This window comes from Lepidochelys olivacea (genome assembly GCF_965140295.1).
Source record: "Lepidochelys olivacea isolate rLepOli2 genome assembly, chromosome: 6".
Lineage (NCBI taxonomy): Eukaryota > Metazoa > Chordata > Testudines > Cheloniidae > Lepidochelys > Lepidochelys olivacea.
Genome location: NC_140416.1, coordinates 29,826,675 through 29,948,570, shown reverse-complemented (window position 1 = coordinate 29,948,570; position 121,896 = coordinate 29,826,675). Strand labels below are relative to the sequence as shown.

Genomic DNA, 121,896 nt, shown 5'->3' with positions numbered 1-121,896 from the left:
CATGGTACCTGGATTATGTTTAGCTGTATAAAATGTTATTAGTCTTTCCCTTTCACTAAATGTAAACCACAGTGAGAAAAGAGTTAGGAGGAGGAAAGTGCCAATAGTCCAGCATATGCACAATTTATAATCATCATTGTTAAAGAAGAGTAATTACCACATGCAGTGTATCCACTTTCCAAAGTTAAATGTTTTTAAATGTTTTAAAAATTAAAAGTGAATAGACAATAAGAATAAAGAGTTCTTAATTTAATTTTTTGTTAAATCAACCCATTTTTTTAGTTTACCATAACTGTAGCATACAAAAGATAAACTGACAAATGCAATGGTTGCTAGTGTTACAGTATACTAAAAACGGTATTTAGTTTTGATCTGTCATCTGTAACAGCTAAGCAATTAAACATTATAGTGTAATCACTGCCGTTACCATAGTAGATTTTACTAAACAGTACACAATATGTTATCTGACTGTAGATTAATTATTACTCAGATCAAGAACAGTATATTTACCAAATGTAAATGTATTTTACCTACTAAAGTGGTGACAAGGATTTGGATCTTCTGAAAGGTCACAGTACCACAATCTATTATTTCAGTGATATCTTCTGCTTATAATAATTTAGAGTAATACTCCATTGTACACATGTATATATAATATGATTGCATTAATTCATATGGAGGCAGTACAGCATATGCCAAATATATACAATTTTGTTCTATAAGAAAGTGCTTTTGCACATAGTAAACTTGTCTTGGATTCTATTTTTTCTTACAGTACAGTACTTTAACAAAATGTCTATTTCAGGACTCTTGAAATATGCTTATAATTCAGTCTAATATGCACCTCTTTTACTTTTAAAAGCTAGACTGTAGGTTTGATGATGTACTAAAATAATACAAATTACACTGTAAGGCTGATCCTACAATTTCTGTTTGTGTCTAGTCCCCTTACCTTTGATGGGATTATTTGTCGGAGTACCTGTTGCCTCATCAGGCCTTTAATTTGCACAAGTTCTCAAACACAGTATCCTCAACTATTGCATTTGCTAAGCAAAGGCAAGTAGTGCAAGGGGTTCAGCCCTGACCTGAGGGCAAAATCTGACCTTAAGACAGGTAGGGGGCCTGGCACCCTTGAGAGTTTTGCCATTAACTTGAATTTGGCAGATTCAAGCTCAAAATGTCAATGTTGTATGCATTTTGGGAATTAACTTCATACAGCTGGGAGGGGGGGCAGTAGCTGTGCGGGTGGGACAGGGGCCAGTAGCTGTGAGGAGGGAGGCTCCTTCCCCCTGAGTGTGGAGCTGGGGGGCAGTAGCTGTGGGGGGGACTCTCTCCCGCTCCACAGTCGTGGGGTGTGTGTATGTCTGTGGCTCTGCGTGAGGGAGTCTTTCCTTCCTCCCCACTCCGCCGCGAAGCCCCTCCCGGAGAAGTGGTGGGGGGGGGCGGGGTAGGAGCGGCTCCGCGCTCTGATGCGGCTGGCCCCGCGCGGCCCCTGTACAGTTCCCAGGCAGGTGGCCGGGGCGAAAAATTTCTGAAGTGTCCGGCGCGGAGCCGGGCGGCCGCGGCCCGAGAGCAGGCGAGCGGCGCCGGCGGGTAAGTGTCCGGCCCAGGCCGACGGCCAGGGCCGAGTTCCCCGCGACTGGAGCCGCCGGTGCCGGAGCTCGCAAGTTGTCTGGTTGCTGTGGCAACGCGGCGGAGGCGGGCCCAGCCCCCTGCCAGAGAGGGGGCAGCTGCACCGCCGCGCGCCGTGCCCTCAGCCCCGACGGGCCCCAGCCGTGCGCGGAGAGGTAAGCGCAGCCCGGGCTCGCTCAGGCTCGCGCCTTTCGCTGCCCGCCACCCCCCGCAGCTGGCTGAGGGGTTTCCGCCCCCTGCCCCGCGCAGTGCGGACTAGAAAGCGGGGTGCCGCCGGGGTACGGGCCCCGCTCTGGGCTCGCCCGTGGGGCTCAGCTCCCTCCGGCCGCCACGTCTGGGCACGTCCGCAAGGCATGTGGCCGAGCCCCGCTCCCGGGGGTTGCGCGGGCCAGGCGGGGACGGGTGCTGCGCCGCCTCCTCTCGGGAGTCCCGCAGCGTCCCTGGCAATGCGCGGCCCGGGGCGCGGTCTGTCTCCATCGGCGGGGGGAGCCGGGGGAGAGGCTTTTGCCCTGTTTGGCCGCGCTTTGCCGTTGCAGAGCCGCCAGGGTGCTGAGCGGGCTGTTTGTTCCCTTTACCTTTGGGGGCTGGCTGTTTTCAGTTAAACGGCGCTAGTTGTGGGAAGTGGGACTGCGATTTCATGGCTTGGTCATTAGCGGTAAACCTAGAAAGTGAGGTTGGTTTTGGCACGTCCTTTTCTTCAGTGCCTTTTTTATTTTTTTTAAAGGGGCGTGTATCTGTAGTCTTAGTTAAAAGTTAGTCTGCATTAAAAATGCAGCTCGGGAACACCATTGCTTCATTCTGGTTTCTTAGGAGTGACGGTGTTGTTGCCAGTGCAGTCCTGCATCTGTACAGGTGTTGTGAAGGGCAGATCATCAGCTTCTGGTTTTATGGGGCACTGGAGAACTCTTAACTCGTTTACCTGCAGCCCTTTCTACCAGTAAAATTGGTAAATTCCATGGCACTATTAAAACAATTTTTAAGTGAACTGGAAAGCAGACTTCAAAACAGACTTAAGTGCTGAGGATGACACTGCTGTCACTTGGAAGTATTGGGAAATCAGTTGAATTGAATAGTATAAAGACTGTTACTCAGTATCTGTTTTGAAATAAGGTCAACATTAAAAAAATCATTAAAACAATGTACTTAGCTGAGAGATGTGCAATATTTTAATTAAGCTAGAGGTTGTCTTCAAAACAGTTGTGCAGAATGCATAATAAGTCTTCAGAGAAATGAGGCAAGTATATGATGTTAAAGGGAAACTTAAAGTTTTGTGCAGAATGGCCCTTCCTTAAAAGAACTTAATGGAGAAAGCCATCTATTTTCTAAATATCTAATTTAAAATCTACCATTCTATTGTCATTGAACTAAAAACAAAGACAACCCCCCTCAAATCTAATTGACTGCAAAGCCATAAAGTTTTGTGCTTTTCTGCAATCTCACTTAACTGTCAGATACAGCAGAGCTATGTTGAGCTCCCAGATGTTGTGAAAACTCCTTCACTAATAATACACAGTGTAGAGAGTTATATTGTTAAAGGAGGATTGCGGTAAGAGACATTAATCTAAACTTGCAACTATTTGCTGATGTGAAACCTTATAGGAACTTTTAAAAATACAGGTTTCAGAGTAGCAGCCGTGTTAGTCTGTATTCGCAAAAAGAAAAGGAGTACTTGTGGCACCTTAGAGACTAACCAATTTATTTGAGCATAAGCTTTCGTATTCACAAAAGCTTATGCTCAAATAAATTGGTTAGTCTCTAAGGTGCCACAAGTACTCCTTTTCTTTTTAAAAATACACTTTACAAAAATACACTCCTGCTCTCCCTCCACATCAAAGAAACACTATTTCTGTTGTCACCATAGTAGCAGCAGAGAGGCTAAGGATTAAGTTAGCATGGAGACTTTTTTGGCATGGTCTCTAGGTCAAGGTTAGGGTACATTGATAAATTGATCTGGTAAACTATCGCTGCCACTGCTTTATCTGTTTTGTGAGGGATGTCATTTTCCAGAACTCAATCTAGTATATTTGGCAAACTCTAAATTCAGGTAAATATACTAAAAACATTTATTGCTGATTTAAAACAGACATTGGAAATATTTACTAAAGCCGTAAAAATTCAGCTAATGCTACAATGGAAATGAAGGATTGCATGTATGTGTTTTATGCCACCAAGACTGTAGCAGGATCCTCAAAATTGATCCTCAAAATCCTCATAATTTTTCTAAAATTCATCATTCAAAAAAAAGAGGTTAGTGAATTTTATGTGGTAGTTATGTAAACAAAGATAGCTATTAATTTCTGATCCTTATAAAATAAGAATTAGTTGGAAAAGGGCAAATTTAACAGAGGTTAGAAAATGTCCTGGTTGACAATGTGCAGTTCAAAAGCAATTAAATGAAGTTTGTATAGGCAGTAGGTGTTTGTAAAATTAAAGTTACATTTGAAAATGACTGCCTTCCAACAGGGCTCACTAGTCTGCAGTTTTTTGACTTTGTCCCACCAAACCCAAGATCACCTCTTCCCCATCCCTTTTCTGTTTAATTTGAAATGCTTGTTTGCTTGTGCCGTGGTCAGCATGCCATTTGGATATTGTAGACAACCTAGAAGTTATACTCACCTGTTACACTAGATGAGTACACCTTTCCTCCAGCAATTTATTAAACTGTGTAACTCTGATTATTAAATCCTTTCTAAAATATTACATTAAAATAATTTAATGACTGCAGAGTTTTAGAACGTAAGGGACAATAAACTAATATAATTAATTATTGTATCATTGCTGTAGAATGAACAAATTTTTTCCCTAATTTCCAATTACTTGTCATTTTAAATCTCCCAGGTAATGCAGCATTGTATAAAAAGGCAACAAGAAAGAGCCAACTAGAAACAAACAGTATATTTAGTGTATCTTCAGTGTATGTGCAAAATATGTTCTAGTATTATGAAGGCATTGGTTGTGACTTTAGTTAAATTTATTTGAGGTTTTTCCACTTAAACTGGGGATCCAAATTCTTTGTTTTGTATGAAGAATACATTGTATTTCCCCAAATTTACACAACATATTATGTGCTTAAAGATGGACTTTTCTGAAAATTTTCAAGTAAATTTATTAATTGGTTTGGGTTAAACTCTAAGAAGGTCCTTTTTTTAAAACTCATCTAGGGGGAAAAAAACAGTCCTACAGTCACTAAAATTCACTTAACCATCATTCTGATAATCTGTCCCACCAAAGCCACTTTTAATATTTTCAGAATATTTTTAATCAATCATTTCCAATTATATTTTAAAATGGAAAGTTTGTGCGCCAGCAGAGACTGGCGAATAGAATTGCTCTTTTTCAGAAACTCCACCATCTCTCATTGTTCTTAATAGGACATAGACCAGAGTCTCCCCTCAATTAAGATAGATGCCCTCTCCCTATAGCCTTTGCAGATGGACTTTTAGACTACCCATAGTAAAGATGGCCAATACCTGCCACTGTTCCCAATAGGAGTGAATCCAGGCTGTCCTTATGCTTTTAGGAGGCAGGGAGGGACCCCATGAGGAGCTGGTGAATATGAGGAAGGAACAGTGTGGTAAGCAGGTTAATAGAGAGGCAGGTAAGGAGATTATGGGAACAGGGATGATCAAATAAGGAGGCTGTGGAGATGTAGGTGAATGTGGGGGGACATGAGCAAGAACTAGGTGTGCCATGGAATAGGAGAGAGAAAATGATGAGAAGGGAAAAGCCAATACTTTGGGGTTGTTGGGAGGCAGGAGACGATGAGGGAGCGTTGAAGGAGCATTGGTAGAACAAGGAGAGGAACAGGAAGGGTCAGATGATGGCAGCAGGATAGCGATAGGGGAGATAGTTGATTAGTTACTCTTCTACTCCAGGTTTTAATAGAGGGGAAGTGGAGTACCCTTTCAAGCGGCCAGTTGAAAGGCTTATACGCTTGTGCGTTCAAAGTTGAATTTTGAACAAGAAATGACTGCATACAAATTGAAGCTGGGCAGCTTCTCCGTAATGCCTCAAACATCAGAAGTCAGATGGAAAATAATGTAGACTTACTTATTCCTCTTAAGTGACATGATTTTAAAATAAGTCTCAATTTTTTGAGCTCTGAGTCATGATTTTTGAACCTTTGTGGTTGGCAACACTCCTTCCTCTATTCCCCAATGCAATCTCATTTTTCCTGACCTGGTTTCTCCCATCCTCAGAAGGCAATCAATGGCAGTCTTGGACCAGCAAACTTCTCATGGTTTGTTGCAGAGGATCTTTTGCTGTGATGAACCATGGGAACCCTGGGGCTGTCCCCGTAACATTGCTCAGAGCTCATCTTGTCAGGAGCTCTCTCACTGTTGTCTTCCTCCCCATGTCTCAGTCCCTAAAAGCTATAAGTCAGAGAACTAACTGGGAGGAAAACTAACTAACTCCCCTGCCAAACAGAGCTCTGAGCTGTCTTCCAGTGCTTAACCAGCTCTTGTGTCTGACCATGATTCAACACACAAGGAAAGCCACTGCGATGAACCAATGGAAATTAGTTGGCCCAAGGTTGCCTCCAGCTACTGTTCTGAGCTGAGGGGAACCTGAGGGGAAGAGAGAAGCAGATTTGCATGTGTGTGACATCAAATGCTTAAAACATTAAACAAAAAATACATATAAAAATGTGCAGTTGTCAATATTGCTCCACACAGAATATGTTGAGAGCACGTCCTATTAGATAGCTTAACTAGTCATAGATTTGGTTTTGTGCCAGCTATGTTGTAATACAGCAATTTTAACTGGTTCACAAGAAGGCTTTTTGTGTATGAATTGATATTTCAATTTATTGTACATTACTTGACCTGATCATCTGGTGTCAAATGTCCCTTCTGGAATTTAAGAATAGCCTAAAAGATTTGACTAACTTTTTGATCCCAATGTTTTGTTGAACATAGTTAAAAGTTATGAAGAGCTTTGTATGTATCTTAATGAAATGCTTGTCTGAAATGACACTGATAGCCTGCTGTGAGAAAATCAATTTGCAATAAAAAAAACTCAATGTTCTTGATGCTCAATTTAGTTCACCCTAAGTGTTTCACATTCTCTCTCTCTATAGTAAGCCAAAAGGGTCTTAAAAATTAATTAAAGTGTTAGCATCTGCTCATTGCAGCTTTGCTCATATACTCAGTGGAATAGTACAGTTAAAGCCTGCCTGAGATGGAGTGTGATATTTCTACTGCCACTGTTGGTTATGCAGATAGTTTTCAAATGGCCAACTTTTTTCTTTCACTCCTGCATCTATCTTGTTGGTGTTCATGGCAATTTGTGTTTTCCTCTTTATAGGAGAATATGCAACTGTGATATAAAAATTAAAAGAACAATAGCTTCCAAATTATTTCTATTGAGCTTCTTTTCCGAGATGCATATTTACAGTGTCAATTTTTTTACTCTACAGTGGAAGCTCAGTTACCTAAACCTTGATTAATCAAAAATCTTCATTTAAAAACATTGAAGCCTTGCGGGTCGCTAGAGAAATGAGTCATTCCTTGAGATAATTAAATTTGCATTAGGCTTCCTAATGTTGAATCCTCTGTTAATATCAATACAACCTCCCCCTCCCCAATCCTTCAACTGTTTCTTTCTTAAACTATTTTTTAAACTTAATATGTATATTGCAGTAGAACCTCAAAATTACAAACACCTTGGGAATACAGGTTGTTCGTAACACTGAAATGTTAATAACTCTGAACAAAATGTTATGTTTGTTCTTTCAAAAGTCTACAACTGGACATTGACTTAATACAGCTTTTTAAAACTTTACTACGCAGAAGAAAAAGGCTGCTTTTAACCATCCTACTTTAAATGAAACAAGCACAGAAACAGTTTCCTTATCTTGTCAAATCTTTTTAAACTTCCGCTTTATTTTTAGTAGTTTATGTTTAACGCAATACTGTACTGCATTTGGTTTGTTTGGTATTTTGTCTCTGCTGCTGCCTAATTGCATACTTCCAGCTCCAAAGGAGGTGTGTGGTTGACTGGTCAATTTGTTACTCTGGTGTTCATAACTCAGATTCTACTGTATGTTAGTCCCATTGTGCGAGGCTGGACTAGGGTTTTGTATTGACATTTGTATTGTTTTGATCTAATGCAGTAATTGAGGAAAGTAAATCCTCATTCACTTCAATGGGAGTAGGATGAGATTATGTATTAGGTTTCTGGTCTGGTACTTTGTCCAGGGACCCAAAGATAGCAAGTGTCTTTCCTGGACTGTCTAAAAAAATTAGTTTGCCACAATCACTAGAGAAACTAACCAAAGTCTTAGAGTATGTCTGTGTTGCATTTGAAGGTGTGATTGTAGCATGGCTACGTGTACACATACTAGTTTTACTCTAGCTAAAGTGGGTAACAATAGCAATAAAGACATAGTGGCATGGGCTTCCACTGAGGTTAGTTGCCCCTGTAAGTATCTGTTGGGGACCCTGGGTGTGTACCTGGGTTGCTAGCCCATGCTAAAGTCTGTGCCACTGTGTCTTCTCTACTATTGTTACTCATGCTAGCTAGATTAAAGTTAGCATAGGATACGCTTACCTGTGCTACAATCATACTTTCATTTGCAGTGTACACATATACTGGAGTTTTGATCTCGTCTGATGTTCTGGAGATGAGCATATATCCATTGTGAGAAAAGGTGGGGGAGGTAATATCTTTTAATGGACCAACTTCTGGACCAACCACCTTGTCTTTCTAATATCCTGGGACCAACATGACTCCAGCAATACTACAGACAGAATATGTCCAGGGCACATGATCATATGGGCACTTTTCAAATTATTGTAGTGTTGAAGACAGTTGGTTCAGCCCTTATCTGTATTACAAAGTTCCCCCCCACTCTGAAAAATTCATGGAGCCATATTCAGTCCAAGTAGAAATGGATTCAATTCCATTGAAGGAATTAAGTTAGTCATTCTGAAATAGATTTTTGACTCTGTTTGTTGAACTTGCCTTTTATTGAATCCTTGTGGAAAACCCTGCAGCTGGAGAGTTGAAAGTAGTATTAACAGTTTTAGTTTATATAATAAATTATTATAATTCTGACTTGGGGAAAACGGATTTCAGTAAGATAAGAATGAAATTTAAGAACTTGTATGAAATAAATGCAAATGACTCGAATTTCTAAAATATTTTCATTACCTATAAGACACATTTAGAGTTAAATTCTACACTAATACAGGTCTTAAGTCAATATGGGAAAATGACCGTGAATATGTGGTAATTACTTCTGCATATCTGAAGGTGGATTGTGGCCTTTGGCTCTCAGAAAATTTCCCCCTGGCCTTTATTAGTTAATAGATTTCTTGTGCATTTCAAATGAACTGGGTTATATTTCATTGGATTCATATGTATAAGGAAAACAGGGACAGGTTTTATACCTTTTCTCCAAAGACCATTCTTTTTTCCTTCATGAAGGCATATGAGAGTATTCTTTATGGTATCATTTGTTAATTTTCACTTTTTTCTAGATATACAAAATTATCTTTAGTTTAAGATTCAGTCCATGATTTCTAGTAGGCAAATGTATCTGGCTTTTTCTTGCAATATAGATTAGTTATTATCTGCTACAAACACTGTTTAACTCTTTAAATCATGCAGAAAATTGAAGAAATGCCAGACACTATTCAGATGCAATTTGAAAATTGTCCAGTGTACATTTCATAGATTGGTATGTTTGTGATACCATCATATCATATTAGGATGTTTAGTGCCCTGCATTCTTTGCTTCTCTCCTCAACTGAAATTTTAGCTGAGCAAGGAGTGGGCCTTAGCTTTCTAATGGCCAGAACTATAGAAAAGCCTTTCTGTATCCTGTGGACATGCTTTACATAACATGGTATTAAATTTAATCACAAATATACATTGTGACAAAGCTCTGTCCTTGCCTCCGTGGGTCCCACATTTCCTGGAGGATTTCACTAGCCTCAGAGGCTCACTGAGGCACTCCACGTAACCCTTCTTTCACTAGACACAAGGGTCACAGTCTACTGAGCCATTTTCATCATAAGCCAGCAACGGAGGGGAGGAGAAGTTATCCTTCCTTGCACAATCTCTGTTGTCTCCCAGTCTCAGTGATTATCAGGGAGCAAAGGTGGGGGGCAGGGAGGGGAAGCCCAGGCCCACCCTCTACTCCAGGCTCCAGCCCAGGGACCCTAATAGTATCAGCTATGGTAGCTGACCTTTTGGAAACATGACATGTACAATTCCCTGGGCTACTTCCCCACAGTAGCCCTTACTTCCTCAAGCTCCACTTCACCCTTACCTTAGGGCCTCCTTCCTTGTGCCTAATATGGTGTGTACTACTCAGCCTCTCCAACAGCACAACTTCCTTCCACAGCTCCTGGCATGCACACCCACCTGACTGAGTGGGAGGCTTTTAACTAGTTTCAGCCAGCCCCTGATTGGCTTCAGGTGTCCCAATCAACTTAGCATTCTCCCTGCCTTCTGGAAAGTTCTTAGTTGGCCCCAGGTGTCTTAATTGACCTGGAGCAGCTTCCATTTCACTTAACCTGGTACCAGGGATTTGTTTAGCCTGGAGCTAATATATCTATCTCCCACTCCTTTTCTATAGCCATCTGGCCTTGCTCCGTCACAACATATAATACAGTATTGGAAAGAATGTGTGGTTTTGATGTTTTTCCATTCTGCAAAGTACAAACATGTTCTTTAAACAATACCTACTCTGGAAAATACTTTGAAGGACTCTTGAGTATGTGTAGAGAATTTTCATTAGTTAGCTAGCGAAGTAGAGAAATATGAATTGTGGACTTCTGAAAGGATTCTCTCTCTCTCTCTCTCTTTTTAAAAGAAAATAAAGTATATCTAATTAGGAAATAGTATTAAATTATATAATTTATAATTGTGGACAAAATAATACCTTTAATTATACCTCTTGGCATCCCCAGACCTCTCAAGTGTTTCACAGTGTAAGAAGTGTTCCATGTCATTAACCAAAATATCTAACTGTTCCATAAAGGAAAGGAACTTATCCTTCATAAATCAGTATGCCTGATTTTGTTTATTTACTGTATTAAAATAGATTAACATTTTGAAATATTTCCAATAGCATCCTTGTTTTCTTTGTAAAACTAGCTGTCCTGGCCTGCTGCAGTATATTTAGCGTAACTGTTTGACTCAAAGAAATCAGCAGGTTAAAAGAGGCCATCATCCTTTTTACACAGTTCTGTGTTATTCTCTTTCTCTCATCATTTATAATTTTATTCTTGTTAGGAAAACAAGCAAGAAGTTGGGAAAATGCAATCCCTCACTTATTAGTCTTCTTTATAAAAATAAAATGATCATTGACAAAGGTGATGTGGAATGTTCTTTGTACTTTTTAGGAACCTCTGGGCTTCCTTTGATGGGGAATGGTGGTAGGAGCAACATCTTAAAGTTTTTCAAAAAGTCATTGCTTCTCTTTTGAAGGTCCCTTGCATAGATACAGGCAAGACATCTATAATATATGGTATAACAAAGTTAAACAGAGGAGAAAAATGACAATAACAGCATACTTGCCCATACTAGAATATATATATATATCAAGATATGTGCTCTTCTCTCTTGGCATATTAAAAGTATTGCCTTGCAAGTAGGTAGAATGCACTTCTAAATACTGTATGTAACATTTCAAAATCTACTTTTTATGTGAGACTTGGTATAGGAAATATGCAAAATCCTATATCTGTAGTTGTCATTAAGTAACAGATCGTTTCCCAAAGGAACAGAGATTTGCATGCAGTATATGCTCTAGGACTCAGATTTTAAGTAGAGATGTGATGAAAATCTGTTTAATAAACTTTTTATTTATTTATTTATTTATTCTTGATGGTCTCACAATCAGTACATTTGTCAGGAAAAGGCACATTTCTCAGTGCAACTTACTACATGATCTCCTAGAATTGAAATACTTTAAAATTATAATAAAAATGAATTACCAGAGATAGATTTTCTGGTCTACAGGTGCTTACTATGAGGAAATCATAGCTGTAACACCTGGTCTGTAATTTTGTAAAATAACTCTGACATTAGCAATCTGGGTAAGTAATCTCTGTCACCGTTGGTGCCTTCTTTTGACCTCAAAAGATCTCATTAATCAATATTTTTACAGTGAGTCTGTTTTTCAGAGAGAAACCACAACTTCTGTTGACTTTAGTTGGCATTGTGGGTGCTCAAAATATGTGAAAATCGAACCCCTAGTGTGTTCAAATTTATACATATACTCTCTACCGTTTAAACCGGTGCATTTTCTGCGTGGAATTCTAAAGAAGTCCAGTAAATAATGCATGTGCTTGTGATTTCTGATATGGCTGGGGAACTTAATCATGCTTTTGTTAATAATGTAACAACATAGATTTTCTTATTCCAAATATAATTTTCACTGTATTTATCATAATAAAAGCATGTGTCTTCAAAGGAACTGTTTTCAGAGTTTGCTCCAGCTGACACTTCAGGAACTGCAATGTTTGACGTGCAAGGAGAATCTGCTGTTTGTGCCACTTTATGCATCTGGATAATGCGTTACGTGGCAACCTCAGGATATTTTTGTGATATGAAGAAGAAACCTAACTTCAGTACAAAGTAAAGCTGCTAGTTACCCAAAAGTACTCATTCTTGTGCTGAACTGGAGACTATACAAACAAACTGTTATGCTGCAAATGCTTTGCCTCTAGCCTGGAATGTATTCCTGGTAGATGAGAAGTTTTGAAATATGCTCACCACTGTTTGGTGAGAAATAATTCACATTTGCTTTAATATATTCAACTTGAGAAAATCGATGGTGCGAGGAAGGAGAAAGCTACGTGATGTAAAATGAAGGTATGCTTCCAGCTAAAATGACCTAGAAAGTAACTGAAGACACGAGGTTTGTGAAAGAACTTCCTTCAAACCCTAGAGCTAATGTTTTTGATATCCTGTGTCAAGAATTGCTCTGGTTTGCTCATTTGACACTCCTGTTCATTTATTCATAAGTCCTTTTTGCATTGCTGCTGGTGCAGTTCCTTTTTTCATGCAGTGTCCTTTTGTCAAGCTGTGAACTGAAGATCATGTTCTGGGTTAGCTTTCATTATGTACTGTATAACTAATGTTGGTGGATAAAGGTTTTGTATATTTTACACTAGAGAAGCAGATTGCTTGACCTTTGTGCTTAATACAAAGGAGTGTAAATGATACGTGAATCATAGGAATCCAAAAAATATGTATCTTCCAGATAGTAAACAGGCCATTTTAAAAAGATTTTAGAACTCAGACAAAGTTTCCAGAAATTCAGAAAATTCCTTGCTGTATTCTATGGCAGTGGTTCTCAAACTTTTTTTTTTTCCACGGACCACTTGAAAATTGCTGAGGGTCTCGACGGACCACGTAATGATCTTTCCAAATGTTGTTTGTACTGTTTGCTAACTATTGTAAAGCACTTTGGATAAAAGCACCATATTAAAAAAAAACCTTAATAATAAATAACTTTTTGTTCTACAAATAAAAGCGCACAGCTCATATTTTCATATCAGTAGTTTTACCTTTCTAATGTGATAGATGTGCCCTCTCTCCTCTGCTGCGGCAGCCCCCAGCCTGGGGCTGGGAAGGAGGGGGGTCTCTTCCCCCGCTGTGGCAGCCCCCAACCTGGAGCTGGGAAGGAGGGCCGTCTCTCCCTGGCAGCCACAGCCCTGGAGCTGGGGAAAGTCACCTCTTTCTCTAGCTGTCGCAGACCTGCATGTCCCAAATTCCCCCACCCTCTCTTCTTACCCCACTGCCCCCTCCCACCTACCCCATATTCTCCCCAAGGCCACCACCTCACTGTACATGTGCATCTTCTCCAGGGTCCAGGCAACTAATTAGTGGAGCCACGCCTGCGTGGCTCCACTAATTAGGTGGGTGGCCCTTCATTCTCTTGTGTGCAGCTGCCCAGGCACACACCTTAGAGGGAACTATCCGTGGACAACCTGAATGGAACTCACGGACCACAGTTTGAGAACCTCTGTTCTACGGAGTCAATGCAGAAAAGCCAGGTTGTAGGAGAGTGAAGTTTTATTATAGGAGGAGTGAAAATCCACTGAAATGTACTGAAGTAATTCAAGACCATCAAGTATCTGTATCAGAAACAAGGAAAAGGCATGCAGTCCAACATGCATGTCAAATGTGAATTTATGTTAAGCCCACCATCCTGGGTTTTTTCCACTATTTTCTACCCAGTCCTTTTCCAGAAACAAATCTGGGAATTTCTTAAACTCAATACCTGTTAATGTTTAATTTCTGACATAAGGCAAGTATTAGATTTCCTCCCTGGCATCTACATTTGGGGGCAACTAGTACATTTCTGTGAATAACTAAAAGTTCAGAATTCCAAATTCGACTATGACTTGACTTTTCTAAATGTTGAGAGGAAAATACCCACATAAAAGCAGTGTAAGAGTCTTCTTTACTATAAAAGTATCACAAATGGGTTTTACTCAGCTCATTCTTGAAAAAGAGAACATATCCACATTAAGTCATTCAGTTTTAGAGTAGTATACTCTCAGTATAATATGAACACACCTAAAGAGTATGCACCTACCCAGATTTAACAATGCAAATCTGTAAATAGTGAATTAGGTAAGTGTTTTTATTGGTATGAGACTTGGCTACTTGCAGAAATTATTTTTCTTGTATTAATTAGTGCTCTATTTTTTCAAAATGTAACCTCAAGCCTGGCATTTCTTGGATTTAAAATCTAAATAAATTATTTTTAAAGTAAATCTTACACAAACGTGTAGGTTTTTAATGATAGAATATCCAAAGAGCTTATTTCTTCAGCCACTTAGAAAGCACTTTGCCTTTTCACATTTAGTAGTTAAATAGAATTGGAGAAATTTTGAGGTTAAAGCCGTAACTTGCAAATTGGTTCATTTCTGAAATGTGGAATCAATAAGTGTGTGATTTTTAGATTAGAGATAATTGCTAATTGCTGAATATAAACTCTGATTTATGTCTTTGTAAAGTGACCTCCAGGAACAATTTTTGTTTGAGGAGAGACAGTATTTTTTATAAATAATAAGTCAATTCCTTCCATGCTATTATAGAAAGAAAATGTGGAACAAAGATGCCACCTTGTGGGAGATAATTTAGTTGGTATTGTTGGCTGCTTGTTAAGTTTTATGTTGTTTTCATCGTAAGCACTTATAGTTGCATTTCAGTTTTATTTTACACACAGCTTTTTGGATGCTGTATCTATATATAATAACTGCAGTTGAGCCTTTCTGGGCTCATATGCTACATGAATGACCAAAATCATTAAATGTAATTTCTTCTGTGCCCCCTGCTCACCACATAATTTTGGCACCAAAATCCTTAAGCTTTTGCTTTTCTGTGTTAAATTGCAGTTGTCTGACTTTTATAAAACAGATAATATGAATATGTTTAGAAAATATTGGCCAACACAGAGTTGTGCTCTAAGTTAAACACACCAGGGCTTTCAGATAAAGGCATGGATTCTACTTGCATGTCCTAAACCTGGAGTTTGGGAATATCCCTTAAGTCTCAGAGCCATTTATTTATTTATTTATTTATTTATTTAAAATCGAACAAAGTGGTCACAGCAAATTTGGAATAGCATGTGTTGGGAGAATATGGGGTTATCAGTTTCTTTCACTTGCTGAGAAACACAGCCAGGCAGTGGAGATCCATGCAAGGGGAATTTCATGGAAAAACCTGTCAAGCTGTCTGGAGTGACTCACAAATGTGGGTGCCAACCTCAGGGCAGACTGTCAAGAAGCAGGGTACAAACCCCAAATTGGTTGTATATTCTATAATTAGATTTCACTAACCAAGTAGCAAGAGTGAACCGCACAAGCGCTATAACAACTTTACCATGGAGTCACAGACCATCTACTTGGGCACTCTGGTCTATCTTGCCACCCAGGCAAGCCTGCTTTTGGGATAGATGGTTCCTTACACCAAAAATCACAACAATATTCAGGTTATTCCAAGTCCCAAAGGACCAGTCACTTACTCCAGGTCAGTTGCACCCCAGATCTCTCACTGAAGACAATTCTTGCAGCCAGTCCTGTAATGAAAGATTTATTATCTCAAAAAAAGAGGTGAGAGTTATTTACAAGGTTAAAGCAGGTAACATACACACACAAATGAATTACAGTCTTAGATTCCAAAAGATAATAGAGTCTTCTATAATAAGCAAACTCCATATGTCCTTTAGGGCTCACCCAGGCAAAACAATTGGGGATCTGTGGCTTATGTTTGGTGATTCTTGACCCTGTAGAATCTATGCAGCAAAAATAACCAAGTTTCTTCTTGTCAGGGATTTTTATCCTCTTCTTCCCGGAGTCCAAGCTGATGTGATGAGTTCATGTGCACATTTCCTTTTCCTGGAAGGGGTGAGGAATGCAATTAACAAAGTCTTTGTTCCTTGATGTCTCACAATGGCTTAGCTGGTTTCAAAGGCCTTCTGGTTGGGCAGGACGACCTAACATCTCTAATGCAAATGCAAACTTCCTACAGAAGGCTTCTGTCCTGTTTGATGAGTTACAGAGGTTTACAGTATAAAAATTCAATGTAACCTTATACCATGGGCTATAACAGCTTTACCATGGAGTCACAGACCATCTACTTGGGCACTTTGGTCTATCTTGCCACCAAGGCAATATCTGTATTATAAGTGAGATCAATACAAGCAGCATCCTAAAATCATTTCATCAGGTCTAAACACGTTCTTATCAACTTAACATATGTTTTAACAATGCTGACACACAGATGAACCAGACGGGTTTCCAGCTATGCATTTGTCAGGGCTCAGTAAGGCCTACAGGCCTTGGCATAAGCTGGCCACCTGGTCTGCCAGTATCACAGAACCCTCTCCCTCCCAATGAGAACAAGGATATGGAAATACAAGGTACCACATTGAAAGTGGAATTCAAACTCAAACAGATTAATGGACCAAACTGGGGGTCCTGGATTATCTCCATCCAAAAATGTTAAAGGAACTGGCACATGAAATTGCAGGCTGAATAGCAAGAATATTTTAATGAATCTGTGAACCTATGACTGAAGGATTGCAAATATAGTACCTATATTTAAGAAAGGGGAGGAAAGTGATCTGGGAAATTACAGGCCCTTTTGTTTGAACTCAGTTGTATGCAATCTTTTAGAAGAAATTTTGAAAGATATAAATGGTAACTGGGGTAAAATACAAAATGGTTTGACAAAAGTTAGATTGTGCTAGGCCAACCTGATCTCTTTCTCTGAGAAGATAACCAATTTTCTAGACAAAGGAAATGCTGTAGTTCTAATCTACCTGGATTTCAGTAAGACATTTGATGCAGCTCCACATGGGAAATTAGTTAAATTGGAGATGATGGGGATTAATACAAAAATCAAAAGGTGGGTAAGGAACTGATACAGAGAGAAAGTACAATGGCTCATGCTGCACAGTGAACTGTCAGGCTGGAGGGAAGTTACTAGTGGAGTTCCTCAGGGATCAGTCTTGGGGCCAGTCTTATTTAACAGTGTCATTAATGACTTTGGCACAAAAAAATGGGAATGTGCTAATCAAAATTGCAGAAGACACAAAGTTGGGAGGTAATTGCTAATATAAAGAAGGCCCAGAATATCATACAAGAAGATCTGAATGACCTTGAAAACTGGAATAATTGAAAAAGGATGAAATTTACTAGTCAAAGTGAAAGGTCATGTACTTAGGGACTGTCATAAATATAAAGGGAAGGGTAAACCCCTTTGAAATCCCTCCTGGCCAGGGGAAAGCTCCTCTCACCTGTAAAGGGTTAAGAAGCTAAAGGTAACCTCGCTGGCACCTGACCAAAATGACCAATGAGGAGACAAGATACTTTCAAAAGCTGGGAGGAGGGAGAGAAACAAAGGGTCTGTGTCTGTCTATATGCTGGTCTTTACCGGGGATAGACCAGGAATGGAGTCTTAGAACTTTTAGTAAGCTAGCTAGGTATGTGTTAGATTATGATTTCTTTAAATGGCTGAGAAAAGAATTGTGCTGAATAGCATAACTATTTCTGTCTGTGTATCTTTTTTGTAACTTAAGGTTTTGCCTAGAGGGGTTCTCTATGTTTTTGAATCTAATTACCCTGTAAGATATCTACCATCCTGATTTTACAGGGGGGATTTCTTTATTTCTATTTACTTCTATTTTTTATTAAAAGTCTTCTTGTAAAAAACTGAATGCTTTTTTTCATTGTTCTCAGATCCAAGGGTTTGGGTCTGTGGTCACCTATGCAAATTGGTGAGGCTTTTTATCCAACATTTCCCAGGAAAGGGGGGGTGCAAGTTTTGGGAGGATTGTTCATTGTTCTTAAGATCCAAGGGTCTGGGTCTGTAGTCACCTAGGCAAATTGGTGAGGCTTTTTACCAAACCTTGTCCAGGAAGTGGGGTGCAGGGTTTTGGGAAGTATTTTGGGGGGAAGGACGCGTCCAAACAGCTCTTCCCCAGTAACCAGTATTAGTTTGGTGGTGGTAGCGGCCAGTCCAAGGACAACGGGTGGAATAATTTGTACCTTGGGGAAGTTTTGACCTAAGCTGGTAAAGATAAGCTTAGGAGGTTTTTCATGCAGGTCCCCACATCTGTACCCTAGAGTTCAGAGTGGGGGAGGAACCTTGACAGGGACAAACACAAATGTTACTATAAACTGTGGATATATCACTTGGAAGAGACAGAGGAGGAGAAAGACCTGAGTGTTTTGGCGATCACAGGATGACTGTGAGCTGCCAATGGGATGCAGCCATGGAAAAGAGTAATGCAATCCTAGGATGCATCAGGTAGGTATTTCCAGTAAAGATATGGAAGTGTTATCACTATGATAAAAGGCACAGGTAATGGTAATACTCATCTGAAATATGTGTGATGTTCTGGTCTCTCATGTTTAAGAAAGATGACTTCAAACTGGAACGGGTGCAGAGAAGGGCTACTAGGATGATGAGAGGAATGGAGAACCTACCTTACGAGAGGAAACTTAAGGAGGAGACTTTGCTTGTTTAGCCTAAGCAAACAAAGGCTAAGAGGAGATATGATTGCTCTCTACAAATAAGGGAGGGAGAGGAGTTATTTAAGTGAAGGGCCAATGTTGGCACAAGAACAAATGGACATAAACTGGCCATCAATTAGTTTAGGCTTAGTTAGAAACCTTTGTCTAATTTTATCAGAAGAATGAAGTTCTGGAACGGCCTTCCAAGGGGAGTACTGGGGGCAAAAAATTTAGTTTGTTTCATGACTGAGCTTGATAAATGTATGGATTGGATGGTATGATGAGATTGCCTACCATGGCATATGGCCCATCTGGGACTGATATTCGCAAATATCCCTAACAGTTGAAGATGGAACACTAGATGCGGAGGACAGAATATCCTTTTGACAGGCTTGTATGATTTTTGTTAAACACAAAATAAATTCCATGACTTTTGTAATGTCAAACCTTAGGATGTGAGTTTGCAATAATGAGGCAGGAAGCCGGTGTTTAGTCTCAGCCTGAGGTTAAGGCATTCTGGTTAATCAGTGCACCCAGGATTTTTAAGCACTAGTCAGCTGCTTAACCAACAGGCAGTAAGTAATTAAATTTCACTTGTCCAGGCTGTTATCCTTGGCTGTCAAACAATAGGATTCTTCCATGTTATAACCATTCTGTTTTCTTGCCCATTCCCTTGGGAGTATGTGCTTGTGTGTTTTTTAATATGCTTCACTTATTTTTTCTAATATGTTGGTTGGTAGCCTAAAAGTTTGATGTTCTTGTCTGATACTGTTTTAATGTTGTCATAATAAATTTCTCTTCATAGATACAAGTTTATGCTCTGATTTTTAAGCATTAGAGGGTTGCTTTAGAATTTTCTTTGGGATGAGTGCCTAGACCACGTGCACACCCAAACTGGAGGTGTGGCCAGATGGAGATGCATGAAAGTAGCCACAGACCTTAGACATCTCTGGGGAAAAAACAGCCCTTTCTGTCTGTGCCTTAATAGTAGGGCACTTTCTGTTTTGACTCACTGTTTTGCTAAATTTTGCTAACAATAACTTTAACTACCAAAGAAAGATGTAATAAAACACTTGCTATTCACTGTCTGTACGTCCCCAGTTAATGGGGCAATTTGATATGGCAGTTGCTTATCTTATGAGGGCAATCAAAAGTGAGTAAATCAGGTAAGAATATTATTAAAAAACATGCCAAATATCAGTTTTAGCAAAATATTGTAATTTTGTTAAGTTTAGTAAAAAATGTTTCTTTCTGTTTGATGATATTAAATATTTAGCTGTTTGCAAAAAAAAATATTGCTGTACATTTTAGAACTGTTAATACCTTTCATGGGCTTTGAAGCCACATTTCAAGAAGATGGAAATAAAGAAAGCAAAAGAGCAGGAAGATAGAGTCCACAATCCCTTAAATCCTATATATAATAGTGCAATTTCCTTCACTGTTGAGTTGCAAAAATTCTTCTAACATAGGCCACATGGGTGAGATAGTGAAATTTATGGAAATACTTTGGCTCTTTTCTGGAAAAAAACAGTAAAATTAGCATATCTTTCAAACTGCGAGAATGGGAAAGTGCATATTACATATCTTGAATTCATCTTGTGTGTATATAATTTGAATTTGGTGAACTACATATTTTAAATAACTTTTAATAAACATCTCTGTGAGCATCATCTTGCTTGTTTTGACAGTTGATTAACTCTTCATTATACAAGTTAGTAGGTGTTCGTTCTTCTGTTCTCTAGAACATTAAAATAACTAATTGGAATTTTCACGACTATGTATATGTTACGATATTGGCACCTGCTTTTGTGTTTTTGTGGTAAACATTTTGATTGTAAACTTTTTTTTTAGGTATTATAATTATAACTGAACTATAAAATATTATCATAGGCAAAATACATGTTTAAATTTGTTAGGCTTTCTTTTTTAAACACATTAAAAAATCTGTTTAAGTAACACTGATGAAAAAAATATACATTTCAGGTGCTTTTGGTAATAACTTATTTTTAAATATTCTTAACAGGTAGCCCATCAAGTGGACTAGGATAATCAGATCCCCCCGCACCCCCCCACCGCCATACAAACACTGTACTCATCACAATTCTGATACTACTGTACAGGGCAACATTAAGCCAATTCAGTAAATAATACGTCTATTAAAATAGCTTTAATACATAGTCCATAATAAAACATTATTGAAGAGGGGAATGGTCAGAGAGAACAGGGTTCAAAGAGCCAAAATAATGTGGGCTCAACACGGAAAATACTGACTTTTTCTCAGCAGTTCTCTCACATTTGAGAAAAGACAGAGGAAACGAATGCTGGACAAATTTAATGAATGTATGTAAGATCGGGAAGTCAGGTTGAACAACTTGATATAAAGATTTGAAAACAAGGGGGAAATTTTGAATTGAATTCAGAGCTGGCTAGGAAGTTGTGAACACAGTTGTCAGTGGTCTTGTCTAATTGCCTGGAGCGAGAGTATTATCAGGCCACAGCATCCTAGACCTTTGAAATTTAGAGAGTTAGGATTTAGGAAGATCAGAGAAAAGGGAATTGCAATAGTCAAAATATGAAAATATTAGAATGTGAGTAAGGTTTTCCTCATAGGCAGAGTTAAGGAAAGGACAATTTCTAGCAACGCTTTAGTGAAGGTTTCATGTCAAGAGAGATAGAAGGAAAAGAAAGCTTGGTGTGAAGAATGACCTCCAAGGGTTCTGGGCTTGGGAGCAAGGTTATGTCTGAAGTAATTTTGTTGTATATGAATGTAAAAGTTTATTTAAAATATTGTGACAAAATAAGATCGGGTTCTCAGGCTTGGTACCAGAAACGGCCCTGGGACCTTCAGCTCTTCTCTTAGCCTAGAGCCTGGTCTCAAGATCACAACCTGTTTAGTTGGAGTGGGAAACAGTGAATGTTCTGTGTGTGCCCCCAGCCACTTCACCTGGCTCAGTGGCGGTACAGGACTTGCTCCTCCTGGCTGAGCTCGAATTCATGAGAGAGACTGTCAAGATTCCTTCCCCACTCTTAACTCTAGCGTACAGATGTGGGGACCTGCATGAAAGACCCCCTAAGCTTATTCTTACCAGCTTAGGTTAAAAACTTCGACAAGGTACAAACTTTGCCTTGTCCTTGGATCCTATGCTGCCACCACCAAGCGTGTTAAACAAAGAACAGGGAAAGAGCCCACTTGGAGACGTCTTCCCCCCCAAAATATCCCCCCAAGCCCTACACTCCCTTTCCTGGGAAAGGCTTGATAAAAATTCTCACCAATTTGTACAGGTGAACACAGACGCAAACCCTTGGATCTTAAGAACGATGGAAAAAGTGATCAGGTTCCTAAAAGAAGAATTTTAATGAAAGAAAAAGTAAAAGAATCACCTCTGTAAAAATCAGGGTAATCAGATTCAAAACATAGAGAATCCCTCTAGGCAAAACCTTAAGTTACAAAAAGACTCAAAAACAGGAATATACATTCCATTCAGCACATCCTATTTTACCAGCCATCGAACAAAAGGAAATCTAACACATTTCTAGCTAGATTACTTACTAACTTTTTACAGGGGTTCTGAAGAGCATTCCCGGCAAAAGCATCACACAGACAGACAGACCCTTTGTGTCGTTCCCCCCCAACCCCCCCCCCCCCCCGTTTTGAAAGTATCTTGTCTCCTCATTGGTCATTTTGGTCAGGTGCCAGTGAGGTTATCTTAGCTTCTTAACCCTTTACAGGTGAAAGGGTTTTGCCTCTGGCCAGGAGGGATTTTATAGTTCTGTATTCAGAAAGGTGGTTATCCTTCCCTTTATATTTATGACAGCGACAGAGATCTCTATCAAAATAGCCTTTAGCTTAGGGGAGCTAGGAGTCAGGGAACCATGACTTGAAATCACACCTCTTTCACTCATTATTGTTTACTCATTACATACTCTATGTCACCCATATTATGGATCAAGGCTTCATACCTAACCTTAGGAAGTAAGTTGGTTGAGAAGTTGCACATAGTCACTTCTGCGGAAATTGGGAATAAAATTCACATGTCTAGTTTGGCAGACTAAGTTTAGCCACACAGCATTTCAGAGCGATCTATGAGCTTGTCTATCCTATCTGTAACTACTACTCTAACTGCTTAATTGCACTTGAATTCCAGGATTCAGGAACAAAAAGGAGGAATCCGTATCCCCAAGATTCTATTGCAGTTTAACAAAAATTGGTGTAAGCAACTGGCTAAGTGCGTGTCATGGCCCCTTCTAGTATTTGCTCCACACAGTAGATAAATTACTCCTGTAGATCATGTGGTAGATTCATACCCTGCTGAATCCACATATGTCCCAGTGGTCACACTTGATAGAATTTTTGTTTCCCTAGTTTTCCCTTTAAAACAACACAAACAAAACAAAACTAGTTTCTTTGATTTACATACTGAGACTATCCTGAATGACATACTTTTTTTAGTTAAGAGCCATTATAATTTGTTAATTATGGTGCAACAAAAAATAAAATCCAGTTGTTCCCAGGGTGGATTTGATTTAAATCAAATTGATTTAAATCATGATTTAAATCACTAGTCAGGAAGACTCTATTTAATCATGGATTTCTAAATGCATTCTTGTGGGTTGTTATAACCTTAATACATATTCTTCACCACTCAGAGATAGATGTGTACCTTCTAAAAATGAAACCTACACTATACATTTGTAAAGTGATTTATTTTGAAAACTTTTCAGATTCGTGTTACAGGTATATCAGAAAATGAATGATTGTTTGGTTATTTCATTTACCAAAGGTAATTGAAGCAGATATTTATGAAGTCATTAGGAGGTGAACTATCTCCAATTCAACAGATTAATCATTAATATTTGGAGGATTTTGTTGCCATGCTGTATTAGGAGGAGAACATCACCAGAGAGACTTTTAAATTGTTTTATGTAACTAAAACAACAACGTTATGTATTCTGGATTTTTTTCTTCAACAGCAAACATATAATATTATAACAAAACAAGCATATGAATTTTTGAATTTAGTTAAACATTCAAGTTTTTTTAAATCATGTTTGTTTTTGTTAAAATTGTTTTTAACTAGTTAAATGAAATATTAAAAACAAAAATTAAATCGACTATTTCAGCCAGGTCAACGTGAGAAACTTAAAATATTGGCATCTGCAGCTAACTCAGAAGTTGTCTTCACCTTCATTTTCCTGTTAATCTGGAAAAGAAAAACAAGCGTTCCTGCTTCTTCAGGTCCCAAATGATTTGTCAATTTGGAATGAATTAGTTCAAAGGAAGAAAATATTCTTTCTACACTGGCAGAAGAAGCTACTGCTGTTAAAAGTGAGATTATCACTTCAACAGTCTCTGAATCCAAGAGCTTAAGTGACTTCCACCAGTTCACTGGTCTGACTTTCTTTAAAACATCATCAGCAAACATATGTTTCTTGAGTGGTTCACCCTTAGCTATGAACTTTATTGTAGTTGGCATTATGGAGGGATGGTTGCTGGATGTCCATGTCATAGCCAACTCCTCTTCTTCAGCAGTTAAGGTTTGACCCTGGTACCGAGTATGGAGAATATTTGCAAGAAAATGAGCTGGAGATAGTGCTTGTCCCATTCTTTTTTTTTTTTAATGCTTGAAATTTAACTCTGTCATTGCATATTTCTCTTTTTAAGATCTCACTCAGTTCCTTCCAAATTTCAATAGCGTCAGCAATAAAACAGCTATTTCCCCGCATTTTGTTCAAGGCTACAGAAATAGGCTTCCGGGTACTCAGCATGTGTTCAGCATTTCTCTTAAGCCCAATGTTGAGAACTTTGGCTGTGACAGTGCCATCCATTTTTTCACGATTTTGTTCACAAACTATCATCAGATTAGGCCAGTTCTTGATATAGTGCTCAAAACAGTCCACTACTGAGTTCCATCCCAGTCTTGTGGGAGAGTTAGCTTGGTTCCTCCCACTTTTTTCAGAGCAGTTGCTGCAAAGCGGTTGTTACGGAAGTATTTTGCAATTTCAGGAACATTAGCCCTTATTTCTGGAACACTGAAGTCTTTGGCTAGGAGGTGCATCAAATGAGCACTGCAACTGTATGTTATTAGCTTGGGACTCTCTTCTAGATAATTTCTTCTCATCTTGGATACATTTGCAGCCTTGTCTGTGACCAAGCTGCGTACTAGACATTTGAATTTTTTCCCCACAGTTTGTTATAGCTTTTACTGCTACTTCTTGTAAGTATTCTGCTGTGTGTGTATTTCCTGATGTATCAATTGTTTCTGTAAGGAAGACATTCCCTTCTGTTGTCACACAAGCACATACAACAGGATCATTGTAGACATTGCTCCACCCATCAAGACTCAGGTTAACAATTTCACCCTCTAGACCTTTTGCACACTGCTCAATTTCTCTTTCATACACTTTATCCAGCAATTTGCCTGCAACATCTGTTCTGTTGGGTGGACTGTATCCTGGTCTTAATGAGTGAACCATGATAATGAAGTGTGGGTTCTCAATTATGCGGAAAGGAGAGTTTGTTGCATAAACAAACAGGGCTATTTTTTCATCAGTTACCTCTTTTTGTAATCTGCTGGATTTTATCACAAACTTATCTATGGTTGTTTCTGGATGATGGAGATTTCTATTTTCTTTTTGCTACGGGTGATATACTGTGACTATGTGATGTACATGATATGACTGAAACACTATCATTGGCAGATAACTCTGAAACTATATGGCAATGATGATCTTGAATGTGGATAGTCTTCAGAACCCTGTACGTTGGGGATGGATTCTCCTAAACAAAATAAGTCAATGCAGTTATTTAATTATTACCATACTGCTCATTTAGTATTACTCATTGAATTCACTGATACTCAATACTACTTAAAAGGTGAGATTGTAAAAGGAAAATCTGCCTGTTTCAGCTGTTTATTTTTTATCTCAACTGCATCTCAGATGATAGTAACATCTATAGAGTAACAACTATATTTTTTGCTCAAACATGAGAATTCAAGAATAGTCCAGAAGGAAAACAGGCAGTCCTTAAGAAAGAAGTATGAAATAAAAAAGTTTACCAACCTGAAGATCCTGCATGTTGAGACACGTTCCTTTCATCATCTTCAGTGTAGCTTCCTCCTGAGAAGGAACACTTCTCATGATGTTATTTCATAACCAGGCCTTTCATTTCTTTGTTGCACTGTTTGCATTTTGCACTCATGCCTGTCTTACCCTCTGGTAGAGGAACTTCATTAAAATATTCCCAAACTGGGTGTCTTTTGTGGCCTGCTGCCATTATAGGTTTTTCCTTCTAGTGAGAGAATGGTATGGTAGATCTCAAATCAATGAAAGCTACACTCAGAAAGACCTCAAGACTTCTGGAATATGCTGCTCATGCATTTTTACTTTTGTTTCTACTGCCTGCCCCTCCCTTCTCATATTTATCTCCAGACTTCTCCTTGTCCAGATCTATTCTGCCCCCAACAATCTTCTATTCATTGAACTTTTGGAAACTTTGCACTTTTAGAGAGGTAAGGGATTGACTCTGTGTACACAAATTTGCGGAGGGACAACAGGGTTGAGGTCTGTTATTTCTCACCTCTATATATTTATTTTAAAACATTTTTGCTGTTAACAAGCATGTTATCTCTGGAGAGACAAATCCACAGTTTGAAAACTGCAGAATTAAGCACCTTCTAGACTGAGCACTGATTCCCATGGGTAGACAGAAAGATTAACCTAAATAATCTACACAGAAGCCCCTGGAACCGCATGAGATTGGGTCCCTAATCCATGAACTATTGGAATTTATTTACGAAACTCTTCTTAAACATTACATGAATATATTGTCTCATACTATAGAATTAGAATTTATAATCCCTATTCCATGGTGAGATATCTTTGAGCTATAATGTTTCTTTATCTTTAGATAGGTTTTTTCCTCAAAAAGCATTTTATCAAAAAAAAAATCCTATTTAAATACAAAAATCTGATTTTAAAATTTGTTTTTTAAATCATCTATTTGTATCCACCCTGGTTGTTCCAAATTTTGGTCAATTGTCGTGTATTGTTTGCTTGTGCTGAATATCAGCAGGTAAGAAGATTGAGGTATGCATAAGTTCTACTGAAGACAATGGGAAATAGGAGACGACTTTATATGGTTTCAGAGTAGCAGCCGTGTTAGTCTGTATCCGCAAAAAGAAAAGGAGGACTTGTGGCACCTTAGAGACTAACAAATTTATTTGAGCATAAGCTTTTGTGAGCTACAGATCACTTCATCAGATGCATTCAGTGGAAAATACAGTGGGGAGATTTATATACACAGAGAACATGAAACAATGGGTGTTACCATACATACTGTAACGAGAGTGATCAGGTAAGGTGAGCTATTACCAGCAGGAGAGCGGTGTGGGGAAAAATACCTTTTGTAGTGATAATCAAGGTGGGCTATTTCCAGCAGTTGACAAGAAAGTCTGAGGAACAGCGGGGGGAGGGAATAAACATGGGGAAATAGTTTTACTTTGTGTAATGACCCATCCACTCCCAGTCTTTATTTCAAGCCTAAGTTAATTGTATACAGTTTGCAAATTAATTCCAATTCAGCAGTCTCTTGTTGGATTCTGTTTTTGAAGTTTTTTTGTTGAAGAATTGCCACTTTTAGGTCTGTAATCAAGTGACTAGAGAGATTGAGGTGTTCTCCGACTGGTTTTTGAATGTTATAATTCTTGACGTCTGATTTGTGTCCATTTATTCTTTTACATAGAGACTGTCCAGTTTGGCCAATGTACATGGCAGAGGGGCATTGTTGGCACATGATGGCATATATCACCTTGGTAGATGTGCAGGTGAACGGGTCTCTGATAGTGTGGCTGATGTGATTAGGCCCTATGATGGTGTCCCCTGAACAATATGTGGACACAGTTGGCAACGGGCTTTGTTGCAAGGATAGGTTCCTGGGTTAGTGGTTCTACTTTGAGGAGGGGAGGTTTTAATGGAATCGTGGCTATGTTTCCTGAGAGCAGCTAATGACTTTAGGTCTATCATAAGAATGGGAGACAGTACCATCTTTATTAAGGGCATACTACCCTTCTCCCTCAGTAAAATCTTTACTGAGCATATGAGTAGATTCAGTCTTACTAGGTCACGTCAGTGCCAATGTAAGTTATGGGAAATGGTGGCCTTTTTGAGTAAGGGAACAGTGAATATAATGGGAAAGAAACTATTATTAACAATTTTAACTGCATCCTAATTTCTACAAATGTGCATAAATCGCTCGTTAGCAATGAGTTTTAACTATATGGAAAGTATGAATAGTAATGAATCACTCATTAGTTAGGAAAAAGAATTCTACAAAAGGTGAGACAACTGAGAAAGTTATCTTAGAGGTCTCATTTTCAATTAATTTTAACTTATAAACTAAATTACATATTTCCTTGAAAATACAGTCTTTACACGCAGATTATGTGCTGTAAATATACTGTATTCCTCATGCAAAACAAAGAGGTTGAAACCCTATCTGAAGTGCAAAAACAAGACCTAATCTCAATATATAGCCACTGCTCTACTTCTGTAATAAGTCCATTACTCTTTACTCAGTCAAAACTTTACTAAAATCAGAGTGAGCACCATGATATTTGGCTTATTATCACTGAGAAATATAAATAAAATCATTGACACTGTTTCTATGGGATGCACTAAAACAATATTTTGTCTTCTGTCAGTTGCCTTAGCAGAACCTATTAACACTGTTACCAGACCTGTGATGGTATTATCAATGTTGCTGGTTTCTGTGGATATTTTTGCATGATAAGGTACTGTACTTTATTCTTAAACAAAAATACCTATTCAACTATATTTTAACCCCAGTTAAAAAGGAAAATACTTTTGGGGGGAAATACAGGGCGAAAATGTTATTGTCAAGCTTCTTAGAAACAAAGGACAAAACTTTTTTAACTTTGAAGAAATGACATGATGGTGTCCTTTTAATTGAGGAAAAAGATCCTTTGCCTGTGAAAAATGAAATCCTCCACACTTCTCAACTACCTTTTAAACCCTTCAACCTGTTGATGAAATTGTGTAATCGAGCAATAGCATGCCTGAGGCTTCTTGCCTTTTCCTGGGCAAGGGTATCAGCAAATGATGCGCTCTATGCTCTACTAATTTTAATCATATTAGGCCAGATCTTAATCTTGGTGAGGTTGATGTAAATCCAGAGTAATTCTATTATCTTCAGTGGAGTTACTCTAGGTTTATATTAATGTAAATGAAATCAGAATCTAGTTTCATTGTTTTTATGGTTCTATTGTAAGATTTTTAGGAAGCCACCAAACAAAGAAATTTATTGGTGAATTTTCACATCTTTTAATGAAAATCACTTATAGAAATAGCATTCCTCTGTGGGTAGTGGTTAAAATTGTCATGTATCTACCAACATTTTGGTATAGAGGACTCAAGGTCACTACTGTGCTAAATGCACACAGTAGTTGATTTTTCATTGCATCATAACCAATCTTAGTTGCTTGTAGTTTCTTGGACTTTGTTACTAGAATTCCTGATTATTCATTAGCTGTAGTGCTGAATTTAGAGTCAGTTTGAATCAGATACCAACATATTTTACATGTATTTGAATATGTAGACTAATTGGAAGTGTTCTAGAATATGTTTTTATAAGTGACGACACAAGAATAAATTGTATTGAAAATTGGGGTGCAGTAATTCATATTGCAGTCAATGAAAGTTTTGCATTTGTAGTTATTCTGGGGTGGGTTTTTACAATCCATAGATTCAGTAATTTTGTGTTAACTAATTCATAGCAGAGTTGATTAATAATATCACCCTAATTGTTACCTGTATCAGAGGACTGTACCATGTCTGTGTAATGTAGATTTTTTTTCTCCAGTATAGGAAATTTGTTTTTGAAAACAGTTAGGTACTCCAAAGTATTAACCAGCCAAAAACTTTCATCCTATAAATTATTATTTTTTAATTGACTGAGATGAGAACTATTAAAATATGCTGTTAACTTGGTGCTGTCCCTGAAATGTCTTTCCCTCTCTTATTGTTGGTATTACAATGCTTGCCAATGTCAAATGCTTTCCCAAATCTGCAGAATGTGTGTAATCTGCAAAATATTCTTCAATTTTGTCCAGATATAGAATACAATTACCGAACTATAATGTTCACTAAATAAAAGTACTTTGCTAAATAAATAGATATGTTCTGAAATATAGTAGTTATTTGGTATTCCAGTTAAATATATCATACACTACTGTATCCTGATACATGCAAATGACAAATAAAAGAAAATCTTACTGCATTACATTTATGAATATTGCTGTAATTTATAATATAGGAACATCATAGCTTCACTGTACATAGCAGGACTGTAATTCTAGTGAAGAATTCTGGTGACAAACTGAAAAAAGAAGTGTGAGTGGTTTGATTTGGCAAACAGAATCCCGACATGGAAGAACGGCCTTAATTTATGAACATTTTGGGGTACATTTTTAAATATAACTCACAGATAAGGAAAAATAACCTGTTTACATAGTTTGTCTCTTGCCCACTTTTTCCATGTATCCGTTTTCTTTTTTTATTCTTCTTTCCCTGCCTTTTCAATCCATTTCTGCCTGGTGAGGTTCGACAGTTTGGTTTTTAAAGCTATCCCTAAGATTATCTGATAAAAGTTCATTATGTACTTTTCTGAGTTATTTGCTTATGCATGTTTTCTGATGTTACTTGTTTATAACAGGAGGAAATAAACTCTCTATTTTTATTTTTTTACAAGAACAATGTAGAAATCCATAGGCTATAAATTGACTGGTATAAGTCTTATTTGTTTTTCCTGACAAAGCAACTGTAAATTTAGTATTATGTGAACAGCTTGAAGGCAGGATCCAAAGCCCCCTTAAATCAATGTGTTTCCCTTTACTTCAGTGGGCTTTAGATCAGGTCTGCAGCGATTAATATTAAGCCTCCATTCTGCATTTTGAACCACTTAGGCTCAGCAGTCTGTGTGTGGATTACAAGGCAGAATTGGGATCAAAGGGACATTTTTGAAAGTCGCTCTAGTATTTTGCCCACAATGATTTGTCTATGCAAAACTCAAACTTGCACATGGTAAGTGAATTGTTGGAATTTTGCAGATTGAAAAAATGCATTGATGAAATTTCTGGGATAAATGTAGAGATCACTTGTGAAAATATGGCCAGAAAAAAAAAGATTATTCACTGACTGATAAGCAGTGACTGGGAACAATTTCACATTTGTGCCTTTGAAAATCTCCCCCTTCAGTTTTTTGAGATTGTTGAATAAAAGGTACTACTGTACAAAAATATAAAGTAGTTGTATTTTCTAATAGTTTTGTTAAAAAGTTGATCTTGTTAATTTTGAATCCATCTTTAGAGTATGTATGAAAAACAGAGATGTAAAACAAAGCAAAAACAACAACAAAAGAGGGATAAAGAATAACTGCTTTTAGGTGCTTTTTTATATTTAAAGTACCTTCTACTAAAACACTGTAACAAGCTTTTAATGAACAACCATTCCAGATTTGCATTGTTATAAACTTTTCCTTCAGTTCTATCTAATCTCCTTAATTTTTAGGCACTTAACAGTGACCACATAAAAACTATTAGTGTATGCAGTGTGGTTGTAGCTGTGTTGGTCCCAAGATATTAGAGAGACAAGGTGAGTGATGTCATATCTTTTATTAGACCAACTTCTGTTGGTGAGAGACAAGCTTTCGAACTGAAACAGAGCTCTTCTTCAGGTCTGGGAAACGTACTCAGAGTGTCACAGCTAAATACAAGGTAGAACAGATAGTTTAGCATAAGCAGCTAACACATATTTCAAGGGACCATTCAAGGCAAAGTGTCCCGTTAACACTCTTCCAGTCAGGGGGGAAAGAAAGGGAGGGAAGTCAGCTGTAGGGGGTTGTTAGTGGTTACAGATTGTTGTAGTAAGCCATAAATCCAGTGTCTATTCAGTCCCTGATTTTTAGGGTCTAGCAAAGTTATGAATTTAAGATCCCAGGCTTGTCTTTTGAAAGTGTTGTGCAGGTTTACTTTGAGGATGAGAACCAATAGGTCAGATATAGAGATGTCTGTTCCACCTTGTATTTAGCTGTGATGCTCTGGGTATGTCTACACTGCAGTTAAAAACCAGCTGCTGGTCTGTGCCAGCTGACTCAGGCTAAAGAGCTGTTTAATTGCAGTGTAGATATTCGGGCTTTGGCTGGAGCCTGAGCTCTAGGACCCTGTGAAATGGAAGAGTTCCAGAGCTCGGGCTGCAGCCCAAACTCGAAAATCTACACTGCAGTTAAACAGCCCCTAAGCCCAAGCCTCATGAGCCCAAGTCGGCTGGCACAGGCCAGCCGTGGGTGTCTAATTGCAGAGTAGACATACCCTCTGAGTGTGTTTTCCAGACCTGAAGAAAAGCTCTGTGTAAGCTCAAAAGTTTCTCTCTCTCACCAAGAGAAGTTAGTAGCTCATCTGCTTGATATCTCTAAAAACAATTAGCTCTGCCCAGAAGAGACAGACAGTTCTCTGTGCTGCTCTTTTGTCTAGATCAGAGGTGGGCAAACTACGGCCTGCGGGCCACATCCGGCCTGCAGGACTGTCCTGCCCGGCCCCTGAGCTCCAGGCTGGGGAGTCTAGCCCCCGGCCTCTCCCCTGCTGTTCCCCCTCCCTTGCAGCCACGCCGCCACACGGGCAGCGCTCTGGGCGGCGGTCTGCACATTCCTCCAGCGTAGAGCAGCAGCATGTCTAGCTCTGGCCAGGCAGTGCAGCTGCTAGACATGCTGCTCTGAGCAGCATGGTAAGGGGCTTGGGTAAGGGGCAGGGAATCCCAGGGGGCAGTCAGAGGATGGGGGCAGTTGGATGGGGCAGAGGTTCGGGGGTGGCGGTTGGGAAGGGGAACAGGGGCGGTTGGATAGGACAGAGGTTCTTGGGGGGGGGAGGGGGGTTACATGGGAGGGTCCTGGGGGGCGGTTATGGGCGGGGGTCCCATCAGGGGACAAGGAGCGGGGGGTGGGTGGATTCTGAGGGGGGCAGTCGGGGCAGGATAGGGGGTGGGGGCCAGGCTGTTTGGGGAGGCACAGCCTTCCCTACCTGGCCCTTCATATAGTTTTGCACCCCAGTGTGGCCCTGGGGCCAAAAAGTTTGCCCACCCCTGGTCTAGATGATGGCTTTCATTTTTGGTTGGACTTCCAGATTATTCTTCTCTGGATATTTGGGGAATGCTTAACATTGCACCCTAAAATGTTTTATCTCTGCAGACAAAAAATTGACATGATTATGTACTTTAAATAAAACAACAGACAGTAACACTTTGTAGGAGAAAAGTTATAGTTGATATCTCCGAGTTAATTATTCATTTGTGCCTGTGTGGTCGATCCACTCCATTGCTTTGTGTGGCTGAATGTTGCATTCTTTATATTTTAAGTTGGAGTTAAAGTATTGTCATTTTTGGACAGTAACAAGCACACTTGCAAGCATAGTTAATAAGTAGGTGCTGAAGAGAAATATTTCCATATCTGGCATGTATGTGAAAAGCAGTACTCTAATAAGATAAAATTAGTTTCTGGTAGGTGTAGTTGCTTTGGCTTGCTATGGCTAATCATTTCCCCCTCTTTTTGAGTTTTCTTCTTTGTTTTTCTCTATAGCTGTAGATGGTGAGCTGAGGCCAATGATTTCCTTCTCTCCAAAGTGTCGATCCTGTCCCCTGCCATAATACTATCACCTGTATCCTTGGGTTATTCACTATAGGTGGGTGGAATACATAGCCTCTGCTAAGGCTGCAGATAATGCTGCTTCAGCAGTCATCTTGGGCTGCAGTTAATACTGCTTCAACAATCACTTTGTAAGCAGCACTTAGACAATGGTCTTTTGTCTTTTGAAATCCAAAGATATCATGGTCACAGAGACCAAGTGGTGGTGGCTTATAAAGAAAATGGGTGCTCCAGAAAAAAAAATAGAATTTTTATATCTATCTCTACCTCACCATAGAGAAATGAACCAAAACCAAAATGTACCCAGACACAACAAAGTTACCCTAAATAATGAAAATGGGATCTTAGCCCAGAATAATTTCATGGCCACTAGTCAGCTCTGAACGAAAACTTTTATGGGTAGTTTCCTTTCTCTTGAGATTTCTGCATTTTTTCCTGTTCCTGTACCCCAGGGCTTGGCTGACATGGCTGTTCCAGTCATTAGCAACTTGACCACCGCCATTAGCTTTTACACAGGAGGATGTATTTGCCATTTTTCCTTATTTTCTGGGAAGGATAAGAAGAACACTGCAGTGACTGATGGGATTAAAAAAACCTGTCTACACTGCACACTTCATATCACACTCACACCACACAAAACAAAACAAAAAACACAGGGAAGAACAGAATTCCAGTGGGACAACATAAAAAAGACAGACTGTTAAAGAGCAAAACCATCCTGTCAGAGATATCAACAATTTGTCTGGTCTCTCTGGTTTTGTAAACTTGGAACCAAAGTGTTGCTCCCAAACCTAACCTTTTACTTGGTACTACAGTGCACTTCATTTCAAAACCAGACAAACAGATGTGTGTATGCATCAATCTGAGCCACTTGTTTGGCTCAGTTAACAGTTTTTTAAACAAAATTATGATGACACCAAAATAGTCAAATTAACAACAAAGGGTTGCACTATAAATAGACAATCTTCACTTGCACTGTAAGTAGACAATAAGTATATTGCACTATAAATAGACAATCTTCCAGTTCAAGAGTCATGTCCTGACTGTCTGTTATAGATCAGGGGAATCAATGACAGGATTTGTCTGTGGTTATTTTAATTTGGCTTTTGTTGTCCTAGAAAAATTGGTTGTGAGTAGTAATAGCACCTAAAAGTGCTTCGGCGTATCTCTTAAGTGTGATAATTTAACCTGCTCAATTAAAAATATTGGATGGCCTGCTTTCACCAGGTTTAATGGTATTTTTTACACGTTGTACTTTTACGGCTGTGAATTACTGATAGTGAACCTGTTTAAAGATTTGGTACAATGTAATATAGAAGTGCTTCACCTTCTTGGTCTAACATTCTACCTGTGCTGCCTACAAAGGAGCCAAGATGAAAGAAGAAAATTGCAAGCCTCTAAGAAAAATGGCTAGTAAGTAGGGGAGAAGTTATGTTGGTGTCTATTATAAAAATGCCACTTTCACATTAATTTTAAAACAGAGTTGGATGGTCTTTTCTGTAGGCGTACATACAGTATGTATTACTAAGTACCCCCGTAGCTACTCATGAATGCAAATATCCTTCTATGCATGCTTATATATTACTTGATTAATTGGCAGGATCAGCTTTGCAGTGCATGATCACAGACTGGTAAACAAATGCTACTAGATGCATTTTATTTTTTTCCTGTTCAGTGCTTCAGAGAACAAGATTTCTGTCAACTTCTCTGTTGGCTTGGGTCATCCTGCTGAGAGTATGCTAGCTATGATTATTGCTAGCTTTATTTTGAACATCTGATAGGTTTTTCATTAGCAAGGGGCAAGGATTTAGTTCTTCTCTTTTTAATGAATGCCCCAGTACCAGAATTAAGAAAAACATATTGAACCTAAAAGTATTTGCGGGTTCACTAGAATGTGTCTTAGTAAGTAATTTGGGTTTTCTAGGTGCTGTCATATTACAGATAAAATAACAATAGCACGTCAAAATAATAATATAGCACCTGTATTGCACTTTCTGTTTAAAGTATTTTGCAGACATTAACATTTACCAAACACTGACAACAATGTCGTATGGGAAGTAGAATCATCTTAATTTAACAGATAAGGAAAATGAGGCAGAGAAGTGAAATGACTTTCTTGAGGCCACAGAGGAAGTCGGTTATTGTTGGGTTTGCAGTTGTGAGGTTTAGAAGCAGATCTGCTCAGATTGGAGATTAATAAGCAATAGCATTGAAATTTCCAACATGATTTTAGCAGCTTAAATAACATTGAAAATCTGAGTACCATAGCTGCTAAAATCATGTTGAAATTGAAGTAAAAGAAAATGCAACATATTCATGAGATGCGTATTTAAGGTCCAATATTTCATGGCCTGTGAGAAATAGAAGTTAATACTTTTACCCACTAGAAAGCTGAAATTTCAAGTGTGTGAACATTCCTGTTTTCACAAATAGAAAAAGTGGCTATTAATATACCTGCCTTGCCAAATAGCAATTGTATGTATCCCTGAGTTCCAGTCTCTCCTGGATCCCTCACAGTTGTTAACTTTGATCAAAAGCACTTAAAAACACTTTTGAGTTGTAAAGGAAAAGTACATTCAGATTGTGCTTTGATCACACTTTTAATTCACAGTGGCAAAAATAGACAGCTACAAGTATATGAGAAAAACGTTCCTTATGCTTCTAGGTGCCTGTTGCTAGCATACTCACATGTGAATTATTTACTTTTTCTTCTCCCTCTGCTATTTCCCAATTTGCACCACATGTACCCTATTGCCCTGCTATAGTTAAAAAAAAACCCACACAATTTCTCTCCTTTCTCCACAAAAGCTTTTTCAGTTATATAAAACTTACATTTTTCATAATTTGGTAGAAACAGGAGCTGATATTAATGTCAGGAATTGTGTGTTAGAGTATTTGAGGATGTGAATACATTATATTTTTAAATTAGGAGTTTGGATCTTAAATCCTTATGTTTTGTTTTTATTGGTAAGAGTAGAGACTAGATAAATCTAACAACTACCCTGTGTGACAGCTTGCCCCCCTTCAAGATGCCACCTGATGTGCTGAGGTACCACTGAGCCCGCCTGTTTTGCCAGCCTGGGCTCCCTTTTTACCTGTCTTGCTGAGCTAGGCTTTTAAGCCTCCTCTAGCACACATACAGGCAGGGCCACACCCAACTGCAGAACGACACAGATACTGAGATCAGCTCTGGGAAGACTCCACTTAAGGGACTTGCCCCAGCACTCAGGTGTCTACCTCTCTTGGAGTGTAGACCCAAAGGTATATTATGAAATCCGCCTCCTCCCTCAATGTGGAGGAAGTAATGAACAGCCTCTTACCCGCTCCCCTCCCCCAAATATGCATTGCACAAACAGGGTTATATGATAAACAAGAAATATGTTTATTAACTACAAAAAGTGAATTTTAAGTGGTTAAAAGATAGCAAACAGAACAAAGCAGATTACTAAGCAAATAAAACAAAATACACAAACTAAGCTTGTTTCGCTAAAGAAATTGGTTAGAAATAGTAATTTTTCACGCTAGATATTGTTGCAGGCAGATTACAGACAGTCTTGAAAGGCAGCTGCACTGGTCTCACCTCAGGTATTATTACTGACAAGCTAGATGCCCTTCCAGCTTGGGTTTAACCCTTCTCCCCCCAGTTCTGTTCTTGCTTCCAGTGTTTTTCAGTGTCTCTTTGGGTGGGGAAGCAGAGGAGAACCCTGATAATGTCACTCCCCTGCCTTACATAGCTCTTGTGTAAGGCAGGAATGCTTTGTCTTCCAATGGAAAACCACTTGCATTTAGGGTGCCCAGATGTCCCGATTTTATAGGGACAGTCCCGATTTTTGGGTCTTTTTCTTATATAGGCTCCTATTACCCCCAACCCCCATCCTGATTTTTCACACTTGCTGTCTGGTTACCCTACTTGCATTCCAAAAGGGGAGGTGGGGTATTCAGTACCAGGTGACTCGAACCCATTTCTCTGCAGGGCTGTGGCCACCATTGCTCTTAGGTTGTCTGGAGCATCCACAGGAAGACTAAGCTCTTTTACAGTCCATTGTTTCTGCCAATGGGCCATTAGCATAGTCTGGCTTTCTCATTTTTGTACCTGAAGGGCTAGTTGGGGGATGATGCCCAAAGTAGCCCATTTGAAATAGAGATACATAGTCAATATTCCTAACTTCAGATGCAGAAATGATACAGGCATGCAAATTGGATAATCGCATCCAGTAAATCATAACCTTTCCAGTGATATCTTACATGAGCCAGCTTGCATGAAGTACATCTCAGTTATGTCATATCATATCATAAGCATATTTCCATAAAGAATATGGAGTGTAATGTCACACCCTGTGTGCACTAGGATTGCTGTCCCATGGATTCCCCTTTTGCCTTTCTCATTTTTCTACTTGTGATAAATAAAGCTCTCTGTCACTTATTGTTCATCTCTAATTGACTGATCAGATCCCCTGCAATAGCCTGTAGTTTAAGGGACTAATAAAGCATCGGAAACTTTTTAGGGCTGGCCTGTCTTGGCCTGTTCTACTGATATACTAAAGGCTGCATGGAAGGTCACATGACTCTTTGAACATGATTAAAGTATATGGAAAAAGAAGTCTCAGGCAAGAAGCCAATCGTAGGATCAGTGTTTTCCACTGTTGGAAGTACTTTGATTTACAGTAGCAGCAGGTCCTTTTCTTTTTTCTTTTTCTGTTCCACTTTTTAAACTATTTCCTCTGGTTTGTTTTTGCCAGATAGAAAGATCCATGAAGGTTTTGTAAAACCATATCCCTCCTTTTCTGCATAGTTTAATTGATAATGTTAACCAGAAATTTATCCTTCAGTTCACTGATCAGCCGAGAAAGGAGACTAATCCGATAAGCACCATTCCACAGTATGCCAGCTTGCAAAAACCATGAACCAGGCAGGAAATGTAGAATAACATTTAATGTTGGCCCTTTCTAAAAAAATGAGCAAAATATTTATCTTTTAAGTGAGCAAAACTATTTCATGACCACCATTATAGCCCTCCTTCATGCCCCTTTCCCCGGTAGTAGTTACTCCTGGGGGAATTCTGTGCCAAAAAATTAAAAATTCTGCACACAATATTTGAAAATTCTGCATATTTTATTTGTCAAAATAAGAATATAAATATGCCAATTACAATTAGTTAGGTTTAATTAAGTATTTTGAAGTATTTTAACAAATGTGTTATATCCCATTTATGAAAAAGAAACAACTAGAAAATAAATGTGGAAAACAATCTTGCATTGGTAATCAGGAATTTATTTTTCCCATCTCCAATTTCTATGATTCCCTGAATGTGCCAAGCGTGAGAAGAAAAGCTGAAGGAAAATTTTCTTAACTACAACGTCTGTTTTTGCAGATCTGCTGTACAAACCAGTATATTGTGTTGTACCAGTCTAGTTCCTTCTCAGTGTGGCAGACATTCATAATCAGAACATAAGTTTGTGCCACAAATTCACTAATTGTGACCTTCCCCTTCTTCTCCTCAGCTTTTTGTTCTTCCTTCAACAGTGGACACATTCCTGCCAGTCTTTGTGCTACCATTTAATTTGCACAACAAGTTCTACAACACTGAACAGATGACTGATCTCAGCCAGGGCAAGAAGACCATAAAATGCATCAAGTGCTCTGCTTCATTTCAACCAAGTGGTGTTGTATTTTTTTGCCCCAGTTGCAACAAGGGTCCAGTGTGCTCCGGAAGTGCTCTGCTAGAGAGATCTGAGTTTTCAAGTTCCCATGATGACACCTTGCGTCACCAGTCAGAGGAACAAATCTCTCTTGTAACAGAGGTGAGCAGATTGGGTTTAGAGATACCATTCCTTTCCACCAAGGTTTTATTTCATAATAATTAGTGCTCATTTCTGCTTGAACAAATAGGACTGTATTTCCCAGTGTGCCCTCATAAGCGTGTATAGTAGAATGGCCCAGATTCTAACTACATTCTAAAACATCTTCCCTGTTCACAATGTTTTTGAAGCCTTGTACCTAATAATAATAATAATTCCTAGCTCTTATATACTGCATGTAACAATCTGCAATGGTTTTAAAAAAATCTTGGTTCTCTAGAAATTTTGGATAGCTTGAGAAGAGTATGAAGTAACACATTATGCTTGACCATATCTATATAGGACCAATTATACGGAAGAAGCTGTTTCACTATTAAAAAAAATCTAATACTTTTAGTAGAAAATTTGCAGAACAAATTAATCTAATATATTAAAACATGTAAATTCCTGATTTTTTTTCTTTTGAAGGAAATGTAGTGTTAATATCTTACCTCAAGAGACATGAAAAGGTTACATATTAAATGGATTTAATGGGATTAATTAGTTAATGCTTTGAAACTGCAAAGTGGTTTATAAGTGCTAAGTTATTCATATACTATGATGTACATTTAACTCAGATTGAAGATTATACCATATGAATACAGAATGATATCATTTTTAACCTAAGTTGTAAACAAATGATGAGTAAACCCTTGTTCTAGAGGACTTTTTTTTTCCCCACCTCCCTAAGAGATAGGCCAAGGAGTTGTAGTACTCTGAGACAAATTACATTGTAGCCCTAAGAAATGTGTCTGTTAGATTATACAGTGAAATTAACTGTAAATGAGGTGCTGGTAATGCATGTAGTAAACAATCTAGAAAACTCCATATGTAGGCCTCCTTGACCCAATTCAGTAAAGCAGAAGCTGAAGTTCTTTGCTAAAGGATGGTTTGTTGAATCACATCCTGAACAAGGACGGACTAAGGCACATGCTTAATAGCTTTTGTTGAATCAAGGCTTTAAATAGAAGTGGTCTAATTTTCAGAAGAGCTGAGTACTCACAAATTCCCCCTTGAAATTGATAGAACTGTTGTGTGCACATTTGAAAATCAGGCTTTTGATGTAGGAACCTTTAGGCATCCAGGTTTGAATATGTTGGTCAGTTTATTTTCCCCTCTAATCTCTTTCAATTATAGTAATCTTAAATGTTTTAATAGTACATAATAATTATATGCTGTATAATAGTAGGTAAAAAATTCAGACAAAATATGGTTTTTAACTTGACTGTCTGTCTTTAATTTCTCTTTAGGCCATTCTTATTGATGTACAGAATTTCTTTCTTTAAGTATTGTTCCTGCAGTAGTTAATGCATTTATTGGGGACATATTTATCTCAGAACATAATCTCTCTAATACTGAAGGTTCTAAAATTGTACAACTGGAAGCTTTAAAAGCTTTTATTGGAGGAGTTTGTATTAAATATAGATCTGAAAAGAATAAAATGAAAAAGCACTTAAAACTGAATGCCAGAAGAAAATCCATCATTTGAGATATATTAACATAAATGGGTCCCCTTTAAAGAAACACTTCTAAATTGATAGACACAAACTCAGTATCCTCTTAAATCAGTCATATCTGAAGATACCATCGGTGACTTTTTTCCAGCATTTCTGTAAGTGGGGGGACAAAACAGGAAATGTGTTTAGCAAAGAAAGCTAAAATACATTCAGCCTCAGTTATTCCCTCACTACTTAAATAGTATAGAGTATCTGATAATATTGTAGAATAATCTCTGTTAGAAATAGCAATTGTATATATGGTAAACCTATAGTGACTATTTGGCCACAGGTATAGAGGAAATATCCAATGCTAGGCCTGCCAGGAGTTATGTGGTGCTTGAAAATAAATGAGGAAATTGCATGAGAATGGCGATCATCTTTTAAAATATAAGAAACCCTTTCTATTTTTTAATTCAGTATCAGATTCACATAACAGTACTTTATTTCAAACAATTTTGTAACATATCTCATCAATTGAAAGCATATTTTTCTTTTCAGGCATAATTATTGCAGATAATTATTTATTTTATTTATAACAAGCATTTATATGGTGTCCATCACCTTAGTATATGAGTAAAATGAGTTGTTACCACTTGAAGCTGTTTCTGTAGGTCAGTTTATGACCAGGAAAGTCAAGGGCACTTGTTGGACCATTCATACTAAGGCCTGCATTCATCGCTATTTCACTCCTATTCAGTCACCAGCTATATGAGAAGAATTTTTGTGTCCCCAACCAGGGCTGTCCTTAGGCATATGCAGCATACGCGGCTGAGTAGGGTACCTGAAAATTTGGGGCACCCCTGGGTCTTAGTGTCCACCCGTCCGCTTCTTCCTATCCCTGTTCTGACCCTTGCTGCAGGCTCCCACCACAGCTGGTTGCTGCAGCCTGGTGAGTCTTTCTCCGGAGGGGATCTAGTACTTAAAAGTGAAAAAGGCTTCCAGCCTGCCAGACCTATTAGCACAACATTGAAACTGTTAAAGAGCCTTGCATAATGACAGGTTTCAGAGTAGCAGCCGTGTTAGTCTGTATCCGCAAAAAGAAAAGGAGGACTTGTGGCACCTTAGAGACTAACAAATTTATTTGAGCATAAGCTTTCGCAAAAGCTTATGCTCAAATAAGTTTGTTAGTCTCTAAGGTGCCACAAGTCCTCCTTTTCTTTTCGTTAAAGAGCCATTCAAGTGGTAATGAAGCCATTTAACAGCCAACCCCCAGGTATATACTGTCAATGCCTGAATTTAGTGACAAAAACAGTTGTGGATTACTATAATATTTACTCAGAACATGTTAGTGTACAGGACCTTAGTTTAAAATTTGCTTTAAAATATTTTGGTAGTGTGTTGCTGAAGATTATAAAATCACATCTCTAAAAAATCGTTCCATAGATTTTTAAATGCACAATCTGAGTATTCATCTTTAGCCTTAAATGCTTGGATCTTCAGACATTTATTTTTTTAAATAAATCCTTCAAAAGACCACCTTTGTCTAAAATACACATGTGAGCCCAGGTTGCCATCAGGCATAAGGGCACCAGTTCAATAATACTGCATAGGACCCATAAATCCTAAGGACGGCTCTGTCCCCAACACACAATCATTTTTAAACATAGTTAAACTCCTCTGACTGTATGCATCGGATGAAGTGAGCTGTAGCTCACGAAAGCTTATGCTCTAATAAATATGTTAGTCTCTAAGGTGCCACAAGTACTCCTTTTCTTTTTCCTCTGTTTAAGAGTGTTATGACCTCTTCATTCAGGTCTCAATTTAGTAAAGCACACAGGCACATGTTTAACTTTGGGCACATGAGTAAGTACTTGCCTTCAAGTATGTGACTAGTATGACTGACATCAATGCATGTCTACAGCTAAGTACTTAAGTGCTTGCCTTGGTCATTAATTTTGGCGAATGGCTGTAATGTTTACCTCCACAAAAGATTTAAATGTGTCTGTGGCACTCCTGTACTCTACCACCCAAGAAATTAAATGATTGAGAATCAAATTGCTAGGATCTAGAACTGGGCAGGAAATGGTTTGCTCATTGCATTAACTTTTTTGAGATTTCAGAAATTTTCCTGTTCGGTACTGGGAGGAAACCAAGACCTTTTCAAGTTTTTCTAAGAAGAGAGAGTGCACCATCCCGGAATATGCTGATTCAGACCAGGGACTTGAGCATGGATCTTCCATATCCCAGATGTATGCCCTACCCACCAGACTATTTGGTTTTCTGAGGTGGGTCTTTCTCAATCTCTCCTGTTGGAGCTGTCCCACTTTGTATCAATAATTAAATATTTATTGGAACAGGAACTTCAATCCGAATTTACTACATCCCAGGTGAGTGCTCTAACCACTGGGCTGTAGTCCGTCTCTCTCCCTTTCTCTCTCTCTGGCCCAATAAATATTTATTTATACGAAGTGGAATAGCTGTAATAGGAGAGACTGAGAGACCCACTCAGAATAGCCAATAGATTCAGACTAGGGACTTGAATCTGGGTCTCCCACATCTTAAGTGAGTGGTTGAAACCCCTCCCCCTCTTCCTTGTAGTTTTGACTAGAAAGTTCGTCCTGGACCTGCAAAACCATTTCCTGATGAAATTTTGTCAAAATTGGTACATTCCCACAAAAAGTTTTGGATTCGATACATCTGTATTTTCTGACAAAAACCTGGTTAGTCGAAAATTTTCTGACCAGCTTCACTAGGAACTCTAGTGTGATCATTTTGTTTGAGAAAAATTCAAAAACACAGATTAAAATTGGGAGTGTAGGACCATATGATATTTCCATAATATTTTGGCACCACTTTGAACAGCCCAGTAAAGTAAATTGTGTATAAAGATGCCATGTTATTAAATGTGGTTATTGTGATCAAGTTTTTGAGCTACTTCCTGTCCCTCTGTAAGCAGATACAAGTCTGCTGCTTTTAATGGAATAGTTCCATTTACACTAAAACAGAATATAGCCCATTGAATACAAGCAATAGAAACCTGCAAAAGACAAAACTTATTCTTGGTTTTTACGTAATTCTGTATAGATATTTTGCCAACTTATTAATAGTCAATAAGTTGAACTTTTGCAACTTCAGTTTATTGACTATTAATCTTAGGTGATGTGGAATCCTGTAATTGGTTTTAAATTCTTGTTTTATAAATCTTGTTCATCTTTTAAACTGTTACATACTGTGATTTAGTGTACTACATATCTTGCAGCAGGTGGTGTACTGAAATATCTGAAACAATCTAAGAATTTTTAAAATAATGAATTGTAGTTTAATTTCATGCTTCATATTTTTGTATAAAGATGCCAAAATCAGAGCTAATAGAACCTTATAGAAAAATGCTCACCCAGTCAACTCGCAGCAGTACTGCAGAAAGCAAAGTTCCTCACACACGAATAGATGATGGAGCGGCTATTCAGGTATGTAGCCACTTTTATCATTAATAATATCCTGCCGAACCTTAGGTTTAACTGTTCTGCATCAGCAGATAGAGACATTTAGCTTTGTTTGTATAATATTTAATAATTTCTGGGAATTTGAGCTTCCCTTTTTTCCCCAAAAAGAACAATTTGATCTTTTAGCACCTTATTCCTAAAATGGATTGCAGCTGTTTTTCAGCCAAAGGAACCTGAGTCATGATTTTCTGTCTTAAGGCTCCTGTTCACTATATTTAGCTAACAAGGAGCCAGACCCCTCTATTGAGGAGTCCAGATCCTTTCCCTGTTACCACTGTACAGCTACTTTTGAAAAAGCCAATACCAAAAAGTCATTCTCCTCCTGTTTAAGTGAGAGGCTAACACCTTTTTTTTAACAAGTACCAAAATAAAAGGGGTATTCCTGAAATTTTTGAATCCCATTCTTCTTGCTCATTTATCTCAAACCTAAAAGAAGAAAACACATAGTGAGACATCTCATATCGTCTAACTTCAAAATGCTTGGTTAATGAAGATTTATGAAGAAGGTTAATGAAGAAGGGTTTCTTCAGGTATGTTAGCAACAAGAAGAAAGTCAAGGGAAGTGTGGGCCCCTTACTGAATGAGGAAGGCAACCTAGTGACAGAGGATGTGCAAAAAGCTAATGTACTCAATGCTTTTTTTGCCTCTGTCTTCACGAACAAGGTCAGCTCCCAGACTACTGCACTGGGCAGCACAGCATGGGGAGGAGGTGACCAGTCCTCTGTGGAGAAAGAAGTGGTTAGGGACTATTTAGAAAAGCTGGACGAGCACAAGTCCATGGGGCCGGAGGCGCTGCATGCAAGAGTGCTAAAGGAGTTGGCAGATGTGATTGCAGAGCCATTGGCCATTATCTTTGAAAACTCATGGTGATCGGGGGAGGTCCCGGACGACTGGAAAAAGGCTAATGTAGTGCCATCTTTAAAAAAGGGAAGAAGGAGGATCCTGGGAACTACAGGCCAGTCAGCCTCACCTCAGTCCCTGGAAAAATCATGGAGCAGGTCCTCAAGGAATCAATTCTGAAGCACTTAGAGGAGAGGAAAGTGATCAGGAACAGTCAGCATGGATTCACCAAGGGCAAGTCATGCCTGACTAATCTAATTGCCTTCTATGATGAGATAACTGGCTCTGTGGATGAGGGGAAAGTGGTGGACATGTTGTTCCTTGACTTTAGCAAAGCTTTTGACACAGTCTCCCACAGTATTCTTGCCAGCCAAAGAAGTATGGGCTGGATGAATAGACTATAAGGTGGATAGAAAGTTGGCTAGATTGTCGGGCTCAACGGGTAGTGATCAATGGCTCCATGTCTAGTTGGCAGCCGGTATCAAGTGGAGTGCCCCAAGGGTCGGTCCTGGGGCCGGTTCTGTTCAATATCTTCATTAATGATCTGGAGGATGGCACCCTCAGCAAGTTTGCAGAGGACACTAAACTGGGAGGAGAGGTAGATACACTGGAGGGTAGGGATAGGATACAGAGGGACCTAGACAAATTAGGGGATTGGGCCAAAAGAAATCTGATGAGATTCAACAAGGACAAGTGCAGGATCCTGCACTTAAGATGGAAGAATCTCATGCACCGCTACAGACTAGGGACCGAATGGCTCTGCAGCAGTTCGGCAGAAAAGGAGCTGGGGTTACAGTGGATGAGAAGCTGGATATGAGTCAACAGTGTGCCCTTGTTGCCAAGAAGGCCAATGGCATTTTGGGATGTATATGTAGGGGCATTGCCAGCAGATCGAGGGACGTGATAGTTCCCCTCTATTCGACACTGGTGAGGCCTCATCTGGAGTACTGTGTCCAGTTTTGGGCCCCACACTACAAGAAGGATGTGGAAAAATTGGAAAGAGTCCAGCGGAGGGCAACAAAAATGATTAGGGGACTGGAACAAATGACTTATGAGGAGAGGCTGAGGGAACTGGGATTGTTTAGTCTGCGGAAGAGAAGAATGAGGGGGGATTTGATAGCTGCTTTCAACTACCTGAAAGGGGGTTCCAAAGAGGATGGATCTAGACTGTTCTCAGTGGTAGCTGATGACAGAACAAGGAGTAATGGTCTCAAGTTGCAGTGGGGGAGGTTTAGGTTGGATATTAGGAAAAACTTTTTCACTAGGAAGGTGGTGAAACACTGGAATGAGGTGGTAGAATCTCCTTCCTTAGATATTTTTAAGGTCAGGCTTGACAAAGCCCTGACTGGGATGATTTAGTTGGGGATTGGTCCTGCTTTGAGCAGGGGGTTGGATTAGATGACCAGCTGAGGTCCCTTCCAACCCTGATATTCTATGATTCTACGATTTCATAGATTCATAGATATTTAGGTCAGAAGGGACCACTATGATCATCTAGTCTGACCCCCTGCACAACGCAGGCCACAGAATTTCACCCATTTGTTTTCTCCATGAATTTTGCTTCAAAGGTGCAGAAACCAGTGCTCTAAAATGACCTGCTGTGTGTGGTCAGAAGTGCAGCACTTCATTTGCAGTCCATCGTGTGTCTCAGGATATTAATTTGTTAGAGCAATGAATTTACTCTTAACTGAGAGAACATCCCTGCGCCCCCACCCCTCTATGAAAAGGAACAGACCAAAATTAACAGTTCATTGATTGGGGCTATATGCCAGTGCAGAAAAGTTAACCAAAAGATCCATCTGTCGGTGTGCTGAGAAGTCTGTAAAGGGTTCACAACAGATATTTGTTGTTCTCTTTTGTATTTGTTTTTGTTACTTTTTGGAAATGTGTTGAGATTAACATAACAGGACCCTAGTACATTAGAAATATCTTGTCTTAGAAATTGTATCTTTGGAATAGAAATAAAACTGGAGTACAAACCCAGTACTTTCCTTTGCTGGTCACCTTTAAAGTACTAAGCTTTTGTTTAAAAGAAAAAAATGTTTAAGATCTCAAATCATTAAGAACTTGATCCAGTCAGCATTGAAGTTAGTTGAAAGGCTGCCAGCAATTGCAATAGACATTTAATCAGAGCCTGTTGTATTATTTACATATAAATTTGCAAATCACAGGTACACAGGAAACTTAAATTTTCCTCTTGTTATGTATTGTAAGCATAGAGGAATTGTGATTTCTGTGTGTAGCATATTTGAATGCTGCTGTTCTAAGGCTAAACTACCATTGAACATGCTAGGAGTCTTGCCTGTGTTAGGTCTGCATAATGTTTGTTTTAACTTACCTTATCTATTATTCTTTTGTAACTGTGGACAACACTCTAATTTGTGGAATAATAAATAGTCAGACGATAAAAAACAAAATTCTCAAAATTTTCAGATGGAAAATTCATACTGAGATTTACATAACTCATCACAGGTCTAGCCTCTCATATCAACTGGCATTGAAAATTGGAACAGGTGTTCTCTTAAAAATGAATGTTGGTGTACATGGGCAGGGTTCATCATCTCCTGTTAAAGAGATCTTTTAAACATTCCAATTCAGATACTTTTAACAGTGACAACTATATTTTGTCACCAAAGTTTTTAAGACAAAATGTCTTTTTCTTGTTTCTGTTTCCTTAGCAAATCTATTATTTTGGAAGAAAATTAGGACAAGGCAGTTTTGGGGTGGTAATTGAAGTAACACACAAGGAAACTGGCAAAAAATGGGCAATCAAAAAAGTGAACAGGGAAAAGGTAAATATTATGTAGATCTCTGATTTATTTTAAACCTGTCTTACTTTTCCTTTGATTTTCTATCCAATCTGTTTCTGCAGTATCTCCGTGTATCCAAAACTCACATTGCAATCAGTGCATGTATTTACTCTCACTGTTTAGTTGATATTCTCACTATCTGTTTCTTGTAGTTGAAAGTGAGTCACATCAAGTTTTAACTATTAAAAATGTAATATAAAAATGCAATTTGAGGTTCTTACTCCTACATGAAGTCACAACTGAAGAAAAAGGTTGCCCGATCAGACCCTTAATTATCCAAATCTATTTAGAGAACATTGGGCGTTAAGTGAATACCATTTAAAGTTTATTTCTTTTTTGCTAGAGAATTTTTAAAAATCCTAAATAAAACAAAATATTAGCTTAACTGATTGTAATGATGATTTACATTCAAAAAACTATATGAACATAGTCTGAGAGCTTGCATGCCAAATTTCAGCCAGTAACAGACTTTTTTATGGCTGAATGACAGATCTGGAAAAGGTGCAATACTGTTAAAACTTTAATATTAGCAGCCCCTGTTATTTTGGTGTGACAGGCTACTAGCTGATCCAGATTTAGAGCTATTGTTGTATTACTGCTCATAGTATTACCATTATCAAATTGCTAAACTGACCATGATTAATTCTCCTTAATTAAGTTACTGTAAACAAGTTAGGAAAATACGGTTCTTATAATCATGTCTTATCATATGACAAGAATAGTAAGCTTGGGTCTGATCATATTTGGATAGGAGACCTCCAAGATGAGTAGGTTGTATTCTTCCATCCAACGTGGTACTAAGCCAAAGCCCAGTGTGGAATAAGAGGTGGTGTTCTGTTTATTACTTTATAATGAACAAGACAAAAATAATTTGTGTTCATTTGAGATCCCCTTGCAAATGTTCACGGGATTAGAGATGTTAGCTCCAATAAGCTGGCCAGCTTCCAATTTGAGTAATTACGTTTTGTTTATCTGCATTCCCCTGATAGTCTTCTTCATTTTCTGTCTTGAATGTTTGTGTAGCGTTGCTGTGTGTGTTAAACAGTGGTCATGTTCTTTCCATGTTAGGTCAAGTAATTCCTTTTCGTGTCTCTCACACATATGTGACAGGTTTCAGAGTAGCAGCTGTGTTAGTCTGTATCCGCAAAAAGAAAAGGAGTACTTGTGTTAGTCTCTAAGGTGCCACAAGTACTCCTTTTATTTTCACACATATGTGTGTTTTCACATTTTTTCCATCTTAGGGAAAGTAATTACTATTTTCCTTCTCACATGTATGCACATGTGTACACATGCACACAATTTTATGAAGTGCTTCAGAAAGGTTTATGATGGAAAGACTGTATATAAATGAAAGACATTATTAGTTGAAAAAGCTAAACTATAATGGTAGCAACCTCAAAGTACAATAGGATTTATTTTGTAACTCTTTTTCTAAATGTAAGACATGTTCATTTGTTTAACACATTCTGTAGATTCCTTTAACAGAAATTGTCTTATGGCATATATATGGTCATATCATGAATATTGTCATGTTCTGTAAAATACATTTTCCATCTAAAATTAAGGCTGGAAGCTCTGCTGTGAAGCTACTTGAACGGGAGGTGAGCATCTTAAAAAGAGTGAACCATGAGCATATAATACATTTAGAAGAGGTGTTTGAGACCCCTAAGGTAAGGGTTCATTAATTGCAATACTCTGAATGCTATTAATACTTAATGAAAGGTGCAGAGATCAGTAGAAGCTTTCTTTTCTTCATTCTGAGGTAATTCCTCTTGCCTTCTTGTACACTTCCCTTTCTTATGGGACATTTCTCCTCACCACTGGTGACTAGAAAATTGTGGAGAAATTTACATTTTAATTTTTCCTAAGTTTTTTCTAGGCTGTTCTAGGCAGTAAATATAAATCCTTCTGCCAGCAGTTGAAAAGATAATCAAAGTCCATGTGTTGTCATTTCCTGTTTAAAGGAATTAGCTTGCTGGCCTTACTTACTTATGTGCCTGTCTCTAATAGGAGCAGACAGCTCTTCTGTTTGGCTAGCATAGATTTGGCCTTGGGTTTTACATTATTTTTCCTTTTGTAAATTCACAACCCAATTCTTTCTTTTCTTTCAGGATTAGCTAGTTTATAGTCTGGTACTGTCATAGTGACATTTATTTTTTGTCTCCTCATGTTTGTTGTAGCACTGTGTGAGGGGGCAGTCCACTGGTTGCAGTGTGTCCCTGCCACTTGTTACAGGCAGAAAACACCCAGCTGGAAGCTAGCTTTCAGTTTTGATTTGTCCCATTTTCTCAGAAATAGCTGGAAGACCAGAGCTTGATGGAAGCTTTTTTGAGAGTGAATTTATGTCTACACTACAAAATTAGGTCAAATTTATAGAAGTCGGTTTTGTAGAAAGCATTTTTATACAGTCGATTGTGTGTGTCCCCACACAAGTGCTCTCAGTGCATGTGGTTGGCGGAGTGTGTCCACAGTACCGAGGCAACCGTCGACTTCCAGAGCGTTGCACTGTGGGTAGCTATTCCACAGTTCCCGCAGTCTCTGCCACCCATCTGAATTCTGGGTAGAAATCCCAGTACCTGATGGGGCTAAAACATTGTCGTGGGTGGTTCTGGGTACATATCGTCAGGCCCCCGTTCCCTCCCTCCCTCCGTGAAAGCAGGGGCAGACAATCGTTTTGCGCCTTTTTTCTTGAGTTACCTGTGCAGACGCCGTACCACGGCAAGCGTGGAGCCCGCTCAGCAAATCGTCACCATATGTCTCCTGGGTGCTGGCAGACGTGGTACTGCATTGCTACACAGCAGCAGTTAATTGCCTTTTGGCAGCGGACAGTGCAGTATGACTTGTAGCCGTCATCGACGTAGTCCTGGGTGCTCTTTTAATCGGGCGCCTGGGCAAACATGGGAGTGACTCAGCCAGGTCATTTCCCTTTTAAGTTTTGTCTCGTGACGATTCAGTCCTACCGGCAGTGCACTGTCTTTTAACCTCCAGGCAGCAGAAGATGATGGCTAGTCGTCATACTGCACCATCTTCTGCCGAAGACCTAGGATATGATGATGGCTAGCAATCGTACTGCACAGTCTGCTGCCAGCAAGATGTATAAAGATAGATGAAGTGGCTCAAAACAAGAAATAGACCACATTTGTTTTGTATTCATTTTCTCCTCCTTCTCTCTGTGAAATCAACGGCCTGCCAAACCCAGTTTTGAGTTCTATCCTTGAGGTTTTGAGTTCTATCCTTGAGGGGGCCATTCAGTTTCTCGCAAAGCCACCCCCTTTGTTGATTTTAATTCCCTGTAAGCCAACCCTGTAAGCCATGTCGTCAATTGCCCCTCCCTCCGTCAGGGCAACGGCAGACAATCGTTCCCCGCCTTTTTTCTGTGCAGACGCCATACCACAGCAAGCATGGAGCCCGCTCAGATCACTTTGGCAATTAGGAGCACATTAAACACCATGCGCATTATCCAGCAGTATATGCAGCACCGGAACCTGGCAAAGCAATACCGGGCAAGTAGGCGACGTCAGCGTGGTAACGTGAGTGATGAGGACATGGACACAGACTTCTCGAAAGCAGGGGCCTTGGCAATGTGGGCATCATGGTGCTAATGGGCCAAGTTCATGCGGTGGAACGCCGATTCTGGGCTCGGGAAACAAGCACAGACTGGTGGGACCGCATAGTGTTGCAGGTCTGGGACGATTCCCAGTGGTTGCGAAACTTTTGCATGCGTAAGGGCACTTTTATGGAACTTTGTGACTTGCTTTCCCCTGCCCTGAGGCGCAAGAATACCAAGATGAGAGCAGCCCTCACAGTTGAGAAGCGAGTGGCGATAGCCCTGTGGAAGCTTGCAACGCCAGACAGCTACCGGTCAGTCGGGAATCAATTTGGAGTGGGCAAATTTACTGTGGGGGCTGCTGTAATGCAAGTAGCCAACGCAATCAAAGATCTGCTGATATCAAGGGTAGTGACCCTGGGAAATGTGCAGGTCATAGTGGATGACTTTGCTGCAATGGGATTCCCTAACTGTGGTGGGGCCATAGACGGAACCTAGATCCCTATCTTGGCACCGGAGCACCAAGCCAGTGAGTACATAAACCACAAGGGATACTTTTCAATAGTGCTGCAAGCACTGGTGGATCATAAGGGACGTTTCACCAACATCAACGTGGGATGGCCGGGAAAGGTACATGACGCTTGCATCTTCAGGAACTCTGGTCTGTTTCAAAAGCTGCAAGAAAGGACTTTATTCCCAGACCAGAAAATAACCATTGGGGATGTTGAAATGCCTATATATATCCTTGGGGATCCAGCCTACCCCTTAATGCCATGGCTCATGAAGCCATACACAGGCAACCTGGACAGTAGTAGGAGCTGTTCAATTTACAGGCTGAGCAAGTGCAGAATGGTGGTAGAATGTGCATTTGGACGTTTAAAAGTGCGCTGGCGAAGTTTACTGACTCCGTTAGACCTCAGCGAAACCAATATTCCCACTGTTATTACTGCTTGCTGTGCGCTCCATGATATGTGTGAGAGTAAGGGGGAGACGTTTATGGCGGGTTGGGAGGTTGAGGCAAATCGCCTGGCTGCTGGTTTCGCACAGCCAGACACCAGGGCGGTTAGAAGAGCACAGGAGGGCGCGGTGTGCATCAGAGAAGCTTTGAAAACCAGTTTCATGACTGGCCAGGCTACGGTGTGAAAGTTCTGTTTGTTTCTCCATGATGAAACCCGCCGCCCCTTGGTTCACTCTACTTCCCTGTAAGCTAACCACCCTCCCCTCCTCCCTTCAATCACCGCTTGCAGAGGCAATAAAGTCATTGTTGCTTCACATTCATGCATTCTTTATTTATTCATCACACAAAGAGGGGGATAACTACCAAGGTAGCCCAGGAGGGGTGATGGAGGAGAGAAGCACGGGGAGGGGTGGTGGAGGAGGGAAGGGGAAGGACAAGGCCACACAGCACTTTAAACGTTTAAAACTTATTGAATGCCAGCCTTCTGTTGCTTGGGCAATCCTCTGGGGTGGAGTGGCCGGGTGGCTGGAGGCCCCCCCACCGCATTCTTGGGCGTCTGGGTGAGGAGGCTATGGAACTTGGGGAGGAGGGCGGTTGGTTACACAGGGGCTGTATCAGCAGTCTGTGCTCCTGCTGCCTTTCCTGCAGCTCAACCATATGCTGGAGCATATTGGTTTGATTCTCCAGCAGCCTCAGCATTGAATCCTGCCTCCTCTCATCACACTGCCACCACATTTGAGCTTCAGCCCTCTCTTCAGCCTGCCACTTACTCTCTTCAGCCCGTCACTTCTCCTCCCGGTCATACTGTGCTTTCCTGCACTCTGACATTGTCTGCCTCCATGCAGTCGTCTGTGCTATGTCAGTGTGGGAGGACACCATGAGCTCAGAGAACATTTAATCACAAGTGCGTTTTTTTCGCCTTCTAATCTTCACTAGCCTCTGAGAAGGAGAAGATCCTGTGATCATTGAAACACATGCAGCTGGTGGAGAAAAAAAAAGAGGCAGTAGTATTTAAAAAGACACATTTTCTAGAACAATGGCTACGCTCTTTCACAGTAAACCTTGCTGTTAACATTACATACACAGCACATGTGCTTTCGTTCCAAGGTCGTATTTTGCCTCCCCCCACCACGTGGCTAGCCCCTCACCCCCCCCGGCTAACAGCGGGGAACATTTCTGTTCAGCCACAGGCAAAGAGCCCAGCAGGAACGGGCACCTCTGTATGTCCCCTTAAGAAAAGCACCCTATTTCAACCAGGTGACCATGAATGATATCACTCTCCTGAGGATAACACAGAGAGGTAAAGAACGGATGTTGTTTGAATGCCAGCAAACATACACTGCAATGCTTTGTTCTACAATGATTCCCGAGTATGTGCTACTGACCCGGTGTGGTAAAGTGTCCTACCATGGTGGATGGAATAAGGCTGCCCTCCCCAGAAACCTTTTGCAAAGGCTTTGGGAGTACATCCAGGAGAGCTGCAAATGCCAAGGCAAATTAATCATTAAACATGCTTGCTTTTAAACCATGTATACTGTTTTAAAAGGTACACTCACCAGAGGTCCCTTCTCCACCTGGCGGGTCCAGGCGGCAGCCTTGGGTGGGTCCGGGGGGGACTGCCTCCAGGTTCAGGGTGAGAAACAGTTCCTGGCTGTCGGGAAAACTAGTTTCTCCGCTTGCTTGCTGTGAGCTATCTACAACTTCATCATCATCATCTTCCTAGTCCCCAAAACCTGCTTCTGTGTTGCCGCCATCTCCATTGAAGGAGTCAAACAACACGGCTGGGGTAGTGGTGGCTGAACCCCCTAAAATGGCATGCAGCTCATCATAAAAGCGGCATATTTGGGGCTCTGACCCGGAGCAGCCGTTTGCCTCTCTGGTTTTCTGGTTGGCTTGCCTCAGCTCCTTAAGTTTCACGTGGCATTGCTTCGGGTCCCTGTTATGGCCTCTGTCCTTCATGCCCTGGGAGATTTTGACAAATGTTTTGGCATTTTGAAAACTGGAACGGAGTTCTGATAGCATGGATTCTTCTCCCCATACAGCGATCAGATCCCGTACCTCCTGTTTGGTCCATGCTGGAGCTCTTTTGCGATTCTGGGACTCCATCATGGTCACCTCTGCTGATGAGCTCTGCATGGTCACCTCTGCTGATGAGCTCTGGCCAGCATGGCAAGCTGCAGGTGACCATGCAAACAGGAAATTGAAATTCAAAAGTTCGCGGGCATTTTCCTGTCTGCCTGGCCAGTGCATCTAAGTTGAGAGTGCTGTCCAGAGCGGTCACAATAGAGCACTCTGGGATTGCTCCCGGAGGCCAATACCGTCTAATTGCGTCCACAGTACCCCAAATTCGACCCAGCAAGGCCGATTTAAGCACTAATCCACTTGTCAGAGGTGGATTAAGGAAATCGATTTTAAGAGCCCTTTAAATTAAAAAAAAGGACTTCATCGTGTGGACGGGTGCAGGTTTACATCGATTTAACGCTGCTAAATTCTACCTAAACTCCTAGTTTAGACTAGGGCTTAGTGTCATTTTTTTAGTCACTTACTTCACAGTTTGTGAAAGGGGGTTGGTTGTTGCTGCTTTGGACAGCACAAAGCTCAAGGACACTGTAATGATGCCACTGTATGATGTCCATTACAATGGCACAGATCACTTTTTATGAGCTGTAAGTATATATTTTATCTTTTATTTAATTAGTCAAAGGTTGCTCATGTAATATGTATTTATAGCTTTATTCATAGTCATTAAAGAATATCTTGTTGTGTCTTTTTAGGTTTAACTATGCTTCTATAGGATTCTCTTTTTTAAGAAGTTGACAATATGCTGAATGAAAAACTCTTAGAACAATCATTAAAATCCATATTTTTTATTTTTGTTGTACAGGTTCTTGAAAATTTGAGAGTTTTAGTACTCAAAATATTCAGTATTTCTTGTGTTGTGTGTGTGTGTATATATATGTGTGTATATATATATATATACACACAAGAAAATCACTATTTTGGTTCTTTATTAATGTTAGCGGATGTTCCTTGTAATGGAGCTGTGCGAGGATGGAGAACTTAAAGAAATTCTTCACAGTAAAGGACAATTTACAGAGAATGAGACAAGGCACATAATTCAAAGCCTTGCATCAGCAATAGTGTATCTTCACAAAAAAGGCAAGGATGTTCATTTTATACATTTATTCATTGGCTCTGAATGTCAGTTTTAAGTGATCTCTGTTTATAAATGTTATTTATTTCCTAGAGTACTGGTGTCCCTGTGGCCTAGAAGTGAAGGATCCTACATTAGTGCTTTCCCCCCACTATTTAAACCGTTAACATTTCCTTTTACTTATTTGTTCCAGCACCATCCACCTGACAATAATATGAATTTCTTCTTCTTAAGTCTCAACCACTTTGCATTACAGCATTAACTTATTTCAGCAGCTAAGTAAATAGTCTATTACAGCAGAGAGAAAGAAGCAGACGTGTAGTGCTCTAGATATTCCTTAATTATCTGTCCTCCACTTGGTGGGATGCAGTCAACATCAGCATTTTAATTCACTCCAGGGAAGCATTAAAATCCTCCACAGCCCATGACAGAGTTAACCAATTCAGACAGAAAACTAGAGTTCAGTGTATCCAGTTATTTTTCCCTATATTGTAGGAGTATGAAGATTTGTATTTGAATAACACAGAAAATTGTATTCATCTCTATATTTTGGAATTAGTTGGAGGAATTAGCAGCTCCTCTTTTTCTCCCACCCAGACATATGATTCCTTCTCTGTGGAATGGCCCCTTCTTCAAAGCAAATATGGCTTTGGTCTTCTCTCTATTTTTGGTGGGCAGAGAAAGGGAAATAAAGAAATCTACAATCTCATCCCCTTTGGTCTGTTGGATGTGAGATGAGACTAGACTTATGAAAATATATGCACATTTTGTAAATCTATAATCCACTAGTTTTTTCTATAAGATGTTCACAGGTCTGCTATTGTATAACACAGAGCAATGCAAACTGTTTTTCTTATTACAGATCATCAGGGGGATGGATCCAAATTTGATCCAGATTTGGAATCTTCATATAAAGACTCCTTGAATCAAAGGGCAAATACTCCTTCCTTTTAAGTTTTCAGTAATGGAAAACTAAATGCATTGAAACTGAAACTCATTTGAATGAGTAATTTCCACAAGATAAAAACATTTGTCAGAATATTTTGACTACAAGTGATAAATACATTTTTAGTTTTTGTTCTCTTCCTTGACAGATATTGTTCACAGAGATCTAAAACTGGAAAACATTTTAGTTAAAAGCAGTGAAACTGATGAAGAAAATGAAATGAAATTAAATATAAAGGTAAGACTAGAAAGTGTAGCAACTGTTTGCTTTGAGCAATGGTTTAGATACCCAAATATCAAAGTCAGCCCCCTAGTAATGCCTATTTGTAGCTTTTGAATAGAGCCACTCTATTGTGTTATTAAGAACACTAAGAAACCTGCCCAACTTAATGCAGATATTGAAATGAATCATTTTGGAAGCTAAGTGCCACTGCTGAAAGATACTTTTTTGCAGGGTCAGATAGCTGTGGTATACCTTTAGGTCAGTTGAAACAAACCTTAAAGAAAGCATACCTTATTAATCTAGATCTACCTTAGGATAGTTCCAAACTCTTAGTAACACTAAGTTAGCAGGAATTCTAAGCTATAATTTTTAAATTGTGTATTGCCTATTTAATGTAAATGTGTTAGTAATTTAGAAAAATTACATCTAGACTAAGCCCTTGATTTAAATATAAATTATATACCATTCTAGGCTTTGTTGGATATTACTAAATATATACTAACTAAACACAATTAATGTACCATGTACTTTTATCTATAGATTTTAATTGTAATAATTGGTCCTTGAAGGCTAATAAATCGTATGTGATATACTAGTTGTTCCCCCATTTTAATAGCAGCTGCTGTGTGTTATTACAACCTTGTAGAATTGAAGTGTTGGATTGCTGATCTGCTCCAGTAGATAAAGTTGTATGTTCTATGTTGTGACATATATATCTATATAGAACATACTGCTTTATCTATATCATCTATATCATCAATGGCTATTAGCCAGGATGGGCAGGAATGGTGTCCCTAGCCTCTGTTTGCTAGAAGCTGTGATTGGGTGACAGGGCATGGATCACTTGATGGTAACCTGTCTGTTCATTCCCTTTGGGGCACCTGCCATTGGCCACTGTCAGAGGACAGGATACTGGGCTTGCTGGACCTTTGGTCTGACCCAGTATGGCCGTTCTTATGTTCTTATATCTCATACATTGTGTAATACTGATGCTTTTATAAAACGCTTTGGAAAATTCCATGGTGCAAAATCCAGCCAACATGTACCTTGGAGTCCACTTTGCATAACTTATTTTCATTCTGAGAAGCATAAAATTCTGGATCTTGATCTCTCCCCCAGTGTGGGACATGTGGGCTACACCTCTCTTCCTGCAAATACCAGAGGCACTTCAGACTTGTCATGAGTCAGAACACCTATTCTGTTCTTATGCCCAATTCTCTGTCTCCAGCAGTGCAAATAGAGCAGTGATTCAGCCCTCCTGGCTTATCCAGGGTAGTCTTGCTTTTATACCTCAGTTTAGAATTGCACCAAGCAAGATCTTTCTTCTCCTTCTCTCTCGCTCCTCTGTCCCTCAGGGCACTAAGGTTTTGCTAGGCTCCATTTTTTAATGGGGCTATCTGCAGAGATCTTTCCCTCTGTTTACCTTGTCCTCTTCATAGTAGACTAGGTCTGATGGAACAATCTGAAGACCAACGGAGAAAGTGAGAGATTGAGCTGTGGAGATCCTTTCATAGTTAGTGGCAATAGAAGTGGTTGTAGGATAGGGGAGCCACAGAGATCAGGGGAGAACAGCTCCCCTGTTTTCCAGGCATTATGTATATGCAAGTACATGGCTTATAGAAAACCTTGCTCCTCATTTTCCCTTTGTCCTCTCAATCGCAATCTTCCTCTCTCTTTTCCTTCTCTCTTTCTCATCCCCTTCAAAATCAATTACTGCCATTGCTGCCTCTTCCCCCACAAAAGTAATGAATTGCCCCTCACCCCACAAAATCAGTTACAGCTGCTGTCAGCCCCATCATCTTTTTGTGGAACCCTCATGCTGTTGCACCTGTTTCTGCTGCTTTCCTGAGATTTTTACATGCTTCCTTCAGCCTACTGCCTGAAGTGGGAGGATTGCTGTGATCTGTACTCTGCCCCTACCCATCACCGGAGCTTACAAGACTTGCGAGTATGGATGCTGGGATCTTCACTTCTCTCTCTCTAGCCTTGAGGAATGGTGTCTGCCTGAATCTTCACTATTCCTTTGACACTAGACCAGGGGTCTCAAACTCAATTTACCTTAGGGCCAGTGCCAGTCATCAAATCCTCCCAGCAGCCCAATAATGTCACTGAAGATGGTGTTCAGAAAAGAAAATGTTTATATTCTATTTTTTATTTTGAATTTCTTAGAAATAATAAAACTGTCATACAACTGTATACAACTCTTCACCTGCCAGAGAGTTTTTAGCGTTTGCCAGACACCTGGCAACACTTCAGTTCTGTCAGTTTGTTGATGTTCAGCCTCACTGACTGAGCAGCTGAAACCTTCAGGATTGCAGCGAGGTGTGCATCAGATAGTTGTGTTCGGTATTTTGATTTGTTTATATTAATTGTGGGGGGAAAACTGATGCAGCCTCCATGGCTGACTCTGCCTGGCGACTAGTGATGGTATCTCTGTCTCTCCCCCAGCCAATGGGAGCTACGAGGGGGTGGAGGGTAGCGGCACCTGCAGCAGACATTGCCGGCAGTGTGTCTGCCTTCATCTCTCCTCCACGGGCTGCAGTGGGGAGGTTCTCAGGCTGCAGATGGCCCACGGACTGGCACTTTGAGACCCCTGCACTAGACGGAGGAGTAACAGCTACAGAAGGAATGTGGAGGCCTACAGCAGTGGTCTCCAAACTGGGGTGTGCGAGATGATCCCAGGGGGTGCACTGCAGCAGGAGTGCCGCCGGATGGCACTCCGCCGGTTTTTTTTCTTCAGCAGCAGCTCTGCATGTCCATGGCTGGTGTTCCCCTCTGGCGGCCCGCCTGCGGTAAGTCTTCCGTTCTTCTTCCTTCGGCATCGCGTCTCCGGCAGGTCTTCTGGTCTTCACCCTGGGGTGCGCGAGCCAAAAAGTTTGGAGACCACTGGCCTACAGGAGCAGCCAGGAGACAGATGCTTCTTGGTGAAGGAATAGGTGCTGCTCCGTGTATGGCATATGCCAGCACAAGGCAGAGCCCCATACACCCCTGGATTTAGGGGGAGCCCTGAGTATAAGGGTAGAAACTCCTTTCAATTCCTGTCTACCACAAAGTATGAAAGGAGGGACTCTGCTGGGTAAAACTTCCCAGGGTAAAACTTGGGCCATGGACACCAGGAGAAAGGCCAGACCCAGGAGCAGGACCAATCCCTCCTTCCATTCCAAACTGCAGCTGGACTTGCCTCCATCCAGAAACAGCACTAGAGGGCAGGATATTCCTTCTCAAGCATATGGGTCCTGGCAACTTCAGACATATGAATGCTGGGAATAGGGCAGTATGCTGTGAAGATATGGGCTCTTACACAACCTTGGAGAAAAAGGGAAAACATCAAATCATTCTGAAGGTATTTAATAGCTTTTAGGACTAGGGATAGATGAATCTGTCCCTCAAGACACAAGGTACACAGGAGTCTACACCTGATAGTAAGAAAAAGATCAGGAAGAGTTTGGTCTGCCTGAGTTCTCAAAAGGCTGAACAAGTTGATGGAAGAAGTTGAAATTCAGAATTTAACTTCCAGGATTGCAGCAGACTCCTGAAGGATTCTACTGATACTGGTGGAACTGGCAGGCACTTGTCTGCATATTACCCTCAGCCCTTCTCACTGGCAGTCACCAATACCAATACAAAACATTACCTTTCATTCTGTCTGCATCCCTGAGAGTGTCTATGAAAGAACTGGCAGTGATATTATCCACTGAGGAGTCTAGAAACTTATCCATTGATGGCATACTTGACCGAATGTCAGCACCAGAGACCTCGCGAGAGACTTAGTGTCTCTCCATGCTATGGATAAACAAGTTTGTAATATGAAGAATTCTCTAATCCACTCTTGGAAGATTGTCAATCTGGGGGTTGAGAGAAACACAAGGAGAGCCGGTCTTCCCTATGCGATTCAGCAACATTCAAGCACTAATATTTAAGGTGATTCAGAGCCAAGAGTCATCAAGGCATCTTTAGTCATCAAGGCATCTTTACATGCATCTTTTAAAGTCTTGCATGGAGATTCCTATATGGATATGAATGCATGAGAGGGCTTCAGAGATTAATTTTAGAGGTCTAGAATCTTTGTCTACAAGAGATGCAAAGGAAAGTAAAGATACCAACCAGAGTGATGCAGTCCCCCAATTGATGGGCTTTTCCACATGAAGCCCATATAATGTAAGATTCTTCCTTCACAATCCAGATACTAGTTCATTCATCCTTTTGAAAACACTTTGAGCTTTATCTTTAATTCTCCACAGTCTCATTCTTGGATAGACAGTTGCTCCAGGTGGTGATCCTGTAGTAGTAGTAAATACTGCTAATTTTAGGGAAGAAAGAACCTTCTTTCTGTCCTACATACCTTCTCCCTGTAATTTTCCCTACTCTTCTCTATATCCCAAATGTCTCCCATTAGGGGAGAGGTCAGGATCCAGAATGGAAAACAATTTGTTACCAGATGTTTTCCTTTCTGATACTCACCTATCCCACTTGGGTTATTTTTGTGATGGCCTCTCCTTGGGTTCCTGTGTATAACTATCACAGTTGTATAGGGGCTTACTGTCAGGCATTTTACATCTATCGACTAGTAGAAATTCAGCATTTTAGTTCACCTTGGAAGTGCTTGTTTTCACGGATCCTAGCAAGTGCCCCATCCTGGCCACCCATTGCTCTGAGGGGAGTCCAAGCCTGTATGCTCTGGATTCCCAGGGGTGTTTTACGATTTTTGAGCCTGAATAGAGTTCAGCCACTGCCCCAATCTAGGGGTCCTTATGCACTGCAGAGCCATTGGTCATTATCTTTGAAAACTCATGGCGATCCGGGGAAGTCCCAGACGACTGGAAAAAGGCTAATGTAGTGCCCATCTTTAAAAGTGTGGGTAACAGCTTCTTCTTCTTTTTTTTTTAAACCTACTCACACTCATCAGTTTCATATAGAATAAACCTCTAATTTGGTTTTTAAACACTAGCTAACTAACTAACTGTAATGATGCTGGTTCTGGCGGGACCCAACTGAGAGTGCCAATTCAGGACAAATTGCTTAAAGCAGGGCAGTTACAGCCCAAGGCTGGGGTTTTTCCCACCTCTAAGGCAAACCAAACCAGCCAAACAGAGCAGACTTTGGTCTCACCCCGCTGGCTAACCACAAGTCACACAAGCAATTCCCTTAGACACTCCAGTTTCCCAGTATCTCCACCAGTGCCATTTGTTATGGGGACAAATGGTTATGAAAACCAATACCCAGTAAAAACAAAAAAGTTCTCTCGATCCCAAAGGATCAAGCCCCAGACCCAGGTCAATATACAAATCAGATCTTACCCACAAATCACGCTGTTGCCAATCCTTTAGAATCTAAAATCTAAAGGTTTATTCATAAAAGGGAAGAAATATAGATGAGAGCTAGAATTGGTTAAATGGAATCAGTTACATACAGTAATGGCAAAGTTCTTGGTTCAGGCTTGCAGCAGTGATAGAATAAACTGCAGGTTCAAATCAAGTCTCTGGAAGTACATCCGCAGCTGGGATGGGTCATCAGTCCTTTGTGTAGAGCTTCAGTTTGTAGCAAAGTTCCTCCAGAGGTAAGAAGCAGGATTGAAGACAAGATGGAGGAGCTGCAGCAGCTTTTTATATTCTCTTGCCATGTGGTTGGTCTTTCTTTGTCTCAAAGACAAGCTGTCCATCACATGGCACTGAAAAACCTCAGAGTTCTGTCCATAGGCAGGTCCCTGCACACCTTGCTGAGTCATAAGGCAAGTCTGCCTTCTCGCAATGGATCAGTTGTATAGCTGATGGTCCTTAATGGGCCATCAAGCAGGCTAGGCAGAGCTGACATCAACTTGTCTGGAGTGTTCCCCAGAAGCATAGCACAGGTTTGAAATACAGACAGTATAGAGCCAATATTCATAACTTTAACTATAAAAATGATACACATATAGACAGCTTAATCATAACCAGCAAATCATAACCTTGTCTTAGACACCTCATTCGACCCCCTTTATACAAGTTTTGGTGCCACTACAGGATTTTGGTTGCAACAATGATCTATACGGTCCCAGCTCATGTCAATAACGTCACACTAACTAACTAATGAAAAAGGTGTTTGGGGTTTTTCCAGACCAATTTTTCCAGTGTCTGTCATTGCTTGGTTCAAGGAAGGTGCTGGGATCCCACTCTGGATCAGAGCAGCAGAACATTACCCACAGAACTGCCTGTAATAATTATTTTTCCACCCCCTGCCGTTTTTTTGTTAAAGAGCCAGCCTGTAAGGTTAAGGGAGCCACCAGTGATTTAATAGGTAGGCACAAACACATAGAGTACAGTGCAGAATGTGTTAAGCAAAGCAGAGTGCAGTGGACCCAAGCTGCTGACCAGCCAAGCAACTGTTTCTGAAGAGCTGCCGAAGAGCCTTCACCCTCTTTTCTCTGGTTCAGGCAGCTGAATAATGCTTTCAACAGCCCCTCTCCCCTGCTGCTGCTTGCTCCCTCTCAACTTTCCTACTGCTGTGCAAGGAACATGCAATCATTGCAAGAAGTGGGCCCACATGGGAGGATTCTCTAGTCACTGATAGAGTAAGGAGTTGTTTTCTGCAGCAGTCCAAACTCTGTGTGATTCTTAATAAACAGCTCTCTCATTTTCCAGACATTTTGGTTTTGCTTCTCTTGACTTTCCTTCCTGACTTCTGGCCCTCTCCCTACTTACCCCCACCATGGACTGTATCTGATTGTTGCCTCTACTATCTGTAGTAGATTTTAGGTGAGCCTCCCAGCCTACCATATCAACATGGAAAGCAAAATGATTAACAGGAATTTGCCCATTATCCTTGGTGTCCTTATCTTTTTTGATGACCTCTGGGTTTAAGGTTATCTTGAATATCAGGAAAAACCTTTTAAATATCTTATGCTTAGATAGTGGAACAGGTTGCCTAGCAAGGTAGTTATGGAACAAACATTAGCAGTGTTTGATACAAAGTAACAGACATGTATGAAAGGAATGGGGTAGAGTCAGTGTTTTCCCCAAGAATTGAAATTAGGGGGTGTGTTCAAATTTGCGGGGCGGGGGTCAGGGTCGATGCGGGGTGAGACCATGAGGGTGAAGGTGGGCTGTATGGCACCATAATAAAAACTGAAAAATGTTTCATGACCATTTTATTAGATTTTAAAATCATCACACAAATTAAAGTTGGCTACTCAAGCCTTCTATGAAGCACTACATCTACATCCTTCTTGGTTTCTTGTTATAATTTTGCACAACTCTGTTAATGAACTTCTTGAATGCAATGCATTCATCTTTGGTGGCTTCTCGTGTGTCCAGTATTTCTGTTCCTTCAATTGATATGCTCATTAGTTCATTCACATGATCAGGCAGAAGGCGACTTCTTTCAAAACACAAAATTCTATTCAATGATGAAAAAGAATGTTCAACTGTAGCTGTTGTGACTGGGAGTAGCAAGAGATGAAGTCCTACTTCTTTCAGCCCAGGAAACATAGCATAAAGATCAGGTCGAGCCACTAGTGATGGTAAAAAAGAAGTTGAAGTCAAATCTTCATTCATTTGTCATATGATATTCCATTCTGTGTTCAAACTCTCTATTCTGTCCTGAGCACGTGGCAGCCCCATTGCTGGTAGTGCCTCACTCCACTCAACTGTCGGTGTTTTATAAGACTAGGATCTGTAATCGCTATGTAGAGGTTGAGTAGAATGTAGAAGTCGCTGTTGTAGATTTTTAAGAATCAAGTCTGTGTACTTTTTCAGTTGTCTTAACAAACACTTCTTGTCCTCTTCACTGAAGGATTCAATATAAATGCCTTCATTAGTCAACTTCTGGACTGAAGTCTTTGCTTCTTACAGTACTTTTTCAATGGATAGCTCTCTGACTGATCCAAATGTAGCTTCTGTTGCTGGACAAAGATCTACTACTGTTGTAGCAGATGCCTGGATGGCATTGTTTAATGACCCAAGTGGTTTCAACAGTAGACTTACAAGAGAGAGAATGGCAATAGTCTTCTCTGTATGTAGTAGCAAAAGTAATCCACCAGCCTCACTACTTAGCTCCATCCCATCTTGGTAGATACTTTCCAAAGCCAGTAATAATGGCTGGAGTAATTTTAAGACAACAGCCAAGGATCGCTCATGAGAAAGCTAGAGGGTTTTCCCAGGTTGGACTAATTTGAACTTCAGTCTCAGTGTATCTTCTATATTTTCCAAGATATTCAGTCTTTCTGGACTCTTGCTGAAAAAAGAATATAATGAAGACATTAAATTTATAGCTTTTTAAATGTTTTTTGAAGAGTCTACAGCTCGTACTAGCGCCAGTTGGAGTAGATGGCCTCTGCAGTGTGTATAGGAGAGATTAGGGTTACACTTTTCTCTGAGCAAAGCTTGTGCTCCACCATGTCTTCCAGAGAAGTTTGCAGCTCCATCAAGTGCACAAGCAGCCATCTCTTTGGGGTCCCATTGACAAGCATTTAACTCTTCTAAGATGTGGGTTGTCACAGATGCAGTCAATCTGTCTTCTATAACTCGAACATCTAGAAATGCATCTACTGGCCTACCACTGACATCAAGATAACATACACAATTACTTAATACTTGATGACCATTTGCATTGGTGCATTCATCAGCCATATATGCAATTATTTGAATGTGAAGAGAGAGTTCGTCACTTTTTCAACTGTTGAATCTTTCACTGTTGCACCACATGCGTCTAACCAGTCAGCTGAGTATCTTGCAGAAAGATAGTTAGCATTTGCTGGTCTTGTTCGGAACCAGTGTTCAACTTCAAGATGAACAAGTGACAATGCACTTAACATTGGCCTCCAGTTTGTAGTGTGTGTCACCTCTTCCTTAAATAGAAAGTATGATGCCACAGCCATGTTTGTTCGCATGAACTGTGTTGTGTCTCCAGCATTCTAACAGCCTCATTAACATTCACCGGTGTTGTCCTTGGTCAGAGGAGACTCAGAGTTCAGCGCTGCTTTCACATGAGTTCACATCCCTGGTGGGGGGCAAGAAGGCACCTTGCTCGTTCCTCCAGCTGCTCACTGTTCGCTCTGGCCACTGTTATTCGTTGTGCCACCGTTCACTCCATCTCTCTGTTGCCAGTGGCCCTGCACCGTCACCTTCTGGTGCCACCTGCCATTGTGACCTCTGCGAGTTGGTCTCTTGAGGTTCCACGTGGCTCTCAGGGATTTCAGCTGAGCTCTCAGTGGGGGAACCTCACTGCTAGTGCAGACTGGGCCTTCTCTTCCATAGAAACACTGTCCCACAGCAGGTCTAAGCACTTAGACCTGATTATCAGTGATTTCAGCTGTAGTGGTCACTTAACAGAACAAAAGACTGTCTATGGAGCCTAATCAGCTTTGTCTTTAAACAGGGGAGAGGGGCAGGTCAAATACTACTTGAGGCTCAGGCAGACCATCAAGCAAAACACCTGCCCCCACCCTCTTTCTTGATGCCCTCAATCAGCACAGGGTAAGTACAGTTCTCCTGCCCTTTACTCATACAATAAGAATAACAACATTTCTTTACCATCTGCATTCAAATGATTTGTAACCCAACCCCAGCTAAAATCTATCACTTGGGCAACACAGCTCTATTTGCTGGATACCTAGGTAGATTAGGTGTGAATGTAAATACACTCTTGTCCTGAAGCCTTTCCCCCCAGCACCCAGCTCATCACTAGCTGTCAGGGAGAGCTCATTTAAACTTTGCTTATAAATCATAATTTGAAATTATTAGGTTGGCCAACAATCACCGAAATGAATGCACTGACATTGTTATAAAAAACAGCTGTATAAGGAAGCTAGTCTATGTTCATACTTTTCAAATCTATTCTTTTTTTCAGATACACATATTTTATGATACACTTTATATGCTTTTAAAGTGTGTATTAATGTTTCAATTTCAATTCAAATTTCCAAACAATTGCTAAATTGGCAAAACTGCATGTAAGTAGTTCACAAACCTGTGGCAGGGAGGTGTTGGGGAAATTCAGGGGGGGGTAAGCACCCCCATTGGGGAGGTGTAGGGAAATCCCTGGATAGAGTCCTTCCTACTTGAGGTAGGAGATTGAGTGGGATGATTTGAGAGAGGTCCAGTCAAACTCTATTCTCTCTGACTACAGCCATTTTGCTACAAACAATAAACTCTAAGCTGGACAGAAGAACTTCAGCTTCATGTCAGTATGGATAGTTTCCTTACTGTGTTGTTTCCTGTAGGTGACTGATTTTGGTTTAGCTGTACAGAAAGCAGGTGGCAGTGAAAGCATGTTTCAGTCTACGTGTGGGACTCCTACCTACATGGGTAAGTTCAGCACTTCATACAGTTTATGAATGTTTGTTTTATTCTTATTACATGAAGAAATGCAATATAACTCTTCGTGTTCTTTCTTGCTCACAAATAGCCATGGAGAGGTGCTACTTCTTAGCTCCTTTTGTCAGGAGCTTCCCCCTCCCTTAAAGGAATTGGCATACCAGATCAGGCCAATGATCTGTCTAGTCTGATATCCTGTCTCTGATAATAGTCTTTACCATATGCTTCAGTGGGAGGTGCCAGTAACTATAATGGATAATAATAATAATAGTGGAGGAGTTTCTTTCTAACCCTTGCAGTTATAGTGACCAACTTTGTGTCCTTGAAGCATGAGGCTTTATATTCCTTATAAACTTCGTATCCTATCTTGTGTAAATGTGGATGTTCACAGTATCCATATTGTTTAATTCACTTTTTTTAATCCTACTAAGTTCTTGGCCTCTCCGGTAGCAGTGGATTCCACAGACTAGAAATGCATTTTGTTGAATTTTTGCTCCCAGTATAACAAGGATAACACAGCTGTTGAATACTAACAAAGTACATGACTGTTGTTTGTTCAGATGTCCTTCCTCTCTCCAGTCAGCCGGAGAGCAGGCTAGAAAGGTCTGAGGTCTTCCAGCGAGAGCTCACACTGTGGATCTAAGGGAAAGAGGCATCGACCCATTCCCCACCTCCCAAAAAGCAGAATCCCAACCCTTACTCAGGCCTTCGGCATGCTCAGAATTAAAGGTCCTAACTAGAAACAGGAAACTTGCGCTTCTCAAATTTCACGTACATCACCATCTCGCCCGCCCCCAAACCTCCCTCAGATAAAATGGGAGGACATGGAGACCCTAGTCTTCCTAAACTTTGCAAAGGGAAAAAGAGGTACAAAGGGTTTAAACACTGAGGCTATGTCTACACTTCAGCTGCTACAGCAGCACAGCTGCAGCACTGAAGCTGTACCGCCGTAGCGCTTGGCTGTCGACACTCACTACAACGTAGAGAAGGGTTCTCCTGTTGCTGTAGTTAATCTGTCTCCCCAAGAGGCGCTAGCTAGGTCAACGGAAGAATTCTCTGTCAACTTAGCGCTGTCTACACTGGGACTTAGGTCAACGTAACTGTGTTCACCAATGTGTACATTGCTCACACCCCTGAGTGTTATAACTGGTTTGATTTACCTTTTTAATGTAGATGTGACATAATATTGCTTCACATAGGAACTGCCATATGTGTGGTTCTTTCTCTGACAGTGACTGGTATCTGATGCTTCGGAAGAAGTTGAACCAAATATTGAAGTTGGTAATTATGGAGTAACCTGCCCATAGATCAAATTTGTTAAAACTCCCTTCCTCCTCCCAAATCAGTTAGTAGATGTCTTATGACCTTCTAAACTTTTTTTTTTATCTTGTATATTATGGATGTCCTCATCATCCAGTATCTAATTGTGTTTCAAATCCTACTGAGCTCTTTGCCTCAATGATACATTTAGGCAATGAGTTTCACAGATTGACTAGCTGACTGTGGATTCGCAAAAAGAAAAGGAGTACTTGTGGCACCTTAGAGACTAACCAATTTATTTGAGCATGAGCTTTCATGAGCTACAGCTCACTTCATCGGATGCATACCGTGGAAACTGCAGCAGACATTATATACACACAGAGATCATGAAACAATACCTCCTCCCACCCCACTGTCCTGCTGGTAATAGCTTATCTAAAGTGATCATCAAGTTGGGCCATTTCCAGCACAAATCCAAGTTTTCTCACCCTCCACCCCCCCCCACACAAACTCACTCTCCTGCTGGTAATAGCCCATCCAGTGACAACTCTCTTCACAATGTGCATGATAATCAAGGTGGGCCATTTCCTGCACAAATCCAGGTTCTCTCACCCCCTCACCCCCCTCCAAAAACCACACACACAAACTCACTATCCTGCTGGTCCTCTACAGCAAACAGGGAAAGATTAAGAATGAGCTCTCAAAAATGGATACTCTCATAAAAAACCAACCTTCCACACAAACTTCCTCGTGGCTGGATTTTACTAAAACTAGACAAGCCATTTACAACGCATACTTTGCTTCTCTACAAAAGAAAAAGGACACTAAACTTTCTAAACTACTACATGCTACAAGGGGCCACAGCAATGGTTCCCTCAACCTACCTAGCAATATTGTTAATCTATCCAACTATACTCTCAGCCCAGCAGAAGCAGCTGTCCTATCTCGGGGCCTCTCCTTCTGCCCCTCCACCCCCACGAACATGATACAGTTCTGTGGTGACCTAGAATCCTATTTTCGACGTCTCCGACTCAAGGAATATTTCCAAAATACCTCTGAACAACATACTAATCCACAGAGGCCTCCCTACCAACACTATAAAAAGAAGGATTCTAGGTGGACTCCTCCTGAAGGTCGAAACAGCAGACTGGACTTCTACATAGAGTGCTTCCGCCGACGTGCACGGGCTGAAATTGTGGAAAAGCAGCTTCACTTGCCCCATAACCTCAGCCATGCGGAACGCAATGCCATCCACAGCCTCAGAAACAACTCTGACATCATAATCAAAAAGGCTGACAACGGAGGTGCTGTTGTCATCATGAATAGGTCGGAATATGAACAAGAGGCTGCTTGGCAGCTCTCCAACACCACTTTCTACAAGCCATTACCCTATGATCCCACTGAGAGTTACCAAAAGGAACTACAGCATTTGCTCAAGAAACTTCCTGAAAAAGCACAAGATCAAATCCGCACAGACACACCCCTGGAACCCCGACCTGGGATATTCTCTCTACTACCCAAGATCCATAAACCTGGAAATCCTGGGCGCCCCATCATCTCAGGCATTGGCACCCTGACAACAGGATTGTCTGGCTATGTAGACTCCCTCCTCAGGCCCTACGCTACCAGCACTCCCAGCTACCTTCGAGACACCACTGACTTCCTGAGGAAACTTCAATCCATCGGTGATCTTCCTGATAACACCATCCTGGCCACTATGGATGTAGAAGCCCTCTACACCAACATTCCACACAAAGATGGACTACAAGCCGTCAAGAACACTATCCCCGATAATGTCACGGCTAACCTGGTGGCTGAACTTTGTGACTTTGTCCTTACCCATAACTATTTTACATTTGGGGACAATATATACCTTCAAATCAGCAGCACTGCTATGGGTACCCGCATGGCCCCACAGTATGCCAACATTTTTATGGCTGATTTAAAACAACTCTTCCTCAGCTCTCGTCCCCTAAAGCCCCTACTCTACTTGCGCTATATTGATGACATCTTCATCATCTGGACCCATGGAAAAGAAGCCCTTGAGGAATTCCACCATGATTTCAACAACTTCCATCCCACCATCAACCTTAGCCTGGTCCAGTCCTCACAAGAGATCCACTTCCTGGACACTACAGTGCTAATAAACAATGATCACATAAACACCACCCTATACCGGAAACCTTTCACCCTGACCACACCACACGATCCATCGTCTACAGCCAAGCTCTGCGATACAACCGCATTTGCTCCAACCCCTCAGACAGAGACAAACACCTACAAGATCTCTGTCAAGCTTTCTTACAACTACAATACCCACCTGCGGAAGTGAAGAAACAGATTGATAGAGCCAGAAGAGTTCCCAGAAGTCACCTACTAAAGGACAGGCCTAACAAAGAAAATAACAGAACGCCACTAGCCATCACCTTCAGCCCCCAACTAAAACCCCTCCAACGCATTATTAAGGATCTACAACCTATCCTGAAGGATGACCCAACACTCTCACAAATCTTGGGAGACAGGCCAGTCCTTGCCTATAGACAGCCCCGTAACCTGAAGCAAATACTCACCAACAACCACATACCACACAACAGAACCACTAACCCAGGAACTTATCCTTGCAACAAAGCCCGTTGCCAACTGTGCCCACATATCTATTCAGGGGACACCATCACAGGGCCTAATAACATCAGCCGCACTATCAGAGGCTCATTCACCTGCACATCCACCAATGTGATATATGCCATCATGTGCCAGCCCCTCTGCCATTTACATTGGTCAAACTGGACAGTCTCTACGTAAAAGAATAAATGGACACAAATCAGATGTCAAGAATTATAACATTCATAAACCAGTCGGAGAACACTTCAATCTCTCTGGTCATGCAATCACAGACATGAAGATCGCTATCTTAAAACAAAAAAACTGCAAATCCAGACTCCAGTGAGAAACTGCTGAATTGGAATTCATTTGCAAATTGGATACTATTAATTTAGGCTTAAATAGAGACTGGGAGTGGCTAAGTCATTATGCAAGGTAGCCTGTTTCCCCTTGTTTTTTCCTACCCCCCTTCCCCCAGACGTTCTGGTTAAACTTCGATTTAAACTTGGAGAGTGGTCAGTTTTTATGAGCTATTGCCAGCAGGAGAGTGAGTTTGTGTGTGTGTGTGTGTGTGTCCCGGAAAAAAAAAGGGGGGGGGTGAGAGAGCCTGGATTTGTGCTGGACATGGCCCACCTTGATTATCATGCACATTGTAGGGAGAGTGGTCACTTTGGATGAGCTATTACCAGCAGGATAGTGAGTTTGTGTGTGTGGTTTTTGGAGGGGGGTGAGGGGGGTGAGAGAACCTGGATTTGTGCAGGAAATGGCCCACCTTGATTATCATGCACATTGTGAAGAGAGTTGTCACTTTGGATGGGCTATTACCAGCAGGAGAGTGAGTTTGTGTGTGTGTGGGGGTGGAGGGTGAGAGAACCTGGATTTGTGCTGGAAATGGCCCAACTTGATGATCACTTTAGATAAGCTATTACCAGCAGGACAGTGGGGTGGGAGGAGGTATTGTTTCATGATCTCTGTGTGTATATAATGTCTGCTGCAGTTTCCACGGTATGCATCCGATGAAGTGAGCTGTAGCTCACGAAAGCTTATGCTCAAATAAATCTGTTAGTCTCTAAGGTGCCACAAGTACTCCTTTTCTTTTTGCGAATACAGACTAACACTGCTGTTACTCTGAAACCTGACTGTGGATTGTTTAACAAAGTAAAAACAGATCTCCTTCTGGGAAAGATAATGAAGAATAAAAAATTTAGCCCCACAGGCATGTCAGCCTCCAAAAAAAATGCTACTGTATCTCGAAATATTTTTTAAAAGGAGGGTTCTGTGTAGGATGAAATTACTTTGTGATCAGTAGCTAACCTTTATAGCTAATCTAGAAATAGCTGTTCTTCCTAGTCAGCGTATGTAACAAGTACAAGCTAGGCACTTAAAAATGCTTTGGGCCACATCCTCTGGTGATGTCATTTCATTGCCTTTATTGGAGTTACACCAGCGAAGAATCTGGTCCTCTGTATTTTCTTCTTTTGGAGACATGAAACTGTATGAATTCTCCAGCTCTCGCACTTCACAATGGAACCATCTTTTCCCCTTCTTTTAATAGATTAGATTAATGCTAGTATAAAATATTCTTAAAATATAATACGTTAGCTAATATCTTAAGGATGAGATGATAGTTTGATTTGTAGCTTTTGATAAATTTGGCAAATACCAACAATGGGATTACTTCTTTAAACGTTTTGTCTACCAGTTTTGATATTATGACAGTACTTTAAAGTACATTCTGTAGCTTGATATCTTCAAAGCAAGGGGCAAATGCTTTGAAAAGGAGACTTTAAATGACAACAGAATGTTAAATAGTATGTTAAAATGTTATTGAGGTTGAGATAGTTAATCAGACTTTGTTGAGATGGTGGGAGAACACCTACTAAGACAGCCACTGTCAATTTGCTCCAGTGCTGCGTATGTTGGGGTAGTGATCCATGAAGCATTTAGCTTTCTCTTTCTCTCTGGGGCAAAACATGTCATTTTCATTGATTCTGGGAACAAGGACTTCAAGTCTTGCAGTGAGCTCATGACCTTCAGTCCCATAATGTAGTAGATAAACCATCACCAATTTGGCCCCCCAGAGCAGCATTTTTTTTTTAACATACGGCTGTATCAACATAAAAATGATTAGTGAATAGATCAGTGTGTGCATTTTGTAATGTAGTACACATAGAAATAAAGATATAAACCTATTTGAGTGTTCAAAAACATTTTTATTTTCAGGATTGTTAATTTTTAAAAATTCTGTACACTGTACAGAGTATATGTTAGACAATAGGTGTTACCAAAAGCCCTTATGCTGTATGAAGAAAAAGTGCATATTCTTGCATATTACACTTACTTTTCAGAAAGGAAAAATATTTATGTGGTATCATGCTGTACTTTAAATCAGTGTTTTATAAATAATGTTTTAACAATTTACGACTTGAAAAACAATACCACATTTAGTCACACAGTTAATGTCACAATGTCACAATCCTGTTAGAAGCTAAATGATAAAAGTGAGGACACATCAACATGAATTGTTAAGGCCTGTACATTATTCATTTAAACATCTGCTGTTGGTTCTTTTTTTCATGGGGGAATAAATTATACCACATCAGCACATTCTTCATGCTTTGTGTTTAAGCATTGAAAAGTAATTTTTTCTATTATTAATATTATTTTTTCTGCTTGGTTGGTAGCCCCAGAAGTTATCAGTGCCCATGACTATAGCCAACAGTGTGACGTTTGGAGCATAGGCGTCATTATGTACATGCTGTAAGTAGTTTGTAAAATCAATATAAATGTACTGTCCCTTTATAATAAAACTGCTTATGAATTTTCATTAAAATAAAAAGTAAACTTGTGTGCAAAGAGGTTTTAGACTGGAGATCTTTGAGATAATAACCTATATGAAATATATTACAAATGAATGTCCCAAAAAGAGAGCTAAAAGTATGCTCAGATTTTGAAGAATACAGTTTATAGTCCTGAAATAACATCTGATTACAGAACATTGCATTGTCATTCTAAAAAATTAAACTAAGGATTTAGGTGTTGTCTTTTTAACATGCTGGCCTGAGGGAATTGGCTATTGACTTGCAAATTATAGGGTAAATCCTCAAATGGAATGCACAACCCAAGGAAAAAAGCTGCATACCCAGGGAAAGGTGCAGGGAAAGGTGCAGGGCTTGTCTAAATGGTGCTGCAGTGCAGACTAGAGGGGTGTGAATTGTAGAATGTTCGAATGTGTCATGCTCTAGCTGCCTTGTGTAGATCCTGCTGGCATGAGCTAAAAGATACCTAATGCATGTTAATGTAATCCTGTCTGAAATGTGACTACATCAATGCGAACTAGATACCTTTTAGTTGGCATCAGCACAGTCTGCATGGGATAGTTAGAGCATGACACATTAGAGCGTTCTACATTTCACACCCTGCTGTTTTGCACTGCAGCACCTTTTCTCCAGTTTATAGTAGCTAGCAGGCAGTTATGGTGTGCAACGGCTGCAGAGTCTCTCTGCACAGGTTGTCTGTCCTCATGTAGCAGTAATGAAGAAATTCCACTTCATTCTGGGCCTTACATGTCTGTCTGAAAAGATGCTGGATTTGACTTTGTGATTTACCTTGATGCTATCAAAGCATGCTGTTGTAGGAGGGACTGTATGCATGTCTTTAATAAAGCTTCTCATAATGTAGCAGCAGTACCATGCCTAGACAGCAGTACATTCATTGTTACCAAATTATGAGATGTTATTTCTCAGAGAGAAATGTGTCAAAATTAGTTATTAGCTGAAAAATCATACAAGCATATCCCAATTATTAAAAACAAGATACAGCAAAAATACTTACAGGAGTGCCTTGCATAATATAGTCTATAAAGAATGAAAAGTGAGACTTACATAAATTAAAGGTGACATTGCTTACAGATGCTCTTTTTGATTTAGTATTTGCATATTCTTAATTTTTCTCTTGGTCTCTTTCTCTTCTTAGCTTCCTTCTCCCTAATTCATGGTTTTAATGTATTCATGGTTTAGAGCCTTGCTTCCTTCTATTTGATCCACTAGTGTGCTTTCTATGCCAAGACTTTTCTACTTCTCTTGCGTGCAATCTGATTCTTTTATGTTCTACCCTTTGTGCGCATGTGCACACGTGCACGCACGCACACACACACACACAATTCATATTCTCATACCTTCCCCATTTTGGGGATTTTGTTTTCTTTCTCCGTGCAGTGGTTCCTCTGTCTTTGGTTTTTTTTGCTTTGCAACTAACCCACCTTTGTTTTTGTTCTCAGCATAACAAAGGCCTCATCGTAGTTTTATTACCTGTATTCTTATTTTTATTTCTAGTGTGTATTGTGTTATGTGAACTTTTTTATGCTTGTGCATCATCAGTTTTATGGTCCTGTTTTATGGTATTAATGTTGGTATGGCAGTAGTTATAGTTGCACAACTCAGTACAATAGAATATATTTTAAAATGGGCATTAGAAATTGGGTGATTTGATTGGCTAATAAGAATTCTGAGCTGTGTCTGCAATCAGCACAATTCACTGCTCAGAACTTGTAAAATTCGGAACAGTGAATTGTGTTGCTAACAGTCACAGCTCAGAACTTCTGACCTTATTCCTTAATTAGCAATATAAATATTTTTAAATTAGCATTTTATAATCACAGCAATGCTAGAACAATGTAGCATTAATTCACACCTAGTTGTGTTGATAGCACAAGATTGAACATACTGTACGTGAGTTAATAGAATCCATTTCACACTTCTTTTATTGCTTAATTTGAAAATAGTATTAGAGAAAGCGGTAGGATATTCTTCTATTAACTCTGTTTTTGCAAGTGGCGCCTCCCTCGCCCTCTGCATCATGGCATAAGTTTCTGGTCTTCCCTTAATGGGTTTAAAGAAGCTATTACAACCATTACTGCCACTATCACGACTTTGACCCTTCTAGGCTACTACTAATGCCTCCCTTTGACATGCTCCATCCTGACACCCAGTGTATTATTGCCACCAGAGGCTTGATCTCTACTTATCTGGGGGGCATAAGGTGACTCAGACTGTCTCTGCATAATGGGACAATGCCAGCATAATGCATTTTTATATATAATTTAAGCTGAGGTGTACTTTAAACTTTCCATTTTGTTTCTATTTTAATGTGAAGTGATAGAATCATAAACAATAGTAATCAATGAAGACAGTCCATTAACATGTAGAAGTATGTTAGTTTATTGATGAATAAAGGAATCTTGTTGCTCAGTATGCTAAGTGTATGCCTAAATTCTGTTGTGTACTGGGTAGGGGTAAAGAGTTTCTTTCCTGTGTGCAATCAGCACTGCTTTGTAGCAGTTCAGAGAGTGCTAATATAGACAGCTAGCTAACATGTTACCCTATAGGTAAGGCTTTTACCTAAGGAGGCAAATCTAGCCCTCCCTCCCTCATCCATGCCCCGTGGCTAGTGTATACATTGCTTATAGCACTAACCAATAGCTGACGGCAGATATGGGATACACAAATCCTGTCACTGTCCAATATTTACAGCATCATAGATTAAAATGAAGCCACGCTTAAAATTCTTTCTTTTCTTGAAATTGAGTTCCATGTGGATAAGTGCCGGGGAAGGGAGAGGAAAAAACCATGAAGGATAAAAGAGAACAGAGTAGTTTTTGTTAAAAGTGATTTTGAGATTAAAGCTTTACGGGAGGAAAAAATGCTAAAATATTAATTTTATGTTTACCTTAACAAAATTAAAAATTAAAACAAAGTAAAAGAAATCCCAGGATAAAAATTTTATACTTTGATACAAAGTGACAGACATCCTTCACTAGGAGATGCCAACTACATTTTCAGTAGCTATTTCTGTGTTTTGAGAGTAGAGCTAAAAACTTAATTTGTGGCAAATAATTTATTTGATTAATTTAGGCTTTATTTCTGTTTTCAAACAGTCCACGAGCAGAATTTATTCACTATTTGAAATTATTTGCCATGTAAGTCTTTGTCTGTAGATTGTTCACAAGCAACTTGTTATGAATATTTGAAATTTAATTTCTGGTGATTAGTTTTTATTCAAAACATAAGTCGTATATTTCTGCTCTCTGATTTGATCATCATTCAGTAGACTGTAGTTTCCATGGTAAATACTTTGCATTTACAAGTCCAAAATTTACTTTCCATGAATATTATATTGTGATCACTTCGAATTTGGAGTTTCTGTGAACATTCCTTTCGGTAAACTAGAATGTTCACAGAAACCAAACACAAAAGAGTCAAGAACATATGCAAAGGAAGTTCATTTATTTAATATTTGCACAAATGTTTTCTTAATATTTGCCCAGCTTTGTTTTGAATGTGTTCATTTGTTTGTTTCTTTCCACGTTAGTCTGTATATAATTAATATAAAAGATAAAAATGTAGTAATGCTGTATTGTATTATTTCCTTTAAGTGTAAACTGAATTGGCGGACATGAAGTCCAATACCATGTAGTCCAGTCATTTGTTTTAATATTGTACTTACTCTACTATCAAGAAATTTGTTATATAATTTATTTGATACCAAGAAATACCAGGGATGTCTGTGTTCGCAAATAATTTACACACATGTATCTCCTAGATATTTTTCTGACACTTCTGTAGATTTATTTTCTTAATCACTTTTCTGTTGACACATTAGTTTAGATTATACCACATCAGGCAATTTCCACATTATGTAGCTCAATAAAGTGTCGAGATATGACTACATATAGTAAATGTCAAATTTAAAAAGATCAAAGTTACTTAATTTCCTATAGTGCAGTTCTTTCCTGAAAATTGACTTTGGTCAAAGGATATCATGAGTTTCCATCTTTCTCTCTCAATGACTTATGTCAATTTTTTTTCAATTTACAGATTTAAAAAAATGTTCTAATTGCTAGTGCCACAAACTCAACCTGGGCTCTGAGAACTGAACTAGGCTCTTTCTGACTCGTGCATTTTGCGGGCTGAGACTGTGTTTACCTCTGTTTGAACAACCCCATGCAAAATAATTTATTAGGTTTAAAGATCTGAAGGCACCATGATAATCATCTAGTCCGACCACCTGCATAACATAGACCACAGGACAATAATTCCTAAATTGAGCCCAGTGACTTGTGGTTGAACAAGAGCATATCTCTTAGAAAAACATCCAGTCCTGATTTAAAGACTTCAACTGAAAGAGAACCAATCACATGTCTTGGTCAATTATTTCAATAGTTTATTATCATTGTTAAAAATTTGCACCTTATTTCCAGTTTGAATTTTTCTAACTTTAGCTTCCAGCCATTGGATTTTGTTACACCTTTGTCTGCCAGATTAAAAATCTGTGAGATATTAGTCATCTTCTCCCTTTGTGGGTTGTGACTGAGACTGTAATTAAGTTACCTCTTAACCTGCTTTTTGATAAGCCCCTTAATCTCTCCTAGTAAAGTATATTTTTCAGATCCTGAAATATTCTTACAGATCCCTTCTGAACCTTCTCCAGTCATCTGGTCTGTTTTATTTTGTGTACCTGTTATTCCATGAGTGGAAAATGGTAAGAATCTATTAATTGACCTTACTTTTATTGTAGATTATGTGGTGACCCACCCTTTATAGCAAGCTCAGAAGAAAACCTTTTTGAACTAATAAAGAAAGGAGAACTGCACTTTAATAATCCAATCTGGCAAACAGTTAGTGAGGCTGGTAAGTACTCAACTATCTGACAAAACAAACACCAAGAATACAACAATGAACTCAGCAAACAATTACAGTATTTTGAACCTCCTTAAGTAATTTTCTCATAAAAGTAAAATTGAGTCTAAGAAAAAAATTCACTTAAATGATTTCATGAACTAACTTCATCTCATTATAAGTAAAATATTCTCTGCTGAATTAAAGCATTCACAGACATTTGGGAGATGTGTTGGGTTTGTTATAATTAACAGAAATTAGATTTATCAAAGTGTCTTTTTATAGCTAAACATGTACTGCAGCTACTTCTGAGAGTAGATCCTGCCCACCGAATCACAGCTAATGAATTGCTTGATAACCTGTGGATAACAGTAAGTTTTGAGTTTTTTCTTTAAAAAATTCTTCCCATCTTATGTTTTCTAACTGAATTTTGACCTTCCAGCCATGGATGCTGTATCACCTCTGTCCTTTCCAATAAATAAACAGACATAGCCTCCTATTTGGGCCCCATCCAGTTCCCACTGAAGTCAATAGGAGTATATCCACTGACTCCAGTGGGCTTTGGATAAGGCCCTTAATCTCTTACCAGGGCCTGAGACTGCGTTTCTTGCCCAGGCAAATTTATGTTGACTTCAAAGGGTGTTTCATCTCCATAAGGAAGTACAGAATCGGGTCCTAGCTGATTAAATCTCACAACATTCCTGTAAAGTTGGTCAATATAATTATACTTATTTTTTTAGAGGGGCAAATTGAGCCACAGAGAAATAGTGACTTTTCCTAGACAAGTGAGTTATAGAGCCAGGAAGAAAATCTAGGAGTTCCAAACCCATTCTCTAAGTTCTATAATCACTGCACTATGGTATAGAACATCTAAACGATGAGACTATTAAACACTCAGATGGTTATCAAAACACATGCACCCCATTATGCAGCTAATTGGAAGGTCAGGCAGAGGGGATGGAGATGGGGAGATAGCAACAAAATAGTAGTGGTAGCCATCCTTAATTGCTCTTGCAGCTGGGCTCAATGCTAAGAGGACACAGAGGCACCTGAGGCTTATCAAGAATCATTGGCTCTGTAGGGGAGCTAGAACACCTCTATACGTCACTCAGAATGAGCTACCAGTTTCTCATCACTCCTTCAGCCCCAACAGAGCCACTCCAGCAGCAATAACATGGCCCTGCTCCAGCTGAGCAGGGAGATCTCAGAGGAGACAATCAACTACTGTCATGTGAATTCTTGAGGCAGGGCCACAGCTGACCCTGGCACTCTCTCAGTGGCTTGTGAAGTGTGATGACACCTATATTAATTCTGCCTTGACGTACCAAGAGAACCTCCCTGTTCTGTGCATCAGTAAACTGTGGACCTGGAAATCGGCTGTAATTTTTGGTTTGTGGCTTACCAAACTGTACATTGGTGGAGTTCTAGTGTAAATCATGTATAAGAGCTACAAAATTTAAACAGAACATTCCCCTAATTCATAATAAACCTTTCCTTCTTTTCATACTATACATTTCTCAAACACTAGACTTAATTTACTGTGTTATTTTTCATTTAAAAAGTAAGTAGGAGAATAGTTTTTCTCAGATCTAGCTATGCATTTTTCACTGAGCCCCATGTAAATTATTTTTATAATTACTGGTAGTAATTATGTATCCAACACCTGCAAATTTTAGTTTCAGCACAGGACAATAACCCAGATTCTCTGTCAAGTTTGGATTTTTATAGATAATGGGATGGATTTTTAGCCCAAGATCATATTGGCTTCTGCTATCACAGACCCTGAGAGCAACCCCCCAGCTGCAGGAAGTCCATTGGTGAGGGGAGTGTAGTTACAGAAGGCATCTACAACCACTCCTCTGTCAAGAACGAGTGTACTGAAAAGTGGGAACCAGGGGATGTGCTGATTTAACAGAACCCCAGGTACAAGGTTCCAAGCATAATGTAAATCTGTTCCTTCATGACAAAACTCTCCGGAGCCAGTAGTACTGCAGACAGCAATCTCTCTCCTACCACCACTCTTATAAATTAAGTGTGGGAACGCATAACTGACCTCTAAGAAAATACCCATTTTAACTGACTCTGTTTAAAAAATGGGTGCACTTATCATGGCGGTTTCCTTAAATGTAGATGGGACTTCTGTTGAATATATGCATATCTCTGTTCAGACCTGAGTCCTGCAACTGTTTTTTATTAGTAAACTGTTTTATTTAATTTGCCCCCAAACATTTGTTTTCTTGTATACGAGGCACTGATATTGTGGCATTCGAAGAGGAGTAGTTAAATGTTTTTCAGTTTCCAATAAGAAACTCGCTAGATTTGCTAAGGAGTGTAGAGTGAGGAAGTGAGGACTTTCAGTGATAAGTGATACTACTTATGTGTTGTCTTCAGTGTTCCTTAAGATATCTGAGGGATCTGTAGCTCCTGTTTAACTTCAGTGGGAGTTGTAGGTGCCCAGTACTGAAAATCAGGCCACTAGTTTCTACTTCATGCTTGTGCTTTGATAGCATTTTTGAAGTGTCCAGATGGGTAACATGAAAGTGCAATATCATGTAGAGATTTGTAGTGCATAAAAAAATAAAAAATTAACCCCTCGGTGCCAAGTGACACATGAGTTCCTGCATAAGAGTTAATGCATTTGGCATTACAATTTCCCATCAGGAAATCTCAACCACCTGTACCCAAAAGTTATACAGTCACAAGTCATCCTGCATAACAAAAAGTGACATGTCAAAGATAAATGTGGCAAAATAATAAACAAAATTAATTGTAGAATTACATTGCAGTTACAGTTAAATCAACAAACCTCAAGACCAATTTTAGTTAGTAATTACCACAGAGGTTTATCTGTTGTCTGTTTCAGACGCTATGTAGTTTGGCTGTGGGCTGTGCAAAGGATTGCTGATTAATTCTTTACAAATACTTATTAATACAATTTTATTTCTGGTTTTGATTATTTTTGATATACACCATTTTGCTGCTTTTCCCAACCCTTTTCACTTTCCCCTTTCATCATCTGAAAAAATAGGCAAAAAAGAGTCCAGAAAAGAGGAATCTTGTTAAGGTCATGTGAAGGCGAATAATTGTATGGCTTGTGTTTAAAGGATCTGCTGGTACATTATATTTTGAACATCATCCATATAATTCTCTTCAGGAATTTTTAGAACCAATATAGTTTATTATTTTGTGCATAGTTTAGTGCAATCCTATAATTTCCTATCAACTGTTCAACCTTGATATTTGCACACAACCTATATTCCATTTCCTTTCTATCTAGCACTGTATATTTTAAGCTAGAAGGTACTACATCTCTTTTTTGCTTCACTGCCCACTGTGAGAATGTCTGAGGTGTTTTCTCAGCACTGAGACTGGCAGAGGGTGCTGTTTCCTTTCAGACAAGGGGTTTGGATTTCCCCCTGCTATTAATGTTTTTTTTTTTTCTTGGTTCAGTCTGTGAGCACTGTTGAAGGTGAATTCTTCCACAGGGTGGATGTTTTATCATTTTCTGGTGCGGTGATACAATTTCTCTTTGGTGAAGTTACCAGTACATGATCTTGCTTGACGTGGAACCTGGAGGCACAGCATCTTTCTAAGTATAAACTTCCACATGCAGAATGAGATTTTTCATTTCTTTTGGCTACAAACTTCTCAAAATCAACCTTCAGTAAAACAAACCTCTACTATTTAATTTATGGTCCCAATTCAGCAGAACATTTAAGCACATGCTTAAACCCATTCCTATTCTGCAGATTACATAAAGGTGTGCTTCACTCCCATTTAAGTCCAGGGCATTTAAAAATGTTCCTAAAGGTATACAATGCCTTAAAGCCCAGATTTTTTAATGTATTTAGGCATTGCCTCAGAAAGGTCGTAACTGATTCACTCATACAACATTCCTATAAAGTAGATCGGTATTATTTATATCTATTATATAGATGGGCAAATTGAGCCACAGAGAAATTGTGGCTTTCCCAAGGCAATTAATGCATTTAACTGCCTTAGGAGCCTAACTCTGAGCTTCAAAAGTGATTTAGGAGCCTAAATCATATTGACATTTAACAAGACTTAGTCTCCAAAATCAGCTAGTTTTTGGAACACTGAGCAGAAAAATACTAAAAGAGTTTTTTAAATAGTTTAGGTACAAAAATAATCCTGGCAATGGTATTGGTCCATGGAAATGGTAGATTTATAAATAATAATACAGAAAATGCAGAGTTGTTCAGTAAATATTCCTGTTCTTTATTTTGGGAAAAACAGATGATATAGTCTCATCATATGGTGATAACACTTTTTCCATTCATAGAATCATAGAATATCAGGGTTGGAAGGGACCTTAACAGGTCATCTAGTCCAACCCCCTGCTCAAAGCAGGACCAATCCCCAACTAAATCATCCCAGCCAGGGCTTTGTCAAGCCTGACCTTAAAAACCTCTAAGGAAGGAGATTCCACCACCTCCCTAGGTAATCCATTCCCGTGCTTCACCACCCTCCTAGTGAAAAAGTTTTTCCTAATATCCAACCTAAACCTCCCGCACTGCAATTTGAGACCATTACTCCTTGTTCTGTCATCTGCCACCACTGAGAACAGTCTAGATCTATCCTCTTTGGAACCCCCTTGCAGGTAGTTGAAAGCAGCTTTCAAATCCCCCCCTCATTCTTCTCTTCTGCAGACTAAATAATCCCACTTCCCTCAGCTTATCCTCATAAATCACGTGCTCCAGCCCCCTAATAATTTTTGTTGCCCTTTGCTGGACTCTTTCCAATTTTTCCACATCCTTGTAGTGTGGGGCCCAAAACTGGACACAGTACTCCAGATGAGGCCTCACCAATGCCGAATAGAGGGGAATGATCACGTCCCTCGATCTGCTGGCAAGGCCCCTATTTATACAGCCTAAAATGCCGTTCGCCTTCTTGGCAAAAGGGCACGCTGTTGACTCATATACAGCTTCTCGTCCATTGTAACCCCTGCAGAACTGCTGCCTAGCTGCTTAGTCCCTAGTCTGTAGCAGTGCATGGGATTCTTCCGTCCTAAGTGCAGGACTCTGCACTTGTCCTTGTTGAACCTCATCAGATTTCTTTTGGCCCAATCCTCTAATTTGTCTTGGTCCCTCTGTATCTTATCCCAACCTTCCAGCATATCTACCACTCCTCCCAGTTTAGTGTCACCTGCTCCATGATTTTTCCAGGGACTGAGGTGAGGCTGACTGGGCTGTAGTTTCCCGGATCCTCCTCCTTTCCTTTTTTAAAGATGGGCAATACATTGGCCTTTTTCCAGTCATCTGGGATCCCCGATCCACATCCCTGATCGCCATGAGTTTTCAAAGATAATGGCCAATGGCTCTGCAATCACATCAACCAACTCCTTTAGCACCCTCGGATGCAGCACATCCGGCCCCATGGACTTGTTCTTGTCCAGCTTTTCTTAATAGTCCTGAACCACTTCTTTCTCCACAGAGGGCTGGTCACCTCCTCCCCATACTGTGCTGCCCAGAGCAGTAGTCTGGGAGCTGACCTTGTTTGTGAAGACAGAGGCAAAAAAAGCATTGAGTACATTAGCTTTTTCCACATCCTCTGTCACTAGATTGCCTCCCTCATTCAGTAAGGGGCCCACACATTCCTTGACTTTCTTCTTGTTGCTAACATACCTGAAGAAACCCTTCCTTTTACTCTTAACATCCCTTGCTAGCTGCAACTCCAAGTGTGATTTGGCCTTCCTGATTTCACTCCTGCATGCCTGAGCAATATTTTTATACTCCTCCCTGGTCATTTGTCCGATTTTCTACTTCTTGTAAGCTTCTTTTTTGTGTTTAAGATTGGCAAGGATTTCACTGTTAAGCCAAGCTGGTCACCTGCCATATTTACTGTTCTTTCTACACATTGGGATGGTTTGTTCCGGCAACCTCAATAAGGATTCTTTAAAATACAGCCAAATCTCCTGGACTTCTTTCCCCTTCATGTTATTCTCCCAGGGGATCCTGCCCATCAGTTCCCTGAGGGAGTCAAAGTCTGCTTTTCTGAAGTCCAGGGTCCGTATTCTGCTGTTCTCCTTTCCTCCTTGTGTCAGGATCCTGAACTCAACCATCTTATGGTCACTGCCTCCCAGGTTCTCATCCACTTTTGCTTCCCCTACTGATTCTTCCCAGTTTTGAGCAGCAGGTCAAGAAGAGCTCTGCCCCTAGTTGGTTCCTCTAGCACTTGCACCAGGAAGTTGTCCCCTACACTTTCCAAAAACATCCTGGATTGTCTGTGCATCCACTAGTATCTCTGGAGAATGTTAAATAGAAGCTACTAAAGCCAGATCTTTTTAAATCAGCAGGTCCAGACTCTTGCATTCAAGAGTTTTAAAAGAGCTAGCTGAGGAGCTCACAAGATCATTAATGTTGATTTTCTATAAATCTTGGAGTACTGGAGAAGTTCCAGAAGACACTAAAAAAGCTAATGGTGTGCCAATTTTTAAAAAGGGTAAATAGGATGACCAGGGTAATTATAGGCCTGTCAGCCTGGGATTGATCCCAGGCAAAATAATGGAGTGATTTATATGGGACTCAATTACTAAAGAATTAAAGAAAGGTAATGTAATTAATATAAAAAGAAAAGAAGTACTTGTGGCACCTTAGAGACTAACCAATTTATTTGAGCATAAGCTTTCGTGAGCTACAGCTCACTTCATCGGATGCATACTGTGGAAAGTGTAGAAGATCTTTTCATACACACAAAGCATGAAAAAATACCCCCCCCCCCACTCTCCTGCTGGTAATAGCTTATCTAAAGTGATCACTCTCCTTACAATGTGTATGATAATCAAGTTGGGCCATTTCCAGCACAAATCCAGGTTTTCTCACCCCACCCCCCCACAAACCCACTCTTCTGCTGGTAATAGCTTATCTAAAGTGACCACTCTCCTTACAATGTGCATGATAATCAAGGTGGGCCATTTCCAGCACAAATCCAGGGTTTAACAAGAACGTCTGGGGGGGGGGGGGGTAGGAAAAAAAAGGGGAAATAGGTTACCTTGCATAATGACTTAGCCATTCCCAGTCTCTATTCAAGCCTAAGTTAATTGTATCCAATTTGCAAATGAATTCCAATTCAACAGTTTCTTGCTGGAGTCTGAATTTGAAGTTTTTTTGTTGTAATATTGCAACTTTCATGTCTTTAAATCGCGTGACCAGAGAGATTGAAGTGTTCTCCAACTGGTTTATGAATGTTATAATTCTTGATATCTGATTTGTGTCCATTTATTCTTTTACGTAGAGACTGTTCAGTTTGACCAATGTACATGGCAGAGGGGCATTGCTGGCACATGATGGCATATATCACATTCAGTCAGGCAGAGAAAGATATAACATGAACCAATGGCTGGTAGTTGAAGCTGAACAAATTCAGACTTAACAGTGAGAGTAATTAACCAATGGGACAGTTTACCAAGGGGTCCATCACTGGCAATTTTTAAATCAAGATTGAATGTTATTCCCAAGGAATTATTTTGAGGCTATTTTATGGCCTGTATTATATAGGAGATCAGACTGGAGGCTTACAGTGGTCCCTTCTGGCCTTGGAATGCATGAATATATACCTTTAAAATTCCAGGCTAAGTGCTTAGCTAAATAGGGAAGGACTGTTGAATCAGAGCCTTACAGAGAAGTCACTCCCTTCATTAAATAACCAACAGGAAAAACATTAGTGTTTTATTGTCCTTAATCCTGTCTTCCTCCACACATGTCACAGCTGCAAACCACCCTGAACACATTCGGAACCTGTGTGCTTCTGCACAGGAAACAGGATGTGGAGGCACCACAGGAGGCAAAGCACAACTCTCCGTGGATTCTGTTCTGATGAAACGTGGACATGGCAGAGAGATGACCTAGAGCCACTGGAAAAATCCCCAGTGGGATGGGGATGGTAAATAGCTGAGGTTGGAAAGATGTAAAATGTATAACCCAAGTGGAAAGGCCACCTCTGAAGACACAGACAAAAAGGCTTCCATAGCCAAGAAAGAAAGAACAATGTCTGCAATTAGAGCAGATATTAAAGTCCTAACAGAGTTTATGATGTTGAAAACAGACAACCATATCAAATTAACAGCAGTTCAGAAGGAGGTGACAAAATGCTGAGTTTTAAAAAAAACCCTCTCTCTATATATCAAATGGATGCTAGACAGAGGGACAGAGACAATAACGAATTCATAATTAAAGAGAACTTAAAGAGAACACGACAAAAAGTGAATGTGGGAAAACTTAACTATAAAAACAGCTTAGCTAATGGGACAGATTACCAAAGGAGTTGGTGGAATTGCCATTATTACTGATACTTACTACTACACTTGATCCGTCTCTATCAGGGATAATGATAATGACATTTTCAGTTCTGGAAGAATGCAAAGGAGTGATGTGACAGGGTAAAACATCCAGGAAAGGGATAAGGACTACCTGTCCATCACATAGCCCAACCAGGTATTTAAGGACAAGATATGTCCTTTTTCTGGGGCCTGAGAGACACAAGGGGAAAGTCTCTGGAGACTACATCCTTTGTTGGTCAGGGAAATTGCTTTGTTTTAGCGTTACGAGTTTTGTGTTTGAACAATAAATTGTGCCCAGAGGCAGACACCTGCAATAGACTCAGGCATGGCACTAGTTCTTTCCTGGGATGGTGAGATAGCTCATCAGCTTACACAGAGACTAAATGACCCATCTGACAATCATTTTAACCCTAAAAAGAAAAGGAGTACTTGTGGCACCACCCTGTGACTTCTGTGATTCTGTAGAGCATGTATTTGAAAATAATGATGAGGGTCAAAGCATTTAAAACAGAGATGGGAGTTGGTCTCTCACAGACATCTTTTATGCTACAACTGAGTTCAGAACTTGGTTTCCACATTTTTCCACTAGACGCAAAATCGTATATTTTATTAATAACACGTTTCAAGAAGAGAAGCAGTTGTACAATAATTTTTCCAGTTACTTTCGCTTCTGCTTTTATGAACTACGTTTGCTAGTTGATTTTATTGCTGTCCTTGCAAGTTTATCCCATTTTATTTATTTTATGTGTATATTGCATTTGCTGTGGGTGAGAAGCTCCTGTCTCTTTATATTAACATATCTCTTATATATTGACAGATGTAGTCAGAGTTCTCTTAGCTAATCATTGTCTCTCACTTCACTCTGAATGGAAAATCATAAAAATGAGTGTTTTTGTCACATTAAGTATGTGCGAGGCAACACGCTTGCTCCCCCATGCCTAGTTACATAGTTATTCTGTTCTTTATTTTTAAAAAAAAATGTTCCACAGCTTCTTAACCCTAAAATTCCTCCGGGTGCACCACATTTATCAGTCTATTTAAAGTTTTTATCTGCCTCTGCCAGCTTTCCTCGTGTTGTCAGTAGCATATTTGGACATGTTTAGACATCTTTTTCTTCAACTTACTACATCTCCACCCTGATTTGAAGACTCCACTGTTATTTCTATAATGTGACTCAAGACTGGCTCTTTCTCAACAGCTGACAGGATTTTGCCTGTGCTTGAGTGCTACCCTGGCAATATACAGTTTGTTTCCTTATAAAGACTCAGTCATGACTTCCCCCATATTTTCATCCAAAGAAGTGCTGCCCTGTGTTAACTCCTAATGACTTGAAGTCTTATAGGAATGGAGGGAACTCAGCACTTGCAGCAGATACGTGGCACTTTTTATCATCAGAGGGTCAAAGCCTACATTTTGAATTATTGAGTTCCCTGCTGCCATTGCCTTTTCTTGTGCCCAGTTCTCTGGCCCTTATTGTGTGCAGAAGTGTATTTTTCAATGTTTTAATTGTTTTTGGGGGAGTTTTTATTCTTTTTAAATCTCAGATTCACAGAATCAATTACCAGTAAAACTGAAAAGCATTTAGTGAAATTGTTAGTCCTGGTTATATCCGTGACTCATTCTTTTTACTGTAACCCAGATTTTATCTCCCACTGTGGTTTCTGATCAACATATCCCAGACCTCTCTGCTTCCTCTTGAAAATTCTCACTGATGAAACTTTAATTTTCCTGAGTTTTCTGTAGTGGGGCAAGTTGGCTTTTAAGATCAGCAGTCTACTGGTGCTCACTAAGCTTTGAAACTGTGTGTCTTTCTAGAGGAAATACCGCATCTTACATTATTCACAAATAACTGGACATCTCTTCATTTTGTGTTTTGAATCTTACTGAAACATACACTCTTAAAACCCAAACAGAAAAAGCTGAAAAAGGAAGACAAAAGAAAATGAAACAATGTAAAGACAGCCAATTAGTAATCCACCACTCTACCCACAATTAGCAGCAGATGCTAGCCAATTAAACTCAACAGGTGTTCAAATGAGCCAACGCAGACAATTAACTTAAATGATTCCACTTTCTTAAAAATTGTCAGAATACAAACTCCCACTTCTCTTTATGTGCTAAATAATTATGTGGAGCTCTTTAAGGCCTAGATTTTTTTTTTTAGAGGCCTAAACTCAGCCTGATTTTATGGGTACAATTCAATGTACTTATATATTTAACTGCCTGATTGTTCCTGCAAATGAGGTAGTTAGTTTAGTGTCTGTGCCATCCATTTTGCCCACATTTAATTGCAGATTTAAGTAAATGAATCCATTCCTAGTTTACTCGGCACATGTGCCCTATTTCACATAAAAGAAATTCATTCCAGGCACTAACACTCAAGTATAAAAAGACAAAGTCTGAGTCAGAACTCTTAATTGACATATTGTGTCTAGCAATTAGATCGAGGACTTAGAGTAAGGATTCATGTATTCTACTTCTTACTTTGCCGTTGATTCACTATATGACTTTGGACAAATCACATGCTCTGTGTTTCAGTTTACCTATCTCTTCAGAGGAGATAATTAAACTACACAACAACTCTGTATTTCCAATTAATGCTAGTAAAACTCTCTGAGATTCTCGATGATAGATGGTATATGAACAGAGTATTATTTAGTATTAGAACTCCTTTCAAAAACTCAACAGAAAAACAAATTTTTCTCTTCAAAGCAAACCTATCTTGCACACATTGTACATTTGAACTTCTCTCCAAACTTTCAGAATCACAACACAGAGAGAGGGAATGTATGAATGAATGGTATAGGCTTTACAAAATTGCACAAGCAAGGTGAAGTGACGGTAAATAGAATAATTATTTAGGTTCCTATAGTCTCCTCTGCCTCCCTGAGCAGAGGGAACAAGAGCCTGATGGATCTAAAAAAGGGCAGCGCTGCTTCCACAGCACTGTTTCCTCCGACCCCCTAGAAGTTCTCCCACTCTTTATGGAGGTTCCATAGGATTTCAGACTGTACTGTTTGTTTCTGGTCCAAATATTTTGCTTGCATTGGGGTGGGAGAGGTTCAAACCATGCCCCTCTCTTGAGAAATCAGTGCCATAGTAGTTTTAAATAGGATACGTTCTGGCATTTATTTACTGTATTTGGGATCTCAGGTAGAAAGCAATACAAAAACACATGTGTTTTCAGATATGGAGCTTACAGCAAATAGGCAAATTACTTTGGTGTTAAGTTTTCTAATATTCTAATATCCAATAAGTGAAAAAAAACCCTCAATTGTTACCATGTAGGGTGAAACACATATTGTCCAGAGACCATTTAATGTCCTAGAGCTGATGAAGGAATGGAATAACAACCTGGACATTGGTGAAGTTTGCAATGTCGAAGAAGAACTGAATAATCCATCTACTGCATTGAGTCAGGATAACATGATTGAAGAGCAGGAAAGTCCTGTTAGCAGCAATGGCAACTCAGAGGTTGGTGCAGAAACTGAAACAGAGAGTGGGAATAGCAAACCCTGGACACCCACAAAACAGGTATGTATGCAATACTCTGAACAAATAAAGCACTATATAAGTGCTAAATATTATTAGGAGTCAATAAATTGGTAAGGTAAGGAATGGTGAACATGACCTAGTGCCATAGAGGATCGCTGGAACCTAATGAAAGATTTATACATAGGGTACAGAATCTGAATAAATACAAGGATACAGGATGAGCTGTCAATTGTACAATTACCCTGTGAAGAGAAACAAAACCAGACTGACTCAGAGTACTAATTCTTTAAGAATCTATTGCTCCTGTTTACTCCTTAAGCTGGTGTGTGTGCAGAAACTTAACAGAAAAGGAATAGGATATTAAGGAACTGATATTTAGGGCAGATGAGGAAGAATCTCTGATGGATACACCATTCTTTCCTTCCACATTCCTTCTGCATTCTGTAAGTAGGAGTCATGAGAAACCATCCTGGGGGAAGTGAAGGAAAAGGTAAACAATAGTTCACAAGCAACACATGTATAAGCCACTAGTGACATAGTGAATACCAAGGTATAATGCATATAATAAGCATTGCTATGATTTCTCAGATGACTTGTTGCTTAAAGTATTGAATTTTCATAGAAAGCAGCTGAATCCCTGGCCTGAAGAGACTAAAAGCCATAATGCAAATGCTGGTGGTTCTGCACTAGTTATGACTTCTCTGTCTCTTAGATTTATTGATCAAAATGCAGACTGTTCCTGTGCAGCACCTTGAAGTCTTCACTGTTATACAGGATGGTGCCTGCTCTGGAAAAGGTTCCACTTAGCAGAGAATCAGCCTTGGATATGGAGCTGCAATTCTGTGACTATATCAGAGCAGAATATTCTTGTTTGAATTAGAAGCTCCTCCACCCCCCTATATAACTGGACTTTGCATAGGTAGTTCCATAGGGATATGGGGAAGAAATTCTCTCCTCACTCAAACTGCAGAGCTGCTCCTCAGCTGCAACTGTAGCCTTGATGCTGTGGTAGCCCCTGCTGCAGTGGGGGAAGAGGGGTGGTGGCAATGCCTTGTGCATTTGAGAAGTATACGCTCCTCAAAGTCACCATGTTCCTGCACACCAACTGCCGAGAGACACATACACAAGCTATGCAGAGCTGGGCTCCCCAAATGCTAACCCCCTCTTGTCCATACAGTGGAACTATTCCCAAGACCATTTGATCTGGGGTCTCCATTGGAGGAAGGAGCTGGATTTTGCCATTAGGGAAAGGTGTGCTTAACACACACGGAAGAACTGAGCTGTGTACGAAGTTCACTGATGGTAGACTTGCAAGTAAAAAATATATATATAAAGAGCCTCATAAATGGGTCTAACTTTTGTCAGTTAAATATTTAATCGATCCATCTGCCTCTCAAGAGCTATGTTTGAGGCTATCCAGTATGTCTACACTACGATTAAGCAGTGTGTGGCACCAGTCTCAGAGCCCAGGCTCCAGCCCAGGTCTTTTATCACAGTGTAGACATATTGTAGGCCCTTTTCTAGCCGCCTAAGTATATTTGGTTTATTACTCCAACCACTTGATTCTTCTTTCACAGGTCAACAAGAAAAAAAATAACACAAGTGCTTTACCAAATGGGACACTTAAAAAGAAGAGTGTAACCTCCAAGCCATCCATGGCTGTAAGTGTTCTCTCAGAAACACTTTTTCCAATTATCTTCAGTTTTACTTAGTTTTATGTTTTCTTTGCTGACATTTTATTTTAAGACACTTTTAGAATAAGAGAAAAAATAGTGTTTAACTGGAGACAGGCGAGTTCTTATTCACTTTTTAAAATACTGTTTTGCAATAAGATTTACAATTGATTTCTGTTGTGAAACAAAAGTGCTTGAAGATGTAGCATCTCCCATGGAAAGTGGTAGATGCCTCGCATCTTGGAAAATCAGGCCACTTGTTGTAGGTTCCTAGGTATGGATTGCTAAAGAAGCACGCAATTTTTAAAATTTTTGTGGTAAATCCTATGTTATCTATGTTAAAATTTCTTTGACTTAAAAGGATACAGCGCAAGTGAGTGAAGGATGAGATTTGTGCAGAAGAAAAAAATAGAATTTATAAAGATAAACATTAAGGGCTAGTTCCTCAGCTGGTGTAAATTGACATCATTCCATTTAAGTCATCAGCTGATTCATACTAGCTGAGACTCTGGCCCAAGGAGTACTCTTACAATAGTTAACTGCACTTTGTCAGGAAGTAAAAAAATGAAATGATTGACATTTATGGGATGGCTGTTAACTGCTTTATCAGTTTAGCAGTTTTTTTTTAAAAAATCAGTCCTAGCAAGATGAGAAACCTGGAAATTAGAGAATAAGACTTGGTGAACTAAAGAATATTGGTACGGTCCTGCATTGGCCAAGTGTTAATCAAGATGCAGAACAGAAAAAATAGTCCTAATTACACATTTATAAAGAATAAAGATAAGAGCTTGAAAATGTATTTGGATTGTTATGATAATTGAATAACAATAATAGTGATTATTATATTCCTTAAAATCATAAATCTTGGTACAGAAGTCTGGCTAGTGAAGACTAATATCAGATAATTATAGTTGGATGTAAGTAGTCCTAAACAGGTATTAAGAATGTAGTCTTGTCCCCAAAGCATGGGATTTTAGATTAGTGGAATGTAAGCTGTGTAAGTATACCGCAGAAGAAGATAAAGAGCTGCATTTTTCATAAATCAGCTTCTCTTGCACTTTATAATGTCCTTTACTGTCTTTAAATACTTTTTTATTTTACATTGCTGTAGGATAATACTGGCATGGTACCACTACATAACTCATCTGCTTTTTGTACTGTGATGTCTAACATTATTTTGGTCCCTCATATTTAAAAACACACATATATTAAACTTCTTTTTTAATTATAGTTCCCAGCAGGTAGGTCAGTATCTCCAGTGTCAAATTCAAGGCGAAATCAGGAGAGTCAAGAGAGGAAGGGGGAAACAGAAAAGTCCTCTGTGTCTTCAAGCCAGGGATCGGGAAATAAAAACATACAAAAACCCACTACCACACTTAAAACCAAAAAGAAATCATAGGAGTTCCATCAACTTTGAACAACATAGAAATGGGGCAACTTACTTGTGCCAAAATGAGAACACTGCATAAAAACGGACAAGTACATCCTGAACTGTTAACCTTTTTGCTTTCCTGAGCCCTGTAATAGGCAGAAAGCTCTGGCTTTCTTTTAACACTGAAGAAGATTCCAAAGCAGTGTGAACTCCTAACCTGTAAGAGGACATCCACTGATAGTATTGTTGTCACACAGAAGATTATCAAATTGTCTAAATATGTATGTAACTTATTTGTTCTACGCTAGCAGGCGCTGTGCATGTGAGTAGCTCACTACTATGAATCCACTTGCTATGTTTTACTTAGATTCATTAGTTTTGTCACAAACATTTATGGGGGAAAAAATGAGAGGCCAGAATCTGTAATGGTGGGGTTCCTAATAACAGCATGCCCTTCGCACTATAAGAATTTTCTAGGAAATTGCTTATAAAGTTGCTCTAGGCATTATAGCACAAATAGTTGGGTCAATGAAATTTGTTACTGCTATTTTAGGTCACTGTAGATTGCTTACAAAACTTATTTTAAACTTGATAAATGGGAGATGTATTTTTGAAGCATGATCAAATTGTTGTGGTTCTTGCTGATAAACTTCTGATGTATTGATGAAATACTTAAATAAAAGCAGATGTTAGAATAATGGCCTTTACATGGTAATTTATCTTCCTGTTCAAAAGGACAGTGAAGTGTGCTGTTAAGCTACTTGTTGTGCATTTGTGTAAAATGAGAATGTATTCTATTGTTCAAAACTCAGGGCCTCTCTCTGAAGGTAAGTCTTACCTGTAAACCTTCACATTGTTCCACTGGGGGAGCAAATTCTTGGTTAGTTAAAACTTTATATTACAAATTATTCAATCACTTATGCTCAGGACATTCACTGTGTATTGGGGACCAAATAGATTTTTCTCTTGTTCCCCACAAAAATACTTGAGTTTATTTTGTTCTTGTCAGAACCTAGATATCACACATTTTGACCTGTTTCTATTTGGGTCATAAATAATCCTATTAAATTCAAACAAATTGTGCAGGAATCTGGACATTTAAAAAAACATTTATGATAAATCCGTTAAAATCTCTGTTGAATCATTCAATATCAACACAATGAAAAACCACTCAAATGCTCTCTGAAGCCTATAGATAAATCCTGCATGTTTAAGTACCTTTATATGGATTGTTAATCTTCTAGTTGGTGTTTTTATCTTACAACATACAGTGAGTTCAAGGATGTAAATTCTCCAGACTATACTAAATTTGATAAGAGTATAAATTTCTATATTCATCTGATTTTAATTCTATCAGAATATCACTTTAACCAGGCAGTCCTTCCAGTATTTTTTCTATGCAGTCTTGGTTGTCTCAGCAAAGTCCTGTTCCACATACTGGATCTAACAGTCTCTCTGTTTTTATTTGAAGCGGACAAAGCCTCTTACAAAGTCCATCCGGATTTCTGAGTCTCATGACACCAACGTGTTAGTTCTTTAGGCCACAGTCTGACCTATCTCTTGTGGCTATTAACTTGCATTGCTCATTCTTTTCCTTTAGTGAGACAGTCACTTTAAGGACATGTCGGAACTCACTCTGTTAGAGCTGTGGCTGCATCATTAGCCAACCTCAGGTCAGTCCTACCTGATCACAGTAGTTGCATAGCTGCAAAATGAAGTTCTTTCACTGACTTGATACAGTGTCTAGGGTGCCTGCGTTCTGTGTTCAGATAAGCTCTTTTATAACATATATGGAATTTTTAGAAGCCCAGCAGACATGCTGACAATCTGCCACTGCTGCTCTTTTGAACCATGGGAACCTGAAAATTTACTGCCCCACATCAAAGGAGTATACCATTTTTACAGTGCTGGTACTGTACAATAAGTAACATTTACCTTTAAAGTCAGGAGAATTATTTATTTCCCACTCTCCTGACGAATTACATAGGTACCCAATTCTGTGGAGCTTAGTGATTCCTAGCCTTTTTGATTTGAACATGCCTGTTTGGCGGATCAGCGTGGGGCCCCCTCTACACAGGAGCTGCCTTGTCCTGGCATGCTGTGCTTTGTTGCAGTTGCCATATCTCATCTGTTTGTAGTCCATTCTCTGTCTTTTTCCTAGTGGTCTCTCAATCTTTTTCCAGCCTGTATGTATAGTTCTGGTTTTCTTTTAAATTGTTATTGCTTCCTCTGTCCTCCAGTGTTCTTTCCCTTCTTCTTGTCCTTCCTTCGGTGGGAGGTAGTATTTGCCTTCCTTGGCGGTAGTGGAGACAGAATGGTATTGTCCCCCTGGTTGCAGAGCAGGTCGGGGCCGGCTTAAAAGCTGCATTACTGCTGCTGCTGTCTCGGCACCCCTTCGAATCCCACAGAGAGGAAGCTGGCACATGTACAGTAGTGCTAGTGGAGGTAGGGTGACTAGACAGCAAGTGTGAAAAATTGGGACAGGGGTTGCCGGGTAATAGGAGCCTATATAAGAAAAAGACCCAAAAATTGGGACTGTCCCTATAAAATCGGGACATCTGGTCACTGGTACCTCCATGCACATAGCAAGCGGCACTTGCTGCAGGGATGCACCTGTTCCCCACCCCACCACCCGACAGGCTGGGGAATGCTGGTGCAGCTCCCTGAGCAGCACTTCTCACGTGCGTGCTAACAAATGATCAGGTTTGCGGTATGACTTTGGGGAGGGTTCATCCCACAGGCCTTGGAAAGACTGTTGTGAGTTTTGGCCTCCCCTTTCTCCCTGGCAGGCTTACTTGTTCATCACTGAGAAGTGATAGCCCCTGCCTCCTTGACACACTTGATAAAATTTTTAAGTTTACCTGTCAGATATTCTGGGTGAAATATAGCATCCAATTTGGTGTGCAGGGATTGGAAAGGGCTTATGACTCTACCCTTGTTAGGATCCCAAAGGCTGGAGAAGCCTCCATTAAATCAGTAATTGCTGGGGTTTGATCAGATAAACCTATTCTTAAATTAAAAATACCCCTTACTGTAGCTCCATGCATTCTTTTACCTTGTTTCTTGCTTCTGTCTTTTCTTCATTCCTTTTCAGTGTCCACATTTTCCCTCAGTTGAATTCTTCCTTCTTTAAAGTTTTTTTTTTATCAAGCCTCCCTTTCATTCCTTCTTTGATGTGGTCTTTCCTCCTTTTCCCGCTTTGTATCTTGAGTGCTTGTTGTCTTCCTCTCCCCAGCTCTTTCTGCATCACTGCTTACCCACTCCACTGAGCTCAATAGCTTGCAAGGGACTTTGCCCATTTCCCTTTTGTTTCCCCCTTTTTCCACTGTGCCTGTTTCTCCCCTCTGCTCCTACTCTCTGTTGCTTCCCATTCCATCCTACTTATATCCACTTAAGCAGCCTCCAGTACTGTGCTCTCTTCCTCTGCTCCCCCATCCTGGTATGTGTCTCTCTTCCTTACACCCCTTTTCCTAGTGCTTTTTATTCTTTCCCCTTACCACTTGCCTGTCACTGTGTCATCAAGATGAAAGATGAGTCAATGGTAACATTCAGATCAACATATTATGTGTCTTTCTCAGACTTACACCTCAGCCTTTCCTGCTGCTCCTAACTTTCGCGCTGTATCTCGGTTGACATTTTCCTTCCAATTTGCTGCAAGTGATAGCAAGGCTGGTCTATCAGCATTTTAACCACGACTCTCGTCTAACCCAACGCAGAGCAGGGCTAAATGACATAGTAGTTTAAATGTTGGTGGCTGGTGGCAGCCTGTCTACACTAGTGCTCCCACTGTTTCTACCACCAGTGGAACTGCACCAGCGGGAAATCTGAAATACTAATGTAGATAAGGCTTTAATCAACAGTAACCTGATCCTTTAAAAATGCAACACCACTTCATTTATTTCTCATTCCACACATACAATTTTAATAGGTACAATCACCCTTAAGAATGTTTCAAATATTAATATTATGTACAATTACAAAGCAGAACCCTTTTTCTGTATGAAATGATCAGCGTCTTTGAACTGAGCACGTAGTTTGCTCTGTGAACATCAGGTTTAGTATAAATCAGAAACTTACTCGTTGCCGTGTTAGACCGAATTAAGTGCAGAGCAATGTCAGGCTTTTTTGTTTTATTTTTCTCAGAAGAGGCTGACTGGTGTATTTTTGCCACCCCTTCAGGTGTATAAAGTTTGCAAGCAAAATGTTTAAAAATAGGTGAGGCACATGAGGGAGCCAAAACAGATGACCTGTTGATTTCAGGACACCCAAAGAGAAGAATTTTCCATACAGAATGGTTGCATTATTGCATTTGTCATATTTTTCCCCATTGTCTTACTAGCAAGAGTTCACTGGGTTTTTTTATGTTGTAACACTTGAGTGCTTGGTAAATCTGCCCCTCTGAAAAACTGTGTTGTGAAATTCTATACTTGTTTTCAGGAATATTACACTTTTTGTGAGCAGCCACAAAATATATTTGAAAACATTTAACATTGTTCTTTACCCCACAAGGTTCACCTGAGAGAGAGGAAGTGACATTAGAAGTCTCATACAGTAAATGGATTTCACAGCCCATGAATAAAAAGACAAAAAGTATCTTCCTTTTCAGATTTGAACTGTAAAGCCAGTGGGTGCATATACTGTTGACATGGCAGCATGCACTGGTAGAGTGATGTTTTATAAGAAAAGTGTCATAATTTCAATTTCGGGTCAGACAAGATTTAAGAATCACTGTAACATTTTATTTTCCTTCATTTCCATCAGAGTGTTAGCTCTTGCTGTGTGTTGGTGAATATGTATCCAGAGGATGGTATGTAGGAATCCTTTTCCTTTTCTACTACAATCCCTTAGTATTCACTTTCTAACAGTAGCCCTTTACACTGAATATCCTTTTAAACAGACTAAGAACAGTTACATAGCTTTTTTTCCTGATTGTATGGACAGTATCTTGTATGTAAGTATTTAAGGGAATGAGAAGCATTTCCTAACTGGTCTTGAAGGAGATTAAAAGTACAAGATGGTTTGTTTCCTCTCCTTTTTGAAACAACCAATCCCATTTCTCCAGTGACACCTGTTGTGGAACTTCTTTGTACTCTTTCCCTATGTTACTTTCTGCCTCAGAGTTTGTATGCGAGTGTGTGTGTTTTTGTGTGTGTGTGCGCATGCATTTAAAATTTGCTGTTTGGTAACCCCTTGCAATGGGTTACTCTAACTCATCACATTCAGATGGTTTAACAAAGGATCAGTTAACTACTCTCCACATATCTGGATTTTAAATTTGGTCCATACTTAAGCATAACCCTAACTCTGATTCTAGGAACATGTTACCTGAGGTAATGCTCAGGCTTATTTAAAAAGAGTACAGGTGTTAGGCATCATTTGTACCTACATGCTGGCATTATATATTATATGAGTGTCTGATTATTTTTGCCTACCTGCTTCATGTCCATTGGATAAAAAATGTCAGTTACAACAGGTTCAAGGATCCATCTGTTTCCTGTCTTTCTCATCTATCTGCATTAAACAGTTTTTAGACTATAAAATGGCCTACCATCTCTCTCTCTCTCTCTGTCTCTCTCTGACGGTTAAATGCGAAAAATGATCAGTTTCCGCCAGTTTGATGGAGTACCAGCGGTAGATTACAGTGGGATCCTTGGATTCTGAACACCATGGTCAGAGATGCTGTGGACAAAGCAATAAGTCTAGGGCCAAGCTGTAGGTTGAGATTTAATAGGAATCTGAATGCTGCTGGTCAGCTGCTTGCTAGGGGGATCTGACCTGCCTTGCTTAAGAAGAAGCTCAGGTAGTAAGGGGTGGCTGGAAGGAAGTCTGTCTAGGAAGTAGGACTGGGGTGTAAATCTGAATGACCGGTAGAGGAAGGAGGAGGGTGGGAACTAGAAGGAAGACACTGCTGGTGAGCCTAAAATGTTGATGAATACAGGCACTGGTTAGCCTTATTCCACCCTTGTGCAGCAGTATGCTATTAATTGACCAAAAGAGCCCAGGCAGGATGATTCTGTAATCTAGATGCCAGAAATCTGATCATCCCAGGAGAGTAACACACAACTCCTATTGATTTGGCTAGGATTTGCACATGCACATCTTCTGGGATGATCTGACCTTAGGAACATTCTTATCCATATTAAGGAACAGGATGGGAGTTACACTTAAAAATAGTGTAGATGGGGGATGCACTGCATGGGTGAGTAGAGTACATGTAGAGTACATACCCAGCAAGTTCAGGTGTGTCTTTACTCACCTAAGCACATCGACACTGCTATTTATACCTGTGCTGGGCGGGGGCATGTCGTCTATGTACTCTACACATTGCTGAAAAGAGTGTGCATTGGAGACGTACCTTAAGTGTCTAGCCTGTTCCCCCCTCCACATATGTAGGAGGGAGCTGGAAAATTCCAGTTTTCGTAACGGTTTGAATGCTAAGATCTGGCTACCTCACATCTCTCATCATTGTTCACTTATCTACACCAAGTATGATTTCTGAACCAGAACAATGAATTAATTTACCTTTCTACCACAATCAAAACAAATGTCTATTAGGAAGCCCGATGTATGATGTAAAATTACTTTGAACCAATATTCTTGGCTGGTATAATTTGAATTTAATAATAGGAGTGAAGTTTAATTAAAAAGTATGCTAGAAGTGAATTTATCGTTCATGTTAATGCTATGTAATATAACAGTATAGCATAGCTTATCATGCATTTGTTTATAATCTGCCCAGAAAGCAGAAAAGCACTATAAGCATCACTGTATCCATTTTTGGAGTCTGTTAATACAATAAAAGATTGCAATAAAAGTGACTTATTTTTCTTAAGTATCTGGTTTGCTAATTATCCAAAAAGATATATGGACAGGGTAGTCCATAGTACTAGAGTAGTCTAAATTAGAACCCTGTCTGCCAGAGAATGCACTAGGGAGTTATTGCAGCATTCTCAGCATTAAAACTAAGAATTTTTTTGAAAAAGATTGTGCATTGCTGTGTACGATCAAAGAAAAGGAGAGGTGGTGTGAGTCAGAGAAGGCGGGAAAAACTCAGCAACATAACGGTTCCAGCTATTGCAAATGACTTCTGAGGAAAAAAGTCTCCACATAATTTATAATAAAGAGAAGTTATGTCAGAGACAAAAAGAACAGTCATTTGCCCTTTGCCTGTTTACTTTTAGTGAATTTTAGTGCTCAAAAAAGGTGCCTGATTGATGGCTCTGAACCCTGATGTCCTTGGTTTATTTACAATAGGAAACAGCACAGGCAACTACAGTCCAAGCTTCCCTAGACTGTTCTGCTATTTATGCCCCTAACCAAACCTGTAGGGACCACCTCTAGCAGTAAAATGGTACTTCAGTTTGCATGTCCTATTCAGTTGTTGGCACCTCTGCTGAGATTGCCAGCAAACAGTGGTGATGTGGACACTTCGGAGTTAGACTGAGAAACCAGGCTCATTTCACAAAGTCATTAGATAGTCATGAGTTTCAGCTGCTACCAATCTAGATTTGAATCTGTTATGTAAAGATGAGTGGATCCATTTTGTATTCCCGGTTCCTGGGGCCATTGCTCCCCAATCCTGTCAGTTGCTAGTGAGTCACAATGACCTAACTTATCAATGGATTGTTTTTCCCTGACTTATGGCAACCAGTGACTGGAAGAAATTTGATCAGAAGAAAGAAGATTCAGGTGCCAAAAGGGCCACGGTTGGGATTCTTCTCTTCTTAGTGGTCTGGGAGAAAGCATGCACAATAGGATGATGAAGATGGCTGATTTATTAGAAAGATTGTTGGTGTGGACAAGTTCAGTGGCAATTAGAAGGACTTGAATAAGCTTCTGCATAGAAAGGTAATGCTATAGAGGAATGCACATTAATGGACAGGCACAGAACAATGAAAAGAGAATACTCCATACTGTCAACAGCTGTGTGTTACAGGAGGAGGGTGAAGTACTCCCTCTGCTCTTCAGAGAAGGTTCACATCCTGTATTTAGTCTAAACTTGGCCCCTTCTTGGGGTTAATGGGTAGGTCAAATAAGAAGAACAAAACTTCAGCTTCAGCCTACTCTTCCTCCTTACGGCTGATCATTCCGAGGGTTTCCTTGCAGAGACCTCTGCTCATAGAGACTCTCACTTTCCTCGGAATGAGTCATCAGCATCTCCCTGTAGGGTTCCCACCCCGGTAGCGGTGGGTCAACAGAAGAACCCTTTTACAGGTTCTGTTTGAAGATGAGTTGGCAGAGTGTTGGTGGGGGCAGGGAGGGAAAGACACTAGGGACACAGAATAAGGGTAGAGACACATGGCCTCCACATAGATGGCCTGGGCCTCCAACTAACCCTTAGAATCCATGCTGGGCTTGTGGTCTGTTCTTGTGTGTGTCCCTCCTCTGCCCCCTGAAATGACTGCAGTGAAAAAACTCAGGAAGGAAACATTACTGAGGTATCCTCTCCCGTATCTTGGAGAAGGGGGTGATATGGCACACTGCTATTAATTGACTGATATATATTATTTGGTGTATATATGATTATGGTATTTTCCATATTTAAAATTCAGCCTGGGGCAGACCATAGTTGAACAGAAGAAAAGAACTGAACACGATGGCCTAACAGGACTTTTTCATGTCTAACGTAGGTTATAATGAAATGCTTATAAGAAACATTAAACACTTTGGCTCAAATTCTGCTCTCCCACAGGTCCACATGGGTTCCACAGATGTAACTGGGGGCAAAATTTGGACCTAATGTTGGCAGTCTTTACTGTACTATTTTTAGATCTACTGATTTTCTGCTGTAACATTCAGGTTAAGGAATTGCACAGTGAAAGCAAATTTTTACATAGCAAAAAGGTCTTGATTTTTAAATCTCACTGTTGTATATGTTCAAGAAGTTAAGATATTTAGCACATAAGGCATCCATAAATTTAAAATAATATCAAATTACTGAAATTCCAAATTTGACCTACCTTAAAAACATCCTAATGCGATCAGGAATGTCTTCTGGCTTCTAAATATTAAACAGGCCAGCATTCTCTGACTGAGAAATTAAAAAATAGCAAATTGCACATCATATCTTGCCATATGTGAGCTTCTCCCCTGGGCTCTGCTCTACAGCAGCGTTAATTGACTCACGCAAACCTCCTCCCCTGAGTTGTGGCCGTGTGAAATAATCAACAATGCTGATGAACAAAGAAGTATAAAAAACAAAGAGCCATGTTAATTTCAGCTCCATTAAAAACAAAATCAAGTTTTGGAAAATGAAAAAAAAAAAAGCAATAGGTTAGGACATTTAATTTAATTAAGAAGTCAAACATATATAAATGGAACATCTTAAATTTTCAGAGGTGACTAGTGATTTTGGTTCTCTCAATTTTTCGGTGTCCAACTTGAGATGTATTAAGGAGGCCTGATTTTTCCAAGAGTGTCTGCTCAGAATTTTCTCAAAATCAGGGACTTTTAAGGTGTCTCAAACTGGGCACCCAAAATCACACATCACTTTAGAAAATGTGGACCATTGTATTTATATATGTTTGACTCTCCTTAACCAGACATGGAATAGGATACACAAAGTCGGGAAATAGAGCTGCAAGCTGTGGAGAAAGACCATTTATTAATTTTATTGTGCAAGTTATTCATTTAATAAAATTCCATGTTATAATTATACTGGTTTAGTTCATAGTAAATATATAACAAAGTTAATAGGTTAACGATCCTAGTTTTTGACCCTTGCACTTATGTACTTATCTGTCCCGTAGACCTTAAAGAACTATTACATTAAATCTTCACACCCCTCCAAACCCACCATTCCAAGTGCAAGACACACATTAACTTTGTCTTCTCTAATGTTTAGGGTTCTACCAAATTCACAGTCTATTTTAGTCAATTTCACGGTCATAAGATTTTAAAAATTGTAAATTTCATGATTTCAGCTATTGAAATCTGAAATTTCATTGTGTTGTAATTTTAGGGGTCCTGACCCCAAAGGAGTTGTGTGTAGGGGAGGTTGTCAGGGGGGGTGGTACTGTTACCCTTCTGCATTGCTGCTGGTAGCAGCATTGCCTTCAGAGCTGGGCCCTTCAGACTGCGGGACCCTCAGTCGCAGACACCATTTTCCAGCTGCCCAGCTCTCAAGGCAGCAGCACAGACGTATGGGTGGCATAGCACGGTAGTCGGCGCTGCCTTCAGAGCTGTGCTCCCGGCCAACAGCCGCTGCTCTCTGGGTGCCCAGCTCTGAAGGCAGAATGGAAGTAAGGGTGGCAATACCGCGACCCCCCTAAAATAACCTTGCGACCCCCCCCCCCCGCAACTGCCTTTTGGGTCATGACCCCCAATTTGAGAAACCTGGTCTCCGCCATGAAATCTGTATAGTACAGGGTAAAGCACACAGAAGACCAGATTTCATGGCCCGTGACCCATTTTTCATGGCCATGAATTTGGGTAGGGCCCTACTAATGTTACATCCAAAGAAATGACACTAAAATAATATTTGAGACAAGCACTCAAAAGTTAGGAAATGCCTGAATTAAGGTTGCCTGTGCGATCTTAATTTGCCCCCTTTTGTGCATATGCATTAGCATACAGACTTTAATTACACAATCATGTACTATTTTTTCCACAGGACTCCTGCCTCATTCGGTGCACAGAATGGATGGTGCTAACTGGGTTGCTCGTCAGCATATATTTTTTGATCATCTAATGTGTGGGTCCCATGCCATTTTTGCGGCACATCATTCCAACCCTGCACTGAATATTAATATTAATTTCCTCACCCGCTTTTCTATGATGCTCTTGACTCTTAGTGTTTTGCATACATTAAAGAAATTATCTTCACAACTTACCAGTGAGGTGAAGTGGTATTATTATTCCTTTTTTACACATGAGGAACTGATGCACAGAGATTAAAGTCAAAAATTTTCAAATGTGTCCACTAATTTTAGGTGCCCAATTTGAGCAGGTTAGGGGGTCAGTTTTTTCAGAATATTTTGCATTTTATAGCATTTCATATGTTCAGCGCAAAGCTCCCATTGACCTCAATTGCCGCTGTGAGTGCTCAGCACTTCTGCAGATCAGACCCCAGGAGTCTCAAATTGAGTACTCAGAAACTAAGAGACACAGACTGGCCACCTGTAGAAAGTATAGTGTAAGTGACTTGACTAGCATCACATAGGAACCCAGGCAGAGAGAGGGATAGAATCCAGTTCTCCAGGGCAACATTCTAACTGCTTTACCTATGAGACCATCCTTGCCCTTCCTGACTTTCCCTGCCCCAGGAATAATAGGTTCAGTTCCAAATTCAGTAGGGGGGTGTTCTCTAATGTTATTTAGACTCTTCAGCCCTTGTCCTTTCCAGCCTCTTCCTCTCCCCTTCTGTTCCTGCCTTCTTTAGAGAACAGAACACTAGAGGTGCACTGACTTCGTGGTATTCAGCAACGACACCTAAAACACAGCCCCCACATTGGCATCGGCCAGGGTTTGGATACCTGCTTCTGCTAATATGGATTTCAAATATCAGCAAATAAATTCCTGAGGCCAAGTCCTGAAAACTAGAGCAAAGACAAAAGGTACAACAGCTTTGCCTGGGGGAAACAGCACTGAAGCACAACAGAGAGCTGAGAATTCCTTGCCTTAGCCAACGCAGGCTTCACGGCCTTCTATGCCACACAGTGTATGGACAGGTGCACCTCTCCGCTCCTGTCCAGTGTGGAATTTGTCCTGGGTTGACCCACTGTAAATGCCCCCAAACAGACTCAGTTCCTCCCCCTATTGAAATAGAAACATAGCGTTTCCATTGTGTGGTCCTGGTGTGGACATGTGCTCGTGACGTGCCCCTTGTTAGTAGTAGTTCTTATAAAAAAGGTTCTCCTGTGAGCGCCCACAGCAAAGCCTCCTTGTGCTTTGTTATGGCAGACCTGCCAGTTCTAAGAGTTTCTGAAGAGTGTTTTCAGCTCCTGCTACAGGTCTGTTGGGAATGTCCATCTGTCCACATGAAACACATTCTTCACGTGTCTGTTGACAGAGCAGGACATTATTTCCTTACATTCTGATTTGGTGAAGAGGTGGGGCTATAGTTATGTATCTGGTGAGATAGGACTTACTTATGTCTGTGCTGTGGGGAGGGGTGGGAAGTATTGGCATGAACTGGTGTTTGTGGTTTTGGCTCTCTACCCCATCCCAAGGCTCCAGCAGCCAGCAATGGATGTAAATGTGTATAAATTAATGTCATGTTATGTACATTCATGTAAATGGACGTTCTGCTGTTGTTTTGGCACAAGAGCCTGGCAGGTATGAAATGGTAACCCCGAGACAGAGGCTACCTGGGTGCAGGACACACGCAGCCTATTAACTTTCTCTTGATATGTAAGTCAGGTCCAGTTTTCTCACTACCTCCTTACAGGTCCCTTGTTTTCTAATCCTGAAAACCTAACAATTTTGCTTTCTTCACATGTTTGAGGTTTTCATAGCTTTGTTTATAAGGCAAAACTAATCTCAATTTTTTTCTGCTACTCATGCTTTTGGTGGTTACTTACCACTCACTTGGTTGCATAGAATCATAGAACTGGAAGGGACCTTGAGAGGTCATCTAGTCCAGTCCTCTGCACTTGTGGCAGGACTAACTATTAGATCATCCCTGACCAGTGTTTGTCTAACCTGCTCTTAAAAATCCCCAGTGATGGAGATTCCAAAACCTCCCTAGGCAATTTATTCCAGTGCTTAACCACTCTGACAGTTAGGAAGTTTTTCCTAATGTCCAACCTAAACCGCCCTCGCTGCAATTTAAGCCCATTGCTTCTTGTCCTATCCTCAGAGATTAAGAAGAACAATTTTTCTCCCTCCTCCTTGTAACAACCTTTCATGTACTTGAAAACTGTTATCATGTCCCCTCTCAGTCTTCTCTTCTCCAGACTAAACAAACCCAGTTTTTTCAATCTTCCCTCATACGTCATTTTTCTAGACCTTTAATCGTTTTTGTTGCTCTTCTCTGGACTTTCTCCAATTTGTCCTCATGTTTTCTGAAATGTGGCACCTAGAACTGGACACAATGCTCCAGTTGAGGCCTAATCAGTGTGAAGCAGAGCGGAAAAATTACTTCTTGTGTCTTGCTTACAACACTCCTGCTAATACATCCCAGAAGGATGTTTGCTTTTCTTGTAACAGCGTTACACTGTTGACTCATATTTAGCTTGTGATCCACTATGACCCCCAGATCCCTTTCCGCAGTACTCCTTCCTAGACAGTCACTTAGGGATTGATCCAAAGCCCTTTGAAGTGATTGGGAATCTTTCCTCTGATTTCAAAGGGTAATGAGATGAGTTCATTAAGACCTATGACCTTTATTTATTTATTAAATCCCCAGAGACACGCCCCCCCTATCACTGCCTCCCTTCCAATGACCTATAAGTATCTCAGGGACTCAGTTGCAGCCCCAGCAGTGGGCACATCTCTGTTTTCCATTGCCCAGCGTAATGCTCTTAAAACATGAGAGGTGAACAGTACGACGCTCCCAGGTTTATGATGCACCTCCCCACAACCTGCTTCTAGCATGAACTAGGCTTGTCTGTGCCTGCTGCAACTCAGCTTCCCAAAATCCACAGCCTCTGGCAACCCAAAGTGCCCTGGTCCCCACAGACACAGATTTTTAAAGAACCCAAAAAACAACAAATAAAACCAAAACAAATGCAAACCACATTGGATGACAAAATTCCCCTCCAAGGTTCTGCTGCAAGATTTGAATCAGGTCTTTCCCCACTTCACACCCCACCACTTCAGAGATGGGAACAGCTGCTGTGCTGTGTGTGGACCATCTGCCAGAAGGGATGTGACACATGCTTTGCCGGGGGAGGTTACAAAAGTATTTGATAGAACATTTGTGATCAGGACTCTGGGCTCCCATTGCTGGCTCGGGTGTCGTGTAGTGGTTAGCTATCCAAGAACCAAAACACATATTTGATGCTTTCAGGCAGTGGAGCTGAATAGCTAAGCCCTGGGCTTTCCATGTTGGAGACCCTAGTTCCATTCCCTATTTTGATTTCAGTGATCTCATGCAACTTCTTTGTTAACTTCTTTGTAAAATGGGAAGCAAAGGTGTCCAATACTTGATTGCCTTCTAGGGCTGGGAACACACTGTCTTGGTCAGTGATAAGGACGCATCTTGCAATGGGTCACAGACAAACTGGGAAGTGTATCTAAGGAAAAGACTCCAGTGAGTCCATGGGCTTAGTGTTTCATTAGCAATAAGTGATTCAGCAAGCAGGCAAATTTGTGAGAAACAGGGCTTTATTAAGCTTAAGTCATAGTAACATTAAGCTATGGGCTTGATGCAAACATTCCTGGGTGCTGTTCTATGGCCTGGGTTATGCAAGAGGTTAGACTATATGATCATAATGTCTCTTGTGACCTTCATCTCTATAAATCTATGAAAGTAGTGAGAAACCAGAGTTATATGTTGAGATTCTATTTGTCGCCAACCTGCTCTTTGGAGCAAACCCCAGCTTTGAATTTCTGAGCCTCTAGTCCCAACATATGTTCCACCTGAAACCTCATCTGCTTTCTACAGTTGCACACATTGTACTACACTGAGGGGTAAGAGAGTGCAAGGAAGCCTAAACGGTGAAAAAGATTACTGGGGAAAATAATACTCCAATGTCACATTTTGGGGTATTTTTTCTAAAAGTGGTGAACACACATCAGTGAGTCAACATGCATAGCTTAGAAAACTCTTGTGATTTTATCACAAACCTTGGGATTTTTGTTGTTTTTCTTAAAGCTCCAGCTCCTGGAGTTGTGTGATTATTTGAGAATCTCGTTTTAAAAAAGAAATAGTTTCTAGCTATCATGGTTGCAGAGAAAAGTCTGAAAACATAAAAACCAAAAAGGTTCAGAATCCACAAGGCAAATAAAAAGAATACAAATTGGAGATAGTCCAGAGGAGAGCAGAAAAAAATGATAAAAGGTTTAGAAAACTTGACCTGTGAGAAAAGATTAAAAAAACTGGGCATGTTTAATCTCGAGAAAAGAAGACTAAGGGGGGACTTGATAACAGACTACAAATGTCTAAAGGGGTGTTACAAAGAGGATGGTGAGCAGTTGTTCTCCATGTCCACTGAAGATAGGACAAGAAGTAATGGCCTCAATCAGTGGGAAGAGAGATTTAGGTTAGATATTAGGAAAAGCTTTCTAACTAAAAGGGTAGTTAAATTCTGAAATAGGTTTCCACTGGAGGTTGTGAAATCCCCATTATTGGGGGTTATTAAAAGTAGGTTATACAAAGACCTGTCAGGGATGGTCTAGGTACACTTGGTTCTGCCTCAGCACAAGAGGCTGGACTAGATGACTTCTCAACATCCTTTCCAGCCCTCCAGTTGTATGATTCTAAGAACACAGCATTTATTATTCTTAATAATCTCGTGATTTTTTTGGGTTCTGAGTCATGACTTTCAAACTTTCAGGGTTGAACACTGAAAAATGCAGCACAGTTGTGCAGACTTATTTCAAAGTTCCTTATATATATCCTACAATTATTTATAGTATCTCTGAATACAGATGTGAAATCGGCATAAAGCTAATTTTAATAGCATTTTTTCCCCAGGTACGGTCTATCAATTTTTTATCATGACATTTGTTAGTTTAAAATACTTTGCGTGCAGGATATTTGCAGTTGCAGTGAACAAGTTCATTTAAACATAAAATCAATCAGTATTTTCACTAGAGGAAAATTTTTAAGTACCAATTAAGAACGAAAAAGTGATCTACATCCTCTAATACAATATTAATGTACTGTGATGGGTGATTCCCAACTGCATAGTGAAAACATTCAGCTGTGCAGATGCTTACATTAGAAAAAGTGGGTATTTCTGTCACTTACTATAATTTTATGAATTAGAAGTGGTTCTTTTATTGCTCTTAATGAATGGAAACCCCATCAAATTCAAAGGCACCAAACACACAGGGCATTACTGTTTAATTAAAAGGATAGGAGAGTTTAGGAGCAATAATGGAGGAGATGAGTACTCAGTACAATGGATGGACTGTACCTGCAGTGCTACAGTTTAAGGCAACCTTTCAACAGTGCCTGGACCACAGCTGTGAATCATGGATAGGGTTTTCAAAGGAGTTTGGGCTTTGGGTGCCTGACTCCCTTCTGCGTCTTTGAAAATGCCAGCCTGTTTACGATGAGATAGATCTGAAAATTACAGGAGCGTGGGAAAATACTGTACTTATTTGGGAGAAAATTGTATACTTCGTTCTATCAGAGTGTGAAATGGTCTCCCAAAGGAAGCAATGGGAGCTCCATGAGGATGGTCATTTAAAATTAGACTGGCCATAGCAACGGAAAACATAATGTAGGGAACAATCCTGCTTGGAGCTGGATTAGATGATCTAATAGGTCATAGCCACGTCTAGTAGCTACATTTCTATTTTGTACTTGCTTTCTTGCTTAGAAATAAAAGGAGCAGCAGCCCAAGAAGTGATCAGTGGACAAAATCCAAAGGCAGAAGAAGCAAGTCTTTAGGGAAATATGACTATTGAGATGAGTTCAGGAAGGTTGTACCACACATGGTGAGGACGTGTGGCAGAGGCGATTGTGTGAGAAGCCGACGAGGCGTGGAGGAGGGTGTCAGGAAACATTTATTTTCAAATAACAAAACACAATTTAAACTAGATTGGGGTCTCAGGGCCGGCTCTAGGATTTTTGCCGCCCCAAGCAGAAAATTTTTTGGCCGCCCCCACTTTTTTTTCGTGCCCCCTGCCCCTTCCCCAAATCCCCGGCCCCGCCTCCTCCCCCGGGGGTGCCACATTTCCCCCCCATTGCTTCCTGCGGCTCCCCACACCCCACCCTAGCTCCTAGCGGAGCGGAGGTGAGCGAGGGTGTGGGGGGGAAGCACAGGAAGTAACAGGGGAGCGGGGGTAGAGGAACCGCTCCCCGCTCCAGCTCGCCTCCGCTCCGCCACCACCGCCGCCTCCCCCGACCGTGCCACCGCTCGGCTTCTCCACCCTCCCTCCCGGCTTGCCGTGCCAAACAGCTGTTTGGCGCCCAGCAAGCCTGGGTGGGTGGGAGGGAGGGAGGAGAAGTGGAGCGGCGGCGGCGCGCTCAGGGGAGCAGGCGGAGGCGAGCTGGGGCACATGTCTAGGGGCGGCCTGGCCAGCGCTGGAATGCCGCCCCCAGGCATGTGCCGCCCCAAGCACCTGCTTGTTTTGCTGAAGCCTAGAGCCGGCCCTGGGGTCTGCTAACAATTTAACTTAACTCTCTTCCTTTGTTCTGCCTTGTCCCTGACTTTCTCCTCCGCTTTATCTGCTGGGGACTTCACTGAACAGTAAGGTACTGACCTCAGCTTGTAAAACTTACATAAAAAACACTTTTTCTTTAAGTTATGTTTGAACTTGTCTAGCCATAAAGATATTTCCTAGCACACACACCTTGGAGAACATCTGAAAAAGGGGGAAGGGAGAAAAAAACCGGGGGGGGGGAGAACCTAAAGTTGAATTGTTGAACTAAAGATTACCCAGGCTCTCCAAGGATTTCATTAGAGACTCTTTTGTGAAATGTTTCCAGATGCCTATTTACATCAAATTTGGGGTTTTTTTGTTCTTAGTGCCTATCTCACATTAATTCCTATAAATGTCTCTTTTATAAGTGTTCTCAACAATGAACAAGTGAACAGATGAAAAGATTGTTGCTCTAAGCTCATGCTGGGCTGAACTAATGGTTTACAATTATATTCTTTGAGAATTTAGCCCATTTTTGGAGCTCGCTGGTCAAATGTGAGCTGATCCTGATTCTCCTCAAATATAGCCATTATTGGTAGCATTTGCAAAATAGTTTGGACATGTAAGGCCAGATCCAATGGAGCCATGCTGATTTACACCAGCTGAGAATCAGGTCAACAGTGCGGTTATTTGTGAAATGTTCACTTATAGCTATTTGCTATGTATAATTCATGTTGATTGGATGGTCCCTAAGACACAAGGTATTGTTTATAGCTCCCTGATTGGATGACTGAAATAGTTTAAATAATAAGCATCTGATATCCATTTTTAACTTATCATTTGTGCTAAAATTCAGAAAGCTTTCAGGATTTGTGAATATCTTCATAAATACTTAGCACCTGTGCAAAGTGTTCATGAGTATGGAACAATAGGTATGGCTACACAGAGATAAAACATCTGCGGTGACTCAGGCTTGCAGGGCTGGGGCTCCAGGACTGAACACAACTTGAGCTCCGGCCTGAGTCTGAATGTCTACACAGAGATTTTTAGCCCCACAGCCCGGGCCCTCTGAGCCCGAGTCAGCTGACCAGGCCAGCCGCAGCCGTGCTGTGAGGCTTTTATCCCCATATAGATGTACCCAAAATGACTCTGTAATGAATAGCAAATTGAATTTAGTGCTTTTAGTCATGAAAATCACTTTCACTAGTTGATCAGTGTTATTCTTAGCTGTACCCCATGTAATCTTCTGTCTCATACACTGTGCAGCGAGGGAGTGTTGTTCAAGATACCACAAAAACAGGCTCAAAAAACCACATAGAGGAGGCTGCCCCATGAAGGCAGAAGCATGTCTGTTCTCCCAGATTTCTGCGGAAGAGAGATTTGGGGTGTGTGGTTAGTGGGGAAGTAGGTGGAATCGTGTGAGGAAATATTCATGCCATATAATCCTTCTCCAACCCTGCTGATATTACATTAAAAACTCAGTGTAAGTTAATGCTTCCTGAGGCAGGATTCACTTGTAATATGTAGGAACTGCAGTTTGCTAATGGTCTAGTTAACATGAAAACCAGCTTGTGTAGAAAGGTAACTTAACAGATGTGAGTAGAGAACATTTGCTACCTGTCCCTTGCCAGACATGCTATTAGGAGCACCAGTCCAGGAATTCTCTCAACCCACATAAGCAGCAGTAAGGTGGGTTGTGGGACTGGCCATGACAACGGCCCCGCTAGTTCAGATCACATTGCTGGTTTTATGACATCAGAGGCCATACCTAGATGTTTTGCTGCCATGTTTCTGGCCCCATTCCTTTCTCCTTCTGACATGCTGATGCTGCTATCCAATATCATAATCTGCGCTCCTGAGGCCAGATCCCCAGCTGACGTAAATTGGTGTTACTCTAACGACTTCAATGGCCTCAAAGTATTTCTACATTAGTAAACCCCTTGTGCTCTTTTTTTGCACAAGTGAAACATACCTGCCCCTGTCACTAGTGGGCGTGTACCCACATAACAAAACTCTTGCAGGCTCTGGCAGTCTTGTGCAGGAGATCCTGAGGGGGGTGGAGACTGAGATAACATTCTGCTGGGGATCAGAGTCCTTTTCTTTCCGGGAGTGTTCTAAACTGGTATCTCTTTCCTGCACTGGGGCGCTCTAGTGCAAAGAGGCACCAGCAGCACCGACTGCTCAATTATGGTACTTTCCCCACACAGTGGACCGTATACTGGCCACACCCCTTCCTCCAACCCCTCAAGCATGAGTAAATGAGCCTTATATGGGAGACCTATGTAAGCCCTGATGGGAATGGACTCCTTTTTGCCCACCCAGTGGCAGGTCTGAGGACAGCTTTGCCTCTGCCGCGTAGCCACTTATTGTTGTCCATGAGCTACAGTAATGCCTCAGCCTCTCTCTGCGGGCATTAGTTTGGTGGATGTGCATAGCTCATGAACTCACTGTGTCATGCTCCTGCTCTGCTCCCAGCTCCCCTCCATGGATCTAGGGAGAAAGCCACACTGAAGTGACACTCTGCAGTGTGCAGGATATTCCCTTCCACTATTCCACCCCCACAGCGAAACCATTGTGGTTCTACTGACATTAGGCCTTGGGAACCCATGCAGTTGGGATACGGGTGGCAGCTTTTGTTAGTCTGTTTAGCAGCTATTTCAGTTGGTTTGTATCACTATTGGTAAATTAACTGTACAACTGCCTTTCCATTTTCATTGTCACATTAATATATTCTTAGGATAAAATAAAATGAAGCTCCACTAGGGTTGTCTTCTGGGGAATCAAGAACTAGAGTAAAGCAAGGGAGGGGGTTAGAAATGGCTCCCCAAAGACAAATGCTAATGGTGGGTCGAGCCCTGCGATCCCTACTCAGGCAGAGCTGCCACTGACTTAAGAGTGCATATTGCAAAGTGAGTTTTGTCTAAATAGGGGCTCAAGATGTGCAGTTATAAAATTATGTTTTAAAGAAACGTATTTTCCTCCATGTGATCTAAGTCAGTCAGTTCATGGGATGGCACTGTTGCTTTTTTAGTAACAGCAAAGAGGCAGAAAACTGACCTTTTCAGATTAAGGACTGTAGAATATCCAGAGTATCCGTTTCTGATCCCAATCCAAGTTAGAATTGCTTTTGACATACAGAGGAGAAGTGGCCTCTTTGCGTGTTGTAGTCAGGATGAGTATTGCTGCAGTTCTCGCTGTGTCTCTCAAGAACATGTCACCATGGCGGTTGTGTGGAAAAGCAGAGGGAACATGTGGCATTAGTGAGAATCCAAGACATTCCTCTAGCTTGCACCAGGTCACGTTCTCCTTTCAGTGAACATGGATAATTCAAATTAACGCTAATGGGTGTTGTGCACAGAGGAGAGGATGATATGTCCCATTCTGCTCACTGGGACATGCAATGTAAAGCTGTCCCAAGGCATCTTTAAATTAGATCCCTAAGAGCGTTTATCCTGTCATTGTTCCACATACGCAGCTCCTGTTGAACTCAGCAGGACATTTGCACAGATCGGTGGCAAGAGATGTCCACATTGTTTTTCTTTATTTTTAAAAGGTATCGAAGAGCCATAAATTGCTCTTTCTTATGGTACACACACATATAGCATTTGTTGGTACTGATTTGCTTTGGAGCACAAACTCTTACCTCAATTTCACCTGTAATGAATGCCAGGAGACTGAAAAGCAACACATTTGAAACTAAAAAGAACAGGAGGACTTGTGGTACCTCAGAGACTAGCCAACTTATTTGAGCATAAGCTTTCGTGAGCTTCATCCGATGAAGTGAGCTGTAGCTCACGAAAGCTCATGCTCAAATAAATTGGTTAGTCTCTAAGGTGCCACAAGTCCTCCTTTTCTTTTTGCGAATACAGACTAACACGGCTGAAACCTGACATTTAAAAACTGATAAAGGAAATACTTTTTTCTGCTAAGGGCAATTAGCCTGTAGAACTCATTGCCACAAGGTATCACCGAAGTTGAAAGATTATCAAGATTCAGAAAAGGAATTGGATGTTTATATGGTTAACCAGGAAATCTAAAGTTGCTGTGGTGATCAAAACAAAAACCCAAGAGCTCTGGAAGGTAAATAAAACCTCATACTTCAGGGCTATTTGGGGGTTATGAGGGAACTTACCAGGTGATAGGCAGTCATAGAATAACCTACTGCAAGATTTCTAGTACCTTCCTCTGATAGTGGTCAATGTCAGAGACAGGATACTGGACCAGACGGACCTCTTGCCTGATCCAGTCTGGCAACCGCTATGTTCCTATTTAACCCCACTGATATCAAAATGGCTGCATGTATGCAACTGAAGATAGAAAATGGCCTGTAACGTTGCCATAACTATACTGTATATTTTAGAACACAGAATCCTAGCACCACGTTATTTAGCTGATGGTGGCATTACATGACTTCCTTTGTTGAAACTGCATTACAAGTGGAGCTAAGAAGCAAAGCCCAAACGGTGCCCTAAATATGATGCTGGTGTGTGCAATACCAACTTGCCGTTCTCATTGTTACCTTTAAAAAAAACCCATGAGAATTTAAAAAGGATATCTATCTCCTAAACAGCCTTTTGAAACCAGTGGGGGTTAATTAAAAACTAAATATGGAATCTACAAACACCCAGAAATTATTTACACTGTTGTTAATTTGTTCTTTAATATTCATAACTGTTTTCTGTTAATTAAGAAGAGAGGGAGAACATGAAGAAAGGCTCTGAACAAAAGCAGTCTGCATACAGATAAGGGGTTTGGTTCCCAAAGAAATGAACGAATGCATACGGCCAGAATTGAGTGCAGAATTTTTATATGCAGCAAATGTATATTGTAGCTGCAAAGCCTGCTAGATGTATGTCTGAATTTGACGATAGCACTTTTTTGCTTGATAATTTTATCACTAGTTTTGCCATAACTCTGTTTTCTAGCATTGTATTTCCTGCAACTATGTGGCTTTTGAATTAGATTTTTTACTGGGGGGTGTTGAGGGCTTCTTCAAATGGCAGGAGTTTTAAAAACAAGCCTTAACAGATAAGAATAGGATTTTATACATTTTTATACTGCAGAAATTGTGACCCAGGACTAATCTGATATTTTACCATAGTTTTTTCAGCAATATTAACTAAATCATTATTTGTATTATTGTAGTACCTAGAGGCCCCAATCAAGATCGGGACTCCATTGTGCAACATGCCATATTAAAACATATTAAAAGACAGAAGGGTTTTAAACCTAAATAGACAAGACAGACAAAGCATTTATTATCCCCATTTTACAGATGAGAAACCAAATCACAGAGTGATTGTGGTTTGCCCCATGTCGTACAGGGAACCAGTGGCAGAGCCAGGAATTGAACCCAGAATTTTTGAGTCCCAATCCAGTGCTTTAATCTACAGAACCTCTGTTCCTCTCTTCTGCTCTCAGTAACACTAGTGAAGTCCCACTAAAGTAAATGTATTGGCCCACTGTGTTAAACATATCCTGTAGTATAAATTCATTAAATGTGTATTGCTTTGAATACCAGTCTAATATGAACTGGACTGATATATCCAATTAATTTCACACAGGGCAAACAAACTATTGTATGTTCATGACTTGTCATCTAGGGTGACCAGATAGCAACTGTGAAAAAATGGGACGGGGGTGGGGAGTAATAGGCACCCATATAAGACAAAGTCTCAAAAAACTGGACTGTCCCTTTAAAAATGGGACATCTGGTCACCCTACTGTCATCACAACTAGAACTGGCTAAACAGTAAATAATTAATTTGTAAATATGTGCATGAATAAAAGCACTGTTTTTTCTGCTGTGATTCCTGGGCTTGTGTTATTCCTGGGTATGTGGGCAACTGCTGGGTATTTGTGAACATGTTTGGAATCCTGAAAGTTTCATGAATCTTAGCACAAACGTTGATTCATCCAAGCTGCGATTTTCAAAGGGGACTCAGACTGTTAGACACTTAACTCCTATTAAAAGTCAATGGATGATGGATTCATAATTCACTTTAAAACCCTTTGAAAATCCCAATCTAAAATAATCAGTTATTTGCAATTCACTTGCTTTAAAAGTTTAATTAATCCAAATGAGGTGTAGAAACAATTCTGTGCCACTTACGGTTTGTCTACACAAGCACTCCAAGATGTAAATCTCCCCTGCACTCCACCTGCTGCTGCAGTACACCAACAGTTCCTTAACGTACTTTGATCTACTCCTCTTTGAGATGGGAATAGATCAAAGTGGACTAGAGAAGAACTGTAAGTGCACGGCAGCTGGGTCCACATGGACAGGCTAGCGAGGGGTAGATTTACATAACAGCTTGTCACGAACTCAGTGTTTGTGTGGACAAGCCCGTAGGTGGTCAACCACAAAACACAAATATGAATACCTATGATTGATGGAAACAGTTCAGGAACAACCAAGAATCTGAGCTATTCAATGAGTACTTCCAAAAATGAGTATCTTCAAAGAAAATTAGGCTTAGTTTGTGAAAATTGTGCTCTCCACAATTGAGGACTAAAATTGTCATCTTTAATAACAAATATTTCAGCCAGCTCTAGCAACTAGATGCGAATTGGGGACAAACTGGTAGAGGTGAAAAGCTCTGTGTATTCTATCATCAACCCCCTGATCAACCAGTTACCCATTCCATCGTATTTTGAAACCAGCATTTTTTATACTCATAGCATGAAGACTTGCAACGAAGAGATGGAGATGGATAAAGTCTTGTGAATGGAAAGAAGGACTCAATTCTACAAAAACTGGAGTCAGAGGAAAAATGCCCATTGACCTCAGTAGGACCAGGAAATGGACCTATCTATACATACTACCAAAGAAGAGAGCATGGTTTTAAAAGATTTGGATTGTTCACCATTGTTGAAGAAAACTGGTACACAGGCATGGAGTATGAAAGGAAAATGAAGCTACTACAGTATTACAGAAATCAGCTAATGGGTACAAGCCAGGATAGTTCAGGTTTCCTCATCTATAAGTGTAGTCCAATGGTAGAGTTGTATGGAGGCCTAATCAGATGCTTCATATGACATTTTGTCGGTGGGTGAAATTTGGCTTTCTTAAGGGGCGGTGCACCACTGAATTCCCACCCAAGCACAAAGGGTTAAGTTAGTGGTCAATTTCACTCAAGGCTATTAGGCCTAAACATTCACCTTCCTTGTCAGTGATCCCATTCATAAGGTGTTACTTTCAAGATTCAAAACACAATTTCCCCTGTGTGTCTAATTTTTTCTGTGAACAGAAAAAAGGACAAACAACCAGCTTTCTATGTGACTCTCTGTAACAAAACAGTCCATGTAGGGTATCTCTGATAATAATGCACATGGACCCACTCTTGTTTGCAATCTGAAGGAGAGATTTTTCCAAATGGGGCTACTATTAGGAGAGACCCACTTTCAGGGCTAAAAAATTGATATTTCCCTGCTAACCCTTTTAAAAAAAATCTCCCCCTCAACGCCATAATCTCAAGAAACCTTAATGGTAAATTGTTTGAAGGCTGAAAACCAAGGAAACAGTCAGTTTTGAATGAATGAGAAACAGGATGGAAGAATATGCTTTCTACTGCAGATCAAAGATGACAAACAATTTTCTGGGAGGGTATAGAATCCGGGAAGGAAGCAGGAAAAGCCCAGTGGGGGAAAGAGAATCCGAGTCTCCTTGCATTCCAAATGAGAAGGTTTAAATAATCTGAACCTCAAAAGGCTCATCATATTCAAGGTTGCAAGTAATTGCTGGATCAGGTTAAAGTTACAGTAAAAATTATCCCAGCAAAGCTTTATGGTACCAGTGCAGAACATACAGTAGCCTGGAGATTAGGAGCAAACTTCAATCTTTGTGTAAGCGGGGGAATAGTCCCGCTATTGTGGGGCACTTTCCTGGCTTCTGCACTACCCCGGTGAAGCGGGCTAGCGAAAGGATCTAAGTCCTCGCTCCCACTTCCTTTTCCCAGTGGTCTCCCTGCCCTTGAGGACTCCCCTTCCACTCTCCTGTCTGGCAGAGTCCTCGTAACCCCAACAAGGCTGGGCCCAGGATTCCTGGGGGGCTCGACCCCCAACCCTGCTGTGGTCACCTAGGACAGGGGCTAGGGTGTCCCCACTCCGGGGTACTCTCTCTGCACTGGGCACTTCTCTGACCCACTGACCATTATATACAAGTTAAAGCAAATGCAAGTTATTTAATCAACAATTAATTTTAAAAAGAATAAGGAAAAATGGGAAAGGTTAAAGGGAACCCATCACCCCACTCAGTGGCAGGGAACATCCAAACAGTGTCTCTGGAATCAGGGCAGTTCACAGTCTGTTCCTTGTAAGTTCCAGGCCGCCTTCTCAGGCCCTGGCTGTGCTGCAGGGATGCTGTGGGTTGGACACTTGCTCTGATGGTGGCCACACACTCTCAGGCTCTTAAGTGGTAGGACCCTTCTTCCCAGTGTCGTCCCCGCCCTGTCGGGGTTACGATCCAAGCCTGGCCTGTAGAGCCCCTTGACTGAGGCGTCTCCCTGTGCTGGGCCCGCTGCCCAGGGTCCCCCTCGCTCTCCCCAGCTGCTCACCGCACCCAGCTCCGGACCGCTCCAGCCCCAGCTCCACCACTCGGTCTCAGCACTGCTGCTGCTGCTCTGCCTCCAGCTCCCTGGGCTGCTTCTCTGGCCCCTCTGGCTCTGGTTGCTGCAGCTCTGCTCCCAGGACAGGTCTGCTCTGCGGGCTGCTTCTGTCACTCTGCTCCCAGCACTGACCTGCTTCCTGGGCTGCTTTTCTGGCCCCTCTGGCTCTGGTTGCTGCAGCTCTGCTCCCAGGGCAAGTCTGCTGTCTCTGGGCTGTGCCTCTGGCTTTGGGGCTGCAGCTCTGCCCCCAGGACAGGGTCTGCTCTCTCTGGGCTGTGCCTCTGGCTTTGGGGCTGCAGCTCTGCTCCCAGGACAGGGTCTGCTCTCTCTGGATCTGGCCCAGCTCTGCTCCCCAGCTCAGCTCAGGCCCCTGCTTTCTCCTTAGCTCGGCCCCACTCTGTCTGACCCAGGCAATTCCAGCTCACACGGAGGACGGGACCTCCCTGACCTCCTGACTCCCTGATTAGCCTGCCCGCCCCGTCATTCAGGCTGACCTGGAGCATTGGCCTCTCCCCATTGTTCCTGGGAGCTGTCAGTCTCAGGGTCCTGACTCCCCATCGACCCTTCCCCCTTTTTAGTACTGGGAGCTAGCCACTAAAACACCCCCACTGAATGTTAGTAAGGGGGCAACAGTCCCCTTACATTTGGCAGCATGATAGAGACCTAAGAGAGATGCGAGAAAGCTATATTTACAAACAGACGTGTATAATCTTTCTGATATGACAAAGATCACAAATTGCATCTGAAAACACAAAGTGAACATTAGCAGGAATATCTTGAGGGAGAGAGCAGCTACGGTGAGATCTGAAGACAGCTGGCAATGGGGCAAGAGCAGATTTCTCCCCCTTAGGGACAGTGATGGAACAGTCATTACCGAGAAGGCCAGCAATCTGCAGAGTGTAGGAGTGTTTTGCTTGCAGTTCCAGATATGCTGAACTATGGCATGTGTAGGGTTTGGGATATGATCTGAACAACCGCATGAACTGCATGAACTGGCATGCAGGTAAGAACAAAGGCGGGGTACGGAAGGGAAACAAGGAGGAGACGAACACTTCAAAACGTCTTGCTTGAATACTTAACAGAATACATGTGTCCTATAAAGATAAATTTGCTAGTGAAATTGCACCTTCCTAGGCCAAATTATGTTTTAAATCATATCCATGAAAATGGATAGCATTGGTGTAAATGGACACACAGTTTGGTCCAAAGTGTCTTCCTGATCATGCATTACTCCTTGTCATACATCCATTCGCCCTCAGGCACCTCCCTACGAGTATTGCTTGGTAAGTACCTTGTAGTGGTTCACATGGAAACTTTAACCCTTGCTGGTGTCTGACTTACAGTTTGTCTGATATACCAAGCCTGTAGCCTGAATAACTGATGTGATGTACTGGACAGTACTGGGGCTGGTGATGGATTATTAGGATTGTGTATGAAGATAAGATACTTTAACTGTACTTTAAGCCATGTATTAAAAGAAAAAGGTATTGGCCTAAATTTTCTAAAGTGACTAGTGATTTTGGGTGCTTTGGTGTTTGAGCATGCAACCTTGCGAGACATTAAAGGAACCTGCTATTCAGAGGGTGAGTGCTCAGCAGTTACCGAAAATCAGGTCCCTTTATGGTGTCTCACGTTAGGCACCAAAAAATGGAGGCATTCAGAATCCCTAGTCACTTTTGAAAATGCAGGGTTTTATATTTTAACAGAAAGTCTCGACACGACAGCTCAACGGTGAGTGGCTAGGAAATGAAACTTCTGTAATGTATAGGAAGCACTTTATTTTATACTGATGTTGGCATATGGAATTTCTTGCCAGTGTCTCCTTCACTACCCAGAGTTTCTCTTTTTATTTTTTTTGAAGAACTAAATTCCATATTGTTATTTCTTTGGTTTTTGAGCAGTTTATTTCTCTCATTCTTCAGGAACTTGCAGTTCATTAGAGGTCAGTGGAAAACTGTCAGTTTGCCACTTGTCCAGCAGCTATCTCTTTAGAATTGCTAGAGTCCCAGTAAGTGTAACCTGACACATAACCCTGAACTTGTACACAGCTGTCTGCAGTCCTCAGTTACTCAAGTTAGGATAATAGGAACACCGAATATTTAGGAAATTGAGAGGACAGTATTAGCATGAAGAGAAGGTGAGATGCGTCTCTTCCTTCGGTTTTCAGAAGATGATTCTGAGCTGTAGATTCAAATATTTCATTATACCTTACAATACATTGGGGCAGTTTGATTTGATTTGTAACTTATAGCATTGTATGTAAATGTGTATACAAGTAAACAGTTCTCTGATTTCAAAACAAAGATTAAACAAATGTTAATGAAAAGAAATTTGGAATAAAAAATCCCACATATCTGAATTAATATTGGCCTTTGGTCATTGTCAATAGGAACCTGATAGGCTCAGCAGAAGCTGGTTGGGGGGCATAAAAGGGTTCAAATGCAAATCCAATCCCATTTTGGGGATTTCAGAAAGCAGAACTAAAACATGTTTAACTGCAGAGAAGAATTTAAATACAGCAGATTTAAAAATCATTGCAGGATTTACAGAAAAATAGAGCAACTGAAATCACTTCTTCATCTTTTGGCTAAAGTCAAGAACTATATAATATCTGGTGTCTTCTGTCCAGGGACTATGCCTCCGTGTGCATTTGGGTTTGATCCAACAATATAATATAGAATTTTCCCTTTCTATCTACCGTTAGCCTAAATGTTAGGCAGCTTTGTGGATTCTGATATGATACGGGACTTTTAGCAGAGATCATCTACCATGAAGCACTAACCAGAAGCCAATATACAACACACGAAACAATGACTTGCCGTCCCATGGACTCAGGT

At 40.4% G+C, this 121,896-nt stretch overlaps 1 protein-coding gene across 11 annotated transcripts; it reads left to right on the top strand.

Moving 5' to 3' along the window:
- The first annotated feature begins 1,480 nt into the window (after positions 1-1,480).
- On the top strand, positions 1,481-93,934 carry STK33 (serine/threonine kinase 33). Of its 11 annotated transcripts, none has more exons than XM_084630451.1 (15): positions 1,540-1,593; positions 28,325-28,414; positions 38,835-39,134; positions 43,960-44,076; positions 47,631-47,744; positions 49,328-49,432; positions 55,288-55,426; positions 56,516-56,604; positions 66,785-66,869; positions 73,424-73,499; positions 78,315-78,427; positions 78,701-78,786; positions 90,003-90,248; positions 91,787-91,870; positions 93,114-93,933. In XM_084630451.1, exons 3-15 carry the CDS (start codon positions 38,925-38,927, stop codon positions 93,279-93,281), a joined length of 1,632 nt encoding a protein of 543 aa, XP_084486577.1. In that variant the 5' UTR covers positions 1,540-1,593; positions 28,325-28,414; positions 38,835-38,924; the 3' UTR covers positions 93,282-93,933. The 11 variants fall into 11 exon arrangements, with proteins under 11 accessions (XP_084486572.1, XP_084486577.1, XP_084486580.1 ...); XM_084630452.1 differs by lacking the exon at positions 1,540-1,593 and adding an exon at positions 1,655-1,787 and having other exon boundaries at positions 38,857-39,134; XM_084630450.1 differs by lacking the exon at positions 1,540-1,593 and adding an exon at positions 1,655-1,787.
- Positions 93,935-121,896: the final 27,962 nt, after the last annotated feature.

Excerpts from the sequence above, each read along its gene's own strand:
- STK33 (XM_084630448.1), top strand. The coding sequence starts at position 38,925 with ATGACTGATCTCAGCCAGGGCAAGAAGACCATAAAATGCATCAAGTGC. Across the intron at positions 47,745-49,327 it reads AAAAAGTGAACAGGGAAAAG|GCTGGAAGCTCTGCTGTGAA; the intron begins GTAAATATTATG and ends TCTAAAATTAAG. Across the intron at positions 90,249-91,786 it reads CCTGGACACCCACAAAACAG|GTCAACAAGAAAAAAAATAA; the intron begins GTATGTATGCAA and ends CTTCTTTCACAG.